This window comes from Scomber scombrus, chromosome 22 (assembly GCF_963691925.1).
Source record: "Scomber scombrus chromosome 22, fScoSco1.1, whole genome shotgun sequence".
Classification (NCBI taxonomy): Eukaryota; Metazoa; Chordata; class Actinopteri; order Scombriformes; family Scombridae; genus Scomber; species Scomber scombrus.
The window spans coordinates 16,663,670-16,793,664 of record NC_084991.1 but is presented as its reverse complement, the minus strand read 5'-3'; the positions used below and the strand labels follow the sequence as shown (position 1 = coordinate 16,793,664).

Sequence of the window (129,995 nt, the reverse complement as noted above, 5' to 3'; positions counted from 1 at the left end):
TGACTCTCTGGAGTCTCCTTGGTAATTTAATAGTGTTGTTTAAGTGTGCAAAAACTGAATTTCCTTAATCCATGAGTCCCTTTCCCTTTACCCTGAATCAAAAGCTATCTTCAGCTTTGTCAGTCTAATTCAGGTTTCATAAATGTGGCAGACAGTTTTGTGGTAAATGGAGGATTTTCTACTGCTTTCTTGGAGAGTGACTCACATTGTTGTGCACAGAGGAAGCTGTGGTGTCTCCCAGCAGCTGGTGTCAATTGTCCTAATTAAGTCCTGAATTGATGCATGCAGGTGCATGATTGTGAAGCTTTGCTATGATATTAGCAGATGCGTTTTTGCACTTGACATCTGATATATGGGTGATTACTGTTGGCAAACTGCATTAATTCTATATAGGCTACCAGTACTGAGGATTATGAGCTCCCCGCTGTGTGTTGGCTCACAGGCTTCTGTGGTTAGTGGCAGCGTCACATCCTCATACTGAGAGATGGACATTGAAGAAATGAAGTGGTTATTTATAGGGTGGACTGTCAGTGTCTCTGTGCAGATGTATTCAAAGCAGTTTTAATTTACTGTAAAGGTCTAAGAGGCTATAGGCTTACACTGCCTTAAGAAATTAATTAAAGTGCCTCGGGTTATAAATCCAAGAGTTATTTAAATTCTAATAATTAATATGCAGAAATAAGCATGTTGAACCTTGGTGTGTTGTTTATAAAATGTGCATCAGTTTATAGCTTTAATAAAGATGGTTTAAGCAATGAGTGGAAGCATTTAATGATAAGTCAGTTTTGTCAGGAGGACAATTTAAATGTGGCGTTTCCTATTATACACATGTTTATACGCTGATCTAAAGCTGCAACGATTAGTCAGCCATCAGAAAATGAATCAGCAATTCTTTTTTTTATCACTTAATAGTTTCTGTAATTTTTCAAGCAAAAATGCCAAATATTTGATGGTTCCAGCTTTTTTTTTTTCATTTCATATCATCTTAACATTTGACATTGTTAGTCTGACAAAGCATGAAATTACAAGACATCACAGTGGCCTCTGAGAAATAGCGAATACCATTTTCATAGACTAAATCATTAATTGACTAATTGACAAAATAATCAGCACATCAATGGTTATCATAAAAGATTGTTAGTTGCAGCCGTGCTCTGATCCCCAAGTGACTAAATGAGTAGATGTTATTGCTGAAGTGAAATCTTGTTAACTATGGGCTTCACCTAATAAAAATAAAGCCTACCACAGTAAAAAAAAGAAAAAAGAAAAAAAGCTGGAGCTGCTGCTGGTGATGACACTCAAATGGTAGCACAATTTATAACTTCCCTGTTGAAATTTGACTCAACAGGTGCAGCTCTTATTCCACATATAAATATCCTACAAAGTGACATCACGCCACTGATTTACACACAGGCTGGAGGACAGTGTAGTCTCCAGTCGACGATGAGAAGAGACATATTCACATTTTACTGAAGCGATGTGGCTGATGTATGTTTTCTAACACCTCTGTGTCATCACATCCATCAGCTGACTCTCAGTAAACTTGTAGCGCCGGGTGAAGGCTGAGATCTAATTCTCGTGGTTCATCAGTTATTCATTTATTAGATTTCTGCAATGTGACGATAGATTGTGTGAAGGACTATTATGGGATGTGGCCTTGACCCTTCAACACTCAAAGATTAAGGTTGTAGCGCAGTATCAGGGCTTGTTAGTGGAGTATTTATGAGGATTCAAATCACAAAAGTAGGGCTTGAACTAACAATTACTTTCATTATTGATTGTTTATTTTCTTGATTAAACGATTAGTTTTTTGGTTCATAAAATGTCAGAAAATGGTGAAATATGTTGATCAATGTTTCCTAAAGCCCTAGATATAGATCCTTAGATGTTATTTTGTCCAACAACAAAATATTGGGAAATATTCACATTTAAGAAGCTCGAACTACAGAATTTTTTCATTTTTTTCTTACAAAATGACTGAAAACAATGAGTTTATTATCAAAATAGTTGACGATTCATTTTCTGTTGTTTGAATAATCAATTAATTGATTAATTGTTAAAGCTCTACACATAACTCAGCATTTTTTGGGTAACACCTATTATGAGTAATTCCTGGAAAGAATTACAGATTGTAATTTCAGATTGTTGAATAACTAGATTGTTCATGCTCCATTTAAACCCAGATATACATTCATTCATTATTCACATGTTTTGAGGAATTTTTTAATTTTTTAAAATCTAAATGTGTTTTTAAATTTCAAATGTATGCGTGTTCAGTTGATCTGCTGCACACCAGCTGAGTTCAAATAGAGATCCATCAGGCCAAAATCAAACCAAAAACCCCCGAAAGAAAACAAGACAGTGTCATAAAAAACATAAATCTAGCATCAGCATCTGTGTATCATCTTGAGGATCAGCTCTGAATAGTCGTGGTAAATCTGGCCTTTATATAAATTTAGAATGACGACGAGCTGCGGCGCACACACTGTTTCGTCCTTGTTGTGGGGCCAAAACGGGATGACATTACCTACTTATCCTCCGACTGTAAACTCAAAGCCATTTGTCCCGGCGTCTTTAGACATTCTGGGCGCAGCAGAGCATCATGGCTGCCAGTCAGATTTGGGAAGTGGTCCAATCACGGCGAAAGACTTGGACCAGGCGTTATGACACACTAATGCAACGTTGCCAGCTGTCCGTCAGACTTCAGCGCTTTCTATTTATACACTTGTCATTTGGTCGGTGATGTTAAGGCACAAGTCTATTAATCTATTCTCTTCTAAGGTATAAACTGGATACTTTAAGGGTTTAAAGGGGCCAAATTTAAGTTTTTTTTTCTTTCAAAGCAATTCAGAAAGGGTGAAAGAGAGAACACAAAAGATTTAGAGGTTTTAGTGATGTTCCAGCTAAACATTACACACTTTTGTATGAGTGCAAAGAAGGCTTAGCCGCCCCCATTTTAGCATGCATTTGGCCACAAGCCACTTAGCATGTGAGGAAAAAAATGAGCATCTTAAATTGTTTCTAATTTCATCTTTTTTTCACAAACACACCTGTGCAGACTGCCCTCCCTTTGCTTCAATGATAAATTAAATATATATCTGATACTTTCAGCCCTTAAAGGTGGGGGATTAGTTTCAGGTTGGTTTGAAACAGAGCAGGTTCGATTGGGTGTGTATTCTGTCTGCTTTAAAGACAAAAACACTGCTATTCCTGAGTGTGTATTAGTGTAACAGCATCTCTCATGTGGCTTTTTTTTTTTTCCAGATTGAAGAAAATCGGTAAACTATTGGATTCCTTTGCTTCTGTCACCACGTGTATCTCCACACCCCTGCAGTCTCAGCGGGGACGGTATGAAGTTTTTTTAAAGTCTACTTGAGGTGAGCGCTAACCTCATTAATTCTTCTCTCTCCTGCTTAATTAATCTTTGTCTGCCACTGAAGTAATTACAGCTATCTGGCTTTCTGAGCGTCTACACCAGCTTCCCCTCTCGGTTGCAGCTGGGCCTGGGTTTCCTTTTCCGCGGTCTCTGATGTCTGTCATACTGTAAAGCACTAAGTCACTGTGACATCACCATGAGAGGGAGTTAAATTAAGCTGAGTCTTTGTCCTTTTGAACTCCTAAATATCATCTGCCTTTGTTAATGTTTCAGGAATTTAAACTTTTTCTATACATTCGCACACACACGAGCAGCTGTGACATGTTTACAATCTCTTCACTGTGTCCTTTGGTTTCAGATTTATTTTTATTTTAGCATTAATAAATTCTGTCCTCTGAGTGAAGGCAGTGAAGGACGTTGTTCCCTTGTTGATTTAATAATGTAAAATAGTTTTGAATGGGAGGGTAAAATCAAAGCAAAAATAGAAAACAAAGTCATAGCAAGAGATAAAATCAGAGAATTGTTTTGGACATTCAGATGAAAAATTGTACTCTGGATAACAGCATCTGCTTTAAAAGTCATTTAAAAAGTAAAGTTCAGAGGCCTGTCAGCCTAATTAGCCTGATTAACTGTATCAGCGGTGTGTGTGTGTGTGTGTTCAGGGGTGTAGGCTAATGGGAGGCTGATATTTAAACCTTTCTAGTTTCCCAGTGAGAGGTCTGCAGTGGCACGTGGACTCCCAGGAGATTTAAAAAGGTTCAGTTTCAAAAAGAACTAAGCTCCCCTCTGGCTTTCCGTCTGCTGTCTAAGACTTTCATTTTGTTTCCACTTTCTCTCTCTGCTGCTCTCTACCTCTTTCCTCTCATTAATTTTTCACTGTTTTGGTATTTTTCAAGCTGGTGGCTACGCAACATGCAATTGTGCATACAGATGCAAGGTAGCCAGCCAAAAACACACACAAACACACACACACACACACGCGCACGCACGCACGCACGCACGCACGCACACACACACACACACACTTTGGGAAAGTGAGCCTAATACAATCACACATGTCCGTCTCCAGCAGAGAGGTGTCAGCTTGTGTTTGAAGGGGTGTGTGGGGTTGGGGGTGGGGATGAGAGGGGTATGTGTGACTCTGGTGATACAGATTCAATTGAACGTTGGTGGTTTGTTGTAGAAAATGAATGGAGGTCAATGGAGTATCAGGGACGCAACTATGAATTGTCTTTAGAGAAAGTGATGAAAGAAAGACACTCGGCTTATTCTGCGTTTTCTCCTTTTGTCCTCAAATCCTGTGAATAGACTAAAACCAACGATACATCAGTCTGTCTCTAAACACTTCTTACCCTGTCTGTGGCACTCAGCCCCAAGCCTTCTGGTTTATACTGAAGATACACACAATATCACAAATATACTGTATATATGGAGTTTCACTTTTGAAAAGACAAAATAAATTCCTGAGACACCTGGGCAGTGTAGTATTTAACAAATGTTACACAAAAAGGAGTAAATAGTGCATTTATTGACGGCTATTATGATCTGTGGATGAATACACTTTTTGGTATTTTAGTGGGTACAGCAGCAGTACAGTGTCAGTTGTCAGAAACTAGTGAGAAATACTCATCACAATTTCCCAGAGACTAAAATGACATCTTTTGATTTTTAAAATGAGGAAAACAGGGAAATCTTCACATTTTAGAAGCTATGCTTTTTTTTCTTGAATGAATGAATCCACTATCAAAGCAGTTATGTTGACCTTTAGTTCATCAAGTAATTGATACACTGACGTAATATTTTCGTAATATTCTGCATTAATTTTATATAAATAGTGTTTACTGATTAGTTTTTGTTCGTTATTCCACATACTGGAAGAATAAGGAGCGATATAAATGAGCAGCAGGTGAAGTCTGGCAAGTGAGGAAACTCTGAATGAACCAGGCACAGTGAGAAATGTGTATGTGTGTGTGTGTGTCCTACCTGGTAGCAGGGCTGGTGACGCCTGCCAGCAGTAGCTGCTACACTGATTACAGAGCTCTCTCTCAGTTGCCAGCACACAACACACACTCACACAGTCGCACAAGTGTTGTCTTTCTGCTCTCTGACCATCAAATCTGCGACGCCCCACGGGTACTGGGTCACCACATTATCATTCCCCTGTGTCTTTTGACCCTGTTCTGCTGTTACATCCTCACTCCTTGTGGTTATGTGTGTGTCTCTCCATCTCTGTGTGTGTTTGTGTGTGTGTTATGTTTTTTCCTGACCTTGGCCAAACATTAGTTCCTGTTCCTGTCAGCTGTTGGCTCAGCTGCACGCCACCTTTTATTGCTTTCCCTCGTCAAGCCAAAGGGCTCAGGGCCAGAACCCGCTCCGTGTTGGGCCGCTTCCCATCTCTCCTTAGCCGCTTCACCTTCCCTCACCCATCTGCCCAGATGGTTTTGGGCTGATTTTTGGAAAGCACAGCCATGGCTTTGTCACACAGAGCGGGGCTGAGAAATGGCAAAATATCTAGGCTCTCTAGTTATTGCTATGCAAATTAGCCAGGATGTGAAATAGAGGATTGTGGTGGAAAGGAAGAGGAGGTGCTCCACCTCGTCCTTTAGCTCAGACCAGACCGGACCAGCAGCATCCACACTGACTGACCACAGGAAAAAAGGTGGAGGAGAAAAGGAGCAGGAGGGAGGGAGGGATGGCTTACCTTTTCTTCATGTGTCCAGCTGGAAGCATTCAATGAATGAAAGGGATAAAGAACACACACAGAATATATTCAGGCTCATTTTTAGGCTTTTTTTGGGAAAATATAACAGAAGGAAAAGCACAGATGTAAATACTCAAATCAATGATGGCTGAAGTATATTTAGCTGCTTAAGTTTCTTTTTTTGGTCTACTTTATTGGTTAAATAATGTGGATTAAGGATTAACATAGAGACATGGTGACCTAGCAGACATAAGCACCTCCTAAAAATAATAGACAATAGACAGATAGCTAGATGGTGTAGAGAAGGATGTTACAAATTGGGTGGGGTATGTGGTGGGTAGTGTTTGGTATATTATAACAATAGTAATAATAATAGATAATAGAGATTATAATAATGATAACATGAATACGGTAGAGCTACTTCATTTTCAGGGTCCTGGTATCGTACACAGCATCTCACTGTCATGGTTTACTGGGAAATTTGACAATAGCAGAGGCATTGTTAACGTTATCAGAAACACCTGTGCTTTTCCCCCCACTATGACGAGGCAAACATTTCTGCTGAGAAAAACGCTGATTGAAACAACTGAAGTTCTGCCAGTGTGCATAATTCAATTTTACTTGTTTCATTCATTTTCAATTTCATACCACTGTGATTATCTAGAAGACAGCAGAGAGGAGAAAGGGATTCATGTAACTCAAAGATTCAGATTTTTGTCAATATGAAATGATATTAAGATTTGACCGGATTATACGGAAGACCAGAGAGGACATACATGTGATCATTTGTCCTGTTTAGTTTCATTGAGAGCACAACATTTTTCTTTCATAATATTAATATTTATTTAACTGTTTGTGAATCTGATGTTTGATGCAGGGTGCTGTAGAGTGTAGCTGCAATGATTAGTTAATTATTCAATTAGTCCAAGAGATAAAGACAGAAAATTAATTGGCAAGTATTTTAATAGTTGAATAATTGCTTCAGTCATATTTTAAGTAGGAATGACCAAACTTATCTGGTTTTAGCTTCTAAAATATGAGAAAAAAGTTCAGTTGAAACAGCATTTTGGGTATATCTAACTTCCGTATCATGATGTATGTCCAAAGAAACAGGACAGACAGGTGGGACATAACTAGGGACGCACCGATCGGACTTCTTTTGTACTGATTCCAATTAGAGCCCGACCGATACTGGATATTTGGGGCCAATGGCAACCCAATATTAGGGAGTAAAAAAATTCTGATATCGATATACTGGCTGATAATCTCATACAGAATAAAATGCATCGTTTTTTGGTATGTGGTTATCAAACACTTGTGACAACGGAGGCTGTGATATTTTACAGTTTAACAATAAACTTTATTTTATAAAATGACATTAGTGCATTGAAAGTAAAGTAAGTAAACTTCACTGGGAATTTAATTATTATAAATTCCTATAAATAATTAAACACCACAACAACCAAATACATGTACGTACTGTATATATTAAACTTGAATCAAGAAAAAGGATTGAATACATATAAAATGTTGCCTATATAACAAAAAAATAAAAGATCGGTGAATATTGGACAATATATATGCGGATACAAATATTTCTGCGATAGGTATCTGCGGTCGGGCTCTAATAGCTGGGCTTTTGTTATAGACCGAAACTAATTCCAATCTGATACCAGTGTTTAATTAATAAGCTGTTTGCCTCACTGTGTGGATAAGAGTGGGATCTCTTGATTTTATGAGTAAGACAGTTTGACTTAAACATTACTTTCCTAAACTTTTTGATTTTAATCCATCAAATGGCTTTACGGGGCTGCCTTGCTTAGACAAACTGAATTTTTTTCCTCATTTTGTTGCGTAGAGTGTTGGATAAGATGTTATGAAACCAGCGGTAAGTAGACATTCATAGAATAGAATTCATTGTCTCGCTCTTCAACCAGCATGTTGATGTGTTTACAGTTCCTCGAACCACTCGGCCACAGTGCAGTCACAAATTGCACAACGCGCTTTTGAGGCAATCAAAACTGTCTTGTTTGACAACTCATTTGTCCCCCATTGTGTCCCTGCTGCCTCTTCAATCACACAGTCTCCTGTCACTCGTCAAGCAACAATGTGGCACCGCACGCATTTCAGCACAAACATTCACAGTAGGAGATCTTAGGCTGAAGCAAGGTGCTGCTCCCGTCAGATAAATCCCAAAAACACACACACACACACGCACACACATAAAACTACTTCAGACAGAGCTTTATACTTTAATCTGGTTTTGTATCCGTGAACAAAATTTGTGGCAGTAGGGAAAGTGCGGGCTGCTTAAAGTTCAGCAGCCGTTTTTAAAGCCTCTTAAGGTCGAATGGGGTCATAGTCAGTTTTATCTTATCAGCATTATGGCTCAGATGTGCATATTGTCTGTTGATCAGATTATAAAGTCCCAAGACATAATTCCTAATGTTTTACAATATATATTGCTGGGGAGAGCTGGACAGAACTGCATTTAATATAAAATCTGAGCTCTTTAGCTTCTGAAGTTACATAAAGAGCTTTCATATGCTAAATGAAAATGTCTTCCATCTAAAAGCAGATGATTTTTTAAGTCTTCAAAGGCTGCAATCATCTGTAGGAAATCAAAGGATGAGCAAGTGGACAGTGGTCATTTTGAAACGCACAAGCAGTTTCATCCAAAAATATTGATTTATCTTTTATGCATAAACAAATAGTAACTCTCAAAAAAATCTAACTGACTCTATCTGTTCATTGTGCTACGTTATTGAGTGCTTATTAAAATATACAACATAGAAGCATACAGTACCCAGCATGCAAAGCAATAAAATAGGGAATATTAACCAATGACAGGCAGAGATGTTGCTGTTTTTTTCTAACTTCTGATTTTGCCATCATCAGGAGCAGGTTAATGTGTCAGGAATCAACCGCTCATGAATTGAAGGTGTGACGTCTAATTGCTCAGTTGCATCAAGTTCATGATGATGTCACACGTACACTGCTGTAATTGTAAGATAAAATATCAACACATACCCAACACCTGAAAATCTCAACATTATGTAAACAACTAGTTTCTTAGCAGCTTGTAGGCGACTGTTAAATGAAAGTGTTTATCTGCAAAGGTTACGGCTACAGGACTGGTGAAGTACTTTACCAACTGTTGTCACTTAACGGGATTCACTGCCAGTAGTCGACAGGCTGTTGGTCCGAACTGTTGCCACACATCTTGTAAACCACTAACCAGACATTTTTGACTGTGACGTCGGGCGCTTTTAGTGTCGTTAATCTGGACGTTTTACCAGACATTGTGACCATCATGTTGGGCATTTTAGTGCCATCAAATGGGACATTTTTACCCCATTTTATTGTTTGAACCCAAACTATGATCTTTCACTAACTGAGTGGTTTTCCTGTCTAAATATAACCATTTTAAATCCAAACCATGGGAAGGACTGGTGTATCACTTGCAAGGAAAAAATGTTCTTCTATTTTGGAACAATTTGAATTTGATCACATGATATTGCACAATCAATACTAGGACGGACTATTGATACTACGCAGAATGTGGTTGCTGGTGTTTGTAAACACTGCATTCAATGTTGACCCCTCCTACCCGCCTCGACCAGAACTGAGAGAGAAAGAGAGAGCAGTGGTGGTCGAGTGAGCTAGAGAGTCAATGAAGTGAGCGAGCTGATGAGAACAAGCTGTGAATCAGATAAAACATTATTTTCTGATTATTTCACAGCGGTTACATCCTCAAGTATAAATAAACACTTCCACACCACACAGTTGCCGCATTGCCAGATTTTGTGTGAATGATGATTGAGAGGGAATACTTCTGTATGAGTCTATACATTATTTTTTTAATAAGTAAAAATATATATTAAACAAGACTACATCATATTAAATTATCAAGTACTAAAATAAACATGCACACAATACACAGAGCAAGCAATGCAAATAAATCAAATCAATCAGTGCAGCACACAGCGTTGTACAAGGACTCCTTCTGATTTTTCATTTTGGTATAAAACCTCATGTGGTGAGTCTGTTGTCAGGGGACATTTAATTCTATTTATTTTAGAGAGCTAAAATCAATAGAGCCAAGCTTCTGTTCATGGTGCCATAAGAGACTCATATTGGAGTGACTCCACTGACTGTGGGCACACTGGCGGCTTTCAAGATGACTTCTTATGCATGTCGAAACAAACTCTGCTTTAAAGTCGACTGAAAGAAGTTTTTTGTTTGGTTTTTTTAATAGCTGAAGGTGAAACACTGAATCTAAACTTTGCAAATTTTCTGTGTTGTGTTGGTGTTGCAGTCCAGAGCTTTGGTAGAGTTGCTGCCTGAGGTTTGGTATGTTGTGACACAGACTCTTGTATGTTACATCACATATTGTGGGCAAATAGAGTCTCCGTGCAGCTCAAAAACACTCACAACACAGCTGCTCGCTTGTTCTTATGGTATTATTGAGTCTGTGCTGCTCTTGTCTCCCATGTCCTTTCTACTGTATTCATTGCAAGTTATCAGTGAGTACAACGAAAGTTCAATATAAACTGAAGTGAAAGATAAGCTAAGGCAAGGTAAGGTAGTCTTCCCCTTATGGAAAAATTCAATAACTCAAACAACAGTAGCGTAATGGTGAAAGTGATAAAAAATAAATTTAAAATAAAATAAAATACTATATACAATAAACAATCTGTATAAAATAGTCTGCAACTATATAAATCTGCAATATATAACATTCCTGATACTATATACAAGTGTGCAATGTTCCCGGAAATTACAAAGTAAAGTTCAATGTTCCTGGGATTAAATAGTAAGGCTGATGGCAGGGAATGAAATCAAAATATAGATAGTTTAAGGGAAATCCAAATAGATAACCTACCCTCACCATTACAAGAGCAGATTGTTGGTTGTTTTCAATGTGGCTTTGTGAGGAAACCCCTTATCGCATTTACTTGTGCCAGTGCTCTCGGACCATTTAGCATTAAACATTGGTTGTCCCAAACAATTAGCGCTGTGGCCACTGAGCTCAAATGAAGGCAGACAGATTTAGAGCAGAGCGACTGGAGTAGGCTGATGAGCTGTGTAGGCTTGTAGTCTGTCTAGCCTCAGGAAACTTGTGTGTCTGTGTGTTTGTGCAGTTTATATTCTTATCTTTTATGTGCTTTTTAAAGAAACAACCCCCCCCATTTGTTCACTCGTGTAGCTCCCCCTAAAATCAGTGACATGTACACAGCTACTCGACCCCATGCTGGTTTTGACTGTGAGGATTGAGATGAAGTGAAAGTCAGCAATGATTCTTCACTCTTGTCCCGAGATTTAACCATTTATGACAACCGATGGCTTAATTTGGCTTAATGACTCCGTTTTAAGGAGCTCCTCTCTGCCCATTCAAGCAAGATCGCTTGAAAAGGGTGTTCTTTAAATAGAGCGCCTTCATATGTCCAGCCGGTTTGAATGCACAGTGTAGGTGCCGCTGTAGACGGATGAGCGTTACTGTGTCCTGCCTGAACAGACTCTAGACGCTGGTTAGTGGTGAAATCAGTGTTTGATTACATTCTTTTTATTTAATAAATTGTAAAAATCAGCTGAAGCTAAAATAAAAGTCCAACCGTTTCCGCCCAACCAAATAGGTGTCTTTGTCCTGGTTTTCACATGTAGGTTTATTGCTGGTGTTTCATCCTGGCAGCAAAACATCATGGAGGTACCAGGATGTAAATCTCTACTGCAGCTCAGCAAGGAAAGACAGTCGATTTAACTAGCTCATATTAACTTTGGCTGAACTTAAGAATACATTTTTTTTTAAACCAAATGAAGACTTTTATGATTTGCAATATAATTCCTCCACAAAGACATCACTTTACATCCGGTATGGACATGATAAATACAGCAACTAATAATTCTTTAAACAATCAGAGTATTGTATTAAGTTACACTAGAACCTAAATAACCTACCCATATATGGGTAGATCTTGGTAACGTACAGTTGAAACATTTATTTATGTATTTATTTGATGGGGACAGATACAGTGTACATAGATGAACTGAGAACAGCAATCCTGTACAAGTAGCATAGTGTTGACCCGTTCCTAGAAAGGCTTTAGTGAAAATAAAAGATTAAAGAGTTTGGTAAAAAAGAAAGTAAAGTAAGTACAACAAGATATAATAAAAGACTTATTTAGTTTGAACATAGCTACAGAAAACTAAACATTAGTACAGGTTTGTTGCTGAACTAACCAGGATTTGGTTGTTCTCTTAAATGTGCTAAAAACACATTATCCTGATACCTCCTCTAACTGGTGTAATTGTGACTAAATTAACTAATTAACTAATTTTGGTCGTTTGTGGACTGACACTGAATTATTCTTTACCAATTTAACAATTTTTCATACAAAATAAAATAACATTTGGCTGGGATGTGAGGCAAAAGATGGTGGTGAGAGCAGGGTTTAAACACATTGTTTGTACTTTATGTTTCAGTTTATAATCATATCATATCATATAATCATTTCACAGGATTTTATTTATTAGTTTGTTTATTTCACAAAGACGACACAGAAGAAATGCAACAAATATGATTATAGGATGACCAACAACAAGTGGAGACTGTTAGTAGTGTGATGTTCTCTGTTGCAGCTTCACTGTGTGATTAAAAGCTGAAAAGATGAGCCGTTTCTTATATAAACATTTCATAGTAGAGCTTAAGCTTCTACTCTCCCCTCGGTATTAACACCTGATCTCCATGTTTTTCTTAATTCTTCATTGCTTAAAAAATAAGTTTGCGATCCCAGTTACGCTGATTCTCGTGTACCAGAAAGGTGACATAAGCAGCTTTACGTGATGACTTGGCTTCATCGCCGTCATGTTTGTTGACTGCTGTGGAGACGACCTGCTTAGAGCCCGCCGCGTCATCTCAGCTTTCTGGTGTTTTTGGAAAAGACGTCAAACTCGGCTCAGAGACGACAGCCAGGACAGCGAGTGAGCGAGCGCCAGCCGGCTCTTATCGCCGTCACGCCAGTTGTAGTTTTTGTGTTCTCCAGAGTAGATCAACATACAGCTCTCCCACAAGCTTCAGCACGACTTACACTCCTTTTTAAATGAAACGTTTCCGTTCTGCTTTCAGCTGCACAAAATGTACAAAACATCGTTATGTAAAATACTTCTCTGAGCCTTTTGCTGCTCTGTCAAATCTCATTTTGCTGTAGCACTTAACCTACATGCTTATCCTCTGCCCATTTGGCACTTTAAGCAGACTGGAGCAAACAAACACACACAGATTTAAATTCTTTTTGAAGAAGGCTTTTTAAACAAATGTGCAAATTCAGTGAATATAAACTTAATGCACAGCTGATGTACGTTTTTTAAATTTGTATTTTTATCCACACCATCAACCTCAGGCCACGTTCCAATTCTATTTTGACCAATTCTCCTTGGTTTGAACTTTGGCCAGAAGCACCGGTTGTTACGTAAACCCTCAGAGCGATGTAGCTGCTGCTGCAGTTGTCGGCCATGCAGGGGTGGGACTGGGAGCATTTCCTGGAGGTAATTGGGTTGAAATCAGGATGCACAGTGATGGAAATGTGTTTGGTTTTTTTTTGCACTGGCCTCTTTCTCACTACCTGCGAAAACAAGCAGCGGCAGCACTCAGTGAATGTGTTCTGTGTTTATTCTTGGCTTGGAGGATGGCGCAGGATTATTTTGTCCAAGTAGTTTCATTGTACCTCACAGAGATAAAGTCTGCCACAGTCCACCATGAATGCTTGTGTGTAGATGGGAGAGAGCCTTTTATTTTTTAAACCAACTCTCCTCACAGTGTCCGGCTTTATCAGCTTGTACATCACGAGCCGAGTGTGTATCTGTGTGCTTGCGTGTGTTTGCAGAGGCAGTTTATTCCTCTATCAACCACTTTCCAGCAAGTCAGTTTCCATGTTGGGACTATTTCAGTACATTATGATAATGTGGGTACTGCTGCACTACATCTGCCAGGTGTGTTTAGCCAGTCGTTTACCAAATTCAGCAAATTTTTCTTTATGTAAAATAGTTTTTTCAGTGCAGACTCTCAGCCTGTGAATACTTTGCCCTCTCTGCATATTGTAGGGGATTTGGTTTAAACATTGTTGATCTGAATTCAAATTTTATCAAAACTCTGCTATTTTTCATCCCATTAGGTTCCTTAGTTAGTAGCTCTCTGGTTGAATAGCTGCCAGAGTATTGCTGCAATTGTTATGTGAACAGTTTTTACACAGTTGTCTCCTTCAGTTGATGGCCGTGGGCAGTACACACCATCTGGAACTACAGCAGTATCCCACAGTCCGACACAGACGGCGAAACAAAGCGTGTACACTTCCTGTCTCACACTTCACTGCAGACAGTAATAATAATGAAAAAAAATCAAAGAAATGAGCATCTCCTAATTAACAATCATCTCACTATTATCAGTCATTGTGTTTTCACAAGGCGAAAACTCCTTTGTTACTCTTCCCTCCTGTCCTGCGCCTGCACCTCTGCCAGCAGTAGAAATAACATTGAGCTGGAGATTTGGAAAGCCTAAATACAGCAGCCATCGCACCACTCTCTCCACTGCTGGTCTAATCTTCCAGAAATAATGTCTTGAATTACCTCCTACTCTTCATCCCGCAGTGGTCCGCTCTTACAAACAAAAAAAAAAATGTTTTGTCTGTTTTCAACCGAATGCACCAAACTGCAGATTGGCAGTAAATCTTCAGCAAAGCAGTGTGCCGCAGCATCGGGCCGTTCACCTCCACAGCGCTCAGAAAACAGCCCAGCAGTCTCTTCTATTGGCTGCAGATTGTAACTGTCCGATCTGCAAACAGACTGTGAGCCTATTTATTCTGGAGTTTATAGCTCATGACAAATGCTTGTTCAGCCTTTCAGAGGCTCACTGTAAATGTCAGTCCTGTGTAGTTTAATACACTCAGCTCCATGTTTTTTGTTTTAAATTCATTCTTTTATAAGGCTTGGTAAAATATAGTGATGGCGTGTAAAAGCACTAGCAGTTGTGTAAATAATGCTTCAACAGCATGGTTATAGTGGAGAATACACACAGCAAAAATGTGTTTACTCAGTCTTACATTTGTGGAAATAACAACTGAAAGACTAAAACCTAAAGATACAAGTTTACTATCATAGAATACCAAAAGAAACCAGAAAATAATTTACATTATTCTGTCAGCCGATGAATCGACTAATTGTTACATCTCTTATTTTCTATTAATAATATCCCTGAGCATACATGAGCCTTTAGGTCTCAGATCCACAGTGATCAGCATCAGCAACAACATAGCAAATGGCATTGAATTAATTTCACCCACATCAATATAGTACACAGTTTTAAGACAAAACAAAAGCAAATACATTTCTCAATGTTAAAATTATGGCTGCTGTTTGACAAGCATAGATTATTACAAAGGGCTGGGCGATATGACCAAAAGCTTCTATCCCAATAACAATACCTATCCTGATATAGCACATTTTAATTATTCCTTGAATAAATAGTTGATGCATCATAATTTAACAGAGTAATCCACACAAAATATGGACAGACTCCAGATGACAAAAAATACTGCTGGAAAGAGTGTGATTTGCGGCACAACGATATAAACAACAGACATTTTTCTTGCATCATATGATATATCTATCATCATATCACACAGCCCTATTATTACAGTTAGAATCATTTGATGATTAATCACGATCGATCAAAAATCATAATATATGTATGAATTTACAACAAAATTGCTGTCTGCATGAGATACCACTGACATTCGTAATGTGCATGATTTGTTATAAACTGGGCACAAAATTAGCATCGGCCACCAGCCAAATGCTGGTAAATTATTGACTCATATTATTGACTGTTAGATTTGCTTCACCCATCAGCCAAAAGAAACAATGATAATCTGTTGAGCGGCTGGTCAAATTTGAACATTAACTAGCAATTTGGGCCTTGGACCATAAAAAAGGTAAATTTTGCGGCCTTGGTATAAACTGAGTGCAGCAGGTGGATCATTCAGACAGCCCCTGTAGACCTGAGATACTCTTACCTTTGCCTCTTGCTGCTGTAGATCCTTTTAACGCTGTGACGGTGAACAGTAATGGAGTTAATTTTCCGGTTGAAAGTTCTGTCACTCAAATCCAGGCGGGCCATGTGGTGAGAACAGCCAGAGGGGCTTCAGCTCCCAAACCCTGCAGGCTCTTCATGTTTGTTTAATTAAAGCCCTCGTCGCTAAGCTTTTGTTTGATAGATTTTATTGCATAAACAGTTGGCTCATGTTTGTTAATGACTGATTAAATGTTCATATGTGAGCTTTCATCCAGTTTGAATTCATTTAATATTTTATTCATCAATGTACTGTATGTACATGTAAACTTGTTTTGTACCTTTCATTTATTTTGCGCCTGTGATGTAGTATCTTATTTACTTCTGCATAAAAGAGTTGCATCTCAGTTGACGTGCTAAAAGTGCTGCCAGCTCGGTATGCCTGTTAGATAAATAACATAACTGTCTTGAGGCACGAAAGCTGTCTGAAATTATGTGCGAGTAGTTTAATATCTGGCCCAGGGTCTTTGCCTCATTGTCACTATCTATCTGCCTCCAGTTTAGCGCTTGTAAATCCAGAAAAATGCAAGGAAAACATTCTCAAGCAGTGAGCAGTGAATCTAATGAGTCTTGTAAGTCATCTTGTCAGCATTCACTCAACATTTTGACAACCTGTTTTTATAACGTTGGATATATGCAAAGATATATGCATCAGAAGTAAGTTTTTAGGTTTCTTTTAAAAATATTTAGTGAGCTGGTAGTGTATTCCTAATTTCTAGTGGAGATGATTTCATTGGTTTTGCTCTTTGTTTTATTGTTTCTGTTCACCTACTCAGGAACTACAGCTGGAAATGAACTAATAGCTGAATCTGGAACAAAGCATCTTTTCCTCTTTTGTACATGGTCCCTCATATAAATACATTTTAATAAACTAAATCTTTAGAATGTTTTACCACTCATCTGATCAATTTTTAGCTGTTATTTGTCTGTGTTCATTCAGTTTTTTTGTGTCGTTTTTAAGAGACACAAGATGACCAGACATCAGAGAGATCAACTCGAATATCAGGGGTCTCGAATGGTGTCTCAAGTTATCAGAGAGACTCAGGAGGATTTTTAGCACTGTATCCATCTCAAATCTCAAATCTCAAATCCCTTCTTATTTAATCTGTGGCAGAGTCTCATGCACTGGCTTGAGCCTTTGTTTTCCTGTGGAGAGACTGATGATGCCTACCTTGGGTGTTGTGCATCACTCAGATTTAACAGCTCCCTTCCATTCCCAATGATCAGTCAGTGTCAGCTTTGACCTTAATTTTGTGATATTTCAATGTGCAACCAATGACACGACAGCAGCCTGTGACATGAGCTTAAAGCGACCACTGAGGTCAGTTGATCATCTGTTTTTTTTCCCTGTCTGCCTCTGCGTAGATAGTGGATAATAGCCAGTGGGTTCTTTTGTGTTACGTAATTCATATGAATCAATGTTTTGGTATTCAAAATTGGCATACAGCTTTCCTGCTACAAAGCACTAGCTGGAGATGTAAATGTGCTCTATACTCTTTGCCCCCCCTCCTTGCTGTAAGCATAGAGTGCCCATAAGGCTTGGTCACATTAGCTTCATAAATACAAACATTTGGGATAAAGATGAGAGCATTCTTTAACATTAGGTTCTCTATCAATGTGAATCATCCTGTGTCTGTATCTCTGTTCAGGTGAGCTGAGCATTGGAGTCACTGCCATCACAGTCACAACATCTAACATAAGGTATGAGACTTCACCTAACACTACTTAGTTTGACATGAGATGGCTTGGATAGAGGGAACATTTATGGATTTGAGGTCGACCTGAGATGTTTATAAATGTGGATAATCTGTGTTTAAGAAGACCTTGCAAATACATAATCAGGGTTCAATGTAACATTCTTTCCCCATTGGCCCTCTTGGCCAGTAGATCTTTTTTTCCAATAATTTTTGGTAATTTAATATATTTAATATGTAAAACAGTGAAGTTCCCTGTATATTTGGTTGTTTACCTCCGGTTATTGATATCTAGTGGTGATATATTATACAAATATACAAAATATATAATTAGGCAGATATTGTATCCATAAATAAATGGTGTATAAATGTAGTTTTCTCCATATTTTGTGTAAAGCCTGATAGTATGGAGTACTATTTTATTTCCTGTATTTATTCTGCCTCTTGGTGCATTAATCATTTGTTACAAACTAGGGTTTCAATTCTATGCAGATGATACTCAACTCTATGTATGTCATCTAACTTCTTCCTTTTTAAACACAGAGAAAATTGAAACGCTAGATCTTAGTCCAAACCCAGTTAGAAACATCTTCAGTCATCTCACTCTGCACTTAGCTGGTTCTGACTTCAATTTTCCCACCAAGACTTGACTATTGTAACATCATTTTCTCTGGCTTACCTAAGTAAAAGAAGAAAAAAAAGGATGCATCTGACCACATATGTTGTAGTGTAAATGGTAATGCATCCTGATGTGCCCCTGGCCAGAACGCAATAGGAGAATGTGTCATCAACGCAGGACAAGGTGGTTGTTTAAACGGTTGAAAGAATGGAAAGAAGAACAGATGTGTGTGGTTGGACTGATCTGAACAGTTTGAATAGGTTGTATATGTAAATTAGTTCTTAAAACATTTTTATTAGCCCTTAGCTCTTTAGCCCACACTAACAACATATCTGGCTGACGTAATAACTGTGTGTGGGGCCGTTTGATAGTTGCAGAAGTGGTGTAAGCAGCAACAAAATCTAGAGACAAGTGGTCAGCTCATGACACATAACAGAGACAAGTGTGATGCACGTTAATGCCAGGTATAAACAGGACCTTATTCTGCTGTTAGCACTAAACTATGGTTAGTTCTATGTGTTCATGGTCATGTATATGTAATGTATGTTACACATTGTGTGTTTTCATCTGTATCCTGGTATGAATGTACAGGGGTTTTATGTACATATTGTGTATTATTGTGTTTTGCTTCATTTTTTTTCTTTTATAGGTTTTAAATGTACAGCCCTTTGAGGTATACTTTTATACTGAGCTATAGTGCAAAAAGACCTCTTATGTAGTGGTTGAAAAAAGGAAAGGTAAGACACTTTATCCAAAGGATGAATAATGGTTGTACAAGTCATATTTTATTCCATGTGCTTTACAAGGATATAAATAATGGCCAAAATTACAAAAATCAGTGTGCTGGAAGTCCAAGCCTATGTACATGTTGGTCAGCAGTGATGTCACCCATTTCAGTTTTCACTCAAAATACAATCTCTACAATCTACCACCTAGTCTTTTTTCATCTTCAACCTTTATTTTGGTACCTTCTCTCCAGTGCCACGTACTGCAAATCCTTTATTCTTTTTCTCTTTTACATTACATGTATGAACAATGAGTTGGCAAAATATCTATGTACATTTTATAACTGGATAACTTCTCATCCAAATAATACAGTAATACTGCGTTTAAAATAGTACATCTGCTAGATAAGAGTAGAGCCCCATGAGAAATGATGGAGGATTGACCTGACAAGAGTTAGCTAGCCACCTGCAACATTCACTCCCTGTGTACAAGTATGATAATGTATTTTCAGATTATTTTTAAAGGATGGCCATCATTCTCAAGCCCAAGGTTTTCATCTCAGCATATCATAGAAAAATAATGTAACATTAAGACAACAGTAGACAAGAATTGCACAAGAATAATCATAATCATCATGGTAATATAATACTCTCATATTAAACATTAAAATGTCGGGCAATACGAATAGAATACTTTTTTTTTTTTAAACGCCAGATGCTGTTTTGTTTTTGTACGTTTGCCATTCTCTGCAATGAGAAACGCGTCTCATCAAGACATCAGGAAACACCTGTTGCATCTTGAGCGTGTTGCAGTTAGTCCAATCACATTTACACGCTTGTGCATATATCTCTTATTATTTTCTGACCTTTTTAAAGAAAATAAAATAAACAAGATCCAGCCAGACGTCCTCGAACACATCCCCATTCCAACACTGACACATGCCTACTGGTGCCTTTACATGAGCACATTGTCCATTACCATACTCACACTCCATACTCCATGGAGATGCTGTGACCTCCCAAAAGTTCAAAGGGTCATGCCTCCCAGTTGGGAGCATAAAACAGATCCTGCGGTAGTTGCAGAAAGTTGAGGCTGCTTTTAAACAAGTGTACATTCAGAGCAGACCGTCGTCTGTCGCGATGCAGTCCTGCTAGTGTGTGTGTGTGTGTGTTGGTCCTATGTTTACTGTGTCAAGCATGTAGATGAATGTCAACATTTTGTAGTCAACCTTAAACACTGTGGAGTAGCATCCATGTTTGTAGTCCTTTGAAAAGAAAGCAAGAGGGTCCATTGTAGTCCTTTTTGCATTGTATGTGTGACAAGGTCCGTGTTTAGGGCTGGCTACATTCTTTGTATTCCACAGTAATAGACATGAGCGTCCGGCATTGCCCTGCAAATGAGATGACATCACTTATCGAGAGAGCCCTCACACCCCGCCTCTCCACCGGCCCCCCTGCTCAGCAAATCCAAAATGGCCACCATGCGTCTCACAAGCCACATGCTAAACCTTATACATACAAGATTTTTTTTTTCTTCCCCCAAATAAAATCAGGTTAATGGCCAGGAAAAAAAATCCATGTGGTTAAAATAATTAACATATACACACACGTGCTGGAAAATATTCTATAAATACAAAACAAAATCAACTATGTCTTCCTGTGTCACAGGTCAAGTTTAAAATATTGTTTGTCAAAGAAATTCACAAGTTTGTTAGTATTTTCCAAAAAAATAATCTAATATAAAGAATCAAAAAGTTGAAATACATTCTAGTAGCTTGCTGGATGAACCAGTTTGAGTCAAAGTCAGACCGTGCTACATCACCTCTCCTGTAGTTCTGCTCTCCTCTATGATTTAAAAAGAAAAGTCTGAACTTTCCTCCGGTTGTCATGTTAAGACAACAGCCCCCTCATTGTCAGCTCCCAAACTGGGCTCAACAGACAGCTAAAACACTGTTACAGCTCTTAGCATTACTCTGTTTTCAAATCTCATTCAAGTTGTCAGGGGCATTTGGACAAAGGGGCTGAAATGAAGAGAAAAGCGAGGGATTGAGGCAGGAGGAGAGAGACAAAGCCAAATGGTTGCACCCATCAACAAGGGGGGAAAAAAAAGAAAAACAAGAAGCTGGAAGCAGAACACCCGATTGGTTGACTGCTGACTGCTGACTGACCGACAAACAGGAAGTGGAAAAAACGGAGCTGACCATTCCCCCTACAGGTGGAGACAGAGAAGTGCACCATAGCCCTGGGTTCAAAGGTCATGCGCCAGCCCTGCAGGCAGGAGGTTGTTGCCAGGGCCAAAGAGGGGAAGAGCAGAAACAAAAGAGAGAAGAAGAGACAAGGAGATAGAAGAGAGAGACAGCGCAGGGCCAAACGTCATCATGCAGTGGACAGGCTCGGCTAACGGGGGCGGGGCAGGATGTTTTGTTTTTTTATTTTTCAGCCGGTGAGGTGACGCGGCGGCGTGCGTCGCTCGTGCCCAACTCCGGGGCGGGGCCCCGGTACAGGGCAACCTCTGAAAGGCACACACACACAGGAGTGGACAAGGCGGGTCTATGTTAGAAAATAGTGGTCTCGTACTTGGTGTTGACTCCTCTCTTGGCCTCCTGACCCGGCTCGACAATCCACGGCACGTTGGCGTGGCCCTTCTGGTCCATGGACGGCTGCTCCATCTGAGGCAGAAAGAAAGGGAGGAGGAGGAGAGAGAGCAGAGACAGAAAGAAAACAAGTAGGCAGGGTCAAGTGATTGTCAATGAGCTGCATATTCTCAATTTTGAAAATACTACATTAATGAATTGATTTTGTACTATTGGTATGCATGTTTTTCCAACCAAACAATTCATCAACGTGATGAAATCTGGGTGCAAACTGCTTTTTCCAGATATTGAAAATTGACATTTTGCACACTGTTGGATCAATTTTCTGATACAATTTCACGCTAAGAAAGTCAGTGAAAACAAGAGTAGGGTAGAATGAATGAGATTGTGGGGGAGAATGTACCGAATACGGAGTGATGAATGTAAATGAAAATAAACGTTTATGTGTGTGAGAGAGAGAGAGAGAGAGAGAGAGATACATTGACAGATGAGAAAGCAGAAACAAGAACATGGATAGAAACTCGCTGCTTCAGTCCTGTTCAATTATGTGCTGCATTTTCGGCAATGCAGCTCCTGCACATGTTGGCAGTTTTGATCGTCAGAGTCTGTTGCTGCCAGTGTGAAGCTATTGTGGCTTCAAAAGCTGAGAAACAAACCAAACAAACTACATTGCTCTCAAAAATAACCCCATGGCAACCAATCAAGTGACTGGGTTTTGTTGCTGAGGGTGCTTTCCTCCGATCTATTGGTTTATTTTCAGATGATTTAGGGGCAAAGGGGAGACTCGACTGTGCAGAATAAATTTGTCCTAAATCTGTCCTTATGCTCGCTCTGTTTTGTAATTCCAATTATATATATTGTGACCATGTTGTGATTGTTTTATGACAATATTAACAATGTATCAAATGTATCTAAATAAACCTTAAAGAAAACCTCCTGTAGGTGTCTCAGTGTTATTGGAGTGAACAAGGTTAATCTTCTGAGTTCTGCAATTTGCTAACAGAGCAATGTTTCTCTTATCTTTCCTCGACACACTGCTGCAGCAACAATACTGAAGGTAACTATAATAGAGATAATCCAGTTCTCTATCCTCTTACTCACACTCACACACACACGGACAACCACAGCAAAACCTTACAATCTTGTTATGGGGTTACAGGATTACGGACAAACACACTTTTGCGCACCACATCACCATCTTAAAGGGAAAATTCATCAGTGTGAATATAATGATTTCTTCAAACTTGGTCACCAAAGGGCTGTGCTATATGACCAAAATCTCATATGCAGACATAGGTTATTTCATATCCTGACATCAATACACATCAAGATATAGCACATTTTCTGTAATTTCAATTATTATTTCATTTACAAAACCTTTTTTTCATCACGTCTTACCAAGAGTTGCACACAAGCCAGAGCCGCTTGTGCTGTCTTCATCTGTTCTAAAATCTGTTTCTTTTACCTATTTAGGATGACGAGGAAACAGGACCATGCGCTCAAGCTGAATGCAGCTGCCGAAGGTTACAGGTAACACAGTCACTCTTCTGTATTCAGAGTTGGCAAAGTCTGATATAATATTATGTTAGGAAACAAAGTCAGGGTTACTCATGAACCAAGAAGTTGATGAAGATCAGTGTTGCAAAGCTACTCCGCCTGCAGCACCTGCCTGTTTTTCTGCCATTGTGCTGCAGCTCCAGAGGTCGCTTTCTGCTCCACACTCTGTTTTGTCAGATTCCATAGTGCAATATTTGGCCTCACAAGCGTTAAAAGTGTGCCACATCTCTGCTCTGACTCGATATCGTAAAGCTAGTTTTTTTTTTTTTGTCCTATCCACCTGAGGAATCACTGAGAAACTTACTCGCAAAGCAGCTGAAGTTGTCTCAGGCTTCGGCTGTAATGTCACTCTGATGGTTGCTTCCTCTTTCACACTCATATCATGAAACTCATTTTCTCATTTCCAAATATAATATATATAATACATATAGAATATATATGATATAATATATAGTAGTATGATATTTTAGTGTCTGCTTTTCCTGTAGCATAACATGGTAGAGTGTTTTGGAGACACAGCTTTGACAGTCCTTAAAGGCACCACTCATAAAATAAGGAAATGTAGTTTGTACTTTAATACAGATTTCTGACTTTGTTGACAAAATGAGCCAGAAGCTCCAAGTGAAAGCGACAGAATCGAGTCTGCCGTCATAACAGGTTTAATCTCAGCATCCTGACCCATCTTCTGCTGGATGGATGGGGCATGGATGGCTCTGCAACCCAACAACTTCTGTGATTCAAGCCAATGTACAATGAATGCAAAGAGACTGTATAACACTTCTAACTGAACTAGTTCTGTGTACGCTTTAATAGTATTCTTTTGATGAACCTTTTAAAAAAATTAGGCTGTATGAGCAAAAAACACATGCATAAAAACATTCAGGCTGGGATTTAAAGTACTGAGGTGGTTATTGGAGATTTTATAAACATTCAGTTATTTTGAAGCAGTGGTTATTGCTTCAAACACATTTTATTCATACATTTATATCTTGGAGGAGGCAGCATGTACCCATCCAGGGTATGAATTGATTCAGTGGGCACATAAAATCTGACTGTGGCACTAAAGTAAAGGTCTGCATTCTGCTTTATGTTTGCTATAAAGAAATGAAGTGGGTTGGCTTTGCAAGACTCGACTGTAGTGTCACATCTGCCTTTAGCAACACCGCTAACTGTTGATATGCAGATAGAAGAAGTAACCGAGGAGGACTGAGACACACACAAACACATCAGATTGCACACAGATGCAGAGTTAGTTGAATAAAAAGCGACAGGATAAAATGGAAGCACTTACAGACGCCGCTTTCTCCTCGACTAAAAGAAAATGGTGTGGAAATAAAGGATAAGAGAAGGAAAAAAGCGTGGAGGACCTGTGACTGAGCTTTGTGAGGAAGATGGAAGAGTCGAGGGGGAGGAAGAGGAGGGTGGAGAGGAGGCCGGTGAGGGGTGTAAATGTGGCCCAGTGACCAGCGGCTGGAGGGGGACATGATGACCTACAGGGGCAGAGTTCATACAAAGGTCAAAGTGCGCCTGCTCAGCAACACAACAACCGGACACAGCAAAACAAAGCAGCAAGGCAAAAAAAAACAACAACCCAGCAGCGATGACAGAGTAGCTGCGTGGCAACAGGGAAAGACAACACACTCCAAAACCAAAGCAAAACCATGGCAACAACATGGCAGCGAAGTCATCACCCTAGCAACAGCGCGGGACAGCAGCATTTACTGCAATACAGCAAAACTCGAGCAAGACTAGGCCATGTTACGGCCCATTTATAAAGTAACTCCTGCATGGCAACAACACTCCCAGCAAGACGAATATGGCACGGCAAACGCACACAGCATCCCTTTGCAAAAAAAAAAGCATCATCACAAGCCACACTTTTTTTGGGTTTTTTTTTCTCCAAATGAATGAAAAATCCTGCCAATGAGGTGAGACGGCTTCAAGTTAGGTTTAATTTGTTTCTGAGTTTGTACAGAAAGTATACATTAAAGTGTAAAAATTGGCTGCCAGAGCTCCTGGAAAATGAATCTGCTGCTCGAACGAGCTATTTTCACACCACTGGCAGGTTTTATCACTTGTTTTAAGAAATGCAAAATGGGAAAACTCATCACACAGGGTTAGGGGTGATGCATTTCTACACTGCGTTAAGGCTACACTCAGATTACAGTAACATGCCGACGCCGATCAAAGACAACAGAGTCACATCAGGCACGGTCACACTCATAAGGGCAAAGTTAAGTGGATGTTGAGGGAGATTTACAAGATGTGCTCACATAAGACACACACACACACACCATAAAAATGATAATGAGAGGGTGTGGAGAAACAGATATGTGATCTGTCTTTGGGGCAGAGAAACAAAGCAACAGTATTTTTAAAGCACAGAGGCTTGGAAGGTGCTGCAAGATGGAGATTATGGCTGGCAGGTGGCGGGAATATTAAGTGAATCCTGCAGTATCTTTGGCCTGCTGCACACCACAAGCCGTTAACTAAGCCACACACACATACACACACATATATATATATATATATGAACACAGGGAAGAGAAAGGCAATTAATGGTTAATGTAACGGTAGCCGAGTCAGCAGATTGGGTCTACACATGCTATCGTCCATCATCTCTGTAGGCACCGGACCCCCCAGTCTCACACACACACACACACACCAGGACACACAGGAAGAGCAAGAACACAAATACTGCACACGCTCTCTTCCCGCGTCTCTCCTCACCATCTCACATCTCGCTCTAACTTTAGAAAGCGAGACCATTCCTCCGAAGCCACCACTTTCTCCTCCAGCACTGTCTTTCTTCCATGACTCACAGAATGTTGGTGGACTTAAATTTGGTCTAGACACACTGATATAGCAGCCACCGTAACTCTACGCCCGACCCTTTAAACACACATGTGCGGCGGCGGAGTGGGTTAGCGTGAGTATTTTAAAGCTCTCTTAGGGGTTAATGAGAGGTTGACAGGTTCACAAATAGACTTTGTGACACTGCAGTTGGAGGAGGCATGAAGAACAATTGCACATATACACTCACAGTGAAACCCGTGAGAGAATGTAGGGCACAAGTATCTAGTATCAAATGAAGCTGGGCTCGATAGTGAACCACCAAAATTCAACAACTGTTACATACTGACAGAATCACTGAGTAATATATATAAGTGCTAAGCTCACAGATAGGACTATGTGTGGAGAGCTGAAATGAATGAGTAATCTATTTGTAAAATGGTAGAAAAATAATCTAAGCAGCTATTTTAAAAATTGATTTAATTATCATTAAAGGAAACATTTAAGTAATTTCTAAAGCAAATTGCAACATTACCCAGCTGCAGCTTCTAAATTGTGATGATTTGCTGCTTTTCTTTGTGAAAACTGAATATCTTCTGGTTTTGGACTGTTGGTTGGACAAAACAAGCAATTTTAAGACACCCCTTTAGGCTTTAGGCTTTTAAAAAAATATAACAGTGAATAATAGATTATCAAAATAATTGGTAGCTTAGCCAATTTATCAAGCTTTCAAAATTGCAACTGAGAGCTGAAATAAGGGAGAAATTATATTTATTAGAGTTAGATTTGCAATTAGGGGATTTTAAGACTACATTTGTAAAAGTTTCTGGTCTGCCATGCTGTTTCTCTTTTGCTCTGTGCAGTTAAAAAGTCCAATAATTACCGTGACAACATAATGTTTGATTTCAAGTTCATCAGCTGAACATTTATGAATAATTTAAGCTGAAGGATTGATGTAAGAGATAGCCCTAATTGGTACTAATTCAACACTGTCATACAGTATAGAAAAACGTCATATGACAGGCAGCCCTACATAAAGCTGAGCATATAAACAGAAAGCACAGGCTTAATACTCCAGATAACCTTCTCTCTTTTCTTGATGCTCAGACACTATAAAAAGCCCTCACACGTTACAGCATTTTTGATGAGGCTCTGATGGACTGAAATGTCAATAAATGAATTCTTCATGCGGGGCTGCAGTATGTAGGCATCTTCCACATGAGGATTCTTTATCTGCTTACATGCAAACACATGCACACAGTGAGGCGAGCCAAGCAAGCCTCCCCAGAGCCCGACGCAAACAGGCCTCATCAGTCAGCCCAGAAAAGGGCATTTTTTCCCTTTCCACTGTCGCCAAACGCTTGCTCGTTGGGGAATGTTGGGTCTCTGTTTATAATTTTGTAAAGAATATGGTCTAGACCTGCTTTATATGAAAAGGGCCCTGAGATAACTGTTATAATGTGGCGCTATATAAATAAAATTAGCTTGACTTATGAAAGAGACTGACGAAAGAGACAGCACGACCGAACAGATCAAATATCCACCTACACCTCTGCCACAACCTCCGCTGGGCCAAGAGATTCTAACACACAGAACACAAGCATTCCTGGATAATACCAGTAAGCAAAACTGGGAGTTAAAACCACATACATGAGCATGGATGAGAGACTGGGATGGATCAGAGCAAATGGATAGAGGTTTTGGACAGATTCCAGTGTAAATGGGACAGAAAGTTAATGGGGATGCTGGTAAGATTTGGTTAGAAGCAGAAATGAAACGGCTAAATTTGAGTCCTGAGTTGTAAGGCGAGAGGTGAAAATCCATCTTAAATCCTAGTTTTCTTCACTAAATAATCCTGTAGTGTGTATCAGTTGCAAGGAGCATCTAAAATGGTATAATTAAAGGTAAGTTCATAAATATGGAATACCCTTCAAAAGGTTTCACACTTTCTTATCACTTTAAACCAGCATTTATCAAATCCATATCATGAAATTAAACCTGGAGTTGCTGGTGTTCATTTCCATTTAGGATATATTTTTCCTTCAAATGTTTGTGGGGCTGTGCGGCAGGGATTCTTACAGATTTGCGGATGTTGACTCTGGGTTTGGGGACTGGTTTGCTGGGCTTGCTGTCAAAGCTCTCGGGCAGCGTGGATGATCCGTGGCCGCTCTTCCTGGCCTGCAGTGCCAGCTGGTAGGCCACCTCGAAGGCCTGGCCAAGCGTCAGGATGATCTCATACGCCAAGTTCTGTTAAGAGGGCAAAAGCAAACAAACGTGAGAATATGATGCGATATTAAAAGCACAATGTGTACGATATTTGTTGTTGAACACGGTTTTAGCACTGACCACATCAAAAGCAGTGAAGACATGGCAGTAGTGGTGACTGGACTTGAGGTCTTTGGTGATGTAGGCAAATGTAGACAGATCCTCTGGATCCTGAGCTGCACACGAGATGTTGCGGATCTCGTGCTCCGCTATGATATTCTGCAGAAAGACAAAAGGAACAAAAGACAGAAAGATAAAGAGGTGCAGAGAGAGGGATGCTTATTTCAGGCAAGACTGCTGAATATCCCCAGTGAGCCACTTTATGGAAAAACAAATCTGATTTATTATTCATCTCATTTCACACATCCAAAAACCATAATAACTGTAGCACAATTTTGGTTTGAGAGTTTTGTGGAGTCGCTGAGTTGGAATTTGTCCTCTGGTAATGTCACTGGAGAACACTCAGACGTTGTGTTAATTAAAGCAAAACTCAGTGCTGTGAATTGTAGAAGATCAAAGCCTCCCAAAAAAAAGTTTCAGTGAGGGCTAACATTAGGAAAACATGATTTTTAAGTTGGAAGTTGCCTTGTGCTAAATGTTGGAAGCATTAGGAACATTTTCTTGATACTGAGAGTTGAAACTACTGGTCTGTTTTTTCTTGATCTGCACCTCCTCTTCATCATATCACATCTACACAGGAATATATTTAACAATGCAAATTATAAACATGGAAACTGTGAAAATAGCAAATGTGGTAGAGTGTCTGTCAGAATACACTCAAACAGAATATGAAGAAGAGCTTTTAAGGACAACAAATCAATATGGAGCAGATGATTTCACCACAGGAAAGAACAAAGAGGACTTACATAACATACTGTACATTAGATGACAATGCTCGTTATGTCATACTTGACAGTATCATCGTTGCCTTTGATTATAAAAATAGGCCTATTGATTACTTTTGTAAGGTGAGTGAGAAATCCACTCCCCACAGTGGGACAGCAGATGACCTGAGGAGTTGAATCCAGGTGATCCATATCCCTTTAATTGATTACCAATACTATTATTTATTCCCTTCTATGCCTTGTGGGTAGACATACTGCAGGAGCACATAGTCGGTAGTAACAAACAAGATTTAAACACTTTGCTGGCTGTAATTTTTAAATAAATTCCAGTATTTAATTAATAGAATCAATCCAGCTAATTTACAAAGAGTTATTCGTTGTTTGTCCGTGTTAATTAATCATCACATCCCGTGGTCTCATTTTGGCACTATTGTGTAAATGTAGCAGATATACATTTGTGGATTTCTGTGATTGTGAGTAATCTTCACAACATTATTGTGGATTGACAACCTGTTTTTTTGTATCTTCAAGTTGGACACACCCACATATTGGGCAAAAATCACTCAGATGTCACTCTGGATGTTGAAGGAATAAGCTGATGGCCAACTGCGTCCCATAAAAACTCCTCATGAATATAGAAGAGACAAATGTGAGAAAGCTCATTTAAAGCAATTCATTAAGGCTTTAATGGACTGAGTTTGTTATTGATTTTTCTTAACATTCAGCTCATCTGCTCCATACTGATTATTGCCCTTTTACACTTTATTGATTTTCACGCTATATGGTTTTAAATCAGTCAGCGCTGCGTCGCCGGCTATGGCCGACACCTCCTAATGCCACTCAAGTTCACATTCAAAAGCCTGACCTTTCGTGCGTTATTTACAGTAGGCGTCACAGTGAGCCACGAGCGTTACCTTATTTGTGGCGTCGATGAACTTTACTCCTTTGTAGGAAACAGACAGTACGATGGTCGGCACTTTCTTCATCTGTTCTGTCGACTTCTTGGAGTGCACAAAACATAAAAGGTAGAGACAGAGAAAAAAGAGGCAGCAATGACTTTTAAGGCACTCTATTACAGCATACATCCTTTTTATTGAAAAGTGCAATGGCCTAATTTGCACACAAGATTATAATTCGTTCCAGATGAACGAATTTCAGTCGGTAAAGATCTCCACTGAATTTAATAACCTTTAAGTTTTATACTAGATTTAAACCATGTCTGCAAAGATTTCCTTGGATGTGTGTGTGTAAGTATGTGAGGAAAAAAAGTTCAAAACAGACTCAATAATAGGCTTCCTCCTTGATTACCAAAATCAATTCAAATCATCTACAAAGGTCATGGGTTGTAAGGTGCCTCCATAAAAAAAAATTGCTTCTGAATTACATTTCTAAACCCAACCGACTCGATCACTGCAAATCCAATAAGTCTATTAGCTTTTAAGCCATATCAGGCTCCCGCTGTATATCTCTCCTCATGCCTTTTAATTACATGCTGGCACTTTACGTGTCTCAATTACATATATTTCAACTCATTATGCAGTAAGGTGCTGTGGAAAATGGTGTGATTTACAGCAATGTCAACGTCACCCTCCAAGCTGTCATCCGACATGCCAAAAGCTTTAATATATTCAAAGAAATAGACATGAGATTAGCCCCTCTCTCCTGCCTTTCTCTGTATCACTTCTGGTCTTTCATCGCTTCTTTCACCATCTACATTTCCATTACACTCCTTACGTTCTTCCTTTTCCCTCGTCGAATCTCCTCCTTTCCATGTCTATTTCTTTTCTTTGTTCTGTTCTCTCCTCCCTGCTCGCAGCTTGTTGCTGCTGTGGTTCGGCCCTGTCAGGATCAGGTAGCACTGAAAAGCTGACAAAGGCAGCGCCGCCTGGTTTCACTGACAGATACCCAGCTAGGGGCTGTGAAGTTGAGATTTAAACATCCACATCTACCTCCACAGCGGAGGGATGGATGAAAGGAGGGATGCTGAGAAGTGATGTACACATTATGCACTTAATTACAACCTTGGTGTGCAGCAGAGGTGCGTCAAGCCGAGGAAGGAGAGAATTCGAAAGAAATAAAGATGCCTTCTGATGTGACAACAAAAATATTAAGACAGAAGAAAAGAGGGAGGAGAGAGTGAGGAACAGAAAGCTTCTCTCTCTCTCTCATGAATATTAAAAATTATCTTCACACTGCAGCAGCACGGGATGAGAATGAGAGATATGAATTGAGGGCCAGAGAAGAGAGGGAGTGAGTGCTGCAGGAAAATATGAAAAGAATGAGCAGGGAGGAAGAAAAGACAGGGATAGCAGGGAGGAATGGAAGGAGGAAGAGAAATAAGGAGTGAGCACTGATATTAAGAGATAAGCTGATTTGAGGTAAAAGGGAGATCGCCGGGTATTGAGCCAACCAGGCAAGGATATTAAAAATAAATCCCTCAATATATTTAATCCACTGTCATAATATTTTATGTTTGTTTAAGTTCCAGTGTGAGTGTGAGGGCGCTCAGACTGTGAGACTGTGTCCCAGATTTTGTAGAAAATACTTATTAAATTAAAGCCACAGGTGCAGTCATGTGCACCTACGTTGAGTGGTTACACACTAGAGAGGGCTTGGCTTGTTTTAAAATTGATCGATAAGCAAAGTTATGAGAAGTCTCATTTTGATAGAGCCCAGTTAAAAGATTACTACAGATTTCAGCATTAAACTTGGTGAATGGGATATTAACAATAGACTAAACAACATAAATAAGTTGTAATAAACTAGAATTATCCTTCAAATCCTGTTTATGTGAGTTGGATGTTTCACAGCAGTAGCTGTAGCAGTGTAGTGTGTTAGACAGTGCTTTACCCTCATCTTGGCACAAGCGTCTTGTGTGGACTCCGTCCCTCTCAGCTCCTTCACCAGCATGGAGCCCAGGTACTGTGGAGAAACACAAACACACGCTCTGTAAATACACACTGTGAATATAGATAGTATAGTATAACATAGCAGTGCCTGTTTATGGTTGTATATAATAATAAACCACGGCTATTAAACCTGCTAATCTCTGCCAAACACTCTGATGGGCTCACTGTTGAAAAGCTCGACCCAGGAAATATTCGGCATTTTTGTACGATTCCACAAATAAACTCAAATCAAAAATCACTGATGGAATAGTCTGAATGATTAACCAGCTCAGTCCGGACTTTAACAGTCTCAATAATGGAGTTATCACCTAAGATGATGTAGAGGACATTGAGTGGGAGCTTTTGTCCAAAGTCTTTTGGAACCATTTCATATTCTAGTTGAATCATACAAAGTGTTTGTTTTATTATCTTACTGAAACAAAGTGACAACAAAGTTAAATGTGTTTAGTTTATTAATTATAAAATGTGTCTAATCCATTATTTATGATGTTGCTAGTAATTTTTATGAAAGCCCTGTTTACATTCAGCTGAACCAACATGGAGATTCATTAAATACACACAGTACATCAACCTTGAGAGTCTCCAGGAGGGACATTAACGCGGGAGTCTGGTAGATCCATCTGCTTGGACGTGACTGTGCGGTCATACATTCTGCACACGTAATATCTGATTTAATAAAGAAGCTACTAATGGTGACAGTGTGATACAGGGACAATGTTTATGTCGACATTAGAGCACTTAATGGGTGTGACATTTACCACCTTGCAGCGCCTGTCCTGCCGATGGAAGGGGCTTGATTTCCTAAAGTGGGCCCCTTACAAGGCTTTTAGTGGATTAGAAGAGAAATATTTACAGCTTCTTTTACCTCATTTGTTTGACTCTACAGTAAATTACTCCAAAATAGTCAATATCTACCTCACAGGATTTATCTTACATTTAATTAGTGATACAGTTGATTATGGAGGCAAAACAAACTGCTTTGTGTGATGAATTCTTTTTTTTATGCAGCACAGACTGTGACTCAGTCATGTTTTCAGTCTGGTCTTTTGGCGGATCACGGGGAGGTCGGCTGAGCCTGTTAGTACTTTGTCTTGACTCAAGCTAACAATGTTAAGTCGCTGTTATGGCGGGCTTGCTTGCAGTTATCCTAGAAATTATATTACAGCTGCACACAAGGGCAACTGCTGTTATTGTCGGTGAACACAAACACACAAGTCTTTCATAAGGTACAAACACAATTCAAAGATGTAGGACAGACTAAGACTATAGAGCCATGCCAGCTGCACTGTGAGGCTGTACTCTGGCACAGTGATGCCAGCAGTGTAACAGGCTACATCTAATTGTTATTTTCAATTAATGGTTTTGTCTATAAAATGCCAGAAAATAGAGAAAATGGCCTGCTATAATTTATTAAACCTTGAAGTGACATCTTTAGCTGTCTTCAGTCCAAAATGCAAAGATATTCTGTTTATTTTCATGTATGACACAGAAAAGCTTCACCACATTTGAGGAGCTACAACGATTAAAAGGTTGGTGCTTTTGCTTTAAAAAAATGACTAAAATGATTATTTGATCATCAAAATCATTACAGATTAATTTTCTCTTCATTGACTCATTGATTAATCGACCAGTTGTTCGGTTGTTCGAGAGTTGGTTCCTCTTTTTATGAAAGGGCAAACCAGGTAAGTTTGAGTTTGGATGGTAATCGTGTAAAATAGACAGATAACAGTAATAGCCAGAATAATTGAATAATATCTGGTATATTCAATGTATCTACAGAGTATAGAGGAGCGCACAGAGTCAGTGTTGAGATAAAATTGGCTGTTTATGATGTAGAGTGTAGTAATGATGTTAGACCATCTGCAGGGTTTTACTGGAAATGGATTCGATAATATTCAGATAATACTTTGGAGCTCTGGTTGTAAAGCTGACGTTATGAAGTTAAGATGTCATCTGCTGAAAGTGGAGGAAAGAGTTTTGTGTTTATTTAGAGCTGAGGATGAAAATCAGAACAGCTTCCTTTTTTTCTACCATCCCTCTTTCTCTCTATTAACATAAACACAAAACACTCTACTCTTTCTTCTTCTTCTCATCAGTGTCTTATCCATCTAATTTATTCCTATTCAATCCTCATCTCCCTTCAGTTTGCCAATATTCACACTGCGTGCTCTGCCTTCTCCCCTCCTCTCTCTCTCGCTCTCTCTGTGTTGTGGCTCCTGCTCATTTATCTCATGTTCTCTGCTTTCTGGAGCCAGTTGTCCTGGGACAGCGAGATGTTAGAGATGTTGTCATAAATGGCTCCATGAAAGCACCACCACCACATTTTTCCCCCCCGGTGGTGGCTCAGTCCGTCGTGTGTTCCCCCTATCTGCCCAAACACGCTGCCTTTATAGTTGTACATCTGTCAGAAGCCTAATGGTCCACGCTTTTGCTATCAATCTTCTGAAGTGAAAAAAATGAAGAAAGGGAGATTTTTAACTGAGGGAAGAAAGCGCTCTTGGGATCTTTTATTCACCGCTTCTATCCCATCTTCTTGGTTTCTTTGATATTTGATTTCAGCATATCATCCTGTTTGTTCAAACTTGAATTTTCAATCCCTCACCGACTATATTTTCATTCTTTATCCCACACTCTCTTACCTAATGATCAAACGTACATTTACTTCACGTTTTCATATTTGCACCACCAATCCCAGTATGTATTTCTGAGATACCCATTTCCCTAATTCTCTGTGTTTCTGAGAGCCAATGGGCTCCAGCATCATCCGCTTTCTGCAGTGTTTTACCTGCTCCGAGTAGATAATCACTGCAGTCTAGTTGCCGTGCATACTGTATAAAAAAATACAAAGAAGTGCAAGGCTGTATCCGTGGTAACATGGACATGTAACATCCTTTATGTAACTTGCAAAGATCTAAATTTACCAAAGTACTGAGAATAACCAAGCGCAATATTCACTGAAAGGTTGAGTTCAGCGTCATTGATCTTTACTATTATTACCTTCGCTGTGTACTGATGACATGCAAATAGAGCTGAAACGATGAGCCGATTTACCAATGAGTCGATTGATAGGAAATAAATACATAATAAGCCAAAAAAAAAGCCAAAAGTTCACTGGGTCCAGATTGTCAGATATGAATATTTGCTGGTTTTCTTGGTCCTCCATGATCGTAAACTGAATATGTTTTGGTTGCACGAGTTTGGACTTTTCTGACATTTTATGGACCAAACAATTAAATGATTTAATTGAGTTAATTATATAATTATAAGCATATTAATCAATAATGAAAGTAACTTATCCTAACCCTAACCATAATCACTGACCCAAAAATCAGCTTTTTCCAAATTGTGGACACAACTTTTATCCGTAGTTGGACAAGCTGTCCCCAATTAAGTGGTTCTAAATCTGAAATTTGTCCCCAAAAGTAACCTATGACCGACCATGCCAAACACAAACACAAATGAAGCTGGTGGACTCACATATGCTTCGTAGTCACAGGACTGAAAGATGAGCTTCTCAGGGTGATGCTGCCAATACTGCACCGGGGTGGACGAGGTGGCCTCGTTGGGGGGACGCAACGTGATTGGCTCGCACCACTCGCCTGCCTGAAACAACAACCAATGGCACGTCAGGACAGAGATAGGATCACAACAGATTACAAGACAGGGCATTACATTAAGGCTCATTTCTGCGTATCCCATGGTGACATGACTTGTTGGCCTGATAAACGTGTATGTAAGTTTGTAATGCAACAGCTTTCCTGACTGAACATGAACATGCCTTCAAAGGACACGCTTCAGAGAACATCCAAGAGGAAATTAAACTTGGATGAATTATGCTTGGCCTCTAAATGTTCTCATACTTTCGGCCACTTTAGAACTCTTTTCTGCTGCTCACCACTCTTTCACCCAGTAAGCTTTCACCTTTTAAACAAAGGAAATACCCAAATCCCATCTGCATACTTCTCAAATGTCTGCGGATAATAATTAAGCTTGTTTTATGGTCTTTCATGCTTTGAAAAATGAAACCAGATGAGTTTCTTGTGCCAGATTTTGTGTGTGTGAAGTGGTCTCTTGTGTGTGTGTTTATGTGCATTTCCATATCTGATTGCTTGTGTGTTAAATCCCCGTCAGAAAGTTGCGGTGGGACTGTGGAGGTGAAATCTTATAATCAGATGCAAAGATGTTGGATAAACAGCCCCGGGATAAGCCTTTAGAAACCGGTATCAGCCAAATTCATGCTAAACTACACTAGCTTAACAATATTAAACCAGCTTTTACCACTTTCTTTGACCCTGGTGAGGTGCTCAGCTGGAAATCGTGCTAATATTTTGCCTCACGGGCCAAAGATGCATCTAGAAAAAAGTTAGCTATTTCACTTGTACACTTGGGTTTGTTTAAAAAAAAATAGAAAAAAAAAAGGATTTAAAATGAACAGAAGGTGACTGATGAGCCATAGGAAGACATGAGAGGAAAAGAAGGAGAAACGTGCCATAACGTGTGGTGACAGTCAGAGAGGAAGGGCGATGAAACAGAAAATAAAGATCTTCTCCTCTCTTCTCTAATTGTTTGCCTTCTATTCTGGTAAAGCTGACTCGTCAGTGCCACCTTAACAGTGTTATTTCCAGAAAATGGGGATCCGCTGTGACACACACACACACACACACACACACACACACACACACACACACACACACACACACACACACACACACACACACACACACACACACACACACACACACACTCACTCTCACTCTCACGGGCGCACACTTGAGAGATTCACCGGTGTAACCGTAAGTGCGTGTTGGTCTGCACTGATAAGCTCTGTGATTCACATGGAAACACAAAAAGACCCTAATCATGGTGAATCAAAACACAGCTGCTGCCTCATGCACATGTTTAAATGTGTGTGTGTCTGAGTCATTGTGCTTTTGATTGGAAGTCATAAAGTTCTAATTTTGCGTTTGGATGAAATTACAATTGGCTGTAAAGATGAGAGGCTTATTCTGAATTGTATGCTTTGTTTATGCAAACCTATAGAGACTATTAAATAATTTTAATTTAAGATGAAAACACATATTTTTCTACTATGGCGAGATCCTCCCGTATGACAGATTACAGGACATATTTCACAAAGCAAGAAATGATATCTGATTGCAACTACAGCAAAATAACTGTTGCACTTCATCTAGTTAATTGCAGTTTGCATATTTTAACATTTTATAGCACAAAGTTTCAGGCATAAATTTCATGTTTCCTTATTTGTAAAAATTTATAGGAGCTCTAAACAGCCAAGATGGCTGCTGGTGTCAGATGGTCTGCCTGCTGCAGATTATTAATGTTGGATTTCCAACAAGCAAACAGGCAGATAAAACACTGTTGGCTTACATCTTATATCTGTTAGAGATCAGCAGTTAATTGCTGAGTTATTTCATTTATTTATTAAGATGTTTTCCCTGATTAGAAATGTGATACCGCTTGAAGCCTTTTTAGTTAAACGACCAGTGTGCAGGATTAAGTGGCATCTAGCAGTGAGGTTGCAGATTGCAACCAACTGAATAACCCTCTTGCTACCCTTCCGATCTATGGTGGCCATGAAAAGCACTTTCTTGGGCTGGTGCTTGGTTTGTCTGTTCTGGGCTACTGTAGAAACATGGCACTGCAACATGGTGGGCTCCGTGGAAGAGGACCTGCTCCCTTTGTGGATATAAAGGGCTCATTCTTAGGTAACGAAACACAACAATTCTTATTTTTAGGTGAATATAAACTAATTAAAACATACTTGTGAATATTATGCTCTATTTCTGACAAGTTCGTTTCACTAGATGCCACTAAATTCTACACACTGGCCCTTTAATTACTGCTGGCAATTAGTGAGATTATAGGACACAGTTTTGAAGTATTTCTGAAATGAGATTTAAGTGTCTTTTTTATTATGAGTGGATTACAGCAAAGAGAAAACTTCAAAGAGCACATTTGCTATTAAAGGATAGGATTAAAGTCTGGTGGTATAGCTGCGCATTGTAGCTTTTAGCAAACATTTAAACATGAGTAAATATTTATTAGTAAGATTGATTTGTTTCCATTTTTTGGTCTTCTCATCACATTTTTTGACAATGAGAAGAATATCACGACTCATCCTTCAAATATTCAGACAGTCTGGTGTATATTTGGGACTATGACCATTCATAATAATCTCCAGAAAGTCCATCTCTCTCTCTCTCTCTCTTCCTCTCCCTGCCTCCATTCATCCATCCATCCTCTCCTCCCTTCCTCACCATGCTGACTTGGGCCATCTGTCGCTCCAGCTTGGATCGCGGCACGTCCTCGAAGTAGTTGTCATTGCTGCGCTGCCTGCGCCGGGCGTCCGCCTGCATGATGAGGTGCTGCACGTCCAGAGATCCACCCGGGACCCCCGCCGTGTACGCTGCTTGGCCGACCGACGGGCTGAGCTGGGGAGGAGTGTGGTTCCCACCGGGCTCCTGGGACAGACAGGGTGAGGGGGGGGAGACATAATTTCATAATGTGCTGTGTCACTGCTACAAGTACAATAAGTAGGGCAATTGCATTCACTGTGCACTGTCACATTTTATTATTCAGCTATGGTGTTGCCACACTGCTGTGTACTCATATCTAAAATAGTTTTGTAAAATTGGAGAACTAGAGCCTGTCCTGTTACCTGAAGGTCTCAGCGGTCCATCACAGAGCCCTTAAAGCACGACACTAAAGCCGTGCCTGCTCAGTGCGAGTCACTTTAAGTGTAATCCTCAGCTAAATTCTTCAAATGGAAAATGTTTTGTCAAGCTGGGCAGAGACTAAAATTCACAGAAGAATCAGGGCCGTCATATGTTTTTATGGTGTAATACTCTTATATACGCTGGAAGGTGAGTTAGGTTGTATTCAGACCGAATCAGGCAGTGCGGTGCATAGCCACAGGGGTGTGGAGATGTGGGCATGTTTGTGCTCTGCAACATAACCACTGTGAAACAATCAGAAAATAACGTTTTATTGATCTGATTCACCGGCATTCTCGCTACCAGCGCTCCCTCTCTTGATCCTCATTCTCCAGCTTGCACAGCTGCTCTTACTCTGCCTCTCTTTTTCTTTCATCTTTTTTAAATTGAGTTCGAGAAGATGACTGTAAAGCCAAACTTTACTTTTAATGTCACCAAAGAAAGAGAAATGTTCTCCCCTCCTCCTAGTAATGTCTTTGTACTCCCTCATGGCAAGGTTTAACAGCTCATTTCAGTCTGATAGTGGGCTGTGATTGGCCACCGCATCATGACGTCGGGTTGCGTTTCTCCAAAAGTTGACTCAGAATCAACTATCTCGCTGCAGGCTGGTACAGCGTCACTGCGGCCAAGCCCCCGCAGCCTATATGCACAGGACTAGCGCATGATTACGTCTGAATACAACCTTATTTCTCCTGAGAGTTTAACCACTTTCAGTTGATTACATGTTTTTTTCTGATGATTTTTTTCATTTTCCTCTGGATTGTGGGAGCTGAAGTGTTATAACTTTGTATCTCAGTTTTCAGCCTGAGCCGTGTTATGGTCTTTCACCCACTTGTCCCGTCACACTCAGTGTACTGTAGCGTAAGCACAATCCTCTGCTCTGTGAACACGTCATTTAACCCTTTGTTGAGCCATACAGAACAATCCTGCTTTTCTTAAAATGTAAGCCAGGGGCATCTCTTGGAAGACTAGTTGATTAATTGATTGTGAAACGACTTTGGTAATTGATAAATCCTTTATCAAGCAGAAATGACAAACGTTCACTGGCTCAAGCTTCTCAGAAGTGAAGATTTGCTTCTCCTCTTTGTTTTATAGCTTTACAGAACTGCATATTTTGTTGTTTTGGACAGCTGGTTAGAGAAATCAAGCAACTGGAAGATGTCACTGTTGGTCCTGGGAAACAGTATATTGAATGAAATAACACTTTTCCCATAATCTTATTAATTTTTTGACCCCAGTGATGACTTTTTTCACTCATTTTGAGGCTCATTACGAAACTACAATTCTCACATGAACATATTGAGACACAGTGGACAGTGTAACCAAGCCTGAGAAGCAGAGGGCCTCCCCTGACTCAAAGCACAAAGAGCAAGAGACTATTATAAAGACATTAGAGCGTAGCCCCGATGGGAGAGGGAAAGCCAGTTCTTTGTGATTAGTATCCAGGACATGCCGGCAGGGATGAAACTGCAGTGGGTCAGCCATTTTGTGCCTGCCTGAGAGATTTGGGTAATCAGTTGGGTGGTAACAGCAGCGGTGGGGAGGCTGTAGTTCCCTCAGAGAAATACGCAGCCATCTGGGAATGGACCAAGTGCCTTTTTTTTCTTTCTTTTTTTACCTCTGTCTGATGAATCCACAGTAATTCAGATATTACCTAGCGTTATCATGGTTCATACAACACACAGTCCAATCACACAGACTCACTCACCCGTAGGGAGATGGCCCGTGGAGGTTTTTGTGGGGTGTCTTCGTGTAGCCGGTCCCCCAACGAGGCCAGGATCCGTTTTCTGTGTCCAATAAGACTGATCTTCAATACCTGTATAAACACAAAATATTAACCATTAAGTTACAGTACTGGTTGCAGCTTCTGAAATGTGGAGATTTGCTGCTTTTCTCTATTTTATATCATTTTAAATTGAATTTCTGTTGGTTTTGGACTGTTGATCAGACAATAAAACATGCTTAAGATGTCAGCTATGACTCTGGGAAATTGTAATAGGCATTTTTCACTCTTTTTTTCAATAATAAACAATTTGTTTGCAAGTATTGGCTCATTAGCCACATCCCTACATTACAGAATGCAATGAGTATGCTATAATGTGAATTCATAAGAAATGCTGGGTCAAGAGTTACTGCGCTAGCAAAAAAAGTGATGACTCTTATTCTCATTTGCATAAAACAGCTTTTATAGAGAGCGAGTGTTCAAAGGCTTTCAGACTGAATAATACTAGATTATATCAGCAACTTCCAAAAAACTGCAGAAAGGTAACAGATTATCACCATCATCATCATCATCATCATCATCATCATCAGCCTTAAATGGAGGATAATAGCACTATTCAGAAAAGGAGTTTTACAGAGAAAAACACTGGAGTGCACTGCAGAGGACTCAGGGAAGTACTAATGAGCGCATAATAATATACAATGCCCCTGAGCAAATGCATACATCATGCCATTATTACTATTATTATTATTATTACATAACCGACATGTTTCGGACAGCTGTGTTCAGGCTGTTAGTTGTGCTAGTACTTGAACAAGATCATAGAGAGTGTACTCTGCCTCCAACGTAAAACACGCATACCGGTGCCTGTATGAGACACACACACACACACACGCAGAGAGACATATAATCAAGAGGCGGGCATGGAAAGACTGATTAAATTAGTTGGTAATTCTATTCTAATTTACGACTCTGATCTTTTCTTTCAGCCAAATTAATATCAAATTATTATTCCTCGAGGCAGAAAAGTATCTCAATAAGATGAATTTATTAGAGCTGCAGACTTGAGAATTAGATTTGAGCCAAACTTAATTCTCACATATGAGGACTTGGACTTGACAGCCTAAAGACTCAACATGAAGGTTGAAAGCTCAGGTTTAGACATAGTAACACGAAACATTATAAAGTAAATAGCTTGCGAAAGGTAAGTATTGCCTAGCGACATATCTTGAATATTGGGCATTGAACAGGCGTGGTGTTCTTTACCTGAAAAACACTTAACAAAGCTTTGAAAAGAAAATGCAAAGTCATTTTAATTGTCAGATCGGAAAGACTTAACTGTTTAGTCTTAACTGAAGGATACAAAAACATGGGATCCAATTTTAAAGAAGCTTGAGACTTGCTTTGGGCATAACAGTCTTGAAACAGCTAAAACAAAAAAGCTAATCATTAAAAATGCCAGCACTAACTTAAAATTACAAGTTTGACATTTTGTAAAATATGCTTTCTTTCTGCCAAGTAGCTGTGAGGAGATTAGCTTGACTTAGTATTAAGTGAAAGCAGGAAAACAGCTAGCCTCTCTAGTTCCTCCAAAGTTCTTTCAGTCAGTAATTAACACATTGAACCTCATTTGTTTAATCTGCACACAAACAAAAATTATAATAATGATACTGATACTAGCCTTGATGCTAAGCTAACAGCTCTAGTTTCATTCAAGTTAGCACATAGACAACAGAGAACGTGGCATCTATCCTCTCGTCTACCTCTAGAAAGTGAAGAAATAATAATAATATCTGAAAATATCAATCACATTAATTACCAGAATTCAGACCAAAGAGTTGATATGGATTTACCATAAACACTTCAAACAGCTCTGAGATTAATACACTATAACCCAAAGACCCTCAGATTCCAACACAAGCCACAACTACCATCATATTTTCAGGTACGTAATAAACATTGTTACTGAGCACTGAGACTTTGCCGAGAGTTTTTGCACTGACAGCCATGAAATGCAAATTAAACAATATGAGATTGTATTGATTTTCCCCAGGCACTCATTACACAGGCACAAACAGACAAAAACACACATACACACTTGGATTTGTATGAAAGCATTCATTCTTTCTCTGGTAACCAGGCATCCACTGACTGTGCCAGTTACTGGCTTTTCTAAAGAGATGAGCTGGAACATGGCAGCCTTCTGCAGGGATGTTGTTTGCACCTTCTGGCACCAGCAGAACAACAAACTCCTGCCTGGTTTTAAGGGGCTGCCACTGAAGGTCTTCCAATAAAGGTATGTTCGAGTGTGAGAAAATGTGTGTTTGTGAGTGTGTTATGTGCGTGTCCTCAGGGCAAAAGGTGGTAATTAGCCTCAATCTGAGGCCTTGCTGCGAGTGTAATGATTCTCCTAACAGTCTTGCTTTGAGTCAGCGCAACTTACAGACAGACAGACACAAACACACACACACACACACACACACACACACACACACACACACACACACACACACACACACACACACACACACACACACACTTCATCATCTACTGCAGCAATTACAGCCCTACATCTGCTGCAGAAACATAAAAATAAAAACGTACAATGGGCACAGTGGTGTAGGAAGAGCACTTTGGTTTCATGTTTGCGTGCATAAACCTAAACACACAAACAGAACATAAATAAACCATTTCCCATGCATAATAAAAAGTGTATATATGCAAAAGTGCATGTAAATAATCAATGCATAATGTATCAAGCAAGCCCAGAAGTGCCCACTCTCAAAGTTTCCATTAGATATTTCAGTCATACAGTAATTAAGGAAACAGGACAGTTTGAATAGTGAGACATGTTAAGAAAAACAGCTACCAATGGGTTAAACTCCATCCTAGGCTGTTCTTCTCTGCATGGAAACAATGTATTATAATTGTTAAAATTAGATGGATCAAAGGGAAACCAAGAGCAGAGCTGGGACTAACGGGTAGTGGAACTAATTGGCGTATTATGGCTGCCCGATGCTCCCTCCACCAATTTTTTACTCACTCATCTTTCCCTTCCCTCATCCTCTCTGGTTTTCACAGCTCACTTTCTCTCTCTCTCTCTCCCACACTGTCCTTTATGGACGCACAATGTCAGAGATACTACCCTGACATCTCCCTCTCCCTCTTTCTCCCTCAGTCTGTCTCTGTACTTGAGTTAAGATGACACTGGCTGGCTGAATTTGGCGCATTAACATCATGTGATTTTCTGTCTCGAAAAATTGCTTGAAGACCTACTTTTTTCCTAATATGCTTTTTCTCACTTTGTCTCAATCATTCTCTCCCTCTCAGTAAAAACATCATTTGCTATGTACTTTGCAGCAGTTATTCTTGATCTACAGTGGAATATACTGTACCTTATTTCTACATGAATGAATATATGTACATTAATGATTTTGTCTTAATCATACAACTTTCCAAAATGTTCTTTTCTAATGACAAGTATCAATATAATGAATATAATTTCTTTTTCTCATTATCAGACTTATAACTTTTAAAAATGCTAGTTTTCCAATGCAGTTAAGAGTTTATCTAAGAAATGAGAGACAACAGTGATGTTATTGCTCCACCGGTAAGCACAATATTGCATTTGATTAGAGACATTCCTGAAAATAGTAATTGGATTCCAACCAAGTGACACAGCTTCACCTGCAATTTGACTTATTATAAGACAAAAATAGCCATAATTTATACATGACTCATAACTGCACTGGCTGGACACTGTGTCAGTGATACTACAGCGTCTCGTCCTCTATTTTTCTCTGTTTCATAATACCAAAAATTACATTGGCTCACTAAAATGTTTAAACTTTTTAAAACAGTTACCAAGCAATAACTTTTCTAATAAAAGAAAACTTGAAAACAATGAAATGAGAATATGTTGCATTCTTCCACCACTAAAACAAAATTACACTTGTTTGAACTATTGATCTCAAACAGCGCTGTTCACAGTGCAGTTTTTAAAAAGTTCAAAAGGGTTAGATTGCAAACAGGTGATAATTTTGTACTTAAGATTAGTTGAATTGATTTGTTGTAAGAAAAAAAAAAGAATTCAGGACCTAAAACTCAACTATACAGTATGTGAGGCCCAGATGATTTTCCTCACTATGCAGTAAAGGTTATAAAATATTCAGTCTCTTACTTCCGTCTGTCTCCTGAGGGGCCGTAGCGTGACACCAGTCCTCACATTGCTGTTTCATCACATACAAACACACATATTCCAGAAAGAGCACAGTAATCGCCTCGCTCCTAGTGTATCTGAGTGTGCATCTGTGTGTGTGTGTGTGTGTGTGTGTGTGTGTTACACTGTGCCTTATGCAACAGCACCTACTTCAACTACGGTAGAAGCCTCAACCTCATCCTGAAGTTCAACTGTCACCATGGCAACACGGAGCCGCAGCAGCAGTCACCCACACATACTCATCCCAAAAAAAAAGAGGAAAAAAAAAATTCACATGCACGTGGATGTGTACTCACACACACAAACAGCTCAAACAGCTGTTTTAAAGCCTGGGGAAGAAGATTATATTGTTATCCCTGAATGGATGAGAATTTGAATGCAACCCGACCATTATTGTTAAAACACACTCACACTCTGTGATGCTTGACTGCAGCATCGCCCCATTTGCATGTAAATTATATTCATAGCAGCTGTATATACTGACAAGGGAAGTGTTGAGCTACCACTGCATACACTCCTTTGCACCCCTTTCCTCTCCCACCATTCACCGCTATTGCACTCACCACGCATTCATTTAAACTTAACTCTATTGAAATCAAGTGAGCTATGATGATATAACCTTGATTAGGCAACGCTCTTCCACTAGGTGTCAAAAGCACTTACACACCGTCAGCTGCAAAAAAAAAAGAAAAAAAAGAAAAGAAAAATTTCTGAACGGACATGGACATTTCTGTCTATGCAGGTGTTGTGCAGGTGCAGCAAACATTTGACGGATGCTGACATGGCGATTTCAACCTAATTTAACCAGTTTTATCTGTATATCTCTTTAGTGATAACTATCTTACTGGCAATTAATCCAATAAAAAGACGAACACCAACAATGTGTCAGTTCATCCCTCAATACTTTAAAGATTTTCCCACTCTGTCTGTGGCCTTCAGTCCTAGGCCCATTGGCTCCTACTAAAGATATATGTATAACTTTATAAACAGGTCACATATATGTAGTTACCCTTGAAAAAAAAATCATAAAAAGGCAGAGCACTGTTGTTTTAAGCAAATGTTATTGACAGTAGTTAAAAGTGCATTTGTTTGGGACTATTTTCCGCTGCAAATTAATGCACATTTGGATGGTTTATGTTGGCAATTAACTACAGTGCCCAAGTTCCTCATAATGAAGGACCATGTCACTCAGTACAAAACAACACTTATTATTAGGATCAGTTAACTGTTGGTTTTGGTGTTATCATGGGGTTTGTTTAAAATATCCTGCAAGTTTGCCTAAATATGAATAGACTACAGTTGATTGCTAGACGCTTGGTGAATTTGGACATAAAGGTTTTTTTTTAAGTACCTTGAATCGTTTTTTTTTTGTTTGTTTTTTTTTTTTGGGGGGGGGGGGGGGCGTTTACAAATTGCAACAATCATCATAAAGATGAAAGTCCATCAATACATTACATACATATTAGATGTTCATATTCATTCTGTCAAAAAATTCTACATAGTGCTAACATCCCACAGGTGGAACAGTGATTTTTAGATACAGTACAGTGCAGTAGAAGAATATCATATCAAAGTTTTGATAGTTTGGAGTTGAGATCAGTAAGATAATAATAATAATAATAATAATAATAATAATAATAATAATAATAATAATAATAATAAATAATAAAGATATCAACATTAGGCCCTGGTTTCAGAAAGTAGGCAACTTAACAGTGAAAGCAGTCTGAACAGTGATTTTTGCAAAAAAAACTTGATACTAATTTAAAATGTATTCAACATTACTGGTATCTTAATGAATGGATTGATGACTGACATATCCAATATTGGTATGATTGGTATTAATACTGTACCAAATCCAACAGATCATAGTGACTTTAGTTTGCTCACATGCTGTTTCAAAATCCTTTTTTCTGACATGTGACAATGATCTGATGTGTCTGTAAATGACTTTTCATCCTCTATCCATCTGTTTCTGTCTTTCTCTGTGAACATACTGCAGTGTAACAGTGGTGCCACTGAGCAGCCAGAGCATCCAATGAGGGTTACTCACCCTCTGGTCTTGATTTTATTACCGTAGTATGAGGTGATTTGGGGCACTGCTTGCCTCCAGTGTCTGGCTGGGCTGCTACGTTTGTGTCCTGTGTGTGTGTGTGTGTCTGTGTTTGCCGATCGATGCGCTAATCCTGTTAACAGTCCCGTTAGCCCAGATTGAACAGGCTTGATTAACGGATTAGCCGCCACACATACGGTTAACGGGAGTGGTGCTTTCTCACAGCCATCTCCTCTCTGTTGCCTGAAGGACGCAGCGTCGCCTGCTGTCACCTTACTCACAAGAATTAAACTGCGAATTATCTGATTCTTTGCCAGTTAAATATTTGTGTTTGTGTACTCACGTCAGTTGTTTCACCTTCAAGCTTTTTAATTTAGTAATGAGGGCCAAAGCAAAACAACTCCCAGTGGGTTCGAGATAAATTTCGCTTGTCATAGACGCTGCTTTCAAGATCCTAAAATGTGTTTAAACGTAAAAGAAAATAACAACACACTGACCTCTTTACACACAAAAGGAACACATAGTAACATTGGGTTTATGATAAGAAATAACATTTTGTAAAGAAAACTGTTTGACAATGAGGGGTCAGTGGAAATTGTCAGTGATTTGGGACATTAACAACGACCTCTCTCTCATTCAGGACGTCGGAGACAAAAAGCCTTTTCTCTGTTGCCTACTGGAGGGGAGGCTGGAAGCTGGTCGGCTCACTGGAGCAGAAAACCCAGCAAGGGAACCAACAGTCCAGTCACTGTCTGTGCTCAAACTAGCACGTAGTTTTAATGATGGAGAAGGAAGGGAGTAAAAAACTCTTTCATCAGACTCTCTGCTCCAGTTAATTGTACATTGACTCACCTAACCGCCTCCATCATCGCCCTCGTATCCCTTTTCATTTTGACCATATTCCCTTGACCTCAAATTACCTCTCGTCATCTGCTTTCGCACAACATCCCTCCATTCCCAACCACTCTGTCCTTATTTTCACTCAGCGCCCCTTTCGCTGGATCCAGATGAAAAAGAAAAGACAGTTAGAGAGAGAATAAATTGTGTGAGAGTATCAGTGATAAAAGATGAAGTTCTGCAGTCACACATTAAACACCTTCTTCTCTTCAGCCTTGGCAACTGCACGTGATTGGTCTCTCTTTGTTTGTGAGCTTTCGCCATGTGAGTCTACCTCCTCCAGGCTCATGTCAATATAACCAATCACCTTCTCCCCTGTATACTATGAGGTCGTGACTTCTGTGATATCACAGACCTCTGCATGCCCCGCAGGCGTCGTCGCCTAGTAGCACGACTGGTGTTCAACTCTGCTCCCCCAACCCTCTGAAGAATCCCAGTATCGATTTTTGCGGATCAAAGAATCACTGGCATAAGGTTACTTAAATTGCCTGGGTCAGAATATATTACAGGTCAATCGAACTGTTCTATTGATCAGAAAATAACCCGTGTCTGTCTCAGTTCAATCGTAGAGGTTGAGCACAGGGGCGTAGTTACCATCGAGGACACAGAGGTTGTGTCTTTCGTAATAATTACAGGAATTCGGGGGGTTAAAAGACACAAGGAGGAATTTATGTTCTACAGTAACCCACATATTCCACATGTTGGATTTCTACAGGCTGATTCTGATCATATCTAAACTAATGAATAATTACCAAAAAAAACAATAATAATGAATTTTTCTTGGTTAGGAAAATTTGTATTCTCCACTAGACTTGCATACCTAGCAGTGCAGATAAGGCTTTAAAAACCGTCTAGATTTGTCTGATGGCTAGTCAGAAGAAGAAGTTTCCTGGGTGGGTGTGGTAGAAACACTCCTGGTTGAGTAGTGAGATTACTACAGTCATATTAAATGGCTTTGTGCAAGAAACGGAAATGGGAAGGTTAACGTCAGCCAATAATTGTGGCTGAGCTGCAGCGCTAGATCTGTTGGCTAAGAAGGGATATAAAAGAGGGTAGAAGTCAAAACTAGCTTCTATCTTGATCAATAAGGTCTATTATACAGTAGAAAGGCATTGAGGATATGTGGATAATGTGCTCAGTGTGTGTGAAGGCGCAGATATTTACAGCAACAATGCTTGGCTCATTTTTCACCCTGATTATTGACGTTTTTCAAACCCTGAATACTTAATCACAGTCAGCTACCTTTTCTCTCCCTCGTTCTCTCTTCCCTCCATCCTCCAACCGTCACCTAATGTGTGTGTTGTTTAGAGGTGGAGCTTTTCAACTAGAATGATTAGTATCGATTTGCCTAGGCTATCAATAGATTACACACACACGCACTCAAAAACACAACCTATGTCCCTCAAAAAGAAAGAAAGCGAAAGCTCTGCTGGGTTCATCCCAGCAATGTCCTGGCTTCAGCATCCTCTCTCTGCTCTGTTTAAATCCACAGCTTCTCACACACACACACACACACACACACACACACACACACACACACACACACACACACACACACACACACACACACACACACACACACACACACACACACACACACACACACACACACACACACACACACACACATTTATACACACACCACATTGAGGTTGGGGGCACTGGAGGGAAACCAGAGACCACTGGTTGCCCAGCAACCAGAGAGAGCGGAGGGGAGTTGCAGTTAAGGTTGATGTGTTGAAATGATGTCCAAGAGGAACCAATAGGAAGGCTCATTTCAGTGCTATGAGAACAGGCAGCCAATGAGAGTGAAGCGTTAATAAGCCCGCCTACATGGAGACAGATGTATCTCCATTAATAGCAAGAGAACTGTAACTATGACTGGAAGCACACTGTGTGTGTGTGTGTGTGTGTGTGTGTGTGTGTGTGTGTGTGTGTGTGTGTGTGTGTGTGTGTGTGTGTGTGTGTGTGTGTGTGTGTGTGTGTGTGTGTGTGTGTGTGTGTGTGTGTGTGCGTGCACAGCCAAATGCTGCAGGATCAAGGTTGAAACAAGATCTTTCAAAGCTCTCCTTCTACGAATACATTCACTCACTCATACACACACACACACACACACACACACACACACATTTTACCACACACAGGGGAGCTCATGAATTGAATTCCCAGTAAGATGAGAGAGGAAATGGTGTATTATATTTTTCTGGGTTAATAAATACTTCAAAGCCCCAAGATGGAACCGATTTTCACACTGCAGAGGAGCACAAGCTCTCCTTAGGCACCAGGCTGTGTGAATTAGCATGCATGTATGTGTGTGTCTGTCATAGGCTACATCCGGGGACAATTATCAGACTAAAGCTCAGTTAATTGGGGACTTGTACAATTGAGGACAAAAGCAGTGTTCCCAGCAGATTTTTGGGTCAGTTGTTAAGTAAAGATTAGGTTTAGGCAAGTAGTGGTTAGGATAAGTCTCCAGGAAATGAAGGTAACTGTGTAATTTCCCCAAAAATGACCTAGGTAAACGGGTGTGTGTGTGTGTGTTTTTATGATTGTGCAGTATTCTGTGTGCTTCAAAGAGTTTATCAACCTCTAGTTTTTGCATACACTGAACTGTAGAATGAGAAGAATGAACATTGATTTAAACTCACAGATGGATTCACATTTTAAACATTTGGCTAAAACAAAACCAGATAACATGAGAGAACATTATTTCATCACAACACGTCTTGATGTTTAAATTAGGTTCCCGATAATAATGTTTATCACTTGCATGCGAGGCATGCAGCTTGTGTGATGTGTGCATATGACATAACACAGTAGGGGTTCAACGCAGTCAAATGATGTTGATGTTGTTTTGTACGTTGCAGAGGTAGGCTCGCATACAACAGCTGTTCTCGGTCAGAGTCAGCGTAGCGTGTCACATACAGTACATTAACTATTTTGGGGGGGAGCAAGGGAGAAGCTACAGATACAAGATCAGGTTAATAGGCCACTTGTAGAAGCCATATGTTAAGCTGTGAACTCTCGACTGAGGGACAGCTTTGGACGGGATCATGCTGTGAGCTGCTTCATGATTCCCTGTGAGTGGCTGAGTTAAGAAACTGAAGTAGGCTACTTGTTTCCAGCAGTCAGTCCAAGTAAAGGAGCATGCAGGGGTATCCAGTGATGTTAGATGGTAATCTCTTTAGATCAGATATGTTGCTATATGTGTAGTATATCTTCCAAAAATGACAGTTTTAGGGTGAACTTAACTGCCAATCCTTTGTTGATGTAGTTACTACTACAAAAGATCAGATTTTGGTAACCTACCTGACATTATTAGTATGACATCTTGTAATCTGAGGTGTATATAGAGTGATTAATGTTAAATCTTCGAAGTTTACATTATTATTTAGCAGCTTTTGCATCATGTGTCAGGGCAGCACTGTCAGTTGGTTCAATATAGCGACAAACAGTTAAAACTCATCTCTAAGCCTTATCTAGTTTGTTTGGTACATCACCAATTTAGTGATGTGTAAATCTGCACTTTCTAAGTTTGAACTTGCATCAGACATAGCAAAAAACCTGGACCAAGTTGCATTAGAATAGCAGTGTAAATGTAGCCAAATATCAAAAGCGTCCAATAGTGTGGTCAAAGCTGTATTGCTATTAATAGAGCAAACCTGGAACAAGCAGCTACACCCTTCTCACTGTAGGGTTATTTAAGACACCACTCATATGTTTCACACATGACACACATGTCCACATAAACTTCTAGACTCAACTCAAGAAGTTAAACCTCGGCCACATTACTTAACCTGCCAACAAGGACAAAAACAAGATGTGCTGATCTATATTCTGTGTAGATAAATAGAAGTCTGCCAACCGCTCCTGCTGAATGACGCAGTTTATTTCTAAAATAAGATGTCAACACTTTGAAAATAAAGTCTCCCCTCCTCATATAGATGACTGAAGGGCATGAAATGTTAATGCCATGAATCACTGGAGGAAAGCAAGAAATGGTTAAGTTATCAAACTGGTAGTGCTTTTAAGCTTTTAAGTTAAACAGGTTGCATCAATACCCCCGTTATGTTAAAAGCTTTTGTCCGGGAAGCATCATTCATCACGCTGTGGTTTCTCTGGGGCTGCAAACTGACTAATGCCGGTCACCGGAGGGGAATCTATTGTAATAACTCGCTGTGGTGATGATTCGATGAACAGGAGGCTGGATTATGATTGATTGACCAACGTCTGAGGTAAAGAGCATCTGGCAGGATTTTAAACTCAGTCTTTCTGTCATTCCAGCCTGTTCTTCCAACAGCCGGAAGAAGAAAAATACTTTTCTCTGCTGCCTTCTTGCTGGGACCTGTCTCATTCCTTCCTCATACAGTCTGACTTACTTTATCTTTATTTCTCACTCTGTTGCCTTATGTCCCCGTGTCATTTTCAAGGAAAATAATGCCCACAAAGGCTTAAAAATAGTAACTTATGAAAGCTTGATTGATTCTTGGGTCACTTTTGGGCAAGTAAGATGAATTCAGCCAGACTTCAGCTAAAACCTGAGTGAAAATAACATGTCATTTGACAGCGGCGTTGCTTTCCAGGTGGTAAAAAATGGTTTACAGTTTCTGTCATACATAGTGATTATCAGTTAAATATGTACCCTGTGTTGGGCAGTCAGCACTCTTCCAAACTAACTTAAAGCGTCACAACATCCTTCAATATAACTACTGGTTTCTTTCTGAGTCTTGTCCCAGATTTCACTTCTCTCGCCATCTTTTAAGAGTATGCAAATGAGGATAGGACACAAATTAGGGCAGTAGCTGTATTTGAGTGGATTTAAACTGCAGTAGTAACAGCTTTTTTCCCCTCTGCTTCACTTGACTCAATCTGGAACCAGAGTCTGATCATTTGACATGTACAAACCTGAGAACTTGGTCTAACCTGCGGATGTTGGCACAGGTGGGGTTGTGTAATGTTCAAGAAAAACGGAAAACAAACACACGCTTGTATCGATGTCAGCGAGAGTCCAACGCAAACTTGTGTTTTATCAAAGCACAATCCATGCTTTAGTGCCTCAACGCTGATCTCATTCTCTCAAGTGGCTCGAGGACAGACTCCTACACACTAGATGCACAAAAACATTCATCACCGACTCCTGCACTACACACACATGTGCACACACGCACACACACAGTTACACACGTAGTAAATTAGCCTAGTCAGCAGTGTTTTATGTTGTAATCATCTCAGCGTCACTGAGCATAGAGCTGAAATATGCTTAAAACAACAGCAAGAGAAGAAAAAACGGAACAATGCTCATCATCATGTCTATTCTTTCTCTTCCTCATTTTTTTTATTCATTTCTTTTTTTCTTTTTTTACAGATATTTCATCTTCTCCATCACTCCTTCCCTCCTCTGTTTCTCATTGGCTTACCTGCCTCTCCTCAAGACGGGACTTATTCCAAATGAGTTGTCTTCAGTTTGCTCTCTTCTGTCTCCTCCTCTGTGTCTTCTTTCCATGCATTCTCCTCTTTCGCTCTTGGTGGGGTTTTTTTCTTTTTCTATTGCTTTTCAAGACAATTGTATCTATCCTCTGCTTCTTCTCTCCTCCCTTCAGCCACGCTTTCTTAGCTTTACTCCTCGCCTCCTCACCACCAGCTTTTGTCTCCTCTCTTTCTCACCCTCACACTCTGCAGATTTCCAGCGCACACCAACTCCTCCTCTTTCTTCAGCTTGCGGCAGCCAGACTACATCTCCTACATGTCTCTGCCTGAGCACTCGCTCTCCCTCTCTCTCTCCCTCCCTCTCTCGCTCCCTCTACACACGCTCTCTCTCTCTCTGCGCTCTCCCCTCTCTCTACCTAGTTTACATTACCCCCTCCTCCTCTCCATCTCGTCACTATGGAGACGCTGGGCCCGTACAGAGACATGCTGGCACACATGGAGTGTAAATGTGTATTTTTGTGTGCTGTGAGTTAAACCAGTTCAGCAATGCCAGTATCGTCATAATATGAGCGCAATGTAGAAATCAACTCACAAAATTACCACACAAAAAAGAAAGAAAAAGTTGCAAATTGGGAGGAGTTGCAGGTGCCAAAAGTAATTATTCCCCAGTGTGTATTCCCATTTCTAAATTTCGTTTAAAAAGGAATAGTTTGAAATTTTGGGAAATACATTCATTTCCTTAATGCACTTTTATATTACTTTCAGGTAACAAAATGTGCCTTCAAAGACCTCTAATTAACACATGTTATCTCCTTTGTTACCTTTGGACAGTGCCAGGCTAGCAGTTTCTCTCTGTTTCCAGTCTTTATGCTAAGCTAAGCGGCTGCTGGTCATAGCTTCATATTCATCGTCCAAACATGTGACTGCTATCGATCTTACTCTCAATAAAAAATGAATAAGCCTTACTGTTCCTTGAATGATATCCTTGGTGATCCTAGAAACACACGAGTCTCCCGGATAATTTAACAATGCTATTACATTATTTTGTGGGCATCAGTTTGAAGGATTTTAACTTTCTTGTTTGAGAAGTATGAGTCAGTTTTGTTGGCTATAAAAGCTCTAAATACAGTCCAACACCAATGAGTCTCACATGATGCTGCTGCAGTTAAAGACTTGAATTAGAGATGTAGCAACTATATAACGCATTGTTGTTATATTTGGCTGCAAAACGTCATCTAAAATTGACCTAGAATCTAAAAGTGAGCTGCTTTAAAATGCTTAATACTGCAACAGGTTTCTGTTAGCTTCCATTTGCCATTAGTGACATAGCATAATATTAGATGCTTATGAGTTATACTTTCATATACTTTTAAAAATTAATCCTCCTTTCCGCAATACTGTTTAAAAAAGACATTTAAGGAAATGCCTCAGAGCAGAGAAATGCTCATTTATCTTATCATAATCAATCTTTTGCTATGTTCCTTTGGGCCTCATTGACTACAGTGCAACGTCATCAATGAGCTGGCTTATATTACATGAATATGTCCAGGAGACACTAATCATCCTTATCTGGGTAAGTAATCAAATACGTCTGACATCTGATCTGGAGGACACAACTAGAGCTTGTGTGTGTGTGTGTGCGTGTGTGTGTGTGTGTACATGCTTGGTGTTTTATATTGAGCATGTGCATGTGTTTATGTATGAGAGTTTATATTCGCCTGCGTGTGACTGCAAGTGTCACATAAATGAAATTCAACCCACAAAGCTCAGCGTCATTTGGACTATTTGTGTCTTCACAAGAGTCTACTTAAGTGATCCAGTGGAATAAAACCAGCTAGTGTGTGACTCCATGTCGTGTCATCTCTATAAAAACACTACTAAACAACAACAATTATATAACAATTTAGTAAATATACCATTAAAGGGACATTTTACCAACGTATTTGAATCTCTACCTAAAAGCTACTTGATCCACTATGCAGTTACCATTGTCCAGAATGAACAAGTCAACCATGGCTGACAGGGACACAGGAATTACTGTTGGTTTGTGGGTACATGTGGAAATAGCAAGGGAGGTCTCAACCACTACATCATTGGGCCTCGGTAACCACAAATTTGAGGAAAAATGTAAGGGAACTATTAAATCCACACCCTTATTATGTTCATATTTAACCAAGTTTACTATTTTAAAGCATCTAAAAACCTATGACATGTAAATTAGCCTCAGTATTCCTGACTCAGTGGAGTGCGTTCAAATTACAGAAAGCTCTTTAACTTCCCTGACAGCTGAAATTCTACGTTTTCACAAGTAAGCACACGTTTGAGTAAAACCAAAAGGGAAACTGATGAATTCATCCAACTATTAATGTAGTTCTGAAGAAAACGGAATTAACATGAATCAATACATTAATGGCATTAGCCATTAACACATATCCACCCCATCTCTATCAGTAAACATGAACACCTGAGGAGGAGGGATTAATCCATAGACTTAACAAATGAAGCAGCTGCTACAGCAGTACTACGGAGTCATAAGTTCAGGGTGTGCTCAGGGGTGTCACACACATTCTCTCCCCTGATACCTCCTACACCAACCCCCGGCACGGTGAGCGCTACAACAGGAAGTGCAATCGCCAAATAAGGCTGCAGGAGTGCAATATCAGTGAGCAGGGACAGTGAAGTACACTGCAGTCCTGAGGCAAATCCACCCACACGAAAATTAACAGCAGCTACTACTCACTCCCTTTTCACACGTACTGTATGTGAAAGTAGAGTATCCATGCATTTTTGGACATGTCAGACACACATCCACAGTCGAAATCACATACGTTTAACACACATGAAGACGTCTTTTAGTTGGGAGAACTCGTGAATATGTGATCAGATAAACTAACAGAACTGTGGATGCATGTGGTACTCTGTTACTTCATACATGTGTGTGTGTGTGTGAGTGTGTAGGTACTATCGTATATTATATAGGGTTTAATCCTGTAGTGTCTAACGAAGGCAGGAACCATCTGGTGCTGGGATGTGAGACAATCTGTCCATTTGGAGAGGTGACAAAGAAGGTAATAAACACAGGAAAATGACACACACACACACACACACACACACACACACACACACACATACACACACACATACACATACACACACACAGATTCAGAGTGTTTGGAATAGTGTTGGGAAAAGGATTGAGTTCACACATCACGCACGTACACACAAATACATTTCAATTCATTTATACCAAGTGCACATATCTCTAGTCTCTATGGTAACTAGTAGCCGTCATGGCAACAGAGTACAAGCAGTAGAAGAAAGGCTGAACTCTCATGACTGTCCTCAATATATTTTGGACCGCTCATACAGTTAAACGCGCGCGCACACACACACACACACACACACACACACACACACACACACACACACACAGTTAGTCATTTCAAGGTTTTCAGAACACATTCCCATTTCTGTGTGCTTATACCTCCTGAAAAGGCATGTTGTAATAATAGAGGGGAATGCAGAGACAAGTCGGGCCCTGTAGGTGAATCACACACACACATACACCCACTTGCACACCCACACAAAGAACACACACTAACAGGCCTTCACATGTAAGGGATGGGCACAATGATACATTAAACAGCGATCAGCTGCACTAGGTTGTTTTTGGTTAGTGGTGGCCAACCCCAACGGTCGTGACCCCTCCAAGATGATCAGATAAATTACCACATTTCAGTGGGGTGTACTGTAGATTTTACCCCACTATATTTATCTGACAGCTTGCCACTGTAGAGATTAAGATTTCATTTACAAAACATAACATAAAAAACATGCTATGTTGCAAATTTACCCACCCAACAGTGTAAAATGAGCTCCACCTTGACGAGCTTCAACAAGCTTCTCACATAACTACATAACACACACATGTAATTTCCAGTGATTCACCTGGATTTGTCAAATATTTAACACAATTAACTGGTATGAAGTTTCTCATTTAACCATATGACATCCTTAATGACCCTAGAAACACTCATTTCTCCTGGATAATTTTACAGTGACAGAGCTTTATGTTGTGACCATTAGTTTGAATTATTTTAGCCTTATTTATGAGACGTAGGGACGAAGTTCAGAATTTATTGTCGTTATAACTGAGCTTGCTTCATTTAAAATTGACCCAGAATCCAAAAGTGGGCTGCTAAAACGCTGAATATTTTAACAGGTTTCTATAAAATGTAACCCTTTGCTCATACTCTCTATTAGTGAAACACACAACATAATTTTATGTTTGGATGTTTATGAATAAACTCTTTAATTATTAAGTTTTTCATATACTGTGATAGAAAACTTGATCTTTATTATCAACTCCTTCTACATTGCGTTCAAAGCCCCAAACCCGAGTGTACTCTCTCACATAGAGCAGTGGTTCCCAACCTCTGAACTGCTTACAACTTACATACATGCAACCCATCACAAAGGGCAGCAATGACACTGATTCATATTAAGAGGTCACAACCAAAACAAAAAGTTGGGAACATCTGATCTAGGTGAACAGGTATTTATGCAAGACTCAGGACTTTCTTTTATTTTCATCTTCAGTTTCCTCCCTGACCTTCAATCAGTTGCATCTTCACTTCAAATGCGTACATACATACAGATAACCAAGGACACACAACCCATACTCACAAACACACAAACTTATCACAGCCGTCTCTGTGATATCCGGGTCCACTTATCTAGAAAACATTAAGGGAATTGTTCTTCGGGGACCAGAAACTATCTGCACTCCACCTTCGTGATTGTGGCTTTCCAAAACGAAATCCATTTCTAATTGCTTCGCTCTGGGCTCCCCGAGGACTCACTTGAAACAAGAGCAATTTGCAGCCTTGACGCAGTTGTTTTGTACTTTTCTGCCTGAATAGAAGGTGGTCGGACTAAACTGAGAGGCAGGAGCGCCACCCTGTGGATTTTTACAGGATGTGTCTGGAGCTCAATGCACTGCAGGGAAATGAATATGTATTTTGAGGGTCCGTTAATCTATAAGTGGATAAAAGAGATAACTGGCACATAAAAAACTTAAATATATAAGTTTTATCATCTTTATTACTGATAACATATTGAAAATATTTATATTGGTGTTGAACTTAAAAAATACAGAAACAGTTTTTTCAAACTTCTCCTATATTCGAAAACTGACACTGATTGTCAAAGTAATTACAGCTGAGCCATTAATGTAGAAAAGCTTTTCAAAGTCAAGGTGTCAGTCTGAATCCAGCTCACAACAAGCACTTTCCCCACAGCCCAGGTTGTGACCCGAAGCCTCGTCAAACCAAAGATTATCACAGTAAATTATTCTTGAGACAGCTGACAGATTTTTACCAAGAAAGTTGTGATATTAAAAGCAGGCTGAGAAAGTAATAATGTCTTGCAATTATTACAGGCTCAAGTACCTGACACAACCCTTTAAATTAGTTTGGGTTCAGGGGGAAATTAAGGGCTCAAAGCAGCTTAAATGGCAGCTCCCCAAAGACAAAGATATTCAAAAACTGCTGCCACACACACAGAGATCTATTTGCAATGGTCTGAATGGAAGGCTTGCAAGCACATACTCATCAGGTGATGACAATAAACTATAGACACCAAACACTGAAACATTAACAAGTTCTCCAAGTGGTCAATACTTTGTTGGTGATCAACTAATCAATCTTCTAATCATTTCAGTGCCACAGTATATAGGTGAAGGCAAATTAGCACAGAACATTCAATGGAACGTGATTAGTTCAAACTCCAATTAAAGCAGTGTGTGCGCACTTACTCAACCATTTTTAATAATGAATGCCTATTAATTATTCATTTTAAATGTAATGATTCAGTGTAGGAAAGTTTGATTTAATGAGTTTTCATTTTAGGTCTTTCGATTTCAATTCCACCATACATGACTTCTTAAAATAATTAAATCATCTCAACATTACTTGTACATTATATACAGTACACTGACTGACACTGATGGTGACTAAGCTCTAAACACATGTTAAAGGACGATTTTTTTTTCTCTTTACAAAACTTCTGTCAGCAACTTATTTGTCAAGATGTGGGAATTCAGGACACTCTGAATGCTTTAAAAAGTTTTATTGAGAAGAGGATGCAAAGGTTGACGCTAAAATAATGACCCAACTAAATATCCATAAATGCTAACAGATATTTTGGGCGCACTCACTTTCTGTTTCACCTCCAAATAAAGTGGTTAGATAATTTGTATTAGCTTAAGCCTTCATTTCACAAGAAATTTGTGTGAGTTTATAACTATAGATTGGTCAAAATTGAACCAGGAAGTTATTAAACTAATAAATGTTTACAACAGGAAGTTTATTATCCCATCAAACTACATAAGGGTGATTAAAGTATGTTTAATGAATATATATTGTAATAATAAATTGAGAAGAAAATAATCTTATAGAAAATTTGCCTCTGGTTTTACATTCTTGTACATTTTTGGGAAGATGAAGATTAGACTGTTAGTCTAACTGAGAGAAACATTTGTCAAAACTACAAACACAAGACCAAAGTTGTGATAAACAGAGATGATCCATTAATATCCTTCATACTGACTTAATGTAACAGTTAACCTGGACCAGGTGTGACTCAGATGAGTCAATCTACTCTGTTGATACAAACTCTGAAGGGGCACAACTACACACATCCACTGCAGTGAGGGAGAGAGCTGCACCTGCTTTTTCTCTCTCTGCAGTATATTGTCCCACTGTGTGTGTGTGTGTGTGTGTGTGTGTGTGTGTGTGTGTGTGTGTGTGTGTGTGTGTGTGTGTGTGTGTGTGTGGAGGGGGGCAGGCAGGATTAAAAGGTGTTTTGAGAATACTGCTTTAATCCCACAACAGCAGGCCAGCACATATGTGCCCAATCAAAAGGACACACACACACACCTATAACCACACACACACACACACACACTTGTATCTGTCTATTTATAAAATGCTCCAACAATGCTTAACGCTCCTCCCTTGTCTCCCTGGACACCACAGATTTGTTGCCCATAGCGATTATCCAGTGATTACATAAAAGCAGCGGCCAAACTCAAAGACTCATTTTCCCTTTCTGTCTTACATGTACCTGCCCTTTACTGCATCTGCCCACAACACTATCTCTCTCAACACACACTTTGCTCTCAGGTGCAGCAGTGACCTCTCAATCACCCCAGAGACTTAAGTGACAGTGTACTGCAGTCATTGGAGGACAGCTTGCACAACACAGACACACTTTTTCACATGCACTTACACACAATCTAGAAAATAAACAACATGCTTCGATTAATTGATTCACAGAAAATGCAAAAAAGTAGGTGGAAACCTGGACATTATACTCACATGCGATTGTTAAAAATCACATTCAAAAACTGCGGGCATTGATGTGAAGCTTTAACTGGCCCCACTGGGAGTCTGGGTTATGACTCTGTGCAGGCCAGTCCAGGATAATGCTGCGGGTAATTTCCTAATGAGCTTCCTGGATAATTTCTTGGAAAAAAAACAATGTAATTTGGTACTAATTATAGGTCATAACAGAGATAAAGCTCAGAGAACCTGATTTAATTTTTATTAATTGTGTTGACATACTACATCAGCTTATTGTACAAATGTTATAGTGTAACAAACACTGCACAACAACAACATATTTTTTCATATGGAAATTGAAGCAGACTGTACATACAGCACTGTTCATATTCTCTCACTATAAAAAACACTGTAAGTAGAGTTATTAGAGTTAACTTACAGCTAGTTTGTTGTACAGTTCTTGCCTCATATAATATTTATATGTTAGGGTATGCTAAAGTATAGAGTACATGTAACTGCTGACGGTGTCTGGCCTGCATTCTTTTTTTTTTTACTATATTTTTCTTAAATGTTACCCAATACAGATATGTACTGCATACTTACACAACTTACATGAAAGCTTGCATAGAAATTTTAATGTAAATTTGAAAGCAGAATAGCTCTGCTTTAAGTAAATATAGCCTGCAGCAAAGGTTTCCTTTGATAGTTTCTTTTAATGTTTTTCTGCAGTATGCTTTAGTACTTTGAGGGCTGCTCTGGTAGTTAAATGGCTGGTGATCCATCAAGGTTACTCTAGCAATTAGTTGTAATTAATTATTTGTGTACCACCTCTGTTTTTTCCTAAAATTAGTACCACACATTACAATTTTGTTTCCAGGAAACTTCCTTTGAGTTAACAGTTAAATGTTATGTCATTATATGAAAACAAGTAACCCATAAAGTACAGTTCTTCCACATCAAACTCAAACTCAAACATACATTTATTTATGGACCTCATGTTGTGCATAAGTGCATTGTCATGTTGACACAGGAAAATGGCATTCCCAAACTATTGCCAAAAAGTTGGCCAGAGAATATCATCAAATATGACAGAATGCTGTAGCATTAAAACCCTTATCTGGAAATAAAGGGCCTAAATCATGAAAACTTGCCCCAGACCAAAAGTATATAGTGTACTTGTGCAGCCTCTAGTGGCTGATGTCTGCACTGCAGCTGGTCTTTCCCACACAGAAGGCCAATTCTTCTCAGTATATAAACAAAAATATGTATGTTTTCCATGCAAGCAAGTCTACATAAAATCATTCAGGTGGTATATATTATATGTGTGACATATGCATATTACATAATTTAAGGCTCTTGGAATGTCCAAAAAGGAAAGAAGATGGATATATAGGTCGGCTTATGTTTTAAAAGTCATACCTTCAAACACATATATAAAACATACTGTATGCATGCATTCACACATTTTCTGTCTCACATATGCATCCAGAAACACAAACCCATACACACACTCAAGTGCAGCATGTGGGCGGTATCCCCAGCGCTGTGAAACATCTTGCATCCCACATGCTTATATAACTCCCTCTCCACCTCCTCCAGCTGATCACTCATCACTTTATCACTTTATCCTCCGCTGGGTAGGAAAAACACCCCTTCTCTCTCTCTGCTCTCTTCCTCTCTCTCTCCCTCTCTCTCATTGAAATCAGCCAGACAGGCGCCCTCTGCAATCGAGCATGATTTCGTTACACTCCGAGCATCAAAGAAGCACATCACTCCGATGAGATCAGGCTGCAGCAAATCCCATCTCTAGTGCAGATTTTATGTTGGTAAAAATTGAATCATAAACCTGCACTACTTGTGACAACATAGGAGCTAACATGTCAAACCTTGTTATCATCAACCATGAATGATATTTACAGTAAGAGGGAATTCAATCAGGGGAAAAAAACGCTATTTATTCTTTATTACTGCAAATTTCAAATCATAAACTAGTACAGCAAGACGAAGAGCTCTTATGACACATGAACCCAAAAAAAGAAGCAGTAAAGTAATGATGTAACAGCAAAAATAACCCTCCTTCAGATTTGTATTCCCTGCACGCATTGCTCAGTAATGAGAAGAAAAGCCTGATGGGCATTCTGCACAGTATGACCTCGGCATCCTTCCCACTGAGGGAACTTTCACATCGACTTTTACCTTGCTTTGGATACAAAGCCAAAGGACAAAGATCATGTGTATACTGACATGTGGGTCTGTAGTGCAATGTGTTGAGTAGGAGATACAAACTCATTCTGTCACAAAGGTGAAATATGAGGACACGAACAAGCATTCAGCTTTACAAGGCTGCAGCCTCTGACTGTTATCTATTGTAGGCAATCATCTAATCTAAAAACATGTTTTCCTCTCTGCCTACAGATTGAGTTAATCTGCTTGTGTGAGGGAACAATTTGACTTTGTCACACAAATTCCCTCAAAGTAAGAGCTAACACTGTGTGTCGACACAAGAGGGATTACTAAGTTTGTATCAAGACAGCACCACTTGGCAAAAAAATCATTCTAAAAGTGAAATCTGTACCATTTGCAGAAATCTGTCTTGTTTTATGATGAATTGTTTTGTTTGAGGGTAAAACTGATGTTATTCTATATTTTCTTGTTGTCAACAAATCCCATGAAAAAGACCAAAACCTGGCAATACTTTCTAACATCCCTTTCCTGCCAGCAGCAACCTTCTCCCCGCTGGTTCAACCTAAAGATCTTTTAAACAAGTCACAAATATCATATATATTTTCATTTAAAAAAAAGTACTAATACATATTTATTAACAGCTACAGCACTGTAGTTTTGAAGTGAATATTACTCAAATAGGAGTAGAAGTAGCATTTTTGGGGGACTATTTTTAGCAGTGGATGAATACAGATTTTGTACACTAGTGAGTATTCAGCAGCAGGACGGTGTATGCAACAGCGTGGTTCTTTGATGTGTTTTTCAACAACAATAGAGCTCTATGACACAGAGGAATATGATACATCTGACTGTGACTGCACAGACAATAATTGTTAGGATTCTTTGCTGGTTTTGGTCTTTTTATGGAATTTGTTGACAATGATAGAATGCTGCCAACCTTATTCTTTACTACATATATTATTCAGCAGTGTACAGACAGGAAAAAGGAAAAGGAAATAAGACTCACGTTAATGAGTTCAATCTCCCAGATCTTCTTGACCAGCTCCATGGAGGTGTAACCATTGATGAGGAAGGACTTGGTGTAGTCACCGAGCTCCAGTGACTCCAACCACTCTGCCACCGACGTGGGGTTGTTGCCATCATAACCGACAGGCCGCACCTTGGGTACAGAAAGGAAGGACAACGTTTTGTATTTTTAACTGCTTATTACTTGTCTGCATTTCTTTCAAAGACTCAAAGTGCTTCCCGAAATCTCTTGAGATGTTGCATGACATTAATGTGTTCCTCTTTCTCCATAAATACAAATACTGTGAGCAAACATTTGATTTGTTTAGCTGTTCTTCTGCCCATATGCTACACCATCTTTGACCTGGAGCTTTGGATCAAAGAACAGCTGGTATCCACACACTGTACATATGCCAACTACAGTATAATACAGCCTACATACCTATTTCTTACATAACTCTACAGTTGCATAAACTCTATTTATACTCTATGTAATTAATTTCTTCAATTTTACCTTCCATATTCTGCTGCAATAGCCTGATTTCTACATGGTGATCATTAAAGATTCATGTCAAATACCTTCTCCAGTTCAGCAAGGATGAGTAGGAAAGAAGTGGAAAAGCTACATATAATGAGCAAATGTTGCTCACAGTATTAATACTGATGCTCAAGATCATGTGCTTCTTGATCATCCTAACTTTTGGGAAAGGACAGAAGAGGACGGCAGCAGCAGTGAGGTTATTGCCTTGGGTGAACTGCTTCATGTGAAGCTGATAATTAATAATTCATTCACTTGTATTTTGACAGTTAAAGCTGCTTCAGAGAGCTTATGGAGCTTCAAACATGCATATCTCACACTATCCACCGGAAGGGGAGTTTTCACTTATGTATGTTAGTGCATATGTGAGTTTGAGAGGGCAAAATTTAAAGATACAGTGTTTTGGAAAGTTTAGTGCAGATGAGAGGAGGGAAGTGCTGACTGGAGATCAAAGTTTTCAGGGTGTCTCTATGAAACCTGCTTATCTCTGAGCTCACAGTCTATCCTCTCTACTGGACTCTTTTTTTTTTTTTTTTTTGCTCTCTCAAACAGTCCCACACCTTTGATCATACTCCCTGACACCAAACTTTCCTACTGTACAAGCCTTTAAGTTTTTTTATTCCAAAAGTGAATTACTCCAATACTGATTATTCTGGCACTTTTAAAGTATTTTTTTTTATTGAGGGACTGAGCAGAAGCCCTTTTCTAGAGTTCAAAGTGTTTCATATGAATTTGTGTGTGTGAATTTCACAGATGCAGGACGGTGTGGATTTAGCATTTTCATGCATCATGTAAGTTGATGTGGTTTGGAAGCTGTGATCTACAGTAATGTGGCTTAGTACATTTTCTTCTGAATTCCACAACTCCTTGGCGGTTTGTTCAAGTATTCAGAATAACATGCGGCGAGAAACCCAACCACCCACAGAGAGAGTTATATCACACGGGAATACAGATGGAGCAGGAGATTTGCCGAGTTCTATACTACACAAATGAAATTGGCTGCAGCTGCAAGTGAAAGATTGACCATGAATGTATGTAATATGCATGAGTCTGACACTCCAGAGATTACAAAGCTCAGACTTTCTGAATGTATGCTCCGCTGTAATTTGATTGCTTGATTAGCTGCAGTACTGACCCTAGGCAGCAGCCGTATTGCCTGCAGGAGGCGTTGTCTGTGGGCTGAGTTGAGAATCCCAATTTCCAGCAGGTCCTGGTCCTCCACCACATTGCTGCCCTGCAGAGCAAAAAAAACAACAGTAAATGTTAGCATTCATGTAGCATTTCTCCGGCAAAAACAGACAATGCAACGAGTAATGGCTGTAACACAACTTTAATGGGAATTGTTTAGTACAATTGAAATACAGTGGTGATATTTAGTTTTAATGTTGTCACAAAGACAAAACAACACATCAACAGAGTCAGCCTTTCTGCTGATGCAAATGTTGCAGACTCGTGAAGCTTAAAGTCTGTAATACATTTCAGTATTATTGCATGGCAATGTACTTTATGTGCAGATCGATTTTAAAGCAACACTTTGTTACCTTGTAACAATAATGTCAATTCACAAGGTTTTCTTTGATGGATTACAGAAGTCAAACAAGAGTCATAATATATGTTTACATTGTACAGAGAGGAATACAAACTGCTTAGCATTGTTGAACAGTGAAAAAATACATTAAAATTCCTAAAATATAGCTGCGTAGTTATGCAAAATGTTTAAGTGTGATGTAAAGTTATATGTGAGTGGTAGTAAACACGTTAAAAGCTGCAAAACCACAGGTGTGGTCAGTGAATTAAAGAAGAATTGTTTGTACTTCCTGATGATTGGCTTTAATATTAACAACAATCTCAGTGAGAGCATGATAGAAGACACAAGTAAGAAAAGACAAGTAATGAAACATCAGTGGCAAAGCTCCAACCAACACAATAAAATAAAGTATATTTATATTATTGAGTCTGGCGCACACACACACACACACACGCCTTTATGGGTATCATACAGTTTCACTTGTAAATTATCCAATGAAAAACCTTAAAAGACATATCAGTGATCCCCCCTCTAGAGAGACAGAGAGACGGAGTCTTCGTGCAAATGGATAATTAGAGGAAAGGAGGAATGCAGGGAGGGATGGGAAAAGATGTGGTGTTTGTTGACAGCTGGGAGAAAGGCCAACTCAGCCAGAGATGCCATCAAAAATAGGGTCATCTGACAGACGTGAAAAGTAAAAGCGAGGTTATTACCAAAATGATGATAAAGAAATAGAAGGAGAGAGACTGTGTGACATAGCCTGGAGGCAGTCTCTGGTGTAGGACTGAAGGATTACACTTGTCAGCCCCTCTACATCTCTTTTCTGTCAAACTAACTGTGGTAAACACCCAACAGACGAGGAGAAAGAAAGCAGGTAGATACCCATCTGCTTTTTTCCTTCCTCCATTTCACTGTTGTCCAGACGTTGACTCTGGGGGGGGTCACTGTGACCTCGGAAAGACATTCAGCTCCACGGCTGTGACATTTTAATTTTGGCTAGGAGATAGTTGTCGTTTAGTGTTCCCACCAAGATCCTGAAGATCATTCGCCAGAGAAATCTCTGCTCAGGTGGCGTCACTTCTTTTACACCACCGATGTGCTGCAAGCATGCATGCAAAATATGCCAACATATCTAATATCTAATAGTCTAAATCTTCTGTGTGATAGAAAGATGTAAAATAACTATAACTATAGTGTCTCATTCAGCTGGGAATTTATAGGAAAGATAAAAACTGAGTATTCAACTTATGCAGGAATACCTATTATTTCACTGTGTCCTACATCTTCCAATTATCTCTGCTTGTACTTTCCATTACATCTCCATCAAGACATCCATAAGAATGAAATATTATCTTGGGTGATGATAATTATTACACAATCAATTACTGGATTTTTACATTTTACCTAAGTGCTGCAGGTAGGCCCAGATCTGACAAGTAACTGAAATATCAGACATACAGTAGAAGAAAAGTGGAGGGAAATATCCATTTAATCAGGTAATGTGGAAGCACTGCAGGAATTACAATGAAAAGGTAAGGGTTCGTAACCCAAATTTACAGTTTGTCTTGAAACCTCTGAAAATTGTGAGTAAACGTTCATGAGTAGCACTCATTACATCACTTGTGCACTGTCTGACAACTTTACAAAGGAAGAAGTCATGTGGTACAAAAAAAACAACCCACTGGTGTGGAACTCTTAGTATTAATTACTAAAACCATACACTCAATTTAGCAATCTGTGTGCTTGCATCAATAAACCATATGAACTAATTAACAAGCCATGAGAGTTCATTGTTAAACTGAGCGCGCAGTTTAAGGTAATTTTGAAGCCAGACTGTGAATATGGAGAAGAAGGGAATTATAATTATGTTAAAAATAAATAAATAAATAAAATAAGTAATGTAATACAACATGTAATCGCCATACCAGCTAAATAACATCACAGACTAATAACAAGTCTGAAAAGTAGGGGAACTTATACTATATTATAACCCACATTCACAGGAAGTTGTGCTGTGGGAGCCAGCGATACAATAAAATACAACTTCCCTGCTGCTGGTGACATAGAAACATAGTGATGTGCCAACAAAAGGCAAGAAGACGACTGCTAGCTCATCAACGTGGATTTAACAATGTAGGTTTACATCTGTCAGGCAAGGATACACAACACTGCGTTTACAAGATTAAAGATGAGTGAGTCACAGTTGTTAATAATAACTCAAAAGACCTCCCCAGGCCACATTTTATCCTCATATACAAATTATGCACTGACAATCAACTAGGACAGTGTCTTATAAAGAGCTCTCAATGTCCGACGTATTATGTGCAACATACTGGATACATAGAAAAGTTTTTATCAATGTTTTTCTTTGTTAATCATTTTCATTTATTGTGTATGAAGAAATAATGTTACCTTATACCTTCTATCCAAACCACCTATATTTATTATCAGTGTCATAGGCCCATATTGGAAGTTTTGCATGTTTAATTTCAATTCATGATTCACCTCTCAGTTAATTCATCTGTGCGCACAGATTTATTAATTTGGACTCTCAGTTAATTCCATGTTTCTATAATAGCACCCTCAGTGGGTTCTCTAAACTTTACCTTGATGAATGGAAGTTTAAAAACTCTACAAACTTTGAGGGAAAAAAAGCCCAGAGTCAGTGAGTGATGTTGCTGCAGGCTTATTGGTATAGCTTTGTCTCCAGGGCTCCACTAGTCTGTCCCTTGTAGTGGCTAGGCTTCCTGAGGTGGCAGCAGCTGATTGGGCTCATCCGGTGGCTAAACTTATTCTTTTCACATTCTCCTCACCAACCTGCACGCCGAGACCTCTGTGAGAAGAGTGCAGTTCATAGATCAGCTCCCAGGCTGATTAATAGAGTGCAGAGCAGAGCCGGCATTGGAGTTACCATGCCACAACTTCACAGTGGAGTAATGACTCTCAGAGTCGGCGCGGAGTAGATTGTGGGGGGTTACAAAGGCATGACTAATTGCTCCCTGTTGGGCTCCTGATAGAAAGAGATGGATTTCTTAAATGTGTCTTCTTTCTCTCTACAAACTTTTTTTTTGTCCTGTTTTGTTCTGTCTCCCATTTTCAAGTGTGCATGATGGATCAGTAGAATCAGGATAAATGAGTAATAATAACACAAATAATTCATTCATTTTCTCTTATTTACTGGGAGGCTCATATTGTTTATTTTGTTTGCTGGAAATACAAAAAGTTATTGTGCCATGTATATGGATGAGAAGTTCCTAAACACTTGGCATGCTTCAATGGTATGAACACTAATAATGCGTCATGCTGGTGATGGAAGGTGTTTAGCATCCGTAATGTTGATACAGTTGCTATGGCTCGTGGTTAGCTTGTGATACTATGACCACACAGCTTAAGAAGAGCACCATGGAGGATCACAAGCTCTCTGAACACAGAAATTAAAATTCATAGCCAACATCGGGGGGTTAAGACAAGAATAGGGATGGAGCTAAAACTGATATTTAATGATGGTAGTGGAGGCCGTTATCAGCGCCAACAGGCATAGGCAAGTACTACAAATCATGCTCGGCCTATTGTATCTCTTCATGCCCTGTGTTCATCCCTCGGCTTCTCTCTCATTCCTCTGCTGTTCCCCATTGCTCTGCTATCAAAGAAGATGTCCTCTTTTCTCATTATATCGTTGCCTCGCTCTCACTTGCTATTCAAACCGTCTCCTCTCCGTCCTCAATTGTACTTTTAGTCAATAATTTAAATTTGTTTTGGTTTCTTTACAAACCTGTTGCCGTTTGACTTATCTATTTTTTTTTCTTTGCATATGTGAAAAAGCAGTGACTTAAGTTGCTCTTCAAACAGGGGCCTCCAAATCGGTGGTGGTTTGAATAATACATGTCTTTATGAGAAGGATTAGAGCTTCCGCCTTTGAACCAACGAAATATGGAAATTGACATGTATGTTTCATTCATAATATTGTTGTTTCCTTGCAGTATATAGGATTATTGTTTCTTAAAGTCTAGAAGAAGGGGGAAACAGCTAGTCCATCTCTCCAAAGTAAAAAAAAAAGACAGGGGGCATGATAAAAAACAAAAAACCCTTCTTCGTCTTTTTCTTCCTTTTACAGAAATTCATAAGACCAAAGCTGCAGCATTAAAATGTGCAATATAATATCAGTTGGCCTTTGAGAATACACACTAAACACTGACAATGAAATCTTACTTTGTTACTCACATCAATCTACTTTCTTTGTTCAGCTCCACTCTCTCTTTCTCACTTACATTATACAAGTATGTACAGTCATTCAAAATGGCTATGATTAGACTCCATCAACTGTCCTTCACATTAAATGCCGTCTCCATAACAACGGCTCCACCCCTTTGCTACTTGTCCATCAGTCTAGTGGTTCTTGTCCTCTACTTGCTGGTTAAGGTGACCAGACACGCCCATTCTAATGGGCCCCATTAGTGGCAAATGCTGATGGTAGATTGCATGGTCCATGTTTACGCATATGTATGCACGCTACACAATGCCTTTTTGCCATCATACGCTCAAAAGGATCAGACTTGGGGTCAAATTCATTTGCAAACCAATCAGTTCTACAGATGCACTTGAACCGGCCTTGAAATAAAAAGAAAAAAGGCTTTTATTTTCAGTTTGTGTCTGCCGTTTAACTTGATTTCTCATATTGAGTGGAGCTGAAATTAATTTGACCCTAAACCTCTCCTTGAAGTATCCAAAGCCAACAATAAAAAGGAGCGCTGCATACCAATACCAATGTAATCCCTGAAGCCTGAGCCTCAACTGCATTAATATCAATTTGTGGGAGCCACTGAGTTTTCCCAAGGTTGGAAAACATTAACCGTCTTCCTGTTCACAACAAAAAGAGGTGGAAACTCTGCTTAACTAAGCAAGACGGACGCCAGAAAAACTTAAAACGGAGAGCGACCCAGAGAGAGGCACTTACAAAAGGGGCTTTGAAGTTGTCGTGATGGTTCCAAGGCTGTTTCATCTCAGCTCTTTACAATACTAATTGTATCTAAAGGCATTTCTGCGGAGACAACGGAGCTTTTGAGAAACATTTTTTCCGACGAGGGGCAAGACCAGGAAAAGCAGAGAATCCCCAAGTCTCTCAGAAGTACAGCCAGAACTTTCACATCTATAAATGAGGTGCAAATGAGAGTAAAATACATTGGTACACTGATATGATGGCATGTGGGTGTTTGAGTGAGTGCCAGTGTAAGAGGAAAGGGTGTAAATGAATGGAGGGTTCAGCCAGGGACATTTTTGAGCGAAAGAAACACTGATTATGTGAAGAGTGGATGTGTGACGTTAACGGTTGCCTGGATGCACAGATGCTGCAATCAACACACACCTACATCTACTCATTTACTCGTCTGCCACTGCAGAACCACAGATATGATGTAAACACACAGCAAACCTCAAAAGCCTTTTTATAAGACTTCCACAAAATGTGTGTTTTTAGGAGAGCTTTATGTTTCCTTTACCGACAGAAGACGGTAAGAGACATTTGAGAGCCCATTAACATAGCTCCTCTTCTCTACACCAGGCTTTATCATCAAAGGTTTTTGGCTAGTTTGACTTCACCAGTGTGTTGTCAAAGGTTAACAATTGTCCTTATACTATCTATTGATCAGAAATATGACTCACCATAGGTACAGTATAGAAAACAGTACTAGCTGCCACTAAGGATTGTTTTCATTATTGATCAATCGTTTTGTTTATTAAATGTCAAAATAGCCAACAGGGACATCTTCAAATGTCTTGTTTTGTCTGACAGCCCAGAGTCCAGAGATATTCAGTTTACCGTCATGTGTGACAGAAAGGCTTCAGATCCCCTCACATTGGAGAAGCAGCGACCAACAAATGTTTGGCAGACTTGCTTAAAAATGACTAAAAGGATTATTCAACTATCCAAAGAGTTGTAATACATTTTCTGTTGTTGTTGGAACCTTATACTTCCTGATTTAGCTGGAAAATATATATATATTTTGGGTATTAACCTTGCATAGCACAGCTTATGGTAAAAACAATCCTCTGTCATTTACATCAATATGTTATTTGACATGCTGGTAATAAAGCCATTTGTAATCTCTCTATATATAAGGATAACTAACATTTACTGGATGCTGGTAGCACTAGCAGACAGTCTGAAGGATACTTTAATCAACAGAAAACTTACTCTTCTCACTTTATCAGTAATTATGGCAGCTTTTTCATTCAATGTATCACTTCTTACTTAATATATTCTTTGCATGTATTATTTAGCTTGATTGTGTATATGCTCTGGCAACATGTTTCCTATTAAAATATTTTGCCTATAAAGATTTAATTAAAAGAGGCTACTTTATATACAAAAAAGAAAAATAAGGGAGAAGAAAAATAAGAGAGAAAAAGAAAGAGAAATGTACAAAAGGAAAGCCACGAGGAGGAAGAGTGTCTCATTGACACCTACACCACTAATGACAATTTCTGCTCCAAAGGCAGCTAACAAATTTGTATTAAATGCTTGACGAGGCATGAGAAGTGTGAGGAAAACACACAGAAACACACTGGCCACGTGTGGGAGATGCACACAAAGAGAGAAACAGACACATTCTGTGATTTCCTCCTGTTGCCAGGGTAACCAAAGGAACAAATGCAGGTCATACTGAGTGGAGGACTGGGATGCACAAACACTAACACGCACACACACCTATACAGATGCCTGCATACGCTGTTAGTTGACTAAATATCAAGACGGAACATCTTTTACAGTAGCCGTCTCCTCTCCTTTTTACTGGATGGGAGAAGAATTTAGAGCTGAAAAGACAGTTAGTTAAAACAGAAAATGAATCACCAACTATTTTGATAATCAAATAATGATTGAAGTCATTTTGTGTCCAAAAAGCTGCAAACATACTGTAGTTCCAGCTTCCAAAATGTGAGGATTGTCTGTTTCTGTCTGCTTTATATAATTGTAAATTGAATGTCTTTGGGTTTTGGACTTTCTGTCAGACATAACATGCAATGTAATCATATCACTTTGGCCTAGACAAAGATCATTAGGTGCCACATAAATAAGTCTGACTAAAATAAAACCTGATTGCAACCAAAAAAAATAAAATAAAATAAAGTATTGTAATGTGAAAAAGTTCCCATTTTGGAGATATGAGGTTTTTTTCCCCAACGGCGACAATCTGCAACTCAGATAAACTCATCCAGTCAGCAGCCCTCTGCTTTGCCTCTTGTCTTTCTGCCTCTGCAGCACTTTCTCTTGATTTGGCTTCATTGCATCTCTTCCGCTTTCCTTCTATTATCCCCATTCCTACTTTATTGCTCGCTTACTCTCTCTGCCTGTGAGTGTCAGTCTCTGTAACACTTAAAAAACCTGTCTCAGTACCATACACACGCACACACCCTCATACCAACATCAAAAAGTATTTCTGAATGCAAAATGTCCTGGTGAGGTTCTCTTCCTACGTCACTGGAGATGAAGGGATCATCAGATGAAAGAGAAGAGAATCAGGTTGCATCATGACCCACAGGCTACAGGTGGTTGCACAGCATTTTTATGTGTGTGCATGCACAAGTATATGGTAGATTACAAGCGTGATTTCAACAAGCGTCTTCAGTGCAGTATGAACATGTGTGCAGCTTGGTGCTGGAGCTAGATTTTTGCTGTGGTGGAGATGTGGCGTAGGACTTGTGTGCGTAGGAGGACCTCACATGGCATCAGTGGGGAGAGGCAGCGATGATTGGAAGGAAGAATGGGAGAGAGAGAGATGGACAGAGAACATGATACAGAGAGGAGGAAATCCAATAATCGAAAGAGATCAAAGTGAAAAATAAAAAACAAACAAACTGAGCTACACCTTAGGGGTGCAGGATGAGCATGGTGAGCTTAAAGGAAGGTGGGAAAAACACGGAGAGAGTGAAAACTTGAAAAAGACCGGACACCACATGAGAAAAAGATCAAGGAAGGTTAAAAAAAAGAAGCATGTTCCACGTCCTAAAACTCTCAGCATCAACACATCTCCTGCCCCCCTCCTCTTTCACCACACACACACTTGTGAAACACTCACCATGAACTGGACGTTGTCAAATCCATTGGCCAGCAGGTGGTTCTCATACTGGACCAGGCCGATGGAGTCGAGCCATTGACCCACGGACTGCATCGGGCAGCGGGGACCTATGAGGGGGTGGAGGGGCAAACGCTTCAGTAGGGAGTAGCCGTCCACGCGGTAGCAGCGGCAGTCCGGCTGAGACAGCTGGCACTGCCACATCATGTTATGGCGGGCAAAGTGGCTGTCAAAGGAGCCCGCCATGCTTTTGAAGAGTCTTTTGGCAAGGCAGCAAAAGGAAAATGAAGGGGAGAAGGGGGGAAATGGGGAAGGAAGGGGGAGGGGGGGGCAAAATAAGGTGAAGGGAAGGAGGAGGAGGAAAGAAGGCTAGTCTAGAGGCATGGTGAGGATGGAGAGGGGGGTCAGCATGCAAAGGTGCAAGCAGGTAAACGGTTGACTTGGGTTAAGGCAGCCAGATGCTGCTTTCTCTGAGTCCAGCCAGAGGGAAGATCAGAAGGAGGAGAAGAATGAAGTTGTATCCAGAAAAAAGAGCTTCCGTCCTGGGGGTAAAATCCTGTTAGAGATGGGTGTTCGATAAGACTGGAGGTATAGATCCGCAAGCAAGAGCGACTGACTGTCCTTGTGTGTTTGCAGCGCACAGCAGCCGCTTTCTTTTTCAGCTGTTGCGCTCGCTTGGCTGCTCCCCTGAGCGTGTGTGTGTTTGTATGTGAGTGTGTGTGTGTGTGTGAGAGAGAGAGAGAGAAAAAGAGCGAAAGCTGCCTGTACTGTAGATTTCTCTTTATCAAGTACTCCCACTCTCATCTGTATGCTTCTGCAGCCTCCTCTCTCTCCCTCTCTCTCCCTCTCTCTCTCTCATTTCTCTGAGCGCTCCTTTCCTCCCTCGTCTCCTCACTCTCTCGCTCTCTCTCTCCCTCTATCTCTCTGCCTCGCTCTCTCCCTCACTTTCCTCTGTCTACCTCCTGTCTCTATCTTCTCTCAGGGTGTCGATCGTCACCCTGCTCTCTCTGCCTCTCTGCATATATCTGGCTTGCTCTGCTGATAATAGCCATCACAACAGCTCCAGCGTCTTTTGTCTGCAAGCCACGCTCCCTCCCACCTTCTCTCCCTCCCACTCACACTCCACACTTAGTGTATGCATGCATCCCTTTCTATATGTGTGTGTTTGTCTGTATGTGGTGTGGTGTGGTGTGATGTGGTGCGGTGTGGCATGGCTGTGTTTGCACTAGTAGGGAGCAGAGATGGTTTGGCACAAATAGGATTTCTCCCTGTGGTAACCATGGTTAGCAGGGGCTTTGCATTCACAGATGAAAAGAGAGAGTGGAGAAGGGACGGGAGGGGATGATCGGGAGGTGGAGGATGGGGGGAATTAACAGAGTGAAAGGGGTATGAATGCAGTAAATAGAGATGAAAAGGTACGCAGGTGAAGAAACTGGTAAGAAAAACAGGGACTGGTGTGTGCAAGAATGGGAAGATATACCTTATTTTGAGTCATGGATGATCTCACACAGAAAAATTATCACACACACACACACACACACACACACACACACACACACACACACACACACACACACACACACACACACACACACACACACACACACACACACACACACACACACACACACACACACACACAGACACAAAACCAAAGAAACTTCCAGTTTAGTCTAACTTGGATCTTAGTTCATTCCTATTGCTAATCATTTTTAATTTACTCACCAAATTAACTACAGAGATTTGGGGAAACAGGACATGACTATGACACGTGCTACGACCAACAATTATTTTCAGGATGGATAAATCTGCATATTACTCTCTGGATTAGTTTGGTTTGGTTTATAAAATGTCAAACTAAATGCCCACTGTTCTCCAGAGCCCCAGTTGACATATTGAAATGTGTTGTTTTGTGTGACCAGCAGTCTAAAAACACACAGATATTCAATTTACAAAGATATCAAAGAGAAAAGGAGCATCTCTTCATATTTCATGAGCTGGAATCAGAGGATTTTTGCATGAAAAATAATTTAAACAATTAATTGAATATCAAAATTGTTGCACTATAACTTTCTGTTTATCCCCTATTTGGTTTATTGACTAATTGTTTCAGCATTAACTACAACAAAATCAGACAGGACAAAAAATATGGAGATATAAGTATGTTTTTTTCCTAGATTTTATATATACTTATATTTGTATAGTGTTTGCATAGCTTGTATAGCTTGCTTGTAAGAATCAGATTTTTTTTAAGTTGTATCCTGACTGAGTTGCTGTTATGTGTCAAACGATGAGTGATGATTCCCATAGTATGGCTTAATAGTGTAGATCTATTCATTCTTTCTGCCAAAGATCCTCATGTGTAGAACTGGTGTAAACAACCTGCTCATTTCTCTGGTTATTCTGATGCCACAGTGTTCCCAAAATGATAATTTGAGATAAACTGGGAATATTTTTTAGTTTCACTCTAGTAGCATATGTGGTTTCTCTCTCCTTCCCGAACACACACACACACACACACACACACTCAAATACACCTGTGTATTATACCTGATGTGTCCTTCTTGATGTCCAGTCCGCTGCTTATTCCTGCCCCAATAGAGCTCATAATCTTGTCGATCTGAACAAATGGGAGACAGAGAGAGGTTATTATAGAGACTTACAGCGTGTGCAAGGGAAAGTCATTTCCCAGTAATAAGGCTAACCCCCGTTTCTGGATTCAAGTGTCACCAAACATGATCATTACACCAGCCAGTGCGCTCAATGTCAGTCATTCCCACCTGAGAATTGAAAAAGCGTGGAGGTGCGGAGGGAGAATAAGATGTGTTAGCAGGAAACACAAAGACAGAGCAGAGATGAAGGAAGAGGAAGACTGGATTGGAGGAAGCTACAGCGGCATCATTAGTGTCTGTCTGCTGGCTGTCGACTGGTCATCCCCGACTGTGGACCTGCTGCTAATCACTGAACTATACAACCTGCACATCCATCCAACTGTCTAGAACGTTGGCTCATCAAGGGTCACTCAAACCTGGCCTATTTAAAGGGGAGGGTCTGATGAAGGCATACACTGTTCACAAACTGATGGACCATGAAGGTGGCCTGATCTTTGGCAAACAGGCAGCAAGTTCTGCATCTGTCAATGAGCTCAAAGCATTAAGTCACAAACATCTATTGAGCATAAAGAATCAAAAAGCTAAACTTTCACTGTAAATGAATCAACAAAAATATGATAAAGATGATTTAAAGCTGTACTTTTAAAAAAACTCATTTTAATATTAATAATAGATTAAATGACTGTGTAAAAGTAACTCGTAGTGAAGAACCAAGTGACTGCAGTTCCACTCAGTATTATAGAGCTCTTTAAGCTTTTGGTTTTACAGCTTGAAACTTGGTTCAGTCTTATGACTCTCATACGCCTTGTTTGCAGCAAAATGTATATAAAGTACAGTATATATGAATATACTCTCTGCCCAGCAACAAACATTCAATAGCGGCGCATTTAGCGTATATTCTTTTCAGGACCTGGTGGAATGATTATTTGCCTTACATTCTTCTAGGGGACACAAATACAACTCCAGATCAATGTTAATTATGCTCTGTGTCTGCTTGACACTTGTCAATGAATGTTGTGCTTACACTATTTTCTGTTATTCCCATGTGGGAAAAAAAAAAAAGCTTCTTTGCGGCATTCATCATAGTAACTGTTTCTTATAGCTAGGGCCTATTTTCATTGTTTTGTCCATAATTTCTATTGATTATGATAATATTACCCTCAACAAAGTAATTGAAATCTGGGAAAACAGCAACAGGAAGTCAGACAGGAAAAAAAACAACATGAGCAGTCAGATGATCACACAGTTTTAGCTTGATGGCTATAGTTTCTAGGATTAAACACCTCTCTTCTGGAAAAAAAAAAAGTTCTGTATGATTATAGTAGCATTTAACTACAAGCTGGTAATTACCTTCCAAACAATCTCAACACTTCTGCAATTTTTGAGGTAAAACCAGATTAAAGTACACATTTGTAACACACTGAACTATCTCTTCAAGCCAGCAGCACTAATGAGTATGGATATCTTGAGATCATTGACTGTTGTGGGGCATCCCTCATGACTCGTCTCTTGCTAATAACGCAACTCTTTCTTAAGCATGCGCTGCAAATGAAGCAACTCTGTTATTTCTTTCCTGTGAACTCCCCATACATCACTCCACAGATTCCCTGTAGCCATCTTAACTCATCCTCCCTTAGCATGCAATTAAACAGGAAAGGTCACCTTAATTGCTGAGAATTATAGGAAATTCCATATGGTAATTCATCACCATCAGCAAGTTATGAGCTGCATTGAAGAACTAATGAACATGTACATGCAAATGTGGACAGGCATGCACAATGTACTTTAACTAACATGCAATAGCATTACTTTAAAACTAGGGAGACTAATTAATTATATGTGATGGAACATACTGTGCATTTTCCTCCAAAGAAGTGATGTGGAAAATGGTATTTAATTCTTTATTTACACACGCTAGTCTAGTGAGAGGTTCTATGCACGTGGAAGCATCGGTTTGTAAAAGGATGTTTTGTCTGTGAGCGATGAGCAGTGAGGAGAAGCTAATGTGTCTGTGACCCCAAGTGTTTATAAAGGGGCAAGATCCAACAGTGGTGTCCAGTCAGTGGATCACATCTGTGTCAGAGACCCTTTAATATCGAAGAAGCCTCAGGCATAAACAGACCGAGACCAAAACACACACCACCCTCGACCTCCGCTCTCTACCTTCCACAACAGAACCTGCTTTCTCTCTGATACCTTCCTTGAGTCTTCCCTGCAGCTCCAATGCTGGTTACAGAAGAAAATCTATGTTGAAGCAAGTTATATTAGCACACAAGTTCATTCCGCACCGTAGTTGCCAAGGGCATTTCAAAGGGAGGAAAAACAAGCAGCTTTCTTGCTATGGGTGCAGAAGATTCGACTGAACCCTGCAGAGACAGTTCACTTTAAAAAGTGTGCTGGTTTTAATCAATCTTTCTCTGAAAATACATGTAGTGTCGCAGTAAATTGACTGATTAACTAGACTGGAGAATAGATGATGCATTTACTTCTAGCTATCTGTAAAATTGGCCACTTTTCTCCCTCTTGAATATCTACATTTATCCTAAATGCCTGGTAATAGGCTGTACACGCCAAGGAAATCCTCTTTTTACCTCTTCCCACTCAGCAGTGAAGGAGGGTGTCCTCTCCAGTCTTCCCCCTGGGCTGGCTCCTTCTCCTGGGCTCGGACTTCCAGGCCCCTGACCCCGAGATCCAGACCCCCAACTGTGCTCCTCCTGGACAAGAAGAAAAAACAACCATCTTGTTTTCAAGCATGAATAAATTACAAACAATTAAATACAAAGGTTGCAATATTTCAACCTTAAAAACACGGACGACTGAACTCTAAAACTGTTAAGAATAACCAAATCCAATCAGTGCTCATCAAAGTTTCATCCATAATGAAGCATTTTTCATCAAACAGACTATGTATTTAGCTTTATGATTTATTTACTATGTATTAAAGGAGTCTCATAAAATGTGCTGCACTGCAGGGAGCACTGTGGCCCAGATGAGTGAGTTATCTAATTGGTTGGATTGGTTTCTGAACTGTTTCTGAAGTCACACTGCATGATACAGCAAGATGCAAGCTACCGCCATGACTGCATAACTTATGTAACTAAATATTTACAATATCTAATAAGATCTTAATGCTGACCTAAACTTTTATAAAAAGGGAGCTTTCAATAAAAGACACTTTAATGTTGTCCTTTGGCTCTTACAGATATGTCTCAGAAGAGCTGACAGTATCAGAGAAAAAAAGACTGTTAAAGTTTTAATTCACCCTTGCTGGGATTTATTTAAAAAATCATGCTCGATGTTTAGTCTTTTTTGACAGTTTTGCATTCATTTGAAAGTTGAAGATGCAAAGACAGGTATCATGGGTAGAGAGAGGGGTATGATGTGCAATAAAAGGTCTGAAGCTGGAAATCCAATTATGCGCACTACAGTTATTTGGTAGAGGATCCTGGGGCGCCCCAGAATGAGTCATTTTAGATTAGCGTAATAAAATCAGTGAGAAATAACATACCTGTATAGGAGACACAGCTACCAGGTTAGAATCAGACTTGGACAGAGACTTGGTCAGCTGCAGGTCCAACACACTGCGGGGCATAGACCTCATCCTCCCCAGTGTGCACGCCCTCTCTTCGTAGCCAGCGCTCGATGAACTGTCCTTGGGCCCGCTTCCTGTCTGGACCCCTCGTGACTCTGGTACCTCACCGTTTTTGCCAGAGGAGGAGTAGGAGGGTGGGCGGCCCAGTGTAGACCAGCCACGTTGTGAATCCACCTGCTCACAGTTCCGGGGTCTGGCCTGGTCTTGGTTGACTCTGGTGTGGAAGATAGTCCGGTACACCACTTGCGGCTTTTGGGGGTCGTTGATGGTTTTCTGAGGTGACGAATCGCTCCCTGTCCTGGAGAAGACCTGAGTGGGTCCTCCTCCAATCACAATGTTGAACTCTGGGGTCTGCAGCAGGCTGCTCTGGACTTCCGGAGAGGCATATTTACGAGATTTGGGGCTGTAAAGATGATAAGGCGTATCAGGGGTTTCACAAGCTGGGGATGACCCATGAAGGAGGCCTGCAAACTCCTCTGGGATGTGGCTCTTCCTGCGGTCCTCCAGCAGAGCGTTTGATGTGGAGGAAGAGCAGGGAGGAGGAGGAGGAGGAGGCGGGTCCCGTTGGTATGGCCCGTCGTCTGTAAAGAATACACACACACAAAAAAAGTGCATTGACTGATTAACAATGAATCACACAGATAAGCTATATGTGACGGATTTGCATAAAATTGTCCTGTCACAGCAATCATACACACTAAAGAATTTACCAAAATAAGACAGAGATCAGACAGTTACACTCCCTGCACAAAAAAGCACACAATTTATGCAGCAAAATGCTAAATAAACAACAGAAAAGACAGAGAGAGAGAAAAGCAATCGGCAAAAAAAAACCAAACAAATATTGCAAAAAAATAAATAAAAAATAGCCAGAGCTGCAAATAGGAAGATAAGAACGAGGCAATACATCTTCTGCTTCCCTGTAAAGAAGATGTGAGAAATAAAAGAAACTCCTGACTTGGATCTTACACCTCTTCTCCTTCACTGTCTGGGTGTAAAAGTGTGTATGTGTGTCTGAACTTGTGCATGAATGCATGAACTCATTGGGGCAGACGTATTTTCACCATTGACTGGGTTTTTTTTTTTGAAGGGGATGCTTTCAGAAGCCCACTCACTGTCTGTGTGCAGTGGGGTGAGAGAGAAGCCGTGAAAGCTTCTTTTGATTCTCCACAAAAGAGTGTGTAATTGTAGATGCACCTCTGTGTGTGTGTGTGTGTGTGTCTGCTTGACTACTCGCCTGTCAGTTTGTGTATACTTATGTTCACATCTGCAAAAATGTTACACCTGAGGTCACAAATTTGTCTTGCATGTTAAAAAGATGTACTCACGATACATGATGCAAAACAAGAGGCGCATTACTTGTTATTATATTACTGTTATTATTCATTGCACGCCATCAAAGCAGCACCACATTCAAACTCCATACGAGACTGTAGCAAATATTATGTTGCAGTGACATTCAGGGTGTACCTCTCCTCTCCTGTTTATTCATAGTTTCACAAATAAACACTGTGTGACTAACACTAAATGCCAAATTCGTGAAGTTTGGATGATTAGTAGAGATAAAAAAATAAGCAGGAGAGATAGCCAGAGAAAGAGCTTATAATTTCAAATTTGTGCTGTATAGTTTAAGACTTTTTGGTGTAATTTTCCTGCTGTTCTAAGTAACCATTGCATACACACCGTATGCAATTTATTCATGTGGAAATGCAGTTTAAACCATGTGGCTGGTGATACTATATCTTTATGATAAAGAATCCCATGAGAAGACAAAAACAACATTTATCTTACTGACAAGCATTTATATATTCAAAGCTTATTCCTCCATTGTTGTCTGAGAACTATAAAAAAGTAAATCAATGAGCCACACTCTTGCACTGGGTCATATGTTCCTTCATGAGCGTCAACACTGTAGTTTTTTATTTATTTATTTCTTTTTTGAAATAATGCCATGTACCCTTACTGCTTCGTATAATGTGACATTTGCCAAAAAAGTGCTCTGCTGTTTTAGGATATTACTGAATCTTCTTGTGAAACTACTTTTACAAAAGAAAGCATATATAACTGTATATTTGTGATATTTTTTAAAGATTCAGTGGGAACCAGTTGACTTTGTGCCACAGTCAAGGTAAGTGCATTTCACAGGATTTCTCAAAAATAAGAAAATAGAATAACAGCAGCCTTATCTTCTGTGGGCAGATTGATTTGAGAAGTCTGCCCGGCCTCACCTCATATTTATAATTTAACAGGCAAAAAATGATGAGTACACAACTAGAGCAAGTTCTGCTAATTGATTTTCATACCGTATGGAAATAAAGGAAAATCAATAACTGTCTGGAGCAGAAGAGAAAAAAAAATCAAGTATTTTCTAAAACACAACAGCATGGTTAGCTCTGATGCAAAGTGCAACATTTACAATTTAGGTCATTAAATGCCACACATGATAATCCAGCAGTAGGTAAAAAAACACAAAATCATAAAATATCCCATGCACACACCTGAGAGGCTACTCTGATACTGTGTTTCAGTTTTCTCTGTCTCTCTCTCTCTCTCTCTCTCTCTGTTTCCTGTCACTGTATGTTAAGACTGTGAGCTAGACCATGTAAACAATCTCACCACTGATAAGTATCTAACACACAGAGATCCAACAGTCGCACAATCACAAAGTCACTTGAACAAATAGAAACAAACAGTGTCACACTGATACATATGCAAACTCTACAGTCCTTGTAATCAAAACTGTCACTTGGATAATTGCATGTATCCACTCTGCCCCACACACTGAATTTACAATGTTGTCATCTGACTACATAGTCCAGTTGCCAGCCACCCCCCCCACCCCCCACCACCCACACAGTCTCTGTTGTCAGCCTGTGTTAGCTATCAACAGTAGGCAATTGTTTAGTTTAATGTTAGTCTAGTCTGCCTGACTCTCCGATCCTTTATCTGACTGAAGGTTGTGCTAGTTAGAATCTATGGCCTTGACCATGGCTCTGAAATATCAGAAGTCTCAATGCTGTTTATTGATAATCTATGGTGCTGTCCTTGGTGCTGAAGTAGCACATAGATTTGTAATGGCACATTTTTCTCTCAGTCCTGCCTTTCTATCAGTTTTGTCTTGGATCTATAATATGATTTCAACTATATACTATAAACACTCAGTTCTATACTATATTGTAGCCTATATGCACTATAGAGTAGTGTCATCTTCATGATCAAAGTGACAAGTAGCAACATGTTGTCGCGTACAGTCGAGAGGGTCAAACAAACACTCTGCTGCCGGTAGTGTTCCTATAATATTGCTGTGATCATTCAGTAGCATGTGTGTTGCTGAACATACACCCCGAGACCAAACCTCCTAAATATTAACTAAATATATAGGGGAAACATGACTTCAGATACGTTTTTTACTATAGATGTTTGGTGTAACCTGGGAGTGGATCATAACGTGAATAAGAAAATTTGCACTGACCACACTGCTCAGCTGCCACAGTTACATAATTTCAGGTTTAGTTTAGGCCATCAAAAGTACAGTGTATTAAGCGTAATAGCAGTTAATAGCTGTTAAATTGAAATTATATTTGCAATTAGAATCTCAAGATTAAGGCTATATACGATAAACCTGCAGTTTTAATTTAAAGTAGCCATACAGAAGCAGGTTCAGACAGATGTGGGTCCTTTTTATTTTCTTTAATGTAGAGGAGAACAACAGCAGACAATAGAGCATAAAAAGAGAAAGTGTGGCAGCGGCATGAAAGAAGCTTGGTCAGAAATTAACAGAGCTTGAAGCAAAATTGGCCTTGAATGCTCATAAACTTTTTTTTTTGTTCTCTCTTGTTATTCTTCAAATAAAACACCTCTTTGTTCTGCAAATTGAGTGTTTATTTGACAATATAAAGCAATAATTATACATTATGTTAGAGTTTAGTGAATGCCCCTAAAAATCAGCTCAATGGGCAAATAATAGGCTACCCTTTGAAAAAAAAGGAAGCCCTCGTCCCTCTTTCCTCCTCCCTCTCTCCTCCAACATGTGTAGATGGGGAGGTCGGAGGCACACACAAAAAAAAGCTAGATAACTAACTTGTAGTTTGACTGACAATAACTGAGCTACCTAGCGAGATATGTTTTGTTTTGTTTTTTTTAATTTGTGCATCAAAGCTTTGTGTTTTCACTCTCCCTAACTATCTCAGGGAAAAAGAAGTTACTGATCAGACTGTTATAAGAAAATGGAAGTCTGAAGAACCCTGCAAGAGTGACTGACTGGAATCATTAACAGTGATTAAAGTAAGAGATGCTTGAGCTCCTCTCCTCTCCTGGAGTAACGAAAGTGATGGAAAGTGGAATATTAACTTCGGTCCTCGAATAGAAAGCCAATTCATTGCAACTGGCATGTGAATATCACACATACTGCCTGCCATTATACTTTTTAATAGTACGAAACAGACACATTAACTGTCTACAGGTAATGAGACTTAAAAACATGACTCATCCTCAAAGGGAACGTGGACTAAACGGTCAATATTTCCTACACAAGCTGAAAGTTCAAATTACCTCCTCCTCAACATTTAACGGGATAAACAGGCATTAAAAAATCATCTTAATTGCTCAGTTTGTCAACCTTTGTCCTCTGCTCTTAATATCTTAATTGCTGTTGTAGTCTATATTGTCTACACAGTAATTGTGCTTATCATAATCAATATCCAAGGCAATGAAAACATGTCAATACATAAGTTTTATGAGTTATTACATCAATTATGCTGCAGTTATTAAAAAAAAAAGATCAATCATACAAGCAGACATTCTGAAGATATTTAAAGCTAGGTAGTAGTAGTAAATTCGGCTAACACAAATAATTCCTACATTGTGACTGCAACTTGAAGGCACCATTAAGTCACAATGTTATATTTTTGGTACATGAATTCAGCTTTTCCTGTATGGTACGACTCTTAGCCCTGCCATGCATTTCTTTTGCAATCCTTAATCACCCTCTCTATGCTTCTACTCTTTTTAAAAAAGATGAGAACCATTGGCAACAGGTGAGCCTGTCGGTCGCTATGGCAACAAAGAGCCCCAGTGCCAGCATCTCTCCCAGTTTCGGGCGGCTGAGTGTCTCTGGCCTTCGGGGGAGCGAGGGAAAAAAGTGTACAGCTGATAAGCACGGCAATCAAATCAGCAGGTGTGTTTGTGTGTTTGTCTGGACAAAAAAAACGAGAAAAGCAGCATTACAGAAGCAGCGTGGCGACGTCTGTGACAAGTGCAAAAGGTTAGAAGAGAAAGAAGAAGTTATATACCTAAACATATTTCAGATAAAGACATAGATGTAAAACCTAAAATCAGATGAGTTGATGAGCATACTGATGGTGTGACAGCTAAATTAAAGGATACATAACTCTGCAGACACTTAATTTGGCTAAGCTCAGGCAGAACATGTCTCTTTTTCTTTCCCTGCAAACAATCAATAGTCTTCCTCTGTGTGTTGTTTTAACCTTCATTATCTATCCAATCTTGAGCCTACAGTCTTCTATTTGTGTGTGTGAAGTGTCTCTTACCTGGGCATCCAAGGCAATATCAGCTCAAACTAAGCAACATTCATACTGTGTGTACTATACACAGTTAAAGCAGCACTCTGCTGTTGCTGATATGCAGTAAATGTCTGAATATCAGATGGTGAAAAAGCTTCTGCATCACTCTGCATACCTGCATGTTTTGCTTCTTGCTTAGGTGCATTTATTGCGAAAGTAGTGTGCAAAAACACGCACACAAGTTGTGGCATGTGTAGCATCTCAGCTCAGAAACTGGTTGGTATTTGGATACGTTGTGTTTGTCTCAAGATAAACAACCTCAACACCAATGAATGTGACTGCTCTGTTCAACAATATAGAAATAAACTATAAAAACTATATTAACTCCTTTATAATTTAAGATCGATTGGTCTCATCATGAATGCCTCCCAATAAAGGCAGGCATGATCACTCACTGACAATTCATTTTATTGATTGACTTACTGATGCAAAGCTGTGTGAAGTCATCACCTCTTCAAATCGATAAACTGCAGGAGGCAAAACCTTCAACTGTATACATCCACCCACCTATCAGTGGAAGTGGAACACAGGCAGGCAAAAATAGATCTGAAATTGAATTTTTATTCAGTGTACCTTAACACTATATCTATTTATAGAAAATGAATGCGTGCAATGTATATTATCTACTCTATTAATATGCATTACAGAATATGTGCACAGAATATGTGCACAACATTAACAATGGATCTGCTCCATTCAGGTACCCCAGTAAGCTGCAGTATGTCAGTAACCCAGCATGCAAAACTTGCGGACCGTGGAATTGATGCACCTAAATGGCATGCAGGCATAATTAATAATAATTAACTGATTAAATAACATTATTAGTTACACCTGTGGGTTTCCTGCTACGACATATCCAAATATCTGCCATGAAAAGGGTCATTACTGCACATGTGTTGAGGGATATCAAGAAAAATATTAATTCAACTGTTAACAAAGAGAAAGCAACATGTTTATCCAAAGACTAAACACTCATTCTTCTGTTTGTTTGTTTTCTACGATATTCCTGAAGCTGTCTCACCTCTATCTGCAATTTCAGTTAATGTTTTGCAGCCGCTGCTCTTCTCTTTCCTCTTTCATTGCATTGTGAGATAATAGTCTATCAACAGCACACAAATTAAGCAATTTTAGTACGCATACTGAAGACTACTGCTTAGAACCAGGACATCATCGTGAGTTGAGACACAGCTTTGCTTTTTTAACAGCTCATATTGGCTGATAAATTAAATGCTCTTTCAAATTGAATTTTTATACTCTTGCCGGTGATCCCTTTAAAGAGGTACGATTACATTTCCAGGTGGAGAATAGTGCATTTCTATTGTAAGGGAAGACCTTCATATCTAAATCCAGTGAAAGATAAGAATGGGTAGATAAGAAAAGCAAAAAAATCAAATGGAAACAGTGAGGGGAGAAGCAGCTGCAGAGAGCAAAATATAGACATGCTCATCCAGGGTGAATACATATCCCTTTCTTGCCTCTCGCACATGCAGAATAATTGAAAGACAGGTATTTAATTGCTCATTAATAGGTATTTCCTGCACCGGTGGTCACCAACACCGGTCTCCAGGATGGACAGAGAGAGGGAAAACATTGGGCAAGAGGTTGATGGTCGATGGAGGAGGGGAGTGCAAAGGTGGACAGTGAGATACTAAGAGCGAGGTAGAGACAGGGAGTGGACAAGGGTGCAAGGAAGGACAAAGCAAAGTGATAAAGGGGGTGAAGGAGGCTATCTGACTGAATGGAACGTTTAAGTGGAAGGGCAAATGAGTTATGAAGATGCATACTGTTGCAAAACTGCAAAGCAGAAGAAAAGGCTGACGAATGGCAACAAGGCTGAGGGAAAGTGAGGGGGCGGGCGGGAAACGTATAAGAGTGAATGACAGGCAGAGAGAGAGAGCCTGAGAAGCGAATGAGAGGCTTGTGAAAGTGGCTAGAGAAATAAGGGAGTGACAGAATGAAGGATTGAATGACAGAAGGGAACAGGAGGGAGAGAAATGAAAGAGTGGGGATACAGAGCTGTAGGTTATGTGTCAAAAAAGGAGGGAAAAGAAATGAGTAAGGCTGATTCTGTTGTAGCAAAGCCACCCAATCCATACAGCAGTGTTTTAAAACCCCAATATACTTAAACCACTTAAATATTTGATAGCCTAAAACATCATTAAATGACAATAAATGCAACAAAACTGAACCCTGAAATAGACATGACAAAAATTATTGTTGCATCTTCATTGTTACTGTCACTTTTGTGGTAATGTGGTAAATTACTTGAATAACCTGAATGTGTATACAGACAGACGCACAAACACTACAAATACTACACAAAATATCTGTGTGTGTGTATGTGGTAGCAGGAGGGGCAGGGAGATGATCCAAACATCTGATAGCGCTGTGTTCATAGCTCCGTCTCTTGTGGCAGCGCACTGACTGTTATTAAAAAGTACAGAGTAATATCTGAGCTGTCAGTCATCCCTGAGATTAAAGACTGAGCCCTATTTCCTAAGCTCCACAGGCCTAGATAAATCATTATCAGCTCGCTGAGCCTCAGGCGCCGAGCTAATGCTATAGGTAAGTGTAGGGCTATTCTAACAAATCCACATTAAGATGGTACTGCAGGACTCTGCTGGGTCCACTGCTCAGATTAATGATGACAGAAAATGATTTGAAGTCAGGATTGTTGATTGATTGAATGTTAATGAATTGCATGTGAGAGATGAAGAAATGCATCCTTCAAGTGCTGTTGGAAATGTCACAATCATTAGTTAAAGGTAGAGAAGTACTCCTAACTAGATGTAAGAAATCATTTTAATTATATCCAGGATGTGATATTAAGCCCCCATTGGTCCCAGTAAGTGTTTTCCAATCTGGGGTTCCAGACCTCACAAGGGGTCATAAAAAAAAGTCTAAGAGGTCATGAGATGATGAACAATATAATAAAGAACATCACAATAAAACATAATACATTTATTTTTTGTCATCTTTGATTAATTCCTGTGAAATCCTTGATGGTTTTGCATCTTTAGCCCAGTTGTGGCATGTGTAGCATCTCAGCTCAGAAACTGCTTGGTATTTGGATACGTTGTGTTTGTCTCAAGATAAACAACCTCAACACAGCATCTTTAGCCCAGTAAAAATGTAAACAATTCAGAAAGGGAAGTATAGTCTTTGGTTGCTGTTAGCAGCTTCTAAACATATGCAACCAGTAATAGGCTGCAAATGTTTGGAGCTAGGTTAGAGACTGCTGGTTAAATGCATCTTTTGTCAATCAGCATATCAGTAGTCGCCTTCCTTATAAGTAAAATAAGTTATTAAGCTTGGTTGTGTTTTTTTCAATTTGTGAGTCAGTGCACAGGCTGAAAGCTCAGCTCAGGTCTGTGACCACAGCTAACATTATACTAACAGGTGCAAACGGGTCAGTATTAACTCTCTCCCATAGGAGGCTGAGAGAGAGAGGACTCCCCGTTGAGAGCATTGCTTCATGTCTGGTAGATAGATTTGAGTACACAGATTATATTGCCACGGCAACTGGCTCATCTCCCGCGGTAACCCATTTTTCAAGTATCCTTGAAGTCGAGAGTGACGGCAGTCGATCACTAACGGCACTGAAATGATGTTATATGAGGTCAGCACTGATTAGCTGTGTGTATGTGGTTGTATGTGTGAGAAATATGTGTGTAGAAGTAGTATTAGTAAGCGTGTATAAACTATGTATGGGGCATTTTTATTATTTTTTTCTTTGCTTTGGTTTTGTTTGCAGACAACACATAACACATTTATGAAATCCAAAACACCAGACTCTTTGAGAGATAGAGCATCCTGGACCAATTTCCATAATTGACCCTGGCGTTTTTACACTTCATTAACCAAGATGGAGACAGGCTAATTAGAAACAAAGAACTAAAATTATTGAGTCATAACAGCAGACAAATCTATACAAATCACATCATTAAAGGCAGATTTTATTCAGCGTGCAACTTTAGTGGATTTCTAAGTTAAAAGATAAATCAGTGCATTATGCTATCCATATTTTACTTCACATGATTTCATTCACGTTTACTTCATATTTAGTCATTATATTTAGGCTCACCATTTTGTTCAGATTAGCCGTCTTTACTGCAGTTGTGATGTTTTACCCCTCTAATCCAAGTAACTGGAGAATACAATACTCAGCCTATCACAGCGCCCTAGTATATATGATATATAATATTGAAATAAAAACACCTCTTCTATCAATCCTCTTTTGCATCTGTCCAACCATTTTTCCATGACACCAGTTATTAAGGAATGATTTACGTCTGCTCAGGGAGAGTATACATTTTAAATTTACCTCTATGGTTTCATTAACTCATGATGAAACCCAATTTTTACAAAGTCAGTGTGAATGTAACTGTTTACACTGCCACTCTATAATCATACATAAAGTAATGTGAGCCTTTTTACCAATATAACAACTTAATACTGCTGTCCAAGACAATCAAAGCCACAATCAGTTAGTACGACCCCTTCAGCCCACATATAATCTGTTACTTTAATATATAACGCAATTAAAAATGTGTTTTATACCAAAACTGCATAGGTGGTATATAGAAAAATAAATAAATAAAATTATGTATATATATAAACCACGGTATTACACACTCATGCCTTATAAAGCTGCAATATTCTGTCCAATCAGGTCCTATAATCTCATCATCACTGCCGCTGAATGTGATCAACAGCAGGATGAGCCCCTCTGTGCATCTCACTGAATTCTGTCACTCCCTGTTTTGTTATTTTGAACCGAGTCCGAGGGTCTGTGTGAGCCTCTCTTCTTTTTTTTTCAGAGCTTCCAAACATGACTCACCATTACCTCAGGTCCTCTCATCCAAAACAAAACCACAAAGGAGAGAAGGGGATTTAAAACAAAAATACAATGATGCTGAGCGAGACAGAAAGAAAGTGGAGGGCAGAGGGAGGAGGAGGAGAGGTTAGGTTGATGGCTACCTTTAAGAATAAAAGAATAAACCATTAATAGCATTTATCCACTTTGCTGATTTTGTTGTGCTTTATTTCCAATAGGCTTACTACTTAGAAACTGAATTAGAGCACAAAAGAATAATACAAGCACATAGATGCAAAAACAAGATAGCAAAGCCATGCTACCAGCTTTGTGAGGATGGCAGAGTGGAGATATGAATGTTTGTGGCAGATATTATGGCAATCTATCTTATAGTTAGGGAGACATTTCACTAAAAGTCACAAATGTCCACATTCTGGTGGTTTTAGTTGAAAAGTCATCTGAAAAATCCTCTGGGGACCATGAATGCAGGCATTTTTTTGGCAATCCATCAACAGGTTTACACCAAAGAAGATGACGAACCAACTGCCACTTCCATCCCTCGAGCCACGCATCAAGCATGGCTAAAAGAACAAAACAAGACCTCCGTATTAAACTCAAGGTGCTCACAAACTCCTCAACCTATCCTGTTAACACAACCAATGAGGTGAAAACTACATAAAAACAAGCAGAGAGAAAGAGTAACCAAAACCATCCGGCTGTCTAGGGTGCTGTTAATTAGTGCTACACCTCTCGGGGGGTGAACAAGTTGGAGACGACACTTTACTACAAAGACTGCTAATGTCTAAAGAGATGAGACCTCTCTGAGTCAGCGAGGTGTTGATCCAGCTCAGGTAATTTTGAGGCTGCAGTTAGAGGTGATCAGTCTAAACAGCTTTTAAGCTTAACAGATCCTCTTTTGACCCCGAGTGAAAAAGTGGTGAGACGATGGCTATAATATCATCACATCTGCCTTCTCCAAGGGGCACGCATTCAACACTTTCAACCAGGGTAGAAAAGTGAAGAAAATTCCTTTTGAAAAGTAATTTTGTGAAGGTTGAGAGCAGGTCTACAGACAGAAATGCTGCCGACTGCTTCAAAAAGGAAAACCATTTTCATGAGCCTGCGTGTGTTTCTGTTAAGCTATGATCATAATTAAATACGTTAATGGACAATATCAATGGCCACTTATGGCAGGTTCATTACATTAAGCTTCATACTATGGCACGGACACAAAAGAAGGGAAATGGCTTCAAATGTAATTGTTCATAACAAAGACAAGAAAGGTCAGAGCTGAAGTGTCAATTGGATAGAAAAATCAAGAAAAAAGCTTTCTGCGTGTGTGTGTGTGTGTGTGTATGAGTGTGTGTGAGTGTGTGTATGTGTGTGTATGAGAGTGTGTGTGTGTGTGAGTGTGTGTGCATCAGTATCAAATTAAAGCTGCAAACAAAAGCACTGCTGACTTTGAGCATGACTTAATGATCGAGCACAGCAGGCTGACAGACCCATTTGTGCATTCGTGCAGAAGAGTGTGCTGGTGAGTGTATGTGTGTGATATTTGAGAACAAAGGACCGAATTAAGCAACAGAGGTTTAATGAACTTAACTCTTTCAAGTAAACACACAGCCTGAGTCGCACTGAGCTGTTGATCACTTTGCCATTTACGGCTCATTAACTGTTAGAGCTCATCGATCATTCAGCCCCTCTGTGGCTGCTGGAGACAGTATGTAGTCATGTTTTTCACAACTGTACTAGACACACTTCAGTCATTTCATATTTCTCATGGTAAGCTGGGGAAAAACTGCATTTTATATATGAAGAGTAGTTAATAAAGTGAGGCTAAGCAGGTTGTCTTGATTGTAATAAAAAATTGTGTGTGCTCGCTGGTTTTCCTTCATTAATGTGAGACTTCTATTTAGCTTGTTTACATCGATAAAGTGAGAGAGTGTTAGCTGCGAACACAAGAATATGCTTCATGTTTCAAGCTTTAACAGTGCAAAAATAATACCAAAAGATACACATTATGCAGTTTTCATCGACTGCTACTGTACATAAAGAGAAACTCCTGCTGTAGCTAATTCCTCTGTGCAGTTTGCTGCAACAGCAGTTTTGATGTCCAGAGGAGTACAGTACTTTTGTTTCAGTTGAACTCAAAGACAAGGGTTTGAGAATATTTTATGTTTATGAAAGCTGTTCCTGTTAAGAGTCCATCATACCAAATCTCAACAAGCTACGGGTTAATGCAGTATAAATTATTGGCCACTGGTGCGCAGTGATACAAGCAAGGCAATATCAGCACATTATCATCTTATAAAGTTGATATAGTGAATGTGTCAGCAAACAATTGCCTATCCACACACCAAACACACACAAAGCAACACTAGCTTTCATTTACAGTTGTGTTTCTGTCCATCTGATATATCTAAGTTCATTATTAGGTCTAATTCAAGCTCTGCATCGGTCCTCTTTAGCTGCTAAATACTCCACTGTGTTCACCTGCTAGGCACTAACTTTGTCTGCCCATTGTTTTGTGATTGGCCGGCAGTGTACTGTGGGGTTTTAGAGCTTTTTTGCTGCATTTTCTTCTAGAAATTTAACGTAATGGACAGTAAAACTAAAACAATGAGCTAAAGGAGGCTCAAATGTTACATATTACATAGAGTGAAGGGGCACTGTAGAGTCGGGTGATTATTCTCTGTAGATTCATCACTATGAGGGACTCCTTTTACTACACATCAATTCCCCCATTGTATATTGTATGCAGAAATATTGATCAGTGCAGCTTTAAATGTTATCAAGAGCAATACTGATCACTAGACAAAGACAAATACAGGTGTTTCCCTTGAAATTACATTAAAAACAACATAATAATGAGTGCAAAATCCAATTCTACTGCAGTATTTGTACATCACGAGCAGAAGCAGTACAAGTATTTACATTATGGTGCGTATAAAAAGCTGTGAAGTGTTCCAGAAACTAAGCAGCTTCCAGATGAATAAATACGGACCTGAGGATTTGTGCCTGTTTGTTACTGACTTGTCGCAGGAAGCACTGCATAATTCATGGAGGACAACTGCGTCGACAGTTGCACTGCTTTTACATAACACTGCATTGTACTTGGCACTCTGCACCGAGGGCACAGAGGGAATATCTTCACCAGTGATGTCCAACATTACGTAAACCGTAGTTCCGTAGCATCAACAGCAGAACCAGTGATGGATTGGTTATAAATAGGCTTTTTATCCAACTGCCCACGCAGGTGGCTGACACCTGCATACTTTGCTGCAGGGCCGGAGATTTATTGTATAAATGTAAGGTTGGTGTTGAAGAACGGTTCAGGATTTTTTTTTTAAGGAGAAAGAGAGGAATAAGAAGGAGAGAGACAGATGTGGAGAGGAAGGAAGGAAGGACCTTTTATGGTGTGCAGGGGGAGAAAAAACGAGTTTCCTTCACTCTCTTGTCCTCATTTCTCTCTCCATCCCCCTGAAATCTCACATTTCATTCTCTCCATTTTTCAGATTTTTGCTCGTCACCCCCCCTCACCCCGCTACCTCCCCCTCCTGAAACGTTAGACTCTCATTCTCTCTCTCTCTCCCTCACTCACCCACTCTCTTTTTCACTGGCATCCTTTGAATTCTGTGACTCTTTGCCTTCTGTACCCACATACATATATACTCCCTCTTTTCTCTCATTCTCTCTCTCTTTCTCTGTAAGCCACTTGTTACCATGGAAACCCCACAATGGGCCTTATAAAGCTAATAAGTAGAGAGAAGCAGGAGGGATGAGGAGAGTAGCAGAAGAAGAAGGAGGAGGGAGAAAATAGAGAAAAATTAAATGGAAAAATAAATGGGTGCCAATCTATTCCTGGTGTTTGGAGCTTCAGGCGAGGGGAACGAGGAAGAGACACATATAGAGACACAGAGAGGTACATATATTTAGAATACATTATAATTTGTATTCATAATGTGTTCTGAGTGCTTATATAATGTGTTTCTATAAGTGTAGTAAACAGGTATTATAATTTGAACCTTTTACCTTGTTTGGCAGAGAGTCAAACTCAATTATTATAACTCATCAAAGCAGAGTGAGGGACAGTAGAAGTGTGTTTGCATCAACAGCCATATCTGTTGTGAAGCAAATATAATGGGAACTTTTCAAATTTGTCAAGGAATAAAAGCACAGCGTGTCCATCAGTGGAGTTTAACCAAATCCAAAGAAAGTGAGAAAAAAGACTGATTTGCAAATTGTTGCTGTTATTCTTCTACTAGCAGGCAAAGCTGCTCATAATTTAAGCTTTCACTCTACCAGGAAAAGAAAAAATGAGCTTTGCAAGATTGTAATTAACCAACAGCTGACTGAACATTTATCACAGTATCAAGTACGCATCTGCACTGTAGTGTGTTAAAAAGGCTATCGTATAGCTTTTTAATGTGACATATCTTGTCAAATAAGCAATATGATCTTTCTTAGTAACACTGTCAACATGTGACTAATGTTATTAAACTAGGTGCATGGGAATATTGCCCTGTTATAATGATGTGATATAACAACTCTGAAAGTTTTCTGTACGTTTTATTTGATTTGGCAACTTTTTATTGACTATTTTAAGAAGGTTCATGATCTGTTGTTGCAAACAACAGCAATAACATCCTTTCCCCTTTGTTTCTTTTCACTGTCTCAAGAACATTTTTTAATTTCTCCTATATTTAACTGTAGTTATACTTCTTGTACTACATATTATACCAAAACAAACCCAATAAACAGATTTTAAATAATGAAAATAAATTTGTGTCAATTTTATATATATATATATTTGCACATTGGGTCATTTTTACTTTTACAATTTCATCTGTATATCATTTATATATATATATATATATATATATATATATATATATATATATATATATATATATATATATATGGGTTTCTAATTCTTAATTTTATTCTTATTGTGATTATTTATTATCAATCATTGCACACTGGTCTTTTAGCAGTCTTGACTCTTCATCAGGCACCATTTAAAAAATATTTCTATCTTTTAAAATATTTTGCAAATGATCAACTGATCACAGGGGAGGGGTATTTAAATGCAGACCCATTTCCGGACAGTTGGTGCAGCTGTTGGTATTCTAATATTATACATTTGATTTTAGTTTGGCTACTGTGGAATAAACATTTTCCCTAAAATGGCATGTTCATATTGTTACGTTGGACAGATTAGGGGAAAGTGAAGAAAGGGGACATGAAATACAGATAAGTGCATATGTGTAACAGCATCTCAGTGTGAAGGAGTACCGCTGGTATCTTAATTGAAAAACATGACGTACATCTTTTTGTGTTATGGATTTTCTGAGAGTCAAAGTGGCCTTCATGCACAGAACAGCATGATGGATGGACCTTGAGTCAAAGTAACATCAGTATGAAAACACATCACAGGTTCCACTATTGGTACCAGCATTGATCAAATCTCAGTCACCAACTGCATTAACATCAGCATTCATATCAAAGCAGGAACTCCTTCTTGTGGGTCATTATCATCTTATGTCTCCACAATGTATCACTATTTTCTTTGATATAAGTCAGCTAATGTGTTAAACGTAAAAAGGAGAGCTGTCCAGCACTGTGATCAATATTCCTCCTTAGTGTTTGTCCTTAGAAGACATCAGCGTCAGGCCTGCAACACACTCTTACATTAACACTACGGCAATGCTTCAATGGGAATAGTACATGAAGATAGCTCATTCAGTTTTACATCTGCATGTGTCTATGTGTGTGTGTGTGTGTGTCTATGTGTGTGTGTCTGCTCACACCTGTGGACTGGTAATGAATGTGTTTTTCGTTTGAGGCACTACACAGATCAAAGTCTAGCTGGGCCTCTGAACTGCTCCTGCATGAAACAGAATCACACACACACACACACACACACACACACACACACACACACACACACACACAAAATGCCTCCCGCCTGATCGACTTCCCCTGCTATGCCTCTACTTTCGGTGCCAGATAGCAGCGGGTGTGAGGGACAGTTGGACTGAAACCCAGGTGAGAGAAGGAAGTATTCACAACCACGCCGCTAACTAACTATCACTTATGTCGCCACTTTGCCATGACAACAAGGAATCTGATTTCTGTGGTAAAAGAAGAAGCGAGTGGGTAGGAAATGATAGAAATAAAAGTTAAGGAGCTACAAGCAGAGAATCAGTGGTTCAAAAGAGCAGTTTGGGGACACCTAGAGCTCCTATAGGCCCTTCTACAGCGTTTCAGTAGATAGAAAAACGTAATAATTCCAATAAAATTCAAGTTCATTTTACATAGAAAATGATGTAATTATTCTAATGCTTTTATCTGTCTTCATACAGTTCAGTACTAAATCAGAAGTACAGTTATTTGTTGTATTTGTGAGTGTAAAATCTTGGCAAACAGAGACTCAAAAGGACCCATTTGTGGTTATTTTTAGATCCATGATAAAAAAAACCAGTCAAATTCTTAAGTAAACGCACAGTGAGATTAAAATTCATATGAACATGTTTGCATTATTTAGTGTTTCTATTCCTTTTTTATAATGCAAGCATAAATACAAATACTGAAAAATGCATATGTGAAGGTTTATGATGCAACTGTCCTGCTTATGAGATGCTTATGTTAAAACACCTCCTAGAATATTACTTTTAGAGGGAAAAACTTGGGTTTTTTTTTGGCATTTTTGCCTTTTTTTTATTTGACAATGGGAAGTGAAGAGACAGACATGGTATGAGAGATGGTGCATACATGCAACAAAAGACCCTGGCTGGAATTGAACCTGAGATGTTGCAGTCGTGGCATGTGCAATAACAACTCAGCTACCGGGGCGCTCCTTGCAGGAGAAACTTTTAAATTCAGCAGGGGTGGATGTCATTAGATGAAGCCAACAGTGTTTCATCTGTTCTGACAGTAAAATAGACTCCCCACAGTACTAACAGAGAATCTTTTACTGATGTGTTGGAGCCTAGTTTTTAAGATATCAGGTAGATATCAGGTAGGTGAAATTGAACAAGAATCAGAATACTTATCACTTTATAAAACCATTAAAATGTCTCATCTGAAAGCCAACTGCATTTGGCATTTAATAGCACTTGATACACCTCAAAAACCACATCACAAGAGCATTATTTTTAGTTCACTGACATTGCTGTGATCAGTGGATTTCCTACAAGGGATGAATTAAATCAAGTTCAACTTTGAGTTAAATTGATTTAAACAGACAATTTGTACCATTGACCAATAATAACCGATCTCAACAGTACTCTTAAAAGAAACATGTGGTTTGGTAGACAGTCACAAGATAGGAGTTAATAATACAAATATGTCACTTGATTGAAGAGTATGATCTTATTGTCCCATTAATGACCGAACTAACTAGCATGCTAACTCCTCATGGCCTAATGTGCATGACCTGATTATCTTCACCTTGCCAGATACACCAGTAGGTTCGGGAATAGCAGCAATAGCCCAATCCATACTTCATGAGTCTTACCTGTGAGCTGACAGTCGTCGTTGGAGCCTGCAGAGTCCTCCTGGTTGGGGCTGAGGGGAGGGCTGGCAGGGGGGCTGGTGCTGAAGCTGGCGTAGCCGAGGGACGAGCTCACCTCACTGGGCTCGCAGCTGTGGTTGACCGGCCTCTGGACGTCCAGGGACGAGGACAGAGAGGTACGCTGCTTGGGCTGGATAGAAGGCAGGAGGAGGACAGGGAAGACTGTTAGTGTCATGATTAAAACGTTCACTGAGATTTCTGTTTATCCAACTGATAGTATTGTGTGTTTATCTGTTTTTTCAATTGTTTGCTTTTCCTTTCATGTGACATTAATATATTTTAATGTTATACATTAAAAATAACGTAAAACCAAACCCAGATACATAGCTTTTAATCAGAAATAGACCAAATCAGCAGTAACAATTTCATGGTTCTTCTTTTACTACATACAATCAGTATGTTGTGATTCCACTTTTACAGACTTAGTCGCATGTACATATTATACTGTTGATTAGGGTCAAAAGAAAGGATGATGAAAACGATGATCATTTTTGCTCTGGAAAATTGTGGTGTTTTTTTTTTCTTTAAAAAAAAAATATTTTCAGTCATATTATAGTCTTAAAGGTTAATCAACAAAGATGAACTGATTAATGGTCATGAAAACAATCAGTTGCAGCTGATAATTTTGTTTCATTGTCATACTCAATCATTATTCAAATCTTCCAAGTGACCAATTTTAAGTGCTATAGGCATAAACCTTTTTAAAAGTAAAATCACTTTTTAACTTTTAGTTTATATAATTTAATTCACTTTGCTTCTTTGTTTCAGGGCACTTTATTGACTTTATTTAGGTATAGCTATTTGCCATGCTGCCATTTTTTATTTTTTTTAACTTGATCTACCTTAAACAATACAGACAAATAGCAAGACTGTGTTGTTTGTGTATACTTTAATTGATGACACTAAATCCAATCACACAGTCACATTATTTGAGGACATAAAAGATGATCCTCACAAAGTAAACCATTACATTTTAGGATTAAGACTCTTTAATTTAAGATTAGCTTGGGATTCAGCATGTGGTGGCTGTGGTTAAGGTTGGGGTGAGTCTCCAGGGAAGGAATGCAGTGTCTGCCAAAGTGACAAAACACATATTTTTGTATGCTCATGCCTCTGAGTATGACTCATTACTTCTGACACCTCACTGATGCAGATGTCTTTTTGATTTATGTAATGTCAGATACAAGTAAGAAAAAGAAGGAGAGGTACACAGGTAAATAGATATATGGACAGAAAGAGAAAGATAGATGATAATTACTTGCAGCTAAGTGAGAGAGTGAGACAGAGAGACAAAGCGAGGCAGGAGACAAATGAAACTGTAGACTGACATCAGGTAAACACATCTTACATAATGAGGCATTTACAGAACTCAACAACCTGCTGCTATGCTTCACAAACAGCACAGGCAGTCAAAAAACTGCTGGTGTGTGTATGCACGAGCATGTGTGTGCACAACCAAGAGGATGTAGGCAAAGTGTATCAATACAGTGAACCATAAAGCCAAAATAACATCCTGAAATACCGAGAGACAGACACATGACAGGACAACCTTCACGAGACCTTTGCTTACTTATGTGTGACTCAAGGAACAATGCTACTGAGAGAAAGAGATAAGGGGATAAAATATGAAAGGAAATGAAAGCAGAGGAGGAGAGAAAACTCCTTTCTATGCACAGCGCTCTCAAATTTGGCTTTGAAGACTCTTCAGATCAACTGAGCTAAACTGAAATGAAAAACAAAAGATAAACAGGAGCAAGAAAGTAGGCTGAGCAAGGGAAGGGCATTAAACATTAAGAGCATTGTACAAGGAAAAATGAAAAACAGTGAAGGTGAAATGACACAGGGTGTGAGAATTAAGGCATAAAGAAAAACGAAAGAACACAGAAAAGAAGAAGGAAATGACAGGAAAAGGTAATCATTTCAAGCTGGAAAGGATGGAGGTTTGATAGGGGAGGATGAAAGAAGGGAGGAAATGTGTAAAGTAGCGTAAAAAAAAAAAGGAAAAGGGTCATGTCATAACAAGAAATAAAGAGAAAGGAAAGTCAGAAGGGAAGCAGGATTTAGGAGAGACGAAGGGAGGAACATTAGCATTATGGGAAATGAAGAAAGAAATGGGACGACCTCACATTTTTACATTGAATGTGAAACAATGAATGCTGTGGAAACACCTCTTTCATAATAGAGAAAAACAAATTCTATTAGAGGAATAATCCACTGAAAAATACAAAAAGCAAACCTTTCGAGGTCACTTAGGCCTGTTGTATTTTTTCCTGCCAATTAGTGAACAAACAGAAGTCACACCAAGACATTTTCTAACCCACAATTTTTCAACACATTCGTATTTTCAACAATAATTCATGTTTAATAGTCATGCATGGAGGAGCACAGAGGGAAGCACAGATACCACAGCAGCAAACTGGAATGCGGCAAGATCAACCTTTTTTTTCTGTGCAGAGATGGTCAGTGGGGAATTACACCACAGCAGCAGCAACCCACAGGCACAAGGGATGTTTAAAGGACCAATGCATCAACCAGACAAGATCACAACAGCCCAGAAAGCCGACGGGGAATAAAGGCGATGTATGAAACCAACAAGGGAATCACCCTGACTCGGCAGGAGGAGAAGGTACATTACAAAAGCTGGCTGTCACAAATTATAGTTTTTTTGTTGTTGTTGTTTTTAAAATAAAAATCTATTATTTTTAAAAATTACTTTTGACCTGTGTAAGAAGTAAGAAACACAGACTAAGAGAAAATCATACCAAACCAAAATGTGCCTGCATGAATACAGAGCCTGCAGTGTTTATTTCACCACAGGCTTAACAAACAACAAAAAAGGACCCAAAATAAATGAGAGGAAACAGCGATCAACCCCGAATGATGGAACTGCTGTGATGTGACTCTGTGGTGTTTCAAAGTGGGAGGTTGACGCTGCGTGTGCGTGCGTCTTCTTTTACAAACCAACCAGTGTTTAATGACTTCAACTTCAACTCTGCAATTTCATCTTCCTCTATTCATCGTTTAACCATCTCTTTATTGCAGCACTTATCTCTGCTTTGTCTCTGTGTGTTTGACTTCTGCTTCTTTCTAACAAACTAAAGGCGTCTTCTCTCTGGAGTTGTGCTTATTAGGAGTTAGCACATGCACATTAACACACACGCACATTGACAAATACAACAAAACACACACATACTGTAGCTCTGGTTGAGGCTTAGCGTTCACAATGCAAATGGGAGGCAGGCTAATGAACATGTCATGGCCGATTGGAAGGGGATTAATGAGCAAAGACACACAGATGTACACACACAAACACACACACACACGCAGAGGCGGGCAGGTCCTCTATGCCTGACTAAACTACGGCAGAAACCTTTTTTCCTGCCTGACACAGCATCCCCGAGGGAAGACATGCTGTTTAACACTTTACTAATATGTGTGTGTGTGTGTGTGTGTGTGTGTGTGTGTGTGTGTGCTTGGGTGCTGATAAATGACGCACCCATTAGCTAAAAATGTCATTCCTCAGTTGAGACGAGGTGAGATCAATTTTCTTTGCAGTTTGAGTTTGCCTGCATGCATTCAAAATTGCTCATTTCTGTGTGAAACTTAGGAATTGAGTGCAGATTTATGAATAACATGATTATCAATTATCATAAAATTATCATGACTCCCAGATCAGATAGAGTTCAGAAACGAGGGTGTCTGCTGTTAATGAATGAAACTGCATAAGCAAAATAAATAAATTAAATAAATTAATTTAAAAGAATGAAAAAAATTCTGCCATGTCTTGATTTGTCTACTGGCTAACTAATTTTAACTGGCTAAATCTGCAATTTAACACGAGCAGGAAACTGAAAGGTAATTATCATAATGGTTTCTAATTGATATTTTCAGTTGTTGGAGCAACTACTCTTTTGTTGCCAGTCAATAATGCAGGATATGGAGCAATGCACGCTTTGTTTTGACAGTGTTTTTATTTATTTTGCAATCTCATCCTTTTCATGTCATTATGCCAGTCGCCTCACACATCCACAGAAGAAGTAAATACACAAAGGCAGAAAAAGCTCAGAAGAGCAGAGCAGACGACACATTTTCACCAGAGGGGAAAAAGAACAAGAGAGTGGAAAAATAAAAGGAGTAAACATCGAAACCCCTTTTTTTCCTCACATCCAAAAAGAAACTCCTAACAGCAACTCTTTAAAGTAGCATACAATTCAGCTCATGATTTGGCTTTACTGTTCTCTTCTCATATATTCTGGCTTCCCCTCTCTCGTATTTGTTCTGTATTTTTCTTTTGATCAGCTAGCAACTTTCTCTTCCAGCAGAAAGTCAACGGTGGTGACCCTCTCAGGTACTGACACAGTTTGAGCAACATTAACATATATAGTGTCCCTTCTAAACTGTGCATTCCCTGTCCACAAACAACAAAGTTCAGCTATTTGGTGCTGTCATCCCTCTGGCATGCTGGATTAAAGACATTCTTAATGGCCTTTTTGTTAACTGTTATAAAATGTTAATATAATCTGTCTTTCAATGATTCATAAATGTGGTGTACAGTAGATGCACTTATTAGTATCATAGTCAGACAGTTTTTATGCTTGAGTTGTTTAAAAGAAAAATCTAGTGTTAAATAATGTTCCAAGGGATAATCTCTTCAATTTTAGTCTTCTCAATTAAAGGAGACGTATCATGCACATTTTCTACATTTCTGTATTTTTCTAAAACTGCACTTCTTATAAACTTACAAACTTCTTATGTCTTACAAAAGCTAGCCTTCAAGTGGCATTTTCTGTGTCAGGTTGTACAGTAAATGACTTATCAAGAACACAAGCCTTACATATGCTTGACTGGACAAGCATGGTCACATTGTGGTCACATTGTCACATTTATGCTAAATAATCCACATACGTCTTTTTCTGAATACAACTGAGCTTGAAAACTTGTAGAATCATGCATTACTTAGAATATACAGCAAACAGCAGTTCACATCATCACCTAAATCACTTGTTGTGGCGTCTGTATCCTGGATTCAGTTAAATGTCATTTTCAAGATTGCAACCTCATAGCAGACAGCCTGTTTTTGGTTATTACTTTCACACACAAACCTTTTTTTTTTTTTACTCTCACCCATTATCTGCTATCTCTCCACTCTGTAATTCGGAGAGACTAAACTTCACTTAAGCTCAGTTTGAACTGAAAGTAATTCACTTTTGTTGTGTTTTGTCCCATATAGAGCAATAAAGCAGATTTAACAATTATACAAATACCAGTGAAGGCTTGACTCACAACTAATGAAGGGAATGAACTGCATGATTTATTTAAATAATCTAAATGCTACAAAATCCTTTTAATACGAGTGGGAAATACCAGGAAACAGCTCAGATGTGTAACTCTCACCGGAGAGCTTTTAGCATTAGCTTGAGTCCATTCAATTAGCAGTGCATGACCCGTGTCTCTCCTCTGAGGCCACAGGCTGGCTGGAAAAATCAACTCTCTTTAACAACCACTCACATACAAACACCGCAAAATGCTCAGAGTGCAGGTAGCTGCCAGAGCTGTGGTGATAAGAATGAGCTGAACAAGGTAAGTGAAGCTCAACTTATCTTTTTTCACATTATGGTTTCTCCATTTTCACTCTTTTTTGCTTCTTGACACTTTTTCCTGAGCCAAACAGCTGTCATGATTGATTGATTGATTATGTGTGCACGTGTGTGATTGTGTCTGTGTGGCGTTGGTATAGCCTGCAACACAAGCTTGATAACAAGCTGGTATGAATGAGTCACACTCATTACAGTTGTATAGTCCATGTACTGTAGTTATACACAGATTTGAGGATATTTACTGGAAGACTATCTGACTGGAGCAGAGAGAGATCATCAATGACAGCGTGTGTGTATCCGGCACAAACACAGCCTCAGCGGCTAACTGATTGACGAGTGTGAGCAGATTAATGAGCTCTACACGCCGGAGTGATTAGTGATCTCTGTTTGTGCCTGTTTTATTAAAGATTTTCTGGCGAAATTGGCTCTTTGCAGGTTTAATAAGTTGCATGCTAGGAAATATATTACAATGCTGATTAAATTATGATTATCTCACACCAATAAGCCGTCATGTAGGGGTGCAATAAACAATTACTTGTATTTTCCGTTATTCTATTGATGTTTCATTATATTATTTGGCCTATAGGAGAGCCCGCAGTGCAAGATACTCATTTTGAAATGATAACATCAAACAGAAAAAGTACATCTGAAAGGCTGGAGACTGAAAGGGTTTTGCATTTTCGCTTAATAAATAAATAAGCTTGATATTAAAAGATTGTCAAAATTGTTGATTATGTTTCTGCCGACACTACTACGACACTTTACACTACTTGATATGCGCTGCTACATCTGCTTATGACTTTCTTTTGGATAATGTGTTGGCAAAAAATTCACTGAATGTAACTTTTTCACAACTTGTCAATTTGTATTCAGTTACTTACATTCTTGTCCTAGTTTGATCAACCATCGTCTAAGAAAAATAGATTAAAATGTGTTTGTTTGGATTCTTGCATGTTTGACTTGTTGACCAGCTGCTTGTTTACTTGCCATTTTTAAGCTAGAAGGTAGCTTAAACGTCACATTTGTGAGTTTGAGGAGTTGCCTCGCAGCAGGATTTATACAGTAATACTATGAACCCTTTTATATTAGTCTTACATGAATTATTTGATTCAGTTGACTTTGTGCTACATCGTACATTGTAAATAACTTTAGCATGAAGCCAAGAGGTTGTGATATGCAGCACGACAACACCAGTGAAGCTCTGCAAACAGAACCATGTTCCCAATGCATGCACTGTGTCTCCTGACCTGTACGCAGAACTACTCACTGGAGACTGCAAATGTGATTGATTTTATGAGTCTTTGGAGCCATTTCTAAACACACCTGTGCCCATACTCTTTCAGGACAAGGAACCAGTCACCCAGTGCAGCAGTGTTGCCCACTGATGTGTTTTTAATACTTTTTGGACAACAGCAGTGGTCTATGGCACAAAGGGATAAGACATATCCGGCTTTGTAGTAGTAGGACTGATTCATCATTGGTGAGGCTCTGCACATGAGATTTGTTGATAATAAAAAAATATATAGAAAATCATCAGCTATGTCCTTGAATGCAACTTTAAAAATCTCGTACTCTCTGCTGTTCCCCTTTTATTGTTTTGAACTCTTACAGATTTCCAATGAGATTTAACCTAGCCGTGTAGATTAAAAGGCTATCTTTGGGCTGGTCGAGCCTGGCGGTCTTTGCTGTGGTGATCTTGTTTGTTTACTCTCATTATATTGTCATCTCAAAATTGCTCTACTCTGATGTTATTTCATCTTTAAAGTTCACTAGTGTGTGTTGGTAAAAACAAATCATCTCTTCAAGAAACACACTAAAATCAATTCTTTTATTGAGGCCAGACTGAGTATAATGCTCCTTAAATGACTCGCTCAAAAGCACCTTGACCTCAGTAATTTCAGGAGTTTAGAGTATAAGTCAGTTTTCTTAAGGTTTTAGAGAGGGATTTTAAACAAGGACCTCGTTCCAAGCCTTGTTCTCAAACCTCTTCTAGGCGGCTGCTATCTCCTATGTAACAGCTGCCTTAAATTCAGTACATTTACCATCAAGTGTGTCTCTGCATCCTCTCAACCTCTATATGAGAAAAATATCTATCATCTCTACGCCTCCTTGAAGCATCAGAATTCATTTACCCTGTGTTATCTTCTCTGCCCTCAGAGTAGGTGTCTGGCTGTGTGTATGTGGTCAGGAAAGCAATCGGCTCTATCAGACAATCATTGTGTGCATTCTTTCATGTGTTCATACATATGTAATGATGTACTCATGTCTTACAGACGATCTGAATGTGTGCAATGCATACTATACTGAAAATCCACATGCATGTGTGTGTGGCCCCACTATGGCCTTCACACTGGGAAAACAATGAAATAGGGAAGCTTTTCTCTGTTACTGGGCCACACAGACAAACATTTGCACTTTCCAGAATTGTTCAATCCTGTCTTAGTATTATACACTGTTGTGTGGTGATTTAGCTTTTGAGAAGTCTTTAAAAACATTCATCTGTTACTCCAAATGTTCGTATTTTATTGTCTCACCTGTATCTTAAAAAATAGGGCCCCAGCAAATAAACCTTTTATAGTGTTTTAATGCAGGGCTGATTTCAATCTGATTGCAGCCTAACCCTTACTCTAATCTTTACGTCAATTTAATTCTTATCTTAATCCTGAAACAAACACTTTTAAGGGCTGTGCACAGACAAAGGCCTATTAGAAGTCAAAACTCAGCCTAGTACTATGAGATTGTGGAAAGTAATGAGAGTGGCAATAACTTTCTCTTCTGTCTTTGAGATTGCATTGTGAACAGTGGTGTTAGCACAATAACACACAGGTCATACTATAACATTTTCTGCCTGGAGTGTGAGTTTGCACTATGTGTTATATATAACGTATTAGAGCAAATGTTGAGCCAGGTTAAACTATTTCAGCAGGACGCTCTGCATCAGGACCCCCGCTGTGCCGACTCCAGCTCCAGTTTCATTCATTAAATTTGAGTCACAGAATAAAAAATCCATTTGTCTGCAATTGTACAACACTTATTACTTATAAGTAACTTATTATACTTACTTATTATAAGGTACTTACTCAAAGACCTTTTTTAATTCTTTTAATCTGGATTAAACAAAATGAAACACACATTTTTCTCCTACCCAAGTTTTAAAATACATACATGAAATATACACGAGTGTAAGACTGTGATAGAAGAAGTGAAGAAGTAATAACAGAGACAAGAGAAGAGTGTGTGTACTTGCGTCGTCTGTGACCATGTGATTGTCTAAGATACCAGCTTTAGCCTTTGTGGGTGCAAACACACACACACACATACACACACACACACACATACACACAAGCAGCAAAGTAGGACACTGAGCCAGTGGGAACGGCACTGATAACCCCATGATGCATTGTGCGTTTCATTCCTTCTTGCTTTCCCTCTTTCTGCATTCTTTCATCCATTTGACTTCTCCCCAATTCTTTCTATTTTTCACGTCTCATCTGCCCATGAGTGTGATCAAGAGCTTGTGGAGATCTAACATGTCCAGCTGACAGTTTGGACAAGATGTAAGAGATAAAGAAATAAAATTTAAAAAACCCAGACACTAAGCCAATGGATTGCAGTCAACACAGCTGCTGTGATCTCTTCACGCTTTTACAAAGTGATCACATGTTTCTTTTTTTAAAATCAGCGACTGGCTTGCGGTTAATCCTGCAGCAGCATTAGTGCTGCATGAGTGGAATAACTTCTTTTAAACTCAAATCTAAAACGCAGAATTTTCAGAACAATTTTTTTTTACAGCAACAGCCTTGGGGAGCTTTGTCACGGGGGGAGAGAGAGTAACACACTGCAAAAAATATCAACCACAGTAGCAAATCACTGAGTCTAAAATCAGTCTTTATTTGTTACTTTACTTAAATTCAATGAGAATCACAGTATACATGGGATGAGATAACTCCACCCTCTTTCCAGTGTAATTTCATGACTTAATTCGCCCATTTGCAATGGGAAAAAGTCAGAATTACCATTTGTTCATGACATCGACATTTTGCCACATACCATAAACATCTACATGCTCACTTTCTTCTCCTAGTTTCCAGATTTAGTGCTGGCTATCAAGAGTAAGTGGTCAATGTGGGAAAAATGATAATCAAGATGACAATGGTTAATAAGGTTTTAAAAATCACATTGTGAAATGTTTTAAAACCCAAAGGGGTACAGATTAGGTATGGAGACTACATATTTATAATCAAAACATGTGGGTGTGGTGTTTCAAAGACATTTATTAGACAGAGATGGTTTAACAAATGATACTATTGAGTTATGGGAAACATAGAATCCTGATTTTTGAAGCTTGACCCATACTAAAAGCCTAAAAGTCAGGCAATCTTGACCAATACTACTTTAATTTTTGACCATCATCTAGCCATCTTCATGGAACTGCACCGCTAATCTTTGAGTTTCCCTTTTTAATGAATCCCTATAGAGTGAGATGGTTATTTTCATGTTTCACGACAACAGAATATAATCATATTTAGGGGAAACAGGAGCAGTGCTTGCTCAGCCTTCTGTTTGCTAGTATAATAAGCAGGAATGCCGTATTTACTATACAATGTCAATGTGACATTAGAGAGGAAGCAGCTGAGTAAAATATTATTTGCACACAAACAGGAAACACAGAGCTACATTATGTACTTTTGTGATAATTACCGTATGATCGGAATATAAGATGCTCTTTTTTGTCCAGGAAATACGTCTGAAAAAGTGGGGTCTTCTTATATCCAGCATCAATTACATCAGTTTACAGCATCATTACAGCACCATTCATTTTGAACTGATAAAATGTGTATGATGGGTTGTGTTGAATTATGGGTTGTGTGTTGCCTTTACTGTTGCTGGGTTATCAAGGGTCTTAAAGTCTGTTTAATGTGAGTGTGTTTGAGCCAGTGAGCCATAAAAGTGTTTCATTAGTCCAGTTTAACCTGCAGGAGTTTATGAAGTCTTGTGTAAAGTGTTTTTCTGCCATGGAGGAAATAAATTCATTATAAGTGAAAACAAGTTCAAAGCGTCTTCTACAGCGGAAAAATGTCGAGCTGCCAAATACCACTGTCACAGATGATAAGAAGCTAAAAAAAAACAAACAAGCAGTCTTATAAATGCTAACTGCAGGAGAAAATCATTTTTGACCACTTCCAAGAACCTAGTAGGAGAGTATTAAACTATACTTTAATGTAAGTAAAACAAGTGTTGGAAAAGGGTCATTTTATGATCCGGATCACCTTATATTTGGGCCAATACGGTATAAGATATGATAACTAGGCAAGGATAAGTAGTAATATTGGAAAAACAGAACATAAATGACAATTTATGGTAAAATAATTCACCAATTTGTAAGTAAGTATATGTTACAATGGTTCTTGGCAGTCTTAATACCAGGGGCTAAAGAGATCTCCTGAGTATATTTTATTGCTTGATACACTGATAAAGAGTTATATAACTGCTCATGAGATGGCAACATCACTGTCTTAACAAGCAAAAGTGAAATTTACCGGAGAGCCCCTCCAGGCGGCTGAAAGCAGGACATTAATATTCTAATACTGAAACAGGAAAGACCACAGAAGCCCAGACTCTTGTACACATTGTATGCTGCAACAGTCATGTATGTGTTTGTGAGTGTGTGTGAGCCCGGGTGTTGGCTTAGAGAGTACACTGATGAAATAGCCAGCGGGAGCACTAAAAAGAATGAAAGGAATTCTAGAAAATTAATTAGGCGCTATAAAATTGAACTCCAGTGCTTCTTGATTATGTGCGCTTCAAGCCAAGCAGAGGCCTGCTGGGCACCACATGAAATTCCTCCATGCACATTCGTTAACATGCCAAAGATAGGCCTGTGATGAGGGGTGAGGGGTGATGATGGGAGAGGAGGTGAGGCAAGAAAAAAGGAAGGAAGAGAAAGTGTTGAGGTGAGTAAAGGATATTCAGGGAGTTAAAAGTTGTGAGGAATTGCAGAAACTGTCCATCTTAGCGAGACATTTAGAGTCATTATCAACCAAGTTACTAAGTAAACAAGTGTCTTTATCACAATAAGAAAAGCATACTTGATTAAAGAAACTTGACAAGTTTATTTACTACTACTGTCAGACTTCTGCTTCTGTTTCATTAAACCATTTTTGATTCATCACTAGACTAAATAAGCAGTGAAGATGGATATTTTTTTCAGTGTTCTGTCACACATTCTCTGCACACTTAAAAAAAACCTGCCTTTAATTATCAAAGTGTGAAACATTCGCGCTGCACTCGTGTGTCTGATACTACCTTCCCGATGACAGCAGTGAGAAAACTAAATGAATTGCGAGTCTCTAATGAGGTTCATTTAGCTGAATGTTGTGTTGGAGTTATTTGTGATCAGTGCCATCCAATTAATCTATTCTGTTGTTTCTGTACAACTCAACTAACAGGAGAGAAGTTTAGTGAAGTTTCGTGAGCATTTCAGATGTACTCATAAAATAACAGGGTTTTCCTTCTTACACAATTATACTGATACTGTTTATTGCATATTTCTTTAATACTTCACTGGAAGCCCAAGAGGCACCTTGCCTGAAATAATTCAAAAGCAGCATTTTTATTAGATTCCACACAAGTATGCATGAGTCATTTCTGATAATGAATCCACCTTAGATTAAGGCTGCTAGGACAAAACTGAATATTAACAGTCGGCTGGATTGGGTTTTCCATCTTATCTCCACTCACAGAAGATGAGAGCCACAAGTGATGCTAAACATATCCTACTCCTTACAGTAGCTGTCAAACCCTTACTTTCGCTTTAACATCTACAGCATTTTTTTGGAGCAACAATGTGAAAAAGATCCTCCCACACAGAGGGGAGATGGGGCGGTAGGAAATGGATTCATGTAAGAACCAAGATTTTTAGCTTCTAGCACTCTGAATTGATTCACAAAATTAAGTCTTGCATGCTAACAAGATTTTGATTCTTTCTAATTTGAATATGCAATGTTTATTTTCAGGCTATTACTGCAGTGTGTTGTACTCTCATACAGGGAGGATTTACTCATTATTTTGTTTTGCTATACCAAACATAATTGGTTGCCAGAAGTTAAGCTGACTGATCTTGATTGATCAAGACATTGACTAATAAACAGTTGATGTATTTGAAAAAGTAAGGTAACTGCAATAATTAGTCAAAAAGAAGCTCCCACACATTGTAACAACTCATTAACAAGCTCTGCAGCTACTTGCGCCCTTTCCACAGCAATTAATGTGAACATACTCACACCATCCTTCTTTCAAGAGCTGCAATAGCTCTAAGACACTGTGGTGGGAACGTTGTGGAAAAATCAACAAGACGGCTGCTTTTTAAGTTGGAGAAAGAAGAAAAATCCGAGTGTGACGTCTCTTTTTTAAAGTTTTCACAGTGGTTTCATGTCACTATTTTAGTGTATGTGTTATTTTACTCTACTTACTTCCTCCTGGACAATATGTTTGCTGTCTATTAGCTGGTTTGTTTTTAAGAAGGTAGTAGAGGAAGTGACAGGTTTAGATGTAGAATATACCATACACTGTATATAGAGATGGAGGTAGCGAGGTGTGGTGTCTGAACACACTGAAAACACACAAATAAACAGAATTGGTGGCAGTTGTAGTAAATAAAGAATAGACTGTGAATAGATTGAGAGCTATTTTAAATATGTCAATGGGAATGTAATCAAATTTCCATCCCTAATAGCAGACATTGAACTGGACGCTAACTGTTTGTGTTTACAGGTGTTTTCACGCTATAGCGTTTTGGGTTTTTTTTCGACAGAAACCTAGTTTGCATATTCAGGTTTTCAAACCCAGGCTTTTTTGGCTTTCTGTAAGCAGGATGTAATGTTTCAATTCACCAACATAATGAGATACTTTGATACTCCAAACTCCAATGTGCTTTGAGAGTGATTGACAGAGCAACAGAAACAGCAAGAGACAGAGAGAAGAGAGCAGATGACAACAATCAGCTGAGATGAGAAACAGAGATGTTTACCATTGTGTGTGTGTGTGTGTGTGTGTGTGTGCGCGTGTGTATGTGGGTGCAGGTGTTTAAACTGCTTGTAGGTGGATACCGTGATGTTCAATAATGCATCTGGTGCCTTTGCAACACATTCATTAGTGCGTGCGTGTTTGTGTGTGTGTGTGTGTGTGTGTGTGCGTGTCTACACCAGGTATTCCTCATGTTGTGGGGACATAAATCTGTTTACACAGTCATAATATGGGGTATCGCCTCCCTTAATGTAAATCTTTAATTTTAGGGTGAGGATTTGGTTTAGAGTTGAGGTAACTAAAGGGTTATGTTAAGGTTTGGTTAAGGTTAGTGAAGGGAACTCGACTGTGTGTGTGTGTGCATGTGTGTGCTTACCTGTGGGCGGATTACTCTTTCGATGTTCTTCAGGGCTGTGTCAGGGGAGGGGGGCGAACAATCCGGAGTGGGGCCCGTTGAGCAGTTGTCATGGTTACTGTGCTCCCCCTCACTCACAGCTGCATGGGACAAGTGACCTTGGAGCGAGAGAGAGAGAGAGACAGAGTGAGAGACAGGTAGAAAGAGGAAGGGAAGGGTTTTTTTCTCACAGTCGTGTTTTGAGTTTGCAATCACCATCATTATACACTAGAATCTGAGTCAGCAGAATGTCTTCTGAGATGATCCTGCCATCACTTAGTTGACATACACATTAAGTTGAACTACAACCAATCATAAAATGGGAGCTTCATGATCTGCATGAGCTACAGACAGGCTTTAAGTATTATGAATGCAAAAACCAGAAGTAGGAGAGAAAAACTTTCAAGCATTTCCACTGAGGCCATCCTAAATGTAGATTCATTGATAAAAATGACTAACTGATGTTCCACATTTTCATTCTCAGCACCCAACATCTGCTAGATTTGACCATATCCTGGCCAATATCCTGTAGTCTGGTCCTGGAACTACTTAAAATTGATAGTCACAAGTTGTTTAATCTAATATTGATTCCATAATTTTATTCTTCCTTTGAACAAGTAAAGAATAAGCCTGCCTTTCTTTGATTTTCCAAATATTGTTTATAGAACTTCCTAAAATAAGTGAAATTGTATGAAAAATGTTTTTGAATTACAGTATCTCACCCTTGTGACAACAAGACATCCCACGCTCGCGGCTCTGTGAGACTTAGGTACATTAGAGTTTTGAGGTATATGTTAACTTTATCAAGGTGACATGCTCAAATTAACATTTGCTACAATAATTAGCACTAAACTCAAAGTATAGGTGAGGCTAATGCCATGTTCTACAGAGATTTGGTTATAAAAGAAAAGTCCAATACCTAAGTCCATGACAATTTAAATTTTTGACCTGACAGTGGTCCTTGAAGAAAAGTCAGAGGATCATCAAAGTTATTATAATTCGTCCTCTCGGACCAATAAAAGTGTGAACGAACAAACCAGCCAACATTGCCATTGCTATAGCCATGCTGGTAGCAAAAAAATCTGGTCCTCAGCCTATTGCAAGCCAACACACTTGTGTTTCTTCCAGCATGTTATACATCAATATCATCTCACATAACTCCATTTTAGTCTTCTCCACAGTTACTGGAGTAGCTTGAAACATGTTACAGACTTCCAAAAGAGGAACAACATGGACATAAGATTAGTCCAGAAAGCTTGAGCACTATAATTCAACTTCTGGGGCTTGTATGCTACAATGTAATTCTCCATCCTAATTATCTGTTTGAAACTTTTTTGAAGCTGTTCCCGGTCACCTCAGTTACTGTGTAGAAAGATATAGTTACTGCACCAGCCAACTAGCTTTTATGTTGTACTGGTTTAAAAAAAGACTGGGTTGAGTGAGAAATTTAAAAGAAGGTTCAGCTCAATGCCAGCTGGGTATCCTAATGTGTCACACAGTGTTTTTCCACATAATAGTGCATAGTGCAATAAAACAGTGGTAGCATGAGAGAGAAGTGAGGAGAGTGAATATTGTAAATTGACAAGCCTCTGCAACAATCACAGCAGGACAATATGACAGCTGCCCAGAGCTGTTGATATCTATCTCAGGTTCTCACACACAGATGTGCGTGTGTGTGCGCACGCTTAGTGCAGAACTGAATGTCGGAGCTAATTTCCGCAGCGTATGATCATTTAACAGAGGGGAGGGAGAAAAAAGTGCAAGAACAAGCAAAGAAGAAGAGGAAAAAAGGAGACTGAAGTGCTGAAGTAGCCCAAATTAAATTTCAGAGGGAGAAAGCATCTGTCTTAATCAACTGAAGGAGACACAAAACATAGACCGACACACCTTTCCCAAACTGCTTGTCAGTTGCGCTGATGCACACACACACACACACACACACACACACACACACACACACACACACACACACACACACACACACACACACACACACACACACACACACACACACACACACACACACACACACACACACACACACACACACACACACACACACACACACACACACACAAACACACGTAGCTTTCTGTCAGCTGCTACCTGCCTACATGGATTGTATCAGATACCTAAAAACCATCCAATTGTGGTGAGAGACCCAGCCAGGACTTGAAACACACACACACAGCACGACATCACTATCACTTATATCAGTCATATATTTGCTATGGAGGGATTGTTGCTTAAAGATACAGTATATGAATGATCCATTATCACATTTTAAACCAAACCCCGGAAAAAAATCTGTATTTCTTCATGTTTTTAAGGGTTGTTTGAAGGATGATTTTTCACAGCTCCCACAAATCATGTATCCAGATAGAACAAAGCCACACAGAGAAAAGCATGAACGACTGCTGATGATGTTTTGGATAATGACACTGCTAATGATAGAGCTTCCTGTAATTTAATGAGCTGCAAACACTTATACATTTTGTTTCCCAGGATGCTTAGAGGTTGTTGTGGGGGATTTGCGTATTTAAAAAGGAGGACTGTCTCTCTCTCTCTCTCTTGTCCAGTGTGGTCAGCATGGATCAGCTCTACAAGAGGAGGATCGCGGTGGTCTAAGACAAGCAAACAATGTCAGCAGAGGACAGAAGTCATATTTTATTATGTTGTATTTCTTGTTAACATTCTGGTAAAGGTTTAGGAGAAAGAAAAGGTATTTAAGATTGTGAGTTGTCCTTTTCAGTTTCCAGTATTTAATGAGATGGTTTTGTTCAGACTCTTTTTGGCCAACATGTTTGGATTCTTTTCATTTTCGTACTCTCATGAACTCCCCACCTTTTGATTCCTCATTACAGGATCATTACTCTCACTAATGGATGAGGACATGGACAGAAAAATCATGCAGGTTCTCACTTTTGGAGAACACCATCAGGGAAAGAAAATAGCAGCAGAGCCAAGATTTAAAAAATAAGAGAAACAAGTCTCTTGTTATGTATGTATAAATCATGTTTTTGTAGATATACATACATTACAAAAGTGCAAGATGGGGGTTGATATAATACAGACATTATGCATAAATTAATGTACTAAAAATTCACTAATGAAAAAAAATACTGAGGTCATGAGTCCCTCAGGCACTCAAATACTTAGAAATACTGAATCCTGGTGGAAAAATACTGGATCTAAAAATACTGTAATTAGTCATAGACTCCAAATAATACAGAGGACATGACCACAGTTTCTTCAATGGTAGACAGAGCCCTGAATAGCACGTAGCTTTGATGTGGTTCACATTCACTGTCATCCAATTTCAAGTACCTACAAGTGTTCAAGACGCTGTTCCCAAATCTAATGACCTTCCTTGATCAGCTGCTCATTTGTTGCTGTGTGATCATTACATCTGAATTACTAAAGAGTTGACAGGAACATTAAAGACCTGCTCACAGGTTTGCCAATCTGGAGTTTAATCATTTCTTGTGTCACCAACTTGAAAATATCAGTTTCCTTCTAAGAATCGTTTAAACTGATTTTGAAGTATTTATATGAAACCAATTTTATATTTTAACCTTCAATATCTCATTACATTTGAGCTTATACTTATTATCTACCTGCATCTTTGACCCTTGATTATGTTTTTCGAAGCGCATTGATACTGTGTATTTTTAAGTCCTGTATTTCCTATAAAGCAACAGTAAATAGGGCTTTAACTGCAAAACATAATCATGACTGGGAAATCTGTTCTTTTGAGGAATCATTTTTAGGTAAACGAAAGAAGAAATTCATACAAAGAAATTGCTGCAGGAGGGGAACAACATCCTCTTTACAACAGGAAGAAATGGCGTTTATTGGAAACGAAACCAAAGATGTTTGCCACATGACGTGCATTCGAAGACACAACAAATGTCCAGAAACATCCTTCAATAACTCAAACACACTTTAAAACCCCAAAAACACATGATTAAAACATTACAAGCACTCCAATACCTTCATCTGTTTGGATTTTTACATCTGTGAATCATGAAGCTGCTGTAAGACTGAAACCACCACCGACTACAATAATACATTTCTTTTGAATTTCAACACTAGCTGCAGATTTGGAGACACACAATCAAACATACAGTATTCCTTCAGGGAAGGTGACAGAGCTTCACAGCATGCTTTCACACCTATCAACGCATGTGTGTGCACTGTACGTGCATGTGCAAACGCACAAACGTGCTCTCCACATTTTACTTCAAATTGTGCAAATACACACATTGGCACACATTCACACATCATAAAGAGTTGCCTGGAGCTGAATCAATAATTAAATGTGGGCATAAATAGATCAAAATAAAAACTGGAAAATTAGAGAAAAAGGAAGGATGCAACAGAAGGATATATATAGATAGATTGAGGTCCTATTGAGTAAATAAGTCTGTCAACACTGAGGCTTTAAAGACTGAGGAGATATTTGTGTGTGTTTGTGTGCGATTCCTTTGCGTTCTTCAGATATGTCTTGGGCTCACTCATGGGAAACAATTTCAATCTCCTTGCTAAAAGGAATATGTGTGTAAGACATGCATGAGAGTCTAGATGTAATAAATGTAGGGTATTATACCTAACTGTATCCATCCATATGTTCAAGACGTGTGCTTGTGTAGCAGAACACTGAGAAAGAACCTCTGGGAAAACGTGAGACTTTAACTTCAGGGTTTCACAGGTCTGCTGATATTCCTTGCATGCCAAGCATACATAGTACATTATGTGTGTTTGTGTGTGTGTATTTATACAAAGCATGACCATGCCTGGATTTACACCAATGTATCTCTGGGTTCATCTAAGACCAGCTGCACAGCTTATTAATGCAGGCATGCAGCAGCAGTCCGGTACATGAGGTCTAAGGGAACACTCTGTGTGAGCAAGCGTTCAAATCAGCTGTCCTCTTCCTACTCGCCTAACAAGACTAAACTGTCAGTTACAGACATGCTCTTGATGCTGCCAGTTCTGCCTCCGTGCCGATCTGACAAGTAGGATCTCATATGTGTACTCTGTGTGTGCATGTGTGAGTGCATGCAGCTGTACATCACATGTTCTCTTCAATTACACAGGGGCAAATTACAGCTGAACCCTTTACACCATCTCGATCGCTGCCTTTTCTGGTCAGTGTCTCAACCACCAAGTCACATAGGTGTAGTAGAGAGTAAAGGTAGAAATACTCATCCTCATCCACAAAAGGTTTTAAGGTATTTGCTAGAGTTAAAGGGTAAATATATATTTAAATTCTCTTTAATGTATTTCTTCTTAGTCACAAATTCTGTTGTCAAGATTGAAACACGCATCAAACCTTTTGACATTTTAGAAAAAATCCGTGCCTCACAATTGACATCTAATGCCACTGTTGAATGCCAATTAAAGAAGTAGGGTGACCTTTACGAGGCGTGCTTAAGGATGTCGAGGACTGGGTGGAGAATCTGTGTGTAGCATATCTGATTTTCATGCAGTAGACCAGAGTTGGCATCCCATCACAGCAATTCAAGTACAGCTTTTATTTCCGTAACAACCATCTTTCCCTACTTACGCAATACTTTTAGTTGCCATCTAGAAAGTGAAATGTTTAGCATTGGGTTTATAAAAAAGTTGGAAGGTTTCCATGTAAGTATATTGAAACTGAAAAAACTAGAGACCCAAAAACTAAAAAGAAACTCTAAAAATGTATAACTGTGCAAGTATGAGCAAGCGCAAACAGGTTCTCTGCATTGATGTTTCCTGGCTGTCAAAGAGGAAGACATATTATTGCCTCTCTTTCAACACGTCAATGGGTTTTGGCCCTTTTAATAGCAAAGCCCTGGAGTTACTTCTTTCTGCCATTAGCCACTCTAAGCCTCCAGCGCCAAGCAAAAGTGGGACAAATGGGGCGAGACAAAGCAACATCATGACTTTATTCAGCAGAGGGCGGTTAAGTTAATGTGGGAGGGAGTGTTAAAAACTCAAAGACATGAACCTTACAGGTAGTAGTTTTGCATGGTTTACACCCATGACTGGCTAATTTGTTCTTACTCATAAAAGCAGCAGGACTGAGATCGCTGTGACAAAGCCATGTTACTGTCCAGGTGGCAGCAAATGAAAATGAACCCAAAATAGTTTGTATTAACCTACAGCCACTAGACTTTGCAAGTTTTCCCTGAATTAATCTTACAGTGGAAAAACACACACAACACTATTCAGTAAATAACTTTTTTTCCTCCTGCACTGCTTCCAGAAATGTGGAAGTTAGGCTCTCTACCTGTGTGTCGACCTATTTTGTCAAAAGAAAGTTCACTGAGCTTTGCAGCACAATGTGTAGGGACCTTTGAAGTAACACAGAAGACACACACACACACACACAGACAGACACACAGGTTTGAAGTTTCATGTTGCACACGTCAGCAGCGGCTTGTTTACCAGTTGGAGACAAGTGTGTATTTATCTCGGGAGGAGTCGGTCGATAGCAGAAGAGAAGCACTTTTGCACTAACCGCTTGGCAATACTCTCCGCTTTCTGTCTGCTCCATACGTGACTGTAGGCTGCGACGCTTCGCCCACAAGTCCCTCCTCACCACTCTGCCGCCTGTCTTCCTATTTTCCCATCTCTAGGATCACACTGCACCTGAAATGCTTTTGTGTTGCTGCAAGCTGCCAGCCTGAATGCAGTAAAAAGCTGATTAACTGTATTTCCAGGGCAGACTTCAGAATCACAATTGACATGTTTTTTTTATCACAGAAATGTCATAGAAAGTGACACTTATAATGTTGATAAAAGCATTTCTACATCCGGTAACCAAACTCAAAAAGAATGCTTGTCTCACAGTTTTTCACTTAGCTTTTGAGAAAGCTTAAGTTGTTGTAAGTGATGGAAAAAACTTGATGACATGATCAGGAACAGAAATAATCGTGAAAAGATGGTAACTTCTTCCAGACATAAACTAATGTAATTTTCTCTTTTATTTCTGTACCCCGTCATGAAAATGTCCTCTGTGTTTGTCAGTTGTTGTTGGATTGATACAATAACGAGACTAACAGTGTAAATCCATGCCAGCACACTGTCTGTGAAAATGTCATGGCAATCACACCAATTATTGTTTCAGAGATAAGTTTGGGACCAAATGGTGGACCAACAAGCCAATTTCCATTCCTTGAGCGACACCACTTGTGTGGATAAAAATACCCAGAAAACACATGTGTTCTCGTTGGTAATACAATGCTGACATTTAGATATTAGTTTCTTAACTCTCAATCTGCGCACATGTAAAATGAAATACATGCATATGACATATGGATACAAAATGCATCGGCAGCCAAGTGGTGTAGCAGAAATGGAGTCCCTCATTTGAAACTAATGAAAATCCATCAGAGAGGAATCTATCCAATACAACAAGAATAATCCTGAGTTAATATACAGAGCTCAGTAGTAGGATTATGCACAAAAGCCTGTGTGCAGCATACTTTGCATTATAAAGAGGAGAACTCCATTTATTTCCCGTCAGCACTGACAGTTGTCAGAGGACATATGGTGCGATGGGATATTATGCATAACAATCCCATGTGATCTTTCACGAATACGGCATTGTCAAAAGTGGGACAGTGCCTCTAACAGGTTGTGGAAAATCTCAAGACAACAGTTGTAGGAAGACAAGAGGAAAAGAATGATAAAAGTAAAAGGAGGACGACAGAGATTGCCACGAAGCTAATAAATGAGAAACCAGTAAGTTGTTCAGGATGGCAGTTTCACTGCCAACAGGTCCCTGGTGTTTTTGTAGTGGCGTGGCTGAGTGACAATCACCAGATGGATTTTGATGAAGCCACTTGATTGGTTAAGGCTTCAGAGAGCACTATAGAGGCTCCGTGTCCTCAACTCTGAGACTGCAGCAGCCCACAGCTGCAAACAGCTAGCAGGCAGCACAGGACAGGTGGATATCAGGCAGGGCTTACACTGCAACAAATATCCAGCTCATTAAATCCTTCAGCTTAATGTGCTGTTTAAAAAAGTTATTTTTTTCTTAAACAGAGAGAAAAATACTGCTGAGGTGAGTTTAACATACTTTACTTAGTTTAGTGAAGTTTCTAGAAATAACTCAATGCTCTGGTCTATCAGATTATGAATAAGGACGAGTGTCTCCTACACCGTCAAATTAGTATTTTGTTTCTTAAGTGGCCTAACAATCAGCAGCATTCAGGAGAATTGTCTAAAAATAAGAAAAGACTATAAACAAGTATTCAATGACTAAGTCAGTAAATCAAGATCATCTGATGTGGACTAGCATTCATCACTTTAAACAAGAGTTCAGTGTCTTAAAGGGGACTTATCATGCTTTTTTGTCATTTTCTGTTACTTTTATAATGTTATGTCAGATGTCTGTTAAACATGGTCAAACATCCAAATGTGTAAAATACCCCACTTTCTCCTACAATGTTACCGTTACCTATTTTGGATCAGCTCAAACATAGCCAGATGTATTTGAGAAGTTTCCATTTCAAGTAAAGAAGAAAAAAAAACTACTACAACTGGTGCAGCCGAAGGTCTGCTGAGGTGTAGCTTTCAGAACAGAGTGGGCTCATCAGAAGGGGAGCTATATGAAACAGGAGCTGAAACCAGAGCCAGTTTAAGATAAATAAGGAGTTTTTTGAACTGTAAATCATGCAATGATAAACCAGTAGAGCCTCAGAACAGAAATATTGACTATAGACTTAGAAATGTGCAGAATTTGTAAAAGAAGGCAAATCACTCTTTTATTTAAATATTATTTTGCAGCAGTATATCATAACCTGCTGCATATCTCTTCTTTCTCAATTCTACTACTATTACTACGTTTGTTTCTTGGCATTTTTTCTTAACATTATTAATTATTCTCACTTCCTTCAGCCTGTTCTGTGGCAACTATAATGTACAAACTCATCATGCTGTCATTAGTAACAGCAAATGACTCAATATGTCATGCATTCTTATTTGTTTATTTATCTATCGGTGGTTCTGTTTTTGGCATATTCTTATTTTTTATCCTTTTATCTACAGTACTTTGTGTTGTTGCTGCATCCTCCCCAAAATCATCTAAGTTTCATCTCATCCTAAGATCAACATTATGTCATCTTGAAAAACATTGTTAAAATAAGCTCATTTGCATTGGAAAAAAATATTATTTTATATCACCCTACTTGTTTAATAAAAAAAGGGTTAGGGTTAGGGTAAGTCTGAATAACAGATGACTTATTGAGGAAAGGAATTTTTTGCAGTGTAATGCACCAAGATACTCTCCGCTCTTCCCTTTCCCTCTTTTCTCTCATCTCAATCCCTCTTTCCCCATGTTTCTTCACAATCATATCCTTCCTCCCAGAGGCAGATAAAGAGAGACTTACTCATACCCATGTGACTGACACTGACATGTGACTGGCCTCAAAGCAGGAATCCAGGATTTTCCCTCCTGCTGCGTCAGAGATTCACATTCGCGTAAATGGCTTAGCCTGAGAGGACCCTCCAACTTGGTCAACTAAATGTATAATCTGCCCCCTCTCTGTCGCAGATACTTTTTCACCTTTCTGCAACAACACATCATTTGCAGCCTGTGGGGCATTGTGCACTGCCAGTCATTTCCGGCAATGACATGGAAATGTATGCATCACCTGAGTTCTCCCTCACCTCCTCTGACTTTTGCTCTGTGTTTTTCCATCTCTTTTGCTCTTTCTTTATATGTTCACATCTCTCTCACTCTCATGTCAGTTCTCTCTCTGTGTCTGTCTCCCATTTGGCCAGGTAACAGTGCTCAGAGCGCTGAGAACAAACACAACACCCACACACTGCTCACTTACGTCAGTGGAGTAATTTTCAAAAAGACAATCTGACATAAAGCAGCTAACCTCCCAGCTCACTCTCTCTCTCTTCCTCTCTCGCTCTCCCTCACTCACACACACACGCACACACACACACACACACACACACACACACACACACACACACACACACACACACACACACACACACACACACACACACACACACACACACACACACACACACACACACACACACACACACACTCTGTACAGTGTGTTTTGACAGGTCAACTCTCCTCTATCCTGCAGCCAATTACAGATAAGCTGAAACAGCCAAACGTGGGACGAGACATGCATGTACACACACAAAACAAGCCTCTACAGTAGCCTCTCTGCTGCTATCAGGGAGTTGGGGGGGTGGGGGATCGGGGGGTGTCACTAGCAAGGCAGTTCCCATGGTAACATACAGGTGACTCACCAGCCGGTGATGCAGTTGCCGTGACAACCTGCAGTGTGTAGCATCGCTATGGGAGCGGAGTGATAGGGAAGAACGCATTGTGGGTGTTTGTTGTCGTGGGTGTCGAAGTATAACGCTACAGACCAAACAACTGATGAGCAAACAGAATCGACTGGAGGATTAGTTCATAATGAATCCTGAACTGAGAAAAGATTTAAAGACGGTGCGGCTGCCAGTGGGATATTAAAGTGAATTAGGTACAAAGTAACAAATAGTTACAACAGCTGTAAACCCTAACCCTAAACCCCTAACCCTATTTATACAAGATTTGTGCTGCAGGAAGAGCTGGATATAAAAAATAAAAAAATTGCATTATAACCAAATACTCATCAGTAACATTTAGGCTTTTGTCAAATTACAGGAGTTGCTTTATAATAACCCAAAATATTCTTCTTTAAGCTGCACTAATCAATCGATCAAATGAATATATGAGAATGTGAAAGGAGTTGCTCATTGTGACAAACCCATAGAGATTCATCACCAGACTCTGCAGTACACAGCATTTTGGTCATTAGTCATTATTTTGATTTTACTATTTAATGTTAGTGTTTTAGTTCAGTTTAATCACTTTCATCAATGTCAGGCAGGCAGCTGCTTTTGTCAAAAAAAGAGCTCAGATACACTACTGTACACTATCTGCCCAGCAACACATGGCAATCAAATTTGGTAGTGGAGAATTTGGCAGTAGAACAGAGCTAAAACACCAGTGAATATTGGACTGACATTCATCAAGTGAATAGAAACGAGAAACAAGTCCAAATTAATGTTAATTTGCTCTGTGTCTGCTGAATAATCTACTGTTTGCTGACACATTTGACATATCCAATATATATAAGCAGATATGTTCTGCCTCAGCGGCCAAACAAATATTCATTAGAATAGGTTTAAAGTTTGTGTGTTAAGGAGATATTCATAAGGCGATAAGGAGCCAGATGGGATTTAAGATTGGGAATCGGGAAGGACAAGGAAAGGGATAAACCGCATGCATTTGGAACTGTAATTAGTGCTGTGGTATGTTAAAAAAAAGTTTGGACTTGTTTGCATTCAAGGGAATGGGAAGGTGTGTTCAAACTTTTTAGGTACGTTGCCTTTATTGAACAGAGTCAGACAGGAAACACTGAAAGAGTGATAATCTAAATCCCATCCAAACAGTACCTATAGGTATGGATTTAACAATGCATGTATTATAAACTATGTTGTTCTCACTCTCAGCTACATTTTCCACACTTGTTTATTGCCATGAAACTTGTGTTCATGTTTTTGGGAAGGTTAAATGGAGATGAATACACAGTGTGCTAGTTGTAAACATCACAACACTGGGATGTTCATAGGGACTCTTGGTCGTGAACACAGTAAACGTGACCACAGCTGAAGGCAGCACATATTCCACTATCAAATTTTAATTTAGGCCAGTTTTTCAAATGGCCAAACTTACTAAACTGCGTTTCGGTAAGCCGAACACAAGAGGACAGTCGAGACACATCATCATTCACACCTGTATCTATCAAGTGTCTCCACGTTGTCCAGCTGACCACTTGTGTTCAGATTTCATTACTGTCTACGTAACTTCCACAAGAAGGTCAAAGGGCCCCATGCACAGTTATTATATCAGTCTATCACCAGACACGTACCACTTTTGTTTTGCACGGACCAGCAATGAAAGCAAGAATGCTTTAAGAATTAATATACATGTACAAGCTGTTTCAACTATTGAGAATAGCAGCACAGAGTCATTTGTCCAACATAACCACCACCTTGACAGTAATGCATCAGGACGGATTAGAGTTTACACTACAAACGATATGTGGTCAGAAGTGACCCAGTGCATCTTGGTGGTGGTTTAAACTTGTATTTAGAGCTGTCCACTTGTGATCCGATTTTAAAACAACATGTAAACAGGGTCTATGTTTCATGTAACACATGATGAACCCTTTTATAGTGTGTTGACAAGCTGTGAAAACCCCTCTGTGAATCTTACTGAGGGAGGTTTTTGGGAGTAGATTATGAAACAACAACAAAAAACCTACCTAACCTAATACAGATTTTACTCATCATAAAATGAGTCTAACTGATGTCAGCAATACTTCATAAAATGTATTATGCATCAGGATATAACATATCTTGCCTAACTGAGGCGCCTTTGACAGAAAATCTGATGGAGAACACAGAAGGAAGAATTCATGTTTTGAGGATGTGACACACTGATCACAAAAAAGAAAGCATTGTTTTCTGCTTTGTCCTACCATTGCCTGGACAGGTGTTGAGCCCATGGTTGATATCGAGTGAGCAGGGTTTGCGTGTGACAGCGGTGGTCACGGACTCATAGGGGTTGTCCTCATCCTCTGGAAGGAAAACGTCCAGAGATGGAGAAGTGACGGACTCCGCTGAACGCTTTGAGTCCTGGAAGAGGAACAGAAAGAAAGAGAAATGTGAAGGCAATAGGGAGTAACAAGCACGATTTTATGGCTTTCCACTATCAGGGATGTGCAAATGTTTGATTTGAACGACTCCGACAGATACTGCAGCTCTATGGAAAGCAAAGTGAAGAGTCCTTGCACTCGTTTTAGATGTAAAAGTGAGAGACATTTTTATTTTATTTGATATTTGTGAAGGACAACTCAGCAAAAAATGCATATTTGATTAGGAGGCCAACAATGTGTCTATCCAGGGCCAAAGGTGTCCATTGCCGGAGGTGGTGCATCATTAGAAATACAAAGAAAACAACGAAAAACATCAGTTCAGTAACCTCTCAGATCAGCTCGAAGGCATCATTCAAGTCCAAACACGTTTATAGAATCGGATTATCGTGAAAGATTTAGGGCAATGTTCAAAGCACACACTGAAAATAAAAGGTTTGAAAAAGTTTGAACTTGTCTTTCTTCTTTTCAGTACTGGAGAGTGTATTGTATTCTCTTTAAATCCCTTCAGGATTTTAGGGTTTTGTTTCATGTGATTACTGTGATCAACAAGGTTTTGCTGCAGCTTTTTGTTTTTTGAATGAAAAAAAAGAAAAGAGCAGACTCAAGTTATCACATTCATATGTAATAAGATTGAGAATGACAAAGATTAAGGATAAGTCACAGACAATCTTGTGTTGATTTACTTTCTGCGAAGTGTTAAAGTGCCTGTAATGAACAGTATATTGTAGTGAAATTGCTGCAATTTGTGAAAAAGGCAGTCTATCAGTTTTCAGATTGATGGTTTTATGAGGTAAATGTGTAAGAATATGTCGACACTGCAAACTCTGGATATGTTTTTAAATTGCAGAACCTTAAAATATGAAACACAATTGCCTTATTTCAAAAAGTTATTAACATCTTAGCTGATGACAGAGAGTTCTGTTCAAATGTGTCCTTCATCGGTGCCTCAGGGTCTTATCACATGTCTGTGAATGAATTTAAAAAAGAACAAAACAACCTCTGAGGAATGTGGTAGAAATTCCCTGAAACGCAACAGCAAATGAATCCTAATAAATCTATTAAAACAACATCTATTTTGTCTTTTGCAGTGATATCTCCATCGACCACTGATGTTCACACAATGTGTAAAGTGACACACAAAATAAGCAAAACTATTTTAAAAAGATAAATAATTATATCTTTTTGTAGGAAAGTAATTACCTTTGAAGCACAGTCTTAAGGAAACCAAGAAAACATACAGACAGTAGCCTCCTTTCAATGGCCACTGCTCGAGACAATCATCAGATGTCTGACCTTTTAAAGTTACAGTGATATTGGCATTTTTTTGACATACAGTATAATGAGTCATATTGAGCCAAAGTCGGGGTTACTTTTTTTTTAGTTAAAGTCAAATGTCAACTTGTAAACTGTATGTCCTCAGATTTTTTATTAGCTTAGAAGGAGAAACAGGTATACTACCCCTGGACTAAAATTCAGCTGGGTGGTCCAAATATCTTACACATATAGCACTACAGATTTGCTTTTTACAGCCTCTTTATACAATCAAACGCCGCAGATTCACTAAGCAGTCTGAAAATCTGCAGGCCAAAACTCCCCTAATCAACTGTTCTTTGCTGTCCACTGTGCTTCCCTTTCCTGTCTTGTAACAGCTGAATGAGAATGTCTAATCTTTTTATAAAAAGTCAATAATAAATCATCTTTCCATCAAGTCATCTGACTCCACCTCAACACAAGAACTACATTCCACCATCCAGCTCCAGTCAGGTTACATACCTCCCACACACACACACACACACACACACACACACACACACACACACACACACACACACACACACACACACACACACACACACACACACACACACACACACACACACACACACTAGCAAAGAGACACTTATTGTTCTTGATACCTTGTTATTACATTATTAATAGGATGGACATTCTTGCTTGACCTTGCTTGATTAATATTCATGCTTTTTTTTTGTTTTTGCAGCTTATTGTAAGTCAGTCTGAAAAGAATCTCTGCCAAATGACTGAATTGTAATTTGCATGCCAAATGAAACACACGAATGATTTCTACCAAAAGGGACATAAACCTACTGAAACAAAACTATGCGTTTAGAGGTGATTAATTCAGCCTCACATTGAGAGGTACATGCAAGCAAATGTTTCTTTGGAACCTTTATATAACAGCTGTATCCCTGGGTATTTGAGGAGAATTTCAGATTGCATTTTTCTTGCAGCATTGGTGAAAAGGTTGAGCCCCAAAGGGCTCAGAGAGAGCTGAGGACCAAAAAGTCCCTTATCTCCGAGGCAGATGTGTACCCACAAAGAATGAAAAACAAGAGTGAGTGATGTGAAGCAGGGGAAAAGGTTACAGAGGCGAGCGTCATTTCAGCTAAAGAGACAAAACATTTCTTCCCAGTGATGCAGCCTCTGGATGTCTGCCTTTTCCCCACAAGGCAACACTCTATCATCATTTCTGAAGTGTCACCTGGCAACCTGCCCCTGGTTGTACCCTTCCTAATGGGATCAGTGGTCACCATGGCGATGGTGTGGCAGCCATGCCCGTTTTCTACCCTGCTCAAAATATATTTCTCAAACCAATGACTCAAGATTTCTCCTTTTCACCCGCTCCCAACCACCTCCGCTCATTCAACAGCCATTACTCTTCCTGTCATCATCTGCTACTACATTACCCAGACTGCACTAGGCCATCAATCACACACTGAGCACACTCAAAACGAATTAATCATTCTGGGCTGATAGAGCAATCAGTCCCTTGATGATTTCTCTCACTCAGTCCCTTTGCACTCAATCTGAGACTTATTTCACACTGCACTTTATTAAAAGGCAAACAAACTAAACCCCCTCCTCATCTAACCCCCCCTCCCTTTTCTATCTCCATTAGCACTCAATTAGAGTGCCATTACCAGCTAATGGAGATCCAGTCTTTATGCCTTAACTCCGCAGGTGGCCCAGCGTTGGATGACACTGATTTGACGTGACAGCCTGGTTAGCTACAGATTTGGCTTGCAGAACTTTGGAAAAGGCTGATTGAACCACAGAGAGCTGCTGTGACTTCACTGCTCCTTTCATGGACATAAAACCTCTACTAAGAATTATAAACTAATCTGACAGCTCAGATTAAAGGTGCAATTAATCATCTTCACATTTACTTTGACTAAAAAAAACAAGACCATCAGTAGATAAACTGGCAGCCTCTACAATCCACTAAACTGCATGTCACACAAACTCTACAGAAATCTGCAGGCCTGCAACTGGTGATTATTTTCATTATCGATTAAACTGCCAGTTATTTCACTGATTAATCGACTAATCATTTTGAATTTAAAATGCCAGACAATAATGGATAATGTTATAATTTCAAACCACCCAAGGTGACGTATTCAAATTACTTTATTTATTCAACCAACAGTCCAAAACTGAAAAATATTAATTTCAAATTTCACACACACATCATACATGACAAGGAAAATTTAAGGAAAAACATAAATCCTCACATTTGAGAAGCTGGAACCAGTGAGTCACGTAAATCAGAAACAAAGTTTCAGTTATCAGTGTGAGGGATTAGCGAAACCTGATTTCTCATTTACTGTATCTACTTCTGACTATTTGTAAAATTCAGATACACACCGGAAAGAAACACACTCTGAAAAAAAAAATCAGAAAGCAGCATATTAATATATGGTATATTGCTTATATAACTCTACAGAATGAATGCTTGACACTGAAATTCAATCCTTGTTTGTTTTAATCAAATTCCACATCAAATCAAAAGTAAATATATATTTTGTTGTGTTGGAAACAGAAAGTTGTAATTTACTCCTTGATCAAATATCTTACTTTCTTCTTTGAGCTGTCAATGGAAAACAAAAATTGTGGACATAGTTTCAATGATTTTTGGTCATCTTTAACATTATATTTTGAAAAATGCAGAAAAAAGGAAAAAAAAGCTTTATTATAAACATTCCCTCTGCTGTTTAATGAACTTTTTTGGCTTGTTGTACATAACTGAAGCACTAGTGTGTGTGTGTGTGTGTGTGTGTGTGTGTGTGTGTGTGTGTGTGTGTGTGTGTGTGTGTGTGTGTGTGTGTGTGTGTGTGTGTGTGTGTGTGTGTGTGTGTGTGTGTGTGTGTGGCTTGGGGTGTTGGAAATGATGAAATGTGTGGACTGCATTGCTTGTAGTACAGTTTAATGAAATTGAGAGAAAAATAAGAAAAAGGGCTTTTATTTTAAAGGAAGCAGCATGTTGTATCACTACCACAGTTAAAGTAACAAATGGCAGGGGAAAAAACAGAAATGTATTATACAAACTTACAGTGACAAGATTACTACAGTGCATGTATACGTGTTGTCCGGTTTCCTGCGTGACCGAATTCCTCTGAGTAACCTGGATTCTTGTAAACATACCGACAACGTGTGTCACTGGGTCATATTTGGCAGGAAATGTGCTTGATCGCTTTACGGCACGAAGCTAGAAGAGCGAGTTTAATCACAATGGCAGATAGTGGGAGAAGTGAAAGTAAATAAGAAATGACGGGTGGATATTGTCTTTGCAGCAGGATGTGACAGGATTTAATGGGAAACACAGTCCTGATTTAAGAATAAAACATCACTAACACTAACATTCACGATGAAAGATCAAGGCTACTAATCATGGTCTCATTAGCTCTTTTGCAATTACCAAGATTTCAATATTAGTAAACAAGGAAAATTAGGAATATTTAAATGCTACAGGTATGGCAGCATCATTAGTAGATGAACTGAAGAAAGCACATAAAAAACAAAGAATCCACTTAGGAAAGAGATTCCTCTGTGATGTCTAGAGGGAGAAGGAAAAAGAAGGAAAAAGAATATAAAAGGAAAGAAAAGCAACGAAATGATTGTGCCTAAAATGATCTTCAAAAAGGCAGAAAGAAGGGGAATCACCTTTAACACATATCTTTTATCTGCCTGTGTACCGTAAAGTTACTTTTCAACTCTCCCACCATGTGTTCTGCTCTCTTACTTTTTCATCTACATCATCTCTCATGACTCCAGCTTTCATCCCGACAGCTGAGGAAGAAACAGAAAGAGAAAGAGCGAGGCCAGAGCTGACAGGGTTAACAAAACCCATCGC

General features: G+C 39.3%; 1 protein-coding gene across 1 annotated transcript; it reads right to left on the bottom strand.

The window, feature by feature from the left end:
- Positions 1–19,289: 19,289 nt before the first annotated feature.
- On the bottom strand, positions 19,290–74,128 carry anks1b (ankyrin repeat and sterile alpha motif domain containing 1B). The gene is made up of 12 exons (XM_062443642.1): positions 73,925–74,128; positions 65,460–65,558; positions 63,788–63,940; positions 40,644–40,751; positions 38,480–38,683; positions 35,679–35,804; positions 32,143–32,214; positions 30,207–30,293; positions 28,529–28,666; positions 28,262–28,429; positions 21,816–21,907; positions 19,290–20,629 (listed from the first exon to the last, which is right to left on the bottom strand). The coding sequence occupies exons 1-12, from the start codon at positions 74,126–74,128 to the stop codon at positions 20,581–20,583; spliced, it is 1,500 nt and encodes a 499-aa protein (XP_062299626.1). The 3' UTR covers positions 19,290–20,580.
- Between the last annotated feature and the right edge of the window lie 55,867 nt (positions 74,129–129,995).

Excerpts from the sequence above, each read along its gene's own strand:
- anks1b (XM_062443642.1), bottom strand. The coding sequence starts at position 74,128 with ATGATGTGGCAGTGCCAGCTGTCTCAGCCGGACTGCCGCTGCTACCGC. Across the intron at positions 65,559-73,924 it reads TTGACAACGTCCAGTTCATG|GGCAGCAATGTGGTGGAGGA; the intron begins GTGAGTGTTTCA and ends TTTGCTCTGCAG. Across the intron at positions 35,805-38,479 it reads AGATGGCCCAAGTCAGCATG|GCAGGCGAGTGGTGCGAGCC; the intron begins GTGAGGAAGGGA and ends TTGTTGTTTCAG.